At 37.0% G+C, this 144,179-nt stretch overlaps 1 protein-coding gene across 3 annotated transcripts; it reads left to right on the top strand.

Annotated features, from left to right (window-relative positions):
* Positions 1-23,402: 23,402 nt before the first annotated feature.
* On the top strand, positions 23,403-99,355 carry MMRN1 (multimerin 1). Of its 3 annotated transcripts, none has more exons than XM_044946228.2 (8): positions 23,403-24,151; positions 45,263-45,382; positions 48,472-48,578; positions 61,762-61,854; positions 63,486-63,659; positions 75,662-77,647; positions 96,926-97,078; positions 98,345-99,355. In XM_044946228.2, the coding sequence occupies exons 1-8, from the start codon at positions 23,562-23,564 to the stop codon at positions 98,764-98,766; spliced, it is 3,645 nt and encodes a 1,214-aa protein (XP_044802163.2). In that variant the 5' UTR covers positions 23,403-23,561; the 3' UTR covers positions 98,767-99,355. The 3 variants fall into 3 exon arrangements, with proteins under 3 accessions (XP_044802163.2, XP_006066337.4, XP_006066336.4); XM_006066275.4 differs by having other exon boundaries at positions 61,762-61,863; positions 63,489-63,659; XM_006066274.4 differs by having other exon boundaries at positions 23,405-24,151; positions 61,762-61,863.
* Positions 99,356-144,179: the final 44,824 nt, after the last annotated feature.

Below are 144,179 nucleotides of genomic sequence, written 5' to 3'. Positions count from 1 at the left end.
AAATATAAGTCAAAAGTTAGTGTCAGGGCAAAAATATTTTTGTTTACCTATGACTAACTATTATTTAACTCATTCTATTTGTGATAGATATGTCAGGGGAGTGGCTAATTTCCTCGGTTCTGTCTCATCACAACAAAAATTTGAAGCGACGGATGTTAAAGCCCTCGGCATGTCACAGCTCTCAGACAGACCATGTTATAGCTCTCGAACAGATCAGTGTTACAGCTCTGTGTTACAGTTCAGTTTTATTTAGAAAATAAAAGGAAAATACATCCTCAAGGCGTGAGGGCATGCTGACCCAAAAGATGTGAAGAAGAGAGAGAGAGAGAGAGACTGCACATGCTCGAGCGTGAGGGAAAGAGAGACCCCCGGCCTTTAGGCTCCTCTTTTTGTGTTTTTCCTCCCCCTGGGCCTGCCCTATGTAAACTGGGCTAGCCAGGAGTGCTGTTTGTTCTACCTGAGGTCCTCACTCAGGTCCTCGGACCTTCCTTTGTTCTATTTTTGCAGGCTTTTCTCTTTCCTTGTCTTTTGGCCACTGCCATTCTGGACTCCTTTGTCCTATTCTAACTACCTAACAGATATTTATAAAACAATTTAGACGTTTTCTCATTGACTCTGAATAGGATAGCTTAGTGGAACATAGAACTGAATGCAATGCTCTTTTATATGTTGTATTTTCACAAAACCTGTGATAGAATTTTGGATTATTTCATGTGAGAGATTTATGATACTTTACTATGATTTTACCCATTTCATAAGAGTAGGGTAACTATTGGAATGCTTACATCATCAAAGAAAAAAGAACACTATTTTTTTTCAAAGGTTATAAACAATTTTTGTATATGAAGCATGCAAATATTTGAAGCATAAACAGATTTTAAATTTTAAAAAGAACATTGTTCTAGTCAGGGTTTATATTTTTTGTTTTTTCTTAAATAGAGTTTGTGGTGTGTGTGTATATGTGTGTGAAAAGCAGAACACTGAAGACTCACTGGAATCTAGATACACTTCGATCCATATGCCTCTAAACTTTCAAATGTGTTTTAGACAGAGATCTGAATGTACTATAACCTGGAGACTGTTTTTCAGTCATAAGCCATGCATTTAGTTGGGGAGTCTGAGCTGATCAGGAAGAGAAAAATCTTAAAGGAGCAAAATACACATCAAACTGATGTCAAAGCTTTCACTCCTTTGAGCTACAGAAAGGAACACCATGAACTGATCACTAATCATGTGCACTGCTAAGCCTATGGGATTCAAAAGACAACAGCGCGCATGGCCCTTCCCACCAGCTTGTGGAGGAAAATCTTTTTACTCAACAGGAGAAATGTGACACATGCTGAAACAGAGACAGAAGCTAAGAGTAAAGAGATTTAGCTGACTGAAACTTTTCTAGACTCTAGAAAAATTCTGTCAGAGGCAAACTCATTTTCCATCCACTCCCTAGAGCTGTATAAGAAACTATAGAGAACACTTTAGCAAAGAATTAGAGCAGATTTTATCAGCGAAGGGTGGCTGATTATGAAATGCTCTTAGTAATGTAACCCAGGCCTGCAGCAATTGTGTTAACTGTGTTCATCAAAAGGCTAGAGCAGGTTACCCTAGCTTTCACCACTTTTTTTGTTTTGTTTCCTAAATCTTATAGAATTAAGTCTAAATCGTAATACATAAGATTTATATATATTGATATATTATGCCTGTTTTCAATACTGACTTAAATGTTATTAATTACCAAAGTATAATGCCATCAAGTTTTTTGAGAAAACTCTCTTAGCCTTGTATTAGTCAGAACACTTCCATTACAGTGGCTAAATCTCCAGGGTGGATAACACTTCTTAGTAACAGCCTTAGGATCACATCGGCATTGAAAGGATAGGAGCAGACTGGGGGTCAGTGCCTTCAGGCATCTTACTTTCTCTTTCTCTGGGCTTCTGTTGCTAGGCACTTACAGAGAATAAAGGCAGGGCTATTGTTTAAGGGTGGTTTCCCCCTTTCCCTCTTAAGCTCCTGTTTCTCTGGTTCTGAAATAAGTGACTATTTGGAAACAGACTATAAAGAGGCCAACAGAAATTTCCACACGTTACCATCTAGTTAATATCCCTGGGCAAAGAATTTTAAGGTAAGAGCTATCAAGGAGTTTTTCTAAATTAGCATTCAACTTGAAGGAAATGTTTTTAAACAGAAGTTTGATATTGTTGACTCTAATGAGATTACAGGTTTATTTTGAGTATTAACAGTATTAGTATTTTGTTGAACACACAATAAATTTATTTTTAAGGCACTGATTTTCCTTTAAAATGTGTGGCACTTTTAATTCAGCGGGAACTTGAAAAAATCTTGTTGGCAGAATTTAACAATACAGACTGAAGGAAAACATTTATGGTGAAAACTGTTACCATGCTATTATTGCCTATGGCACAATTATTTAACTATCTCTTTAGTTGATAAACTAAATCAATAGACTTTGTACTGTGAAGCTGTCAATATTTTGGAAAAAGACTGCTGCTGCCTTAATTTTACACATATTCCGATTGCTCTGGACACAGAAATCATGAAGGACATTTTGTCCATTTGCAAATTTGACTGCTTTCTTTCCTTTTGAAACCAAGCTCCATGTTAATTATTTCAACCAGTTTTCTAATATAACAGGAACTGCCCTCTGTGTGTCAACAAAGATGAAGAATCTAGCATAATACATGATATCAGGATAACCTGGGAAGAGGGCAAAGCCTCAAAGTTAAAGTATTGCTACAATTATCAGGAGAGGTTATGTGTTTGTCTATCGAAGGCCATAAGGGGAAACAGAAAAATGTATAAATATGTCCAACAAAAATTTTAAAAAGAGATGAACCACACAGAAGGATTTCTGGTGTTTTGAATAAGAAAAATCCTTCCTTGAAGATCAGAGAAATTCAAGAATAGATGGGTCCAAGTCTTACTTTGTCAAGAGTATAGAATGTAATGGAAGTAAAGCATTGTTGTTGGTGATCAGTACCTAAGTCTTGTCCAACTCTTGGCAACCCTATGGACTGCTGCATGCCGTGCTCCTCCTCCACTGTCTCCTGGCATGTGCTCAAGTTCATGACCATTGAGTCAGTGATGCTATCTAACCATCTTATCCTCTGTTACCTCCTCCTTTCCCAGCATCAAGATCTATTTTAATGAATCAGCTCTTCAATCAGGTGGCCAAAGTATTAGAGCTTCAGGTTCAGCATCAGTCCTTTCAATGAATATTCAGGGTGATTTCCTTTAGGATTGATTGCTTTGATCTTGCAGTCCAAGGCACCCTCAAGAGTCTTCTCCACCACCATAATTCTAAAGCTTCAATTCTTAGGTGCTCAGCGTTCTTTATGGTCTCACATCCATGCATGACTACTGGAAAAACCATAGCTTTGACTATATGGACCTTTGTCAGCAAAATAATGTCTCTGCTTTTTAATATGCTGTCTAGGTTTGTCATAACTTTCTTTCCAAGGAGCAAGCATCTTTTGATTTCATGGCTGCAGTCACAGACTACAGTGATTTTGGAGTTCAAGAAAATAAAATCTGCCACTGTTTCCATTTTATCCCCATCTATTTGCCATGAAGTGATGGGACCAGATGTCATGATCTTAGTTTTCTGAATGTTGAGTTTTTTGTTTGTTTTTTTTTTTTGAATGTTGAGTTTTAAGCCAGCTTCTCCACTCTCCTTTTTTACCTTCATCAAGAGATTCTATAGTTCCTCTTTACATTCTGCCACAAGGGTGGTGTCATCTGCATGTCTGAGGTTTCTGGTGTTACTCCTGGCAATCTTGATTCCAGCTTGTGCTTCATCCAGACTGGCATTTCACATGATGCACTCTGCATATAACTTAAATCAACAGGGTGACAATATGCAGTCCTGACATATTGCTTTCTCAATTTTGAACCAGTCTGTTGCTCCATGTCTGATTCTAGCTGTTGCTTCTTGACCTGCATACAGATTTCTCAAGAGGCAGTTAAAGTGATCTGTTTATTCCCATCTCTTTAAGAATTTTCCAGGTTCCAATTTTTGTTTGACTGGAAAATTTGTTCCAGTCAAATTTTCCAGTTTGACTATTGATCCAAACAGTCAAAGGCTTTAGTGTAGTCAAAGAAGCAGAAGTAGATGTTCTTCTGCTATTCTCTTGTTTTCTCCATGATCCAGTGAATGTTGACAACTTGATATCTGGTTCCTCTGCCTTTTCAAAATCCAGGTTGTACATCTGGAAGTTCTCAGTTCACGTACTGCTGAAGCCTAGCTTGAAGGAGTTTGAGCATTACATTGCTAGCATGTGAAATGAGCACAGTTGTACTGTAATTTGAACATTCTTTGGCATTGCCTTTCTTTGGGATTGAAATGAAAACTGACCTTTTCCCAGTCCTGTGGACACTACTGCTGAGTTTTCCAAATTTGCTGCTGTGTTGAGTGAAGCACTTTAACAGTAACATCTTTTGGGACTTGAAATAGCTCAAGTTGGAATTCCATCTCCTCCACTAGCTTTGTTTGTAGCAATGCTTCCTAAGGCCCACTTGACTTCACATTCCATGACATCTGTCTCTAGGGGAGTGGCCACACCATCATGGTTATCTGAGTCATTAAGACTTTTTTTTGTATAGTTCATCTGTGTATTCTTGGCATCTCTTCACTTCTTCTACTTCTGTTGGGTCATTGCCATTCTGTCCTTTATTTGCTTATCTTCGTGTGATATAGTCCCTTGGTGTTTTCAGTTTTCTTGAGATCTCTTGTATTCCCCAATATTTTTTCCCTCTATTTCTCTGCTTTGTTCACTTAAGAAGGCTTTCTTATCTCTCCTTGCTATTCTCTGGAACTCTTCATTCAGTTGAGTATATCATTCCCTTTTCTCCTTTGTCTTTCACTTCTCTTTTTCTGTCAGCTATTTGTAAGGCCTCCTCAGACAACTACTTTGCCTTCGTGCATTTCTTTTATTTGGGATGATTTTGGTCCCAGTCTTCTGCACAATGTTGAAAACCTCCATCCATAGTTCTTCAGGCACTCTGTCTACCAGATCTTATCCCTGAATCTATTTGTCTCCCCCTCCTCCAATCTACAATCATAAGGGATTTGATTTAGGTCATACCTGAATGGCATAGAGGTTTTCCCTACTTTCTTCAATTTAAGCCTGAATTTTTCAGTAAGGAGCTCATAATCTGAGCCATAGTCATCTCCAGGTCTTGTTTTTGTTCACTGTATAGAGCTTCTCCATTTTTGCCTGTTAGAACATAATCAATCTGATTTAGGTATTGGCCATCTGGCCATGTCCATATATAGAGTGGACTCTTGGTTTGTTGGAAAAGGATGTTTTCTATGACCAGTGGTGTTCTTTCAACAAAACTCTGTTAGCCTTTGCCCTACTTCATTTTGTACTCCAAGGCCAACCTTGCCTGTTACTCCAGTTACCTCTTGATTTTCTACTTTTGCATTCCAATCCCTTATGGTGAAAAGGGCATCTATTTTTTGGTGTTAGTTCTAGAAGTTCTTGTAGGTCTTCATAGAACAGGTCAGCTGTTCAACTTCAGCTTCTTCAGTTGGGGCATAGACTTGGATTACCATGACATTGTATGGTTTGCCTTGGAAACAAACCAAGATCATTCTGTTGTTTTGGGGATTGAACCCAAATACTGCATTTTGGACTGTTTTGTTGTCTATGAGGGCTATTCCACTCCTTTTAAGTGATTACTGCCTACAGTAATAGATATAATGGTCATCTGAATTAAATTCGCCCATTCCTCTCTATTTTATTTCACTGATTTCTAAAATGTCAGTGTTCATTCTTTCCATGTCCTGCTTGACCACGTCCGATTTACCTTATTTCATGGGCCTACCATGCCAGGTTCTTATGCAATATTGTTCTTTATAGCACTGGACTTTTCTTTTACCACCAGAAAATATAATGGAAATTAAGCACTGGGTTGATCAAGTATAACTCTGGTTTCTTGATATAATAACTCTCAATTTTGACCAACATATTACTTTACATTGTATAAAAAGTCTCATGTATACTGACCCATGTAATCATCAGAAGGAGACTATAGAGGAGATAACAGAAGCTTGGCAGGATTGAGGGACATGTCTAAGATCATACCAGCAGTCCATGACAGAGCATGGATGAGAAAGATCTCAGGTTCAAACCTGAGACCTTTTGCCATGCTGCCTTCTTTCTACACTGCACTGCCTATGGTTCTAAAAGAAATAGGTAAAGAATTTGGAGAGAAAGGGCTCATGATAATATGAGAAAAATTATGTGTTTTATGGGGTAGCTGTATTTGGAAAAGAGATTTATTTACTGAGATTCAGCAGCAGAAGTGCTGATAAATTTAAGGGAAAGCCATTTGTTGGCTGCTTCAATGCAAATCCAGAGAAGTTTTGAATGGATAATTCCCTTTTCTATTTCTTCAGTTTAACTAACAATACACAGATCTGCATACTCTATGCTAAACAATGAACTGTAAATGTCAATGGAGGCAATTTCTTAATTTTACTGGCATGTAGGCTAATATTTGATGCTGCTGCTGCTAAGTCGCTTCAGTCGTGTCCAACTCTGTGCGACCCCATAGATGGCAGCCCACCAGGCTCCGTCGTCCCTGGGATTCTCCAGGCAAGAACACTGGAGTGGGTTGCCATTTCCTTCTCTATTTAAGGTTTAAATTACAATCTGGCAAATATATACTTCAAAATTCCATTTGTGAAGTTGAAGCAAATGCATTTGCAACATATTTCTTAAATATAGGAATTGTTTATTCTAAGATATTAAAGGACCCAAGGTAATGTGGCTGTTTTCTAGTTATCACATATAAAAATCTTCAAAACTTGAGAATTACTGTTAGATACAGTTGTTTCTTAAAATGATTTCTTTTAACTATAAAAGTGTTAGAAATGAAATGAAAGTGTTTTCATTTTGTGTAAATGCTTATGTGTGTATGAATGAGTTATATGCCTTTTTAAAATGAAAGATTGAGACAGAAATGTTAAAGCTGTTTTATGTTTCTCAGAGCTGCCCATGGTGAATGTAAGATGTCTTATTCTACTCAGTACTGTTATCACTACTCTGATAATGGTTCTACTAGCATTGATTTATATTTCTATCCAGTCAAATACTATATACCTTTTTCAATCCATTGTATTTTTGTGAGTAATACACTGAATCATTTCTGCAGGTCTTCTTTTCAACTTACAGTTTTGCTTTTGGGAACATAACAGTAATGATATTACTAATGAAGGAGTTGAGTATAATAAGTTATGCATCACAACTGCTGAGAATCCTTCAGATGAATGCAAAGTCCTTTGTGAGCTATTTTTGTTCTGATTATAACACTGTTTACAACATCTGGTCATTTCCTAAATTTATTACTAATGAGAGTTTGTTAGCAGCTGGGATCGCTCTAAATTTAAGCTAAGTTTATTTAAATTAGGATATAAAACCATTTTCCTGCTGCTTAAGAAAACTAAACTTCTTAGGAAAATTACTTTCATATTTTGTCTCTGTGTGTTACAATCAAGTCTCTTCAGAATGACCATATTTCTTTTAGTTAATTCCTCTAAGATGTGACAAAATTATTGGCTTCTTATTTTCCTATTTTAGGGAAATTTTGTTCTGGTAAAAAAAAATAAATTGTTTGATTGTTAGTCAACTACTTATCATCATTTATTATTAAGTCTCTGTGTGTGTGTGTGTGTGTGTGTGTGCATGCGTGCATGCATATGTATCATGGTTAGTCAGTTGGAAAGAGCACTTAACATTTTTCCCAGTATTAAAATTAGACAAAATCATCTAAACTCTGTAAAATTTACTAAGGTATTTTTAAGAGAATGTGTATGAAGACAGAATTAGGTATAAAAAAACTATTGATTTCATTTTGCAAAATCTGGATTTTAGTCCTGATTCTAACAGCAGAATTCACTGAGTGTCCTACTGTATTTTTTCTTTCATTTCGTGTTCTAGACATGTTATAGCCAAATGCTCCAGGAAACAAACTCACTCAGAAGGACAGCATGGATAGTGGAGTGCAGTTTATTACACCAGTGGGTCTGAGAGAGTCTCCTCTTTAGCTAGGGACCCTGACCGACTTTGCGAAAATCGTATATACCTTAGGTGTACTGCTCAAGCCCACATCCCCAAATTCGTTAAACCTAGCCTAGAAAGTGTTAAAGGGAGATATAATCAGGTTAAAGCCATGATTCATAATCAGAAGGGTCAGCTGCTTATACATTGGTGTAGCCTACACCAATGGGTGCCATAAAGATTACAAAGGTGATTGACTACATAGGGGATTGTTACATTCTTTTTGGCGATGGGAAATCTTGGTATGGAATCTGGTGTTTATCAGTCCAGGAGGCCAGTTCGGCCGTAGGTATGTTATCCACATGGCTACCAGACACATAGTCCAAAGTTCACTGAAAGTACAAGATGGGAGTTTCCTTCTTTTTCAAGATGGAGTCAGCTCGGCCTGTTCCTTTCCTCCTTCAGACATACTAAATTTTTGGTTAATATCAATTCAAGTTGACTTTCTATCCTGGAGATCATTTCTGCTCTAGAAATGAATATGAGTACTAGATTTGTTGTATTTGATAAAAGAAAGACTGTACACTTACATTAAGAAAGTTCAACTCACTGCTAAGAAGGGGCAGATGTTCTTGATTTACACTTATTAAATTCTTTTCCTACTTATAAAAAATTAATGTGTAAATTACATACATTAAAATTCACAGTAATTTAACAACTGTATATCCTCAGTACTCACATCCCAAAGCAAAATGTAAAATATTTACATCATCTCAGAAAGATCTTTCATGTCCTTTTCCAATAAGTCCTCCCAATCCCAGAAAAACTATTTTCTGATTCCTACCACCATAATTTAATACTTCTTTTTCTTAGATATCCTATAACTAGAACTGTGTTCTTTTCTTTCTTGGCTCAAACCTCTCACTCAATGTATTGATTTTGAGACTCATCCATGCTATTGTACACATAAGTATTTCATTCCTTTTTGTTGCAGAGTAGCGTTTCACTTTATGAACATTTCAATCTTCATTTATATCTTCTTCTATTGATGGACATTTGGGTTGTTTCCAGTTTGGGGCTTCTAGTATGAATAAGGCAGCTCTAAATACGAACAAAGCTAGTGGAGGTGATGAAATTCCAGTTGAGCTATTTCAAATCCTAAAAGATGATGCTGTGAAAGTGCTGCACTCAATATGTTAGCAAATTTGGAAAACTCAGCAGTGGCCACAGGACTGGAAAATGTCAGTTTTCATTCCAATCCCAAAGAAAGGCAATGCCAAAGAATGCTCAAACTACCACACAATTGCACTCATCTCACATGCTAGTAAAGTAATGCTCAAAATTCTCCAAGCCAGGCTTCAGCAGTACGTGAACCGTGAACTTCCAGATGTTCAAGCTGGTTTCAGAAAAGGCAGAGGAACAAGAAATCAAGTTGTCAACATCCGCTGGATCATGGAAAAAGCAAGAGAGTTCCAGAAAAACATCTATTTCTGCTTTATTGACTATGCCAAAGATTTTGACTGTGTGGATCACAGTAAACTGTGGAAAATTCTTCAAGAGATGGGAATGTCAAACCACCTGACCTACCTCTTGAGAAATCTGTATGCAGGTCAGGAAGCAACAGTTAGAACTGGACATGGAACAACAGATTGGTTCCAAATAGGAAAAGGAGTATGTCAAGGCTGTATATTGTCACTCTGCTTATTTAACTTCTATGCAGAGTACATCATGAGAAACGCTGGCTGGAAGAAGCACAAGCTGGAATCTAGATTGCCGGGAGAAATATCAATAACCTCAGATATGCAGATGACACCACCCTTACGGCAGAAAGTGAAGAACAACTAAAGAGCCCCTTTATGGAAGTGAAAGAGGAGAGTGAAAAAGTTGGCTTAACGCTCAACATTCAGAAAACTAAGATCATGGCATCTGGTTGCGTCACTTCATGGCAAATAGATGGGGAAACAGTGGAAACAGTGTCAGACTTTATTTTTTGGGCTCCAAAATCACTGCAGATGGTGATTGCAGCCATGAAATTAATAGACACTTACCTCTTGGAAGGAAAGTTATGACTAACCTAGAAAGCATATTAAAAAGCAGAGACATTACTTTGCCAGCAAAGGTTTGTCTAGTAAAGGCTATGGTTTTTCCAGTGGTCATGTATGGATGTGAGAGTTGGACTGTGAAGAAAGCTGAGCGCTGAAGTATTGATGCTTTTGAACTATGGTGTTGGAAAAGACTCTTGAGAGTCCGTTGGACTGCAAGGAGATCCAACCAGTCCATCCTAAAGGAGATCAGTCCTGGGTGTTCATTGGAAGGAGTGATTTTGAAACTGAAACTCTAATACTTTGGCCACCTCATGCGAAGAGCTTACTCATTGGAAAAGACCCTGATGCTGGGAAAGATTGAGGGCAGGAGAAGGGGACAACAGAGGATGAGATGGTTGGATGGCATCACCGACTCAATGGATGTGAGTTTGGGTGAACTCCGGGAGCTGGTGATGGGCAGGGAGGCCTGGCGTGTTCCGGTTCATGAAGTCACAAAGAGTCGGACACGACTGAGCCACTGAACTTAACTGAACTACTCTTGTATTCAGAATACACTTATAAGGGACTTCCCAAGTGGCTCACTGGTAAAGAATCTACCTGCCAATGCAAGGAGACACAGGAGACACTGTTTGAGCCCTGGGTTGGAAAAATCCCCTAGAGGAGGAAATGGCAACCCACTCCAGTATTCTTGCCTGGAGAATCCCATGGAGAGGAGCCTGGCAGGTTACAGTCCAGAGCATCACAAAGAGTCAGACACAACTGAGCATGCACACATGAATATTCTTATACAGGACCTTTTGTGGACACATTTTCATTTATTTTGGATAAATATCTCCATGTAAAATTTCTTTGTCAAGGGTGAGATACATATTTAAACTTTATAATTGTCACACAGTTCTCCAAAGTGATAGCACCATTGTACATTTCTACAGGAAATACATGAGAGTTCTGGTTGTTTTACTCCCTTCCAACATTGGGTGTTGTGAGTCTTTTTAAATTCTAGTTCTAATGGTAGTGAAATGGTATTTCATTAGAGTTTTGTTTTGCTTTACTCCGATAACTATAAATTCTGGACAGTTTTTCATGCATACGTTGGCCACTTATACATATTTTTTGTTGTGTCTGTTTAAGGCTTTTGCCCATTTATTAATTGGATTGTCTTTTTATTATTTATTTACAGGAATACATTTTATAATCTGGATAGGTAACTTATTCAAATATCTGAATTTCTATCATTTTTCTCCAATGTGAAGCTTGCTATTCATTTAAGAAAACTGTATCTTTTGATGAGCTTCTGAAGGGATTGGATGGATCAATTTTTTATGGTGCATGCTTTCTGTGTCCTATCCAAGAAATCTTCCTCTGCACCAAGGTCATGAAGATATTCTCTTTTTGTTGTTGTTGTTGTTTTTTAATTTAATTTTATTTTTTAACTTTACAATATTGTATTGGTTTTGCCATATATCGAAATGAATCCGCCACAGGTATACATGTGTTCCCCATCCTGAACCCTCCTCCCTCCTCCCTCTCTTACATTTCTTTTTTGAAGGTTATGGTTTAGGTTTTAAATTTAGTCCATGATCCATCTTAAATTAATTTAGGGTTTGGAGTCAAATAGAGGTAAAATTTCATTTTTTTAAATTATATATTAATTTGCTCCAGTATCTTTTATCAGTAAGATTTTTTATTCATAGAATTGACAGTGTTTTTGCCCCCAAATCATTGTTAATTGACTACTGGATTCACTACTTCCTTCAACTGTTCTATTTTTAGAGAAAACTCTCTTGGCCTTATATTATTTGGAATACCAAAATGGCACTATTTAGATTATAGATTGTCTTGAAATCTGGTGAGAGAGTTAATCAGTTTAGTTCTTTTTGAAAATTGGTTGAACACTTTAGATTCACTCTCTTGTGAACTTGCCTAAATTCATTAATTAGTGGAAGTTTTTAAAAATTTTTTGAGGATTACACAGAGTTGCTATGTACAAAGGTATGTTATCTCTAGTAACAGCATTTTATTTTTCCCTTTCAGTCACTCTGCTTTTGTCTCTTTTTTGCCTTGTAACAGTGACTAGGCCTTCCAATACCATAGTGAGTAGAAGTTAAAAGATCAAGACTTTTGCTTGTTTTTTAAATCAGAGGAAAAACATTCAAATGTTTTATGATTAATACAGATATTATCCATAGATTTTTATCGATTGCCTTCTAGTCCTAGTATACCAAGGGATTTTTAATATGAACTGGTGTTTTTTTTTTCAAATGCTTTTCCAGCATCTATTTAGACATATATATCTACATTTTTCATTATGTATTTCCTTTAGCTAATGTGATGGATTACATTGCTTGATTTCTGACTCTAAACTAATCTTGAATTCTTTAAAATAATCATCATGGTGTCATGATATATTAGCCTTCTACGTAGTGCTTTTATTTAGCGTATTTTTGTTTACATGTCCATGCAGGATGTTAGTCTGTGGTTTTATTTTTATTGAAATATTTGGATTTAGAAAAAAAATATTTTGTTCTAGTGTTTTTCTGACCTCAAGGATTGAGTTGGAAAATATTACTTCTTCTTCTATTTTTGGAAAGAGTTCATGAAGACATAGTATATGTTTTAAAGAACCTACTAATGAATCCATATGGGCTTGGAGTTTATTTGTTGTTGTTGGAAAGTCTATTATGAATGTAGCTTTTAAGATTTTTTTGATTGTATCTATTAAGTTTTTATAAAAATATAATAATATGTCCTTTCACTTAAATTGGCAAGTATATTGGCATGTGGGTCTTCTGGAGACAAATCCTTTTAGGTTTTGCCTATTGAAGATGTCTTTATTTCTCCTTTACTTTAAAGAATATTTCTATTACACAGATATAAAATTCTAACTTTTTTTTCCTTTGTGTATTTTAAAGATGTCATTCCATTGTCTTATCTCATTCATTGTATTTAATTAAAAGTCAGCCATAATAGTTGTACACTTTGTGTAATGTAACTTATTTTAAAACATTAGTGAGTGCTTTCAGGATTTTACCTACAATATGTCCAGGCACAATCTCCTTCTCAGGATTTTATGAACTTCTTTAGCGTTTGGGTTAATGTGTTTCATCAATTTTGGAAAATTTTTATCTGTTGTCTTTTAAAACTGTATCTTTTGTCCTAATCTCCTTTTCTTTTTATTAAATCCTACATCTATGTTATAGCATATGAAAATGTTCCACAGATCTCAGATACTGTTTTGTCTACACCTTTATCTTTTTTGTGTTGCAGTTTGGACAATTTGGGTTTAACCTGCCTGTCTTCATGTTAGCCAGTTGTTTCCCTTTCTATTTCCACTGTGCTATTAAGCTTATCAAATTATTTCTAATATCATATTTTTGTTTCTATTATTTCTATTTTCTTTAAGGTTTTTGTCTCTGCTGACATTCCCTCTGTATTCAGACATGTTGCTCTCATTCTAGGATATTTAAATTAAATTATCTCAATACATATAATATCTGAGCTTTTCCTGGATCTTTTTCTACTAATGTTTTCTTTCTTGACTATGGGTCACATTTTATTGTTTCTTCATGTGTCTCATGTTTTTTTGAGAGTATTATGTGTAAAAGAGCTGTAGCAAATAATATTTACTTCAGAGAGGGGCATACTTCTCCTCAGGCCTCAAATATGGGGTCCACTGCTGGTTAGTCCCTTCAGTTGCATCTGACTCTGTGTGACTCTATGGACTTCTCTGTCCATGGAATAATCCAGGCAAGATTACTGGAGTGGGTTGCCATGTCCTCCTCCAGGGGATCTTCCCAACCAGGGATGGAACCCTGGTCTCCTGCATTGCAGACAGATTCTTTACCACTGAGCCACCAGGGAAGCCCCAATATAGGGTCTAAGTCACACCAGTTTGTAGTTGAGGTAGGTTTAATCTAAGCTAAAGTTGTTACATCTTTTATTGTTTTAAGTCAACACAGTTTTAAAATTGATCATACTTTGAGTATGATCAGGATTTTCCTTTCAATTAAGCTTGCGATCAGAGCACAAACAAAGCTCCAAAGAATTCTTTATTCTTTGTAACACAGAAAAAATATCTCTGAACTTTGTGTGTTACAGGCCTAAAAATAAGGTTTCCAATTATATGCTGCCTCAACATGTGAAACCTAGAGGGCTTCTTATGGCCCTAACCACAAGTTCCCTTCCCCTTTCTGCTCCAGTGGATAAGGTCCCCTGGCCGAATAATTCTCCTTATCAAGGGGACCAAGCACAGTTCCTCCTCATCCCTGAGTAGTGAGATTCAGTTCTCTGCCAGCTTGTAGAATTATTCAAACAAGCCAATTTCACCCTCCAGTGAGAGCCAGGGGGCAACCTACATTCTTGATATTATACAGCTGGCCCCTTACAGCCCCTGGCTATTTTACTCTGTTCTCAGGTACAACCTCGGTGCAGACTAGTGTGGCATGTAGTGTCTTCCTTCCCAGGACTGTGAGTATATGTACAAACTACTACCAATCTCATTTGTCCATTGTCAGGTGTCATGTGTCATCCACCCCTACCATCATAAGGTGGGAATTCCTCACCAGTGAAGAGGAGGTGATTAAAATGCTGCAGGAGATCTCCTGTTTTACAGTAAGAAACCTATTTTATTTTCATCTCTAGTGAGTTATCTTTCTTCTCCAGAGCCACCCCTGGATTTCTACACTATGGAAGATATTTCCCCCACCTTTTGCCTTCTGTTCTGCCTTTAGGAGACCACTGAAGTGTGCTCAGTGAAAACTAGCATACCTCAAAACCATTTTTATTTTCAGTCCTCTTGCCCTTTATCCAGCCTTTGGAGGGTTATGGCAGTGACTTAGTGAAAACTAATTCCTCCTCTATTAGCCTTTTCTTGTCACTACCCCAGGGAAGGGATGGAAGCTGAGGCTGCTTGTAACAATCCTGTAAGTGCAGAGTCTAAGCTCTCCATTCAGCCTCTGCAGGCATGGACAAGGGCAGTACCACAGTTCTTGCTGTGGTGTTTGGTGGGAGTAGAGCAATTACTGTGTAAAAATATTTCTATCTTTCTAGGTTGACCATTTCCTTCTGGTCCTTTGGATTTTCTTGGGGTTTTATTGTTTATGCCATCAGTGTTTCTAGTTTGTCGAATTCTCCCATACTTGGTCAGGGAGATACTAGGCAAAAAGAAAATCCAGAGAACCCAGTGCAGTTGTTCCTCAAGTCTCCTAGCCCATCCATCTTCCTCACCTTCCAGAGTCTTCTTATGTTTGTATTATACACAGTGGCCAGGAGTTTTAGATGTACTTAGTAGGAGGAAGAGGGAAACATATGCTTCTATATTTCCAGAAGCAGAGGTCATTAATGATAATCAATCAATGATTAGCCATAACTTTCATGAAGGAAAAGAAAATGCTGTTTCTAAAATGTGCAAAAGGAATTAGTCTTAAAGACTTTTTAATACTTTCAAGTATATTGTTCTACTTAAATGGAAAATATAAAATAAGCAATAGGAAGTTTTGCAAACTACAGTATAAACATTTCCTAAGAGGGTTATTTGGTCATCTTTTATCAATTTGCTCTTAATGTTCCTAATTATAGAGTTAAATTTTTTATATTAGGATAGAATATGTTCTTTCCTGACAAATTAATAAGCTTGTCTCATTTAATATTAAAAATTATTTGACTCATTATACTTCCATATTTCCTTTCCTACCAGACTACTGGACCTAAATTTTATAGTTAACTTTGGTTTGTTTGCACACCTGAGATTTTTCTGGCATAACTATTTCTTTATTACCCTTTATTATACAGCTCTTACACTTTGCTTTGTAGTTCTCACGTGCCTGTGATGGTTTCAAGATAAACTGTCTCAGACATATTTTGAAAACAGATGAGGTAGAAACAGTGGGATTTCTGAGTTTTATTTCGGAAGGATTTGCATGCAAGAGGTAATCTTATTAAAAGGGTATTCTAGGAGACTTCTTGAAGCTGTATTCATAGAAGGAGTACCTTGTATTTATTTACGTTGCTTTTGTGTGTAGCTATGAACTGGGGAATGGATCCTCCCCTCTAACCCCTGACAGGTGCTACTACAGCTATATAGAAGTACTTCATCATTTTATGCGTTCATTCATTTTAGTAAACATTTATTGAATGTCTACCAAACACTATTCTAGATGCTGGAGATGTAGCACTCATACTGTTCTGGAGGTTTCGCTCTAGCAAGTGAAGGAGCATATTATCTGTGCTTGTGAAGAATAAGACAATTGCATCTGGTCCCGTAACTTCCCAGCCAATGGAAGGGGAAAAAGCGGAAACAGTAACAAATTTTATTTTCTTAGGCTCCAAAATCACTGTGGACAGTAACTGCAGCAATGAAATTAAAAGACACTTTCTCCTTGGAAGGAAAGCTATGACAAACCTAGACAGTGTATTAAAAAGCATAGACAACACTACTGAAAAATGTCCATCTAGTCAAAGCTATGGCTTTTCCAGGACTCATGTATGGATATAAGAGTTGGACCATAAAGAAGGCTGAGTGCTGAAGAACTGATGCTTTTGAAATGTGTTCCTAGAGAAGACTCTTGAGAGTACCTTGGACAGTAAGGAGATCAGTCAACCCTAAAGGAAATGAACCCTGAATATTCATCAGGACTGTTGCTGAAGCTGAAGCTCCAATCCTTTGGCCACCTGATGCAAAGAGCCAACTCATTGGAAAAGACCCTGATGCTGGGAAAGATAGTATCACTGACTCAATGGACACGAATTTGAGAAAACTCTCAAAGTTAGTGGAGGACAGAGGATCCTGGTGGGCTACAGACCATGAGGTCACAAAGAGTTGGACATGACTTAGCAAATGATCAGTGATATCACTTATAATACTGAACAGGAATTGAAAATGGCACCCAAACAATTGAATAAAGTCGTAAAGATTAGACCAAAAGCAAATTTACAAACAAAAATCTCCCCTCTAATTCCATAAATTTAAACAAATATAAATCACAATATTATCAGCAGTATCTCACTATATGTTTTAGCTGTGACATAAAAGCAAAATATACAGTTAAAAACAATTGACAAAATGAATGATGACAACTTGAAAATTATTTTCTCTAGATTTTTGTAAACTAGTCTTCTAGTTTTCTATTTTTGATGTGGGGTTGGGGGGCAGTGGAGTTTACTGTTAGATGATGGAAAGAAGAATTGGACATCAGTCTCAGTTCATTCGCTCAGTCAGGTCCGACTCTTTATGATCCCATGGACTGCAGACACCAGACCTCCCTGTCCATCACCAACTCCTAGAGCCTGTTCAAACTCATGTCCATTGAATTGGTGATGCCATCCAATCATCTCTTCCTCTGTCATCCCCTTCTCCTCCCACGTTCAATATTTCCCAGCATCAGGGTCTTTTCCAATGAAAAGACCCTTCTTTGCATCAGGTGGCCAAAGTATTGGAGTTTCAGCTTCAGCATTAGTCCTTCCAATGAATATTCAAAACTGACTTCCTTTAGGATGGACTGGTTGGATCTCCTCCCAGTCCAAGGGACTCTCTAGAGTCTTCTCTAATACCACAGTTCAAAAGCATCAATTCTTTAGTGCTCAGATTTTCTTATAGTCCAACTCTTATATCCATACATGACTACTGGGAAAACCATAGTTTTGACTAGATGAACCTTTGTTGGCAAAGTAATATCTCTGCTTTTTAATATGCTGTCTAGGTTGGTCATAGCTTTTCTTATAAGGAGCAAGTGTCTTTTAATTTAATGGCTGCAGTCACCATCTGCAGTGATTTTGGAGCCCAAGAAAATAAAGTCTGTCACTGTTCCCATTTTTTCGCCATCTATTTGCCATGAAGTGATGGAACCAGATACCATGATCTTAGTTTTCTGAATGTTGAGTTTTAAGCCAACTTTTTCACTCTTCTCTTTCACTTCCAAAAAGAGGCTCTTCAGTTCTTTTTCACTTTCAGCCATAAGGGTGGGGTCATTTGCATATCTGAGGTTACTGATACTTCTCCTAGCAATCTTGATTCCAGCTTGTGCTTCATCCAGCTTGCCATTTTGCATAATGTCCTCTGCATATAAGTTAAATAAGTAGGGTGCATAAGCAGCCTTGACATACTCCTTTCCCAATTTGGAACCATTTTGTTTTTCCATGTTTAGCTTTAACTGTTGCTTTTTGACATGCATACAGATTTCTCAGGAGGCAGGTAAGGCAGCCTGGTATTCTTATCTCTTTAAGAATTTTCCACAGTTGTGATCCACTCAGTCAAAGTCTTTGGTGTAGTCAATAAAGCCGAAGTAGATGTTTTTAGTCATGTATGGATCTGAGAATTGGAATATAAAGAAAGCTGAGCACTGAAGAATTAATGCTTTTGAACCGTGGTGTTGGATAAGACTCTTGAGAGTCCCTTGGACAGCAAGGAGATCCAACCAGTACATCCTAAATGAAATCAGTCCTGAATATTCATTGGAAGAATTGATGCTGAAGCTGAAATTCCAATACTTTGGCCACCTGATGCAAAGAACTGACTCATTGGAAAAGACCCTGATGCTGGGAAAGATTGAAGGTGGGAGGAGAATGGGGACCACAGAGGATGAGATGGTGGATGGTATCACCTACTCAATAGACATAAGTCTGAGTAAACTCTGGGAGTTAGTGATGGAGAGGGATGCCTGGTGTGCTGCAGTCCAAGGGGTTGCAAGGAGTCAGACATGACTGAGTGACTGAACTGAACTGAGATGTGCTTCTGGAAATCTCTTGCTTTTTTGATGATCCAACGGATGTTGGCAATTTGATCTCTGGATCCTATGCCTTTTCTAAATCCAGCTTGAACATCTGGAAGTTCATGATTCACATACTGCTGAAGCCTGGCTTGGAGAATTTTGAACATTACTTTGCTAGCATGTGATACGAATGCAATTGTGCGGTAGTTGAGCATTCTTTGGCATTGCCTTTCTTTGGGATTGGAACGAACACTGGCCTTTTCCAGTCCTGTGGCCACTGATGAGTTTTTCAAATTTGCTGGCATATTGAGTGCAACACTTTCAAAGCATCATCTTTTAGGATTTATCTCAACTGGAATTCCATCACTTCCACTAGCTTTGTTTGTAGTGATTTTTCCTAAGGCCCAGTTGACTTCACATTCCAGGATGTCTGGCTCTAGGTGAGTGATCATACCATCATGGTTATCTGGGTCGTGGAGATCTTTTTTGTATAATTCTTCTGTGTATTCTTGCCATCTCTTCTTAATAAATCAAATCCCTTGACGATTATACAGTGGAAGTGGCAAATAGATTCAAGGGATTAGATCTGATAGAGTGCCTGAAGAACTGTGGACGGAAGTTCATGACACTGTAAAAGAGGCAGTGATCAAGACCATCCCCAAGAAAAAGAAATGCAAAAAGGCAAAACGGTTGTCTGATGAGGCCTTGCAAACAGCTGAAAAAAGAAGAAAAGCTAAAGGCAAAAAGGAAAAGGAAAGATATACCCATTTGAATGCAGAGTTACAAAGAATAGCAAAGAGAGATGAGAAAGCCCTCCTCAGTGATCAACGCAAAGAAATAGAGGAAAATAATAGAATGGGAAAGACTAAAGATCTCTTCAAGAAAATTAGAGATACCAAGGGAACATTTCATGCAAAATGGGCACAATAAAGAATTGGACATACTATGTATCAATTAACAATGTGCTACTTTAGGAGGTTACTTAAATTCTTTAAGCTTGATTTTCTATCAGTAAAATGAGAGTCAGATACTTACTTGGCATGACTTACTTGGCATGGAGAAGGGTTATAGTGAAGTATTATTTTCAAAATTTTATACTATTTTAAAGATGAGAATTTCTTTGTGAGAAAGAAAGATGCTGCCAAGAACCCCTGTTAATCTAGTTGAAGCTATTCCCTGCTTCCAATATTTTATAGAGGACAATAATTCTTGCAGCCATAAAATGGCTTTTAAATAATACATAGCACTATCTACAAATCTGACAAAGGTCCCTATAGTCAAAGCTATGGTTTTTCCAGGAGTCATGTATGGATGTGAGAGTTGGATTATAAAGAAAGTTGGGTGCCAAAGAATTGATTCTTTTGAACTCTGGTGTTAGAGAAGACTCTTGAGAGTCCCTTTGACTGCAAGGATATCAGTCCATCAGTCCTAAAGGAAATCAGTCCTGAATGTTCACTGGAAGGACTGATGCTGAAGCTGAAACTCCAATACTTTGGCCACCTGTTTCAAGGAACTTACTCAATGGAAAAGACTCTGGTGCTGGGAAAGATAGAAAGCAGGAAGAGAAGGGGACCATAGAAGAAGAGATGGTTGGATGGCATCACCGACTCAATGAACATGAGTTTGAGCAAGCTCTGGGAGATGGTGAAGGACAGGGAAGCCTGGTGTGCTGTAGTCCATGGGGTTGCAAAGAGTAGGACATGACTGAGCGACTGTACAACAGTCTACAAATCATGAAGTCCTTAATCTAAGATTCTCTTTTAACTCCTAATTACATTTTTATTTCAACTTAATATGATTTTTTGTTTTTTCTTATGATTAGGAAAGACTAAAATAATAATGATGAATAATAATATATTACAAAAAGAAAATGGAAATAACCCCCATTATCTCATCAGCTAGAGAGAGCCCTTTTGCAAAATATTTTCAATCCTTAAGGTACAATGAAAAATGACATACAAACTAGATGATAGTACATAATATAATGAGTTTTATAGTTGCTTTCTTATAAATTGCTCAATGAAAAAAAAATGGCAATAGAGTAAAACAGTTTAACTTAAACAATTTAGCAACCACAGGGGTGTAGCAAAATGATTGGGTCCAGGTGTAAAAACTCTGATGATATGGTTTAATCCAGGGATAGTTTTTATAGCAATTAGAAGAATGACTGAATATTCTTTAGGCAATAATCCCAGGAATATTATTATTCTTAATTGTTAGTTGATGAATATTAATGAGTCTCAAAAGCAGAATTTGAGGCTAGACTTCTGACAGTTTCTTAAGTATAGATACTTACTTTATGTCTCCAATTAAGGACTGATCCATACACCTAAATCCCTCAGATGAGATGGTGTTTCTCTAGGGAGTTACAGCACTAGATGGCTTATTGGATTGATAATGAGATACAGAACCTTTAGCCTTCTGGTCACAAGGTCACTTGTAAGCTAGGATAGGGGTAACCAAAATCATTATTGGTCAATATGTTACAGGAGGAGAAATGAATTGCTTCACCTCAGCTCAGTTTTTATTACCATTTGAAAGCCATTTGTTATCTCTTATATGAGTGACCCTTTACCACTCAAGTTCATTTGTCCTAAATAGGATCAAGATTTTTTTTTTTTTTCAAATCATAGAAATAAGAAAATGTGTGTGTGTCATTATTCTGATTATTTCTTAAACTTTCAGGATGGTCTCTTCATCTACTTTTACTAAATCATTTTAGAAAATGATTTAAAATTGTACACTAAATAGAAATACTTCACTTAGAGCTTTCTAATTACTATTCTGTTCTAAGTCAAAGATAGTTGCTTGTGTCTTTTCCCGATAAAGAAGCTGTAATGTTTTTTTCTTAGTACTGACAACTATACTTGTGTTGTGAAAATTATGCATTTTATCACTCTTTTTAGTAAGTAATTGCTGCCTGGATTGTCTGTGCTGGACCTATTTGCTCTTCTACAAATGCAAAGTTAGTTAGTTGCTCTGTGATATATCTGAGAAACAGATGTTTTGTAACACATATCAAAGTCAGTTGGGTTGCTGCTGACTAATGTGTGTTATAGTTTAAATAACCTCATGTTATATACTCTCTAAATGTCAACAACAGTCTACAGCCATACCACCCTGAATGCGCCCGATTTTGTCTAAATGTCAACAATAGCTTGTATAAGAGAATGATGGAGATGAAGGGGAGGAAATGTATTAAGATCAAAAAGTTAGTAGTTCAGAGGAAATTTAGGTCTTGTTTCGAAACCTGGTGTCCTGGATACAGGATTAGAGACAAGAATATATATCTGTTGTTGTTTGGTTGCTCAGTTGTGTCTGACTCTTTGTAACCCCCTGGACTCTTTGCAACCCCATGTATAAAGGATTAGAGACAAGAGTATATATCTCTAATAATATATAACCAAATAGTCATGAAGTTTCCAGTTTTTTGGTTCTAAAGAAAACATTACAAGACTGAATATTTAACAAGAACTTAATACCAGGCACTGAAGTTGACAAAAAGATTAATTACACAGAGATTTAGCCTTCAGGTAATATATAATAGAACACAAGTACACTGAGACCCAAGAATATTCTTGCTTTATAATCTTAGCATCTAAGAGAGCACCTCACTAAAGCTGACTGGCTGAATGAATGAAAGAAAGAAGAAACATATGGATGGATGAACTACTCTAGTTTGTTACTTATATGTCCGAAGGGTATGCTATGGAAAATTTTTTACAGCTCAGAGAGCTTAATGGAAGCCTGAGAATCAGACATTTGTTGGAACAGTGAAATCATAAATCCCATGAAGCATCTCTATTGGGAAAACCACCATTGAACAGTCTTTGATCAATGCAATTCCCTACTTTCTGCTGCTGATACATTTGGCACTACAGTAAAAATACAAAAACTAATATGTATGATTCCACTTTAATTTATTTTCATATGAGTCCACTCTTTCATCCTTTTTTAGTGGTAAAATACTAATCACTCTCAACCATGAGAAGATAAGCATTAGAAAATAGAAGAATTAAATTTCTGATGCTTCATTCCATTAACTGGTTCCAATAGAAATTTCGAGAGCAAAATTTAAAGTGAGTTTCTTGTATACTCACATAATTCAATAATTTATGCTTTTCTTTTTATTATCATCATTGAGATTGACTTCAAATAATGCTACAGCTAAAGTGTGTATAGAAAAATAGGGATATGTTTTTATTTTTTCACAATTTAGCCTGTGATGCATGAAAGGGCAGAGACACTGCAGACAGAGTTTTTATTTGTGCATGTGTATATGTCCTTAAACAAAACATGGCTCTCTGGATGGGGCACAGTTGAAAGGAAGTATCACATTATTTTTTCTCAATTTCCTTGCATAGTAGAACAAAATGTAAACTATTTGACTTAACCCATCCAAACAAAATTCCATCATCACCATGAAACTTCTCTTCAAAACTGAGCAACACATGAAATATAAGTGGACCTGGGAAAGTTACTTCACATTTCTTTCATGGGTTTTCCTGATAATCATTGCCTGTGTTTTTCCATTTACCCTCAGCTTCGTCAGACACGCTTTACTGCTTCCATAGATCATCCTACGAGAGGTCACAGATCACACAGAACCTACAGAAACAGGAAATCAAACTTCCTGAGTCCACTACAAAACACAGAAACCTGTTTCCTCTTCACATCTCAAATTGGCAAACCTCTGTCTTAGCAGATTCAGTGTGGAAGCAGTTGTCAGAAAGGCTAGAAGGACTTTATCCCCCAATTTTACTTGAGCTTTCTAGCTTCCAACTACTGAAATGAAAGGAGCAAGGCTATTTATCCTGCTTTCTAGTTTATGGAGTGGAGGCTTTGGGCTTAATGGCCCTATGCACACTTGGACTACAACTGAGGATGAGAACTCCCAGAAGAATGCGACCTCTGCTTCAGTTCCTCCAAACAAAGGACAAAGTCTCCAGGTGCTGCCAACCCCCAAGATCACATCAACTGAGGTGGCCACAGCTCCTGATTCCAGCACTTCCGAAGACAGTCTTCTGAAATCAATACCACTGCCCTCAGAGACAAGTGCATCTCCTGAGGGTGTGAGAAAACAAACTCTCACACCCACAGAGAAGACAGAAGAAGGGATGCTGAAGTTACAAACGCTTGCCCTCCAGACGGAATCTACCCTCAAGTTCAGTCCTAAAGCAGAGTCAGTGATTCTTTCCAACTCCACCCTGAAATTTCTTCAGAGCTTTGCCAGAAAGACGAATGAACAAGGCATTTCTCCAAACTCAGTTGGAGGCGTGGGAAATCGATCGCCACAGGAAACGTACCTCAGCAGAGGTGACAGCCCTGGAAGCCAAAGAACCAGCAAACAAAAATCAAGTTTTGAAACAACTAGAGGAAAGTAAGAAAATTCTTTTTTTCCCCCCTTTCTAGTGATATGGTTTATAAGATTGCAAGCTAACAGTTAAACGGTCTGATTTCCAGACAGGATTTTATGTTCAAGATGAAACCAGATCATATGTCAGTTAGATGAGGGAATTGAGCATTACCTTATCTTAAAAGGAAAAGCTGAACAAACAAAATGCAGCAATTTGTTTTAATTGAAGTGGTCCAAGTTACTAAATAGAGGTACTTTAACTGGCGATGGTCGCTAACCCTACAGTGTAACCCTACAGTGACTTGTTAGTTAACTCACATCAAGCATATGCTGGTTGTGCTCAGAATTACATCCACAAGGTGAAAGAAAAAAATGTCAATACGGTTAACGTGTGAACAGATTTAAAAATTGAAACAGCCTGGTGCTGTGGAAATTAAACAGTTATCAAGAACAAAGCAAGCAGAGCTGGGTTGGAATCCTGGCTCCCGTACTGTCTGGATCCTTGACTTAAGCAAGTCAATTGATGTTCCTGAATCTAAGTTTTTTCATTTGTAAAATACAGATAGGAAATACAGATAAAAATTCCAACTTTGCAGGATTATCATGCAAGATTTAAATTAATGAAATGTGCTTAGACACATACTTCTCACAGAATGGGTGCTCAAGAAATCATATTTTACTAGTACTGTTATACTGAGTTATGCTATTATCATTAATGTGTTGATTAGAAAGGCCAATTTTTCAAATTGATTTTGATTTAAAATTAGAGAAAATTTGATTTGAATTGTTGAAACAAAATAATAAAACAAAGCTTAAAACAGTATCATTAAAGAAAACTTTTAAAAGGCCCAAAAAAACAAGAACAAAACACTGAGAAATGCAAGTCAGTGTTCTATCTATTTAATGTTCAAAATTATTTCTATGTTTGGAATACTAGATGTTTAGTATTATGAAATTAAACTTTCAAATACCTTTTGCTTATAATAAAAATGTAAAGACACCAAATAATGCCTTGGAAGCTTGAGTTAAATACCTGACTATATAAACTAATTTAAGTTAATAATAGCAACTTACACCTGCTATATGAAAGGCATTGTGTTAATGATATAAAGATGTTCTTGATATAAAGATGAGGACACACTGGGAATATAAACCAATAGATTTGTATTTATTTAATTTCATTTTCACTGTATTTCAAAGGTTATAGAATTTTTTAAATATGGAAGTAAATGTGATTTTAACTAAAAGCATTAACTTGGTGGAATGTAGAACATGCCAATGTACTATAAAATAAATACTACAGATTACAAAATGTTCAACTTGGGATGGATATACTTTGTCTATAACAGACATTTTAACAGATATAAATTAAGCTTTCTCATGCTTATGAACAACAGAATATGGACTATCAAATAATAGTAAAATGTAAACTATGGAGAGTCATAGTCACTTATAAAATCATCTCTATTAATATTTTGTAATATTCTGTGATTTAATTTTTTTAAACAAGTTGTATAGAAACCTTAGGCACTCATAGAAAATGACTTGAACTTTTTAGAGATGTGTGTCAAGAGGTTTCAATAGATTGTAAATACAACCAAAAGAAAAAGGGAACAGTTCTAATTAAAATAGTGCTTAAAGTTTTACATGGCATATAGAAATGGCATACAGTTGTTTCATAATTAGAAGTAGTAATTGATAACTTGAATACTAGATACATGCTAATTGTTTTACCCAGAGACCTCACTGTCAAAGCTTATGAACACCTACTTATTTTTATATATTTTTATATATTACAAATCACCTGATGATTTTTATATATTGCCTATTATGTGCCTAACATTGTACTGGTCTCTGGGGAAATAGAGAATTTTTAAAATAATTCCTGCTTCCAAGAAATATTTTCTATAAAAAGTAACCACCAACATGTCTCAGATTTTTAAAAATTCAGTATATGTTAGGAGGAAACAAGACATTAAAGTTGTAACCTGCTGAGCAGAACTCCATCCCTTGGATTTTCCAATGACAATAATCTTATTTCTGGGGCTTCCCAGGTGGCTCTGGAGGTAAAGAACACTCCTGCCAGTGCAGGAGATGTAAGAGATGCATGTTTGATCCCTGGGTCGGGAGAATCCCCTGGAGAAGATAAAGGCAACACACTCCAGTATTCTTCCCTGGAGAAACCATGGAAAGAGGAGCCTGGCAGAGTACAGTCCATAGGGTTGCACAGAGTCAGACATGATTGAAGCGACTTAGCACACATGTACTTAGAGGGTCTTGAACAAACTTCAGGAGACAGTGGAGGACTGAACAACAACAACTTAAGAGTCTACATCCTGAAGTCGTTCTATTTCATTTTTTTGGCTGAACCATGCAGCATGCAGGATCTCAGTTCCCTGACCAGATCAAACTCTCTGCATTGGGAGCACCGAGTTATATACTACTGGACCACCAGGGAGGTCCTGAAGTTCTCTTTTGGTAAACTTTTCATTCAGTCCCAGACTTCTACTCATTAAGCCACGCAATTGATAATGGTATGAGATAAATGAGATAGGCCCATCTCTTACAGACACAGCGCTGACGAAAAGAAACCTTAACAAGGTCAAAAGAGATCTTTCATATTTTATTTGATTAACAAACAAAAATAGTAGCAAACACTTTATGGTATTTTCTCTAGTACTATACTGAGTGTGTGTATGTGTGTGTGTGTGTGTGTGTGTGTGTATATATATGAAAATACATAATTTTCAGTCCTTTAAACATCACCGTAATTCTATGAAGAAGATTCTTTTACTATTTCATTATGGAGAGGTTAAGAAACTTAACTAGGGTCACTTAGCTAGTAAATTGCACAGCAAAAATGCAAACCCAGGCTGACTGTCTTCAGAGACAAAGCATTCCATCCCTACGTTATACTCCCTCAGCAAACACAGTCTACTACCCCAACTGGAAAAAACAAGTGGCCAGTATATTTCCCCACTTCTGAGGCTTCAGTGGCTATTCTTTGCTCCATAACAGAGTCCAGATTTGTTACCCAGTCAGTCACACAATGCCATCTTCGATCTGGCTCTTGCCTATCTCCCCAGCCTCATCTTCTGTCACTTTCTGGCCATTAAAATTTGTAGTTTTCTAGTCCACAGTATATTGTTTGTTAAACCCATCTCTGGTCCCTGTTTGTACTTCTGGCTAGCATAGTCTTATTTTCCTATCACCTACTTCTTTTACACCTAATAATAATACCTCCAGGAAGCCTTCTCAGTCTGTCAGGTGGGCTCTCTGACTGTACTTCAACTCTGAATTCTTCTTTTGCCACACTTACAGTAGTGTATTATAAGTATATACGTGATCTCCTTGCATTTAGGGACATATTTTCATTGCTAGTAAAATATTTGGTTTATAATACGTACACAATATTTAATGAACTGACTGTAAAGTTTATGGATCTATATGTAAATATATAAACAAATCCTTCCTAAAGAATTATTATTTCTGTATAAGAACACCTGATTGGGGATAAACTCATCTTTAGGTTTTGGGGTTTTTTCCCTAATACTCTTAGAATTTTATAGTGATTCTACTTAAAAGGAATACTTACATCAATAGAATTTTTCTGGCATATTTTTGTCTCATCTTGTATTTTGTCTCATCTTAGCACCACAGAACTCCTGGCCCCACTAGAGTTGTGGTTTCCTGTCTAGCACAATGGAGGTTGGTCAGTGACCAAGCACTTTGAAACAGGCAGGATAAAAAGGAGAAATTAGAATTAGTGTATCTATGCAGTGAGCCAGTATTTGCTGAGGACTAATACAGGCTACAGTTCATGGGGTCTCAAAGAGTCAGACATGACTGAGCAACTAACACTTTCAACTTTCAATACGTCCCCAGCATTGTGCTTGTGCTGAGAGTAAAACAGTGAAAACAAACTCCCACCTGTTCTGCCCTCATGGAACCTGCAGTCCAGGAGGGCATGGGGAGGAAAAAGAGTGCATCACAAATACTGATGTGGAATCAAAATGGTGATTGACATTCTGGATGAAGTTCTTAAGAATATGTAACAGGGTGAGTGGCCTACCCTGAGCACTGTGAGCCTCCCCTGAGAGGATAGTAGGTAAAATGAGATATCGAGAGGCATCGACTGCCTACCTAATAACTTCTCTCACAATCCCAACGCCTGCACGTGTGTACTTGAATCTTTATCTCAGTGAATGATAGTTCCATAACTGGAAACCTTTGGTATATCTTTTACATTTTCTCCCCTGGCCTTTATATAATCAATTAAGAAGTCTCAGTGTCCTCTCCAACATCCTTCAAACCCCTAGCCTCTCTCCACCTTTACCATACCATCCCATTCTTACCACCATTATCCACCACCAATCTCTTAACTTATCCACATTTCCACTCTTGCCTCCACACATGTGAGACCTTTCAAACTTTTTTATTGAATAAATTTGACATAGAACATTGTATGTTTGACACAGAGCTCGGCTCCTCTGAGTCCCTCTGTGCCCGGCCGCCTGCTCCAACCCAGGTGCCGCCAGGGCCGGGGCCACTGCACCCACACTGAATCCTGATTATTTTAAGCTAGCTCTGGAAATGGTTTCCCTTGGCAATGTTTGACTTAGGAGTAGCCATGTGACCAGCTTTTGACCAAAGAGACACCTGGGAAGAACCATGGGGGGACCTCAAGGAAAAACTTCCCTACTCTTGACACTCAAGGTTTCTCTTCTTCCTCTAGACATGCACTCTCTACTGTGATAGCCACTAAGCACAGGTGGCTATTTAAAATTAAATTAATTAAAATTAAGTGAAATTAAAAATTCAGTTCCTCAGTCATACTACTAGTTACATGGTCAAGCACTCTGTTCACCTGGAGCTAGTGGCTGCCATATGGGACAATGTAGACACAGAGTATTTGCATTGTTGCAGAAAGTTCTATTGGATAATGCTGTGCCTGGATATTTTCAGTTTGGATTTGATGCTGAAACAGTGGTACCCATCTGAAAAACACTGAAAGGGGCTAGGGATTGCAAGTGAAAATGGAGATATCCCGAGGTTTTGAAAGATTGGCTTCCCTGATAGCTCAGCTGGTAAAGAATCTGCCTGCAATGCGGGAGACCTGGGTTCCATCCCTGAGTTGGGAAGATCTCCTGGAGAAGGGAAAGGCTACCCACTCCAGTATTCTGGTCTGGAGAATTCCACAGACTGCATAGTCCATGGGATCACAAAGACTTGGACACGACTGAGCGACTTTCACTTCACTTCAAGGCATTTAAACTTTAACTCAGGTTAATGAATTTCATTGAATGTAAGACTTCATATACTGTGATGCATTATCTTATGTATTAATAAGAAAATATGACATTAAAATTTTTAGATTTATCTCTCAGAGTTTTATTATATATCACTTATGCATCCTTGAAATGAAAATATAAATAAAACTGGTTTAGCTATTTCTAAGGCAGTAACAATACCTACTGTCTGACCAATAGTGACTAAAAGATACCATTGATTTCAAAACATATTCCTGATTTCAAAGATATGTGTCTTAAAAATCGGTGAAACTTGGTATTTTGCTCACATGCTCAAATTCACTTGGTAGCTTTCCATACCTATAGAATAAAATTATAAATCCTCACTATGCACTCTGGGTCTTGCTCATGACCCCCTATCTTTATGATCTAAATTTCCACCATGCTCCAAGCTCACTCCACTTCATTTTCTCCACAAATGGGTTTCCTTCTGGTTACTGACCATGTCAAGTTAATACGTAGCTCAAGGAAATTTCCTGTTTGCTCTTGATAGAATGCTCTAACTTCAGTATTTTGAAAGATGGATTCCTTTTCTTCATGCAACTCTAGCATTGATGTCCCTCTTTCAAGCAGACCTTCTCTGACAACCCAATGTCAAATTGCCATCTTATCACCTTTACTTTTTTCTTTAAAGCATTTATTTGAAATTACTGAGTTTATTAATATAGACATTTGTGTATTTTATATTTTTCATGTCAAAAATACAGCCTATGATAATAGGAACCTTGCCCTTTTCAACTATTATTCTATTCAACTGCTAACATAAGTGCCATGCACATAGAAAAAGCCAAACAAAATTCTGTGGAATGACTGCTTATTGAATGGATTTGGAGTTTGAAGCAGAGATCAAGGCTAGAGACATAAGTTTGGAAAATATGAGAACTATAAAAATATGGATAATCAATTGAGGAGTTTTCTCTCTCTCTCTTTTTTTTTTTTTAATGAAAAAGGAAAGGGAGAGAAAGCAGAAGTCAGAGATGGCCCTGAGAGTTTCCCACTCTCTTGTTGCCATTGTATTTTATTTTGCATAGAGAATGGCCATAAATATTGTAAAATGTTAATGAAAAGCCCAGAAGGGAAAAGTTGAATATGAAACAAGATGAATACTTTATTTGCTGAGTTTACTGGAAACTTGATTTATTTTAGAATTTCATTTGTTTATTCTTTCTATAAGCTATATAACTTGCTTTAAGTACAAACAGGTGGCCCAAGTTAAATAAATTATGATTTCTAGTATGTTTAAGGGCTTTCCTGGTGGCTCAGTCAGTAAAGAATCTGCCTGCAATGCGGGAGACCTGGGTTTGATCCCTCGGTTGGGAAGATCCCTTGGAGGAGGGCATGGCAACCCACACCAGTATTCTTGCCTGGAGAATCCCCATGGACTGGGCAGACTGTGGCCCATGGGGTCACAAAGAGTCAGACACAACTGAGCGACTAAGCATATCACAGTATGTCTAAAATAATAAATACTACAAGTCTTGTATTAATTAGACCACTTGTAAATAGAAATTTTAAATATAATTTAAAAATTTAATGGTTTAAAATCACAAAAACTAACCATCTAATTAATTCTATTGCCTATCATAATAAGCATTTTTCTGCTTAATTCTGTAAATTATGAGGTTTTAGATGTGAAAAATCTGGTCAATTAAATTCAGATAACATCTTAGTCCATTCAGGCTGTTATAACAAAATAAAAGACTGGGTGGCTTATAAACAACAGAAATTTATTTCTCAGTTCTGGAAGCTGGAAGCCCAGGAACAGTTGCTAGCATGGTCAATGAGGGCTTTTTTTCAGGTTCCTGAGTTCTCATTTTACCCGCACATGGTGGAAGGGATGAGGGATCTCTCTAGGGCCTCTGTTATAAGGGCACTAATACCTTATACCTAATAACTCCCAAAGCCCCCATCTCTCAATACTATCATAATGGGCATTTGGATGTCAACAAATGGAGTTGGAGGGGGACACAAACATTCAGTCTATAACACGTGTTGTTTGCAAAGTTCTTATCAAAGGCCTAGTAGCATCCAAGGGGATTATTCTCACGTGCTATAAATATCTAAAAGGAAACACACCATTTATATCCTTGAGAAATAAATGTATCAACTACATTATTGCCAGGGAAAAATACTAAAGTATATTCTGCATCTCAATTTTTTCTTGTTAATCATTTCCTTTTATTTCTTTGATATTTTTACTCACTAAATTGCTGCTGAATATATAAGTACATATTGTATGATACATACCAGATTTTAAGGAGTGCTTATATAATCTAGGTGATGATATGAGAAGTGTTTGTATACTTTGTTTACTTAAATATGAAATTAATTTAAAAATGTGTTACTTGGAGGGATGCTAAAAGAGTCAGTTTACAGGAACAACTGATTTAAGTACAGCATTAAGCATCACAGCATCTATTAGCCTGCCTTTCCGGAGTCTCTGCAGTTTGCACAGTGGGAAAGTCTGACACCTACTGGAGTAGAGTTTACAATATCCCTGAAAACACTCAAGTCACAGGATGGGGAAAAGAAACAACAATAAAATAAAATCAGGAAGATAAAACAAATGTATGAAAAAAAGTTTAAGGTACCTTTAATGATTGCTACTTATAAAAATGCATATGTTATGCATATCTAATTCAATGTACCTCTTAAAAATGTTCTATTATTGGCTTTAAAACTTGAAAAATAGGTTTGGTCCAAAAGGCAAACTCCATGCACATTCTGGGAAGGGGGCACCCTCAGCTCATTCTCCTAAAATTTTACACTGAAAATTACTATTATTATTATTATTGTATATACACAATAATTTGTGACTCTGAGCATATGTCATTAAAACCTCAATTATATTCACTACATTGTGCCCACCATGGAAGGCAAATCAGTGGTGCCTGACAAAAGACTTTCATTGCAAAGGATGGTATATAAAAGGTTTTTTTTTTTCTTAAAACCTAAGTTAACCAGAAAATTCAAGTATCAGAAATTTCCCATCATCTGAGATTTTCATGATTGCCTCTCAAGATCTGTTTCAAATATTTCTATGATTCTTTTATAAAACTAATACTTCTATCCCAGTTTAAATATTATACAGACTTTAGAAAATGAATGGGCTATATAAAGGTATTACACTAAAATAAAATGAACCACAATTTTTAAAATTTGAAAATAGTCATTTTCTTAAGGAGATTATTATCAAGATGGACTTATCTTTTGGACTAACTGCCAAAACTAAATATAAAATGTCTAATGCTTTATTTGTGTGTGATTTACATAATAAGATCTTTTCACTAAATATAAATGCTTACTTCCAAGTTCTATTAATATTTCTTTCACATTGTATATTTCCTTTGGACTACTTTCTCTTTTGTAACTGGTGCACTACCTATAAATCCTATATAGTCTATGAAATTCTCCAGGTCAGAATACTGGAGTGGGTAGTCTTTACTTTCTCCAGGGGTCTTCCCAACACAGGGATGGAACCCAGGTCTCCTGCATTGCAGACAGATTCTTTACCAGCTGAGCCACAAGGGAAGCCCAATGAAAATAAAGATTCCTATAAGATTACATAACATTTGGGAAGTATTTAGGTTCATGTCTTCTTGGGACTATAGAGACATCTGGAATATATTTCTTCTGAGCGCTAAACTTCATCATATGCAGTGAACCACAACAATAATAATCTTCTGTATTGACCTGATATACATAAGCATTTACAGTTAAGATGAATTTATCAGGTCATTAGAGAAGAAAAAGGAGCGATCTCTACTAGTGTATGAGGCAGAAAACAAAGTGGGAGATTTATACATACATATATACAGCTATATATATATATATATATATATATATATATATATAGAAGTCATTCAGTCGTGTCCGACTCTCTGTGACCCCATGGGCTATACATATAGCCCACCAGGCTCCTCCGTCCATGGGATTCTCCAGGCAGGAATACTGGAGTGGGGTTGCCATGTCCTTCTCCAGGGGATCTTCCCGACCCAGGGATAGAACCTGGGTCTCCCACATTGTGGGGCAGACGCTTTACCCTCTGAGCCACCTATATAGGTATCTATCTATTCCTTTCATAAAAATATCCTATTGAACTCTCTGAATCATGTAGTCGTTAGCAGCAGCAGCAACTGTTTTAAATATATTAAGTCATTTAATCTCACAACAATTTGTGAGGTAGGTAACATTATTAAATTTATTGTAAATACACAGTCTCCCCAAGTACAAAACCTTATCCAACTTCCAAGAGAAAATTACATACCCTTGGCTAGTTTATGGTGGGAATTTTGCTGATTGACTTTGATTTCTAGTGTATAGTCTCAGGAATTGGTATTTTCATGGTATTGTGTCAATTCAAATCACAGGGTGTGAATATAAACATTTAAACATTGTCTTCTATGAACAGGATGACAAGCAATTTATTAATCTGAATTTTAAGGACCAGTATAAATACATTACATTAATCTTTTTAGATCGGTGTTTTCTATTTCTTAAGAAAAATACTTGTCATGGTCATTATTTAAATGAATCCTTTGTTGCTTCAGTCCGCTCTCGATTCAGGATAAGAATGGATATGTGTGGGCCATGGTTTGGTCAGTGTGCGCAGCAAACGGCAGTGACCAACTCATGGAATTTTTAATTTAGTGTTTTCACTGGCTCCTTGGAAGACTGGATTTCTAAAATGTTTCAGAATAGAACGACTGTTTATTTACAGTGCTTTTCTGAGTTCATTAAGCACAAGACTTCAAGTTTTCTGAATCAAAATAGAATCTTCTTCTATCATTACTTTTTTAAGTTCTGCAAGTGCATCTCATGTTCCTAAATAGCCAAAGATGTCTGCTTTTCCCTCAAACAAATCTTTTACCTATTAACTTGGAAAATCCAAAGGATCAATACAAGCCCTTCTCAGTACATGTCGCTACACAAAAGCAAGTGTTATTACCCTTAAAGAGAATCCCAAATGCAGTCTGCTGTTTGGAGGGTTAGGACCCCATGGAAAGCTCAACACTTCAAAGAAACTGCTCTCTGTTTGCCATAATCAGTCTGGAAAGGTACAAAAGACGTCTAGATTTAAGCAAAATGCTTGTCTGGGATCATTACATTGCTTTTAAACTTGCCTGTCACCATTTCACCATGCTGGATTTTATATTTTAAAACTTATATTTTCAAATTATTCGGTTTTAAAATTATATTTACATATTTAATATCCCTTAATGAGCTTATTTCATTGGTAGCATAAAACCTAATTATGAGTCACACCAGGGACTCTTTGGCTGTGGATAGTTCTCCCAATTTACACTGGATCAAAGATTGCTGGGCCATGAGCAATCTACTGATCTGCTTTTTTGCCTACTACACTATTTTAGTCATGAAATGGTTTTACTATTTAGAGTTTTAAACAATCACTTGCAGGTGATGCTGATTTACTCTCACAAACAATATCTAACTATCTTTCTATCATCTTTTTTCCCCCAAAACCCAGGTTACATAGTGACAGTGGTACTTTTTTCCTGCCTCATACTGTCCCCTCCAAAATCATTCAGCCAATGCTTACATGACAGTTTAACTGGGCTTCAGCCGAAGTTAATCATTCCCTGTAATTAGGATAATCAGTGGATTTGCATGAAAAATCTATTTTTAAAATATCCCTTTATTGTAGTCTTTAATTTTTAAATTTTTGTTACCTGTTTTTGGCAGTTCTTTGTTTCACATTATTTTTCCAAGTATCACCACACTTGAACAAAATTTGCTAACGTGTCTTTTTATGTCTTTACAGAACTGAATTGTCAAACTTCTCATTCAAAAGAACCTTGCACAATAAGCTGTATAATGCTCAATTTTTCTGCCTTAGACAGATGAATGACTGAGTCAGCTTTATTTGTAAAAGACCTAAATATTTCAAAGCAGATATTTAGTGACTCTGGGGAAAAATGTGTTCCTTCTTTGGTTTTTAACATTTAGGTTGATTGTTGTATTATTTTAATAATAATAATTATTATTATTTTAAAGAACATAGATTTCTTATATTCTAGTGATTTTGTGACATACATCTCATACTGATTTGAACTCATTTGTTGCTGTTCAGTTGCTCAGTTGTGTCCAACTCGTTGCAACCCCATGGACTGCAGCACGCCAGGCTTCCCTGTCCTTCACTATCTCCTGGAGTTTGCTCAGACTCATGTCTGTTGAGTCAGTGATGCCATCCAACCATCTCATCTTTTGTCCTCTCCTTCTCCTCCTGCTCTCAATCTTTCCCAGCACCAGGGTTTTTTCCAATGAGTTGGCTCTTTGCACCAGGTGGCCAAAGTACTGGAGCTTCAGCATCATTCCTTCCAATGAATATTCAGGGTTGATTTCCTTTGGGGTTGACCGGTTTGATCTCCTTCAATCCAAAGAACTCTCAAGCATCTCAGAAGCATCAATTCTTCGGCACTCAGCCTTCTTTATGGTCCAAATCTCATATCTGTACATGACTACCAGAAAAACTTTGATTCTACAGACTTTTGTTGGCACAGTGATGTCTCTGCTTTTTAATATGCTGTCTAGGTTTGTCATAGCTTTCCTTCCAAGGAGCAACCATCTCCTAATTTCGTGGCTGCCGTCACTGTCCACAGTGATTTTGAAGCTCAAGAAAATAAAGTCTGTCACTGTTTCCACTTTTTCACCATCTATTTGCCATGAAGTGATGAGAGCAGATGCCATGATCTTAGTTTTTTGAATGTTGATTTTAAGCCAGATTTTTCACTGTCCTTTTTCACCCTCATCAAGAGGCTCTTTTGTTCATTTGATGTTACAGTCATGAGCTTTGCTACTATACTTTGTAAATTATTCTGCCTCTGCCTTCAAGAAACATAGTCTCAGTTACAAGTGAGCAGGAATATGTATCTTATTATATTTATATATAGGGAAAAATGATAGAAATAGAAACCTAAGAATGAAAAAAATCATATAATCCAATCATTCAATTAATCTATAGTTATTAAGTGGAGAAGGCAATAGCACCCCACTCCAGTACTCTTGCCTGGAAAATCCCATGGACGGAGGAGCCTAGTAGGCTACAGTCCATGGGGTCGCGAAGAGTCCGACACGACTGAACGATTTCACTTTCATTTTTCACTTTCATGCATTGGAGAAGGAAATGGCTACCCACTCCAGTGTTCTTGCCTGGAGAGTCCCAGGGATGGGGGAACCTGGTGGGCTGCTGTCTATGGGGTCGCACAGAGTCGGACACAACTAAAGTGACTTAGCATAGCATAGCATAGCATAGTTATTAAGAACTTTCTTACAGTTTAGTATAGAATCTCTCTTATAATAAAATAACTGGTATTACAACCAGAAATGAGGCTGATTTTTGTTTTCCCAAATGGTATCTATATATTCCAGTCTCATTCTGTTAAAAATTAAAAAAATAATTTTTCAGATATTACAAGCATAATAAAAACATTTTCCAGACTTCTGCCTATAGCAACTAAGTTTCATCCATTTACATTAGATAATTTTCTTTCTCATATGATTTAATAAATTATTTTTATAAAATTGCAAATAATTTTTTTGTGTCTATACTCATTTAACTGTTAACATTTAACTCTCTCTCCATTCCCCTACAACTTAATTTGTAACCTTAATATATATCTTCAATTTAAGATTCTTTGAGGTGTGGAATATCTTTAAATATCATTTTGGATGGCTTCTGCCAGAATGTCAACTAAAAATAGGTACTTTAGTAAGGGCCATTTTTGTCTGATCATGGCATTTTTGGCAAATGACCTACTTTAATGTTGTTACAGTTTCTCAGCCTCCTTGGAGAATGGTCAAGTCATATTCCATTATATGTTGAAGAGAGTAAGCATACATGCATGGATAGAAACAAAGTTTTTTAGAAACGGGCTTGAGAAAAGTTATAGATACAATATGGTCTAATTGATAAGACATGGGTCAGCACAGGAATTCAACTGAATCTTTCTTTAAGGCAGGATTTATTTTTACGTTATTCTTAAAGTATACTTAAAATTGTGTGATATTTGATAAAAAATCGATTTATTTTTTAGTTTTATGTAAGAAAAGAGCATCACATGGTATTATTTCTGTAATTTGCTTGCATCACACAAGTTTAAGTATTGATGAATAAATCTATGTGTAAATATTTCAGAATGTATTTCACCATTCTGTGGTAAATGGACATTGAAACTACTTTTAAGCTTTGATAACTATAATACTGCTATAAATACTCAGATACATGATTCCTGGTACATATGTGCCATGGTTTCTCTAAAGTGTATATCTAACCACTGGATCAGAGGATTCAAAGTTCATTTTTACCTGATATTAACACATTGGTTTTCAAAGTGGTTGTGCCACTTTATAATTCCACCAATAGTATGTATGAGAGTCCAATTCTCTATCTCCTCTGAACACATGAGACTGTCAAATCCTCAATGTTTGCTTTTTGGAGGTATAAAGCATTATTCCATTATGATCTTAATTTGCATTTTCTTGATGTTGACAAGACTGACCTTTTTACATGTATAATAGACATTAGTATTTCTTTGTATAAAATGTTTGTTCAAGTAGTTTATCCATTTTTCAGTGTTCTATTTTTTGTCTTTATATTACTTATTGGTAGGAATTTGTTATATTTTTTGGATGTTATTTTTTTTTGTCTTTGCCAAATATTTTCTTCTAATCCACAGTCTCTCTTTTTATATTACTTCTGGTGCTTTCACATGAATAGAAATTTTAAATTTTTATGTATTTAAGTATTTTAGTTAGTACAAAGAAAAACAAGAGGGTTGTTTTTGTACTTTAACCTTATATGTTACAAGATGGCTAAATTCACTCATTACCTCCAGAATTTTTTTGTAAACACATCACAATCTTCCACATAAAACATGTTTTCTGCAGGTAAATATAATTTACTTATTTTCAGTCTACGTGTCTTTCTCTTTCTTATCTTATTATATTAGAAGAGGTTCCCAAGTAGTGAAGATATTTGTCTATGCTTTCAAGAGGTTTAGAGTTTTAGCTCTTCCTTTGAGAGCTTTAACCTGTTATTTGGTTAATTTTCATATCTGGTTTAAGATAGCAGTTCAACTTAATTTGTTGACATGTGGCTATCCATTTGTCTGGTCTTGAAAAGAGTATTCTTTTCTCCTTTAGAGTGCTCAGCACTCTTGACAAAAATCAACAGAATATAAATGTAAAGGTTTATTTCTGGACTCTAACTTCGATCCATTGATCTCTATCTATATCCTATTAATTAAGCTAAATGCAAGTCTTAATTAATGTAGTTTTGTAGTATGCTTTGAAATTGGATAGGGTAAGTACAGAGTGCTCTATTTCCCCCCGCCACCCCCCCCCCCCACCCCCAGTATGCTTTGGCTATCCTGAGTTACTTGCATTTCCCATATGAATTTTAAGCTTTAAATTTCTGCAAAAAAGCCAGCTGGGATTTTGACCAAGATTGTGTTTAAGAGACAGGATGGCAATACTCACCAAACTGATCTAACAATGTTAAGTTTTCTAATCGGTAAACACTTTTCATTTATTTAGGTCACCTTTAAGTTCTTTTCATGATATTTTGTAATTTTTGTAATTCCTTTGTTAAATGTTTCATGAGGTTATTATTATTTTGATACTAATGTGAATGGAATTGCTCTCTTAGTTTCATTTTTTGAATAGTTTCTAATGGGTAGAAACAAAACTATTTCTCATATATTGCAACCTTGCTGTATTTGCATATTAGCTCTAGTAGTGTTTTAGTGGACTCAGAATTTCCTACATGCAAGAAATATGCAAATATAAGTTTTACTTCTTCCTTTTTAGTATGGATCCATTTTTTTTTACTCTTCCCCAGTTACCCTGAATAAAACCTCCAGTAAAATGTTAAAAGTTCCATCTTAATGGCTCACTGTCATTTCCTTTAAGAGCCTCATATAAGTGCTTAGCCGTAAGTCCAAACTTGGGAATCCCAATATGACAAAACCCAGCCATTCCCCAGAATCCACACAATTGCCATCTGGTAGTGAGAACAGCTACTCTAGGTAATACTTTCCTTCTATTTGCAGTAAATCTGTTTGCCCTTTTGATAATTCAAATCGTATATATCTTAAAATTGGTTGAAAATGTATGCTTTTATATTCCTAGTCTACCAAAAAGTTTAAAGTGAGGATTATATTTTGGTCTGAAGCTTCCTTAATTTTACTAGCAATTAGTATATCATCCACATATTGGATTAAAACTCCATTAATTGGAGATCCCTGAATTCCTTGGTTAAGGCTTCCCCCAAAATAGGTGGCAGCAGGGAGGGGCATGCTAAAATCCTTGTGGCAATACCATCCAAAAAATATTGCTTTATATTAGTCTCTGGATCATCCCATTCACAGGCAAACAATTCTTGGGACTCAGGGATATGTAGTAAAAAGCATCTTTTAAATCCAGAACTATAAACCAGCAGTAGGCTCTAGATAAAGTTGTTCACAAAGCATATGTATTTGGCACCACAGGATATATATCCTCTACAGTTTGGTTAATGGCTTTCAAATGTACAAAAATGATAATCTCTGATCCTGAGCTTTTGTTATTTATTTATTGGCCGTGTCACATGGCTTGTAGGCTCTTAGTTCCCTGACCAGGTATTGAACCTGGATCACACGATTTCCCTTGTAGCTCAGCTGGTAAAGAATCCATTTGCAATGCAGGAGGCCTGGGTTCTATCCCTGGATTGGGAAGATCCCCTGGAGAAGGGAAAGGCTATCCACTCCAGTATTCTAGCCTGGAGAATTCCATGGATCGCAAAGAGTTGGACATGACTCAGCAACTTTCACTTTCACTTTCTTTCACAGATCACAGCAGTGAAAGCCTGGAATCCTAACCAGAAGCCCGCTAGGGATCCTTCTCTGAGTTTTTGTATAAGCAGGATTGGAGGGTTATGTGGGGGTTAAGAAAGTCAGATTACTTTGCGTATAAGAAATGGGGCTATCAATGGCTTTATACTTTCCTCCACATGCTTCTTTTAAAGGGTATTTCTTTGGAGTCCTGGCACCTGGAGGAATTTTTACTACTATTGGGTCAGCCGTCTTAGTTCTTACTGCCCTCCTGTCATCCCAAACATCTAGACTTTCCTTCCTGAAATTTTTCAGGAATTTCAGGTTGGTGTTTTTCTCCCTATTAGAACAGTTTGGAGAGCTTCATCTTTTTAGGATCATCTCAGTAGGACAGCATTTTATTTATCAAACTATATGAGCTTCCCTGGTAGCTCTGTTGGTAAAGAATCTGCCTGCAATGCAGGAGTCCTGGGTTCAGTCCTTGGATCGGGAAGATCCCCTGGAAGAGGGAATGGCAAACCAGTCAAGTATTCTTGCCTGGAAAATCTCATGGACAGAGGAGCTTGGTGGGTTATAGCCCATGGGGTCGCAAGAGTCAGACACGACTTAGGGACTAAACCACTACCATCATAGATCAAAAGTAGAAAACAGTGAGTGACATATACAAATCCCCTGGGGTAGACCTTGGTCATCCAGACCTGTGGGAACTTGTCTTGAGGGATGTTGCCCTGCCTGAGGCAGAGGAGCCCCTGGACTAAATTATGTACTCTGGTGAGTACAGGGAAGGGGGACCAATCCCTTTTGATGATCCAGAAAGAAGGGTACAAGGCCAGAGCTGGACGTGCAGCTCTAGGATGGTTGGTGAAAACCTCAGGGGCACTTGCAGAGATTCCTCCCTTCATATAGGGAGAGAACTAAAAGAAACTCCACAGGAGGAGTCAAGGCCATCATTAGGCTCTGGCTCAGGCAAGACAGGCATTTTCTGAAGGTTTTCCCTCTGAATCAGAATTTCACATCTCTTTTGCAAATCCTTGAAGTGCAGTGAAGTTAAGTGAATGAAAGTCCCTCAGTCGTGTCCGACTCTTTGCAACTCCATAGACTGTACCTGCCAGGGTCCTCTGTCCATGGGATTCTCCATGCAAGAATACTGGAATGGGTTGCCATTTCCTTCTTCTTCTATAAATACCCAGTTTGGTTTTGCTGCTGAAAAATGTATTTAATAACTTGGAAAAACCAGTTGAAGTGAAATATGTGACCCCATTACTTGTACATGCCTATTCTTAATCTGAGGAAAGTGGATAACCACAGTGCAAGGCAGAGATGATGGTAGAACAGCCAGGAGTCTTCCATCACTGGAGGAAAAATAAGCCCTTTAGTGAAACTGAGCTCTGCAGCTCGCTGATAAGATTTCCTCCATAGTAGTGCTCAAAATAGTTTGCTTGTTGGCTAGCAAAAATACCAAGAGCCTAGAAAGGCCTTTCCTCACATTCATGGGGTGGGTCTGGTGTCATCCAGCAGAAACTCAAGGTCTGGGTGATGCAACGTTGGCTGTACCCTTGAGTTTACAGGAGATGAAGGAAGGCACCAGTCTGGGGTTCAAAGCACACTTTTTTATAGGAAGTACCTGAGCACAGTAGAGCCCTGCCCTCCTCACCATCTCTTCACCTTAATGCTGGTTCTGAGGGGTTAGCCCACCCCTCCAAGAGTGAAGGTTTAGAAAGAGAGAGAGAGCACCTGGGTGGGCACACAACCCCTACATCAAAGCTCGGTCATTATCCTAAGTTTTAAACCCAAGAGCTGGGAATGGATTGCAAATGGATTGCAAATGGATTGTTACTCCCCTCAAAAAGAAGAAGGAAATGAAACAGCCTCAATAGGCATGAGAGAGAAAGTAAGAACCTTAGGATTTAGAAACCAGTTCCTAGTTTGGTTTGGTTTCTGGAAAGAAACAAGCCAACGTAGCAGTGACTTGGCTATATGAAGTCCCCGAGACACCACTGAAGAGAATGACAATCTCAAAAATGACCAGCTCAGATGTGAGGACTCATTCAGGGAACACTGGAAAGCTTTCCATTAGAGATGGTTGTCAGAAGTATAGCCCAGGCTCTGTCTCACTCACCACCTTGAAAGCTTACCTGATGAGGAGGGTAGAAGAGGTGACCATATCACCCTGAAGAAAGTGAAGTGAGGAGGCTGCCTGAGATTCAAAGCTGCATTTGACAGAGGATACAGGTTGAGACAGTGAAGGCCAGGGAAGCCTGGGATGCTGCAGTGCATGGGGTTGCAAAGAGTTGGACACAACTGAACAACTAAACAGTTTGAAATAATCAAGTGCTCACTTCTTCCAGAGCATGTTGGGGTTTAATCTTCCTAGTAGAAAATCAAAGCATTTTACCTCCCCAGCAGAGACCACAGACAAGCAAATCAAGACATCTGGGCAATTTCCAGGTAGAAAGCACTCACCTCAAAGCCGCCTCCACATTATAGCCCGTGGCATTGAGCGCCATCACCAATGTTTGTTCCTACTGGCAGAGTTTCCTTTCTTACATACATATGTTGTTGTTTGTCATTGAAGTATGTCTGACGTTTTGCAACTCCCGAGACCATAGCCCTCCAGACTCCTCTGTCCATGGGATTTTTCAGGCAAGAATACTGTAGTGCGTAGCCATTTCCTTCTCCAGGGCATCTTCCTGACCCAGGGATGGAATCTGTGTCTACTGCATTGGCAGCCTGATTCTCTACTGCTCAGCCACCAGGGAAGCCCTGCATACATATACACACACACCCTTAAAAGCAGTTTAATGCCTGCTAGCTTGGCTTATACAAAAGAAGGTTAAAATTCTCAGTGAGGAAAAAGCAAAATGTATTCAATTGTATAAAGGCTTCTTCCCTTTCAACAAACAGGGATAAAGACCAACCCCTGTAGAAAGCAAAATTTCTAGTCAGAGAGCGACGTCTTCTCCTGAATCAGAGGACCCTCATTAATATCAGGTGTAGGGACTTCTTACGGGTCCAGTGGGTAAGACACTGTCTTCCAATGCAGAGGATGCAGGTTTGATCCCTGGTCAGGGAAGACTCCACATGCCTTCTGGCAACTAAGCCCGTTTGCCGGAATTACTGAGCCTGCACTCTAGAGCCTGTGAGCTGCAAGGGAGACAGGACACAGCCAAAATTAAAATAGATAAATAAAAAAAAATTTTTATATATCAAGTTTAATACTTTTCTGCAGTCATTCCAAGAGCCAATGGCTATTAACCAAGCCTAACAAAATAGACACAGACAAGCATGGACAAAGAAATCCAAAAGCCTGGGACCCAATCCTTTGAGTACCTCAGCAGCTGTAAGCTTTTATTCCCACCCTACCTTGTGGAAGTGTTTGTCCCTCCATCCTGTCCGGCTCTGTGGACTGTAACTCATTAGGCTCCTCTAATCCAGGCCAGAATACTGGAGTGGGTTTTCATTCTCTTCTCCAGGGGATCTTCCCGACCCATGGATTGAACCAGGGTCTCCTGAATGGCAGGAAGATTCTTTACTGTCTGAGCCACCAGGGAAGCCACACCACCCTCCCTTAGGGTGGGAATCTAACAATCCTGAGAAAGTTTCAGTACAATTTCAGCACAGGCACTTTTTAACAAGGTTACTCACCCGAAAGACGTGTGATCCTGGAGCAGTTTCTTCTCTCAAAAGTGAAAGCAGCATCAAGTAGCCTGGAGAGCAGCAGCAGGATACAGGAACGTGACTGCTGACCCCTAGACCAGTTTGGTCTGGATGGCCACTTAGGGTCAGTGATAAGGGTCCACATGCTGCCAGGGGCCACAGTGCCTCTGGTGCCTTTGGCAGACAGTCACAAGATTTCTGTCCCTTAGGGTCACCAAAATCTTTACCTAGCAAGGGCTCCCTGCCCACTGCACACAGAAGCCAATACCAAGGTACCAGCTTTTGAGAAGATAAAAGTGTATTGCAAGGTTGACTGGCTGTCTCTTGCATCCAGGGCTCAGGATGAAATTTGGGGGATTAGGGAAATTTTAAACTTGGAACCTTATTGGCTAGTCTTGAACCTGATTGGGTTAGTCCATATAAGCTCTCCCTGCTTCTGGAAGCCAGATTTTCCTGATTGAAGAACTTCTCATTTCTTGAAAGCCTCAAGTAGCAACATTTCTGTCCTATTGAGTCCCACAAACCAAAGATTCTTGATCCTGCAGTTATTCTGGAGATAAGGGTTCCTGTCTTACACATGCCCAGTGCTGTCTCTGTGAAATAACTCAAGGTTTCATTAACCAACAGTCTACTCAAGGAAGCAAGACCCCTTTAAGCTGGTGCTATTTCCATTTGATTAATCAATGATACATTTAAGAATATGAAACTAGGTAAAGCTGGTCAATATTTTACCTGCTGTTTAAAATTTAATAAGCTTAATGTTATTTTTGCTATTGTAACTATAACTGATCTTAGCCATATGTCTAAACTTTTTATTAATTATAAAAATGTTTATATTAATCTTCACTGAACTGCTAAACTCATTTATTATAATCATTTAAATTGACTGTATTTTCTTCATTCACAATCATATCACTTGTGGCTAATAACAATTTTTCTTCTCTTTTGAACCTTATACCATTCATTTGCTTACATTTGTCTTACTGTATATTGTTCAATAGATCTAGGTCTGAGTCACTATCTCAGTCTAATATTGATAATTTGCATAAGGGCAATCTTGGATTTTGACTTAGCTTATAGCTGAACAGTAGAGATTCTGGTTTTAGCTCTGATATATTCTTAATTTATTTTGATCTTACAATGTTTATTATCCATAAATACAGTCATGCAATAATAGGCATGTTTTCTCTCATTTCTAGATATTTTAAAGTTAGATATCAAATTTTCAATGTATCTAATACACAATAGTGGCAGTAGACATAGGTCTATGAAAATAATCTTGATGAAAAGAATGCTTTCTGACAATAATATTTTCCTAATATAAATGATCTCTTCATTAGGAACTGGTGCGCTTATGTACATACCAGATTATCTCCAACAGTGATACTGGACAACCAAGTCACTTATGTTCCAAGTGGCAGAGGGCCCTGTGGATGGACCGGTGGACCCTGTCCTCAAAGGTATGTATTGTTTCTTGAAAATACCCACTGCTTATACCATAATCATGTGTGGCCTGGAATATGCAAAGAAAGTCAACCATACCAAGTACATGTATGTACAGTAGGGTCAGGGTAGAGCCATCACACTAAACTACATGTGTGATCTTTAGTTAAAATGGACAAACTAATTATCCTTGCATCCGGTCCCATCACTTCATGGCAAATAGATGGGGAAATAGTGGAAACAGTGGCTGACTTTATTTTGGGGGCTCCAAAATCACTTCAGATGGTGATTGCAGCCATGAAATTAAAAGATGCTTACTCCTTGGGAGGAAAGCTATGACAAACATAGACAGCATATTAAAAAGCAGAGACATTACTTTGTCCACAAAGGTCTGTCTAGTCAAGGCTATGTTTTTTCCAGTAGTCATGTATGATATAAGAGTTGGACTCTAAAGAAAGCTGAGTGAAAGAATTGATGCTTTTGAACTGTGGAATTGGAGAAGATTCTTGAGAGTCCCTTGGACTGCAAAGAGATCCAACCAGTCCCTCCTAAAGGAGATCAGTCCTGGGTGTTCATTGGAAGGACTCATGCTAAAGCTGAAACTCCAATACTTTGGCCACCTGATGCAAAAAGCTGACTCATTGGAAAAGACCCTGAAACTGGGAAAGATTGAAGGCAGGAGGAGAAGGGGGCGACAGAGGATGAGATGGTTGGATGGCATCACCGATTCAATGGACACAGGTTTGGGTATTCTCCGGGAGTTGGTGATGAACAGGGAAGCCTGGTGTGCTGTGGTTCATGGGGTCACAAATAGTCAGACACGACTGAGCAACTAACTGAACTGAACTGCCACTTATGGGTGTTTTTAGCATATGTGAGATAAATGGAGTAATATGCTTAGCCTAGTGCCTGGTACTTTGTGGGTTTTTAATAAATGTTAACTCTTATGTTTGTTTCTATTTTTATTATTACTATTACTTATATTCTATGACTAGACCAGCAATCCTTTAATTCCATGAAATTCATATGGTTCTAAAGGTTTATTAATAATTTCCCTTTCATACTAGGCTAAAGAGAAGCCCATAACTTGGCAAGCCACTAATTGCAATTATGCATGGTAAAGCAGCTAAGTAGGTTCTCTCTTCTTGTGTCTATTTTAATGACTTATGTTATTTAGGGTTTTTTTTAATTATGTAATTTTCCTAAAATGTGAGGCTGAGTGATAAATTTTCTGAATTTATGCAGTCACAGTAGCTCAGCTGGGGGTGTTTCAGGAAAGCCTGCAATAAAAACTAAAATTGTTATTCAGGCCAAGATGGCTAATGTTATGCAAATTTTCATACAAATAACTCAGGCAATGAATCAGTCTGAAACAGTGTGCAGTAAGGATGCATAAAACCAAGGTGTTTCTTAGTGCCTAAGGGCATAGCTAAGGTTCAAGGTCCAAAGAGCTAAGCACATCTTAGGGATTTGGGAGACCTGAGCTCCAGTTCTTCTTCCGGCATTTACTCCCTTTATGACAATTTCCTAGTCAACATGCAATACAAAGAAAGGACTGTTAATTCTTTAGTAGTGAAAATATCACTAGAGTAACCCCAATTACACTGCCCTTCTGAGTTTAAGGTGAGCTTTTTTTTTTCTCTTTGAACAAACTAGAAATATGTATCTTTGTTCTCATTTTTTAATCTTTCTCTACATTTGAGTGAATCTCTCCATGTACTTTTTATTTCAGTACAAAAGCAACATTTGCCAGTTTTTCTTTGTTCGAGCCACATGCACCAGGGATACAGTTTGTCAAAGCAGGAACAGTTGTCTTCAACAGTAATGCAACTAACTGCTTGACTTCACCCTGATAAACTCTAGAGTCTTTGCCCAAACTGCCTTACTCCCTGTTTAGCATTAGCTGCTGGACTAGAGATGCTATTTCACTGGACAGAGTTATTTGCTGATTATAATTTACAGAAATAAATACAGATAAATGATTAGCCTACTTTCAGAGATGGAAGAAGTCTTATAGCTCATTTTAAAACTGAGAAATAATTTCACACATAATTAATCACCCATCAAGTTATCACAGAAACTAAGATCCAGCCTGTTATAATACATTTCCCCACATAATCAGGGTTTATCCATGATACTGGCTACTGTTGTCTCCACATAGTCATATGTGACAAATTCAGATAATAATAAGTTCCTCATCAGCAAGCCGGGGCAATAATTCTGTCCTCATAGAACTAATATGGGGATTAAACAAGATAATACAAACCAATTTCATAGACCCATTTAATAAGAAGTATTACCTAAATACTAAAGTCATAGGGATAAGAATCGTGTGACCAAGTTGTATTTATGATTTACACTTACATATTTAAAGCTTGCAATTTAGTACCATTCGCTATTTATTAATATATTGATTATTAACTTGAAATGCTATTGTTTCTTCATTTCCCTTTCATGGTTTCTTCTCAGAAACATTTTCTCATTTTAGATCCTTTTCTCTCTCTCTCCCTCCCCTCCTTCCCCTCCCTCTCTTCTTCCCTCTCTCTCTCCCTCTAAGAGAGATACTACATAAGAGAAATAATAGGTAGTATAATTTAAAAACTTGAGAGATAAGAAAGTACAGGTTAAAATCATAGTGGCTATCATATTTTTGATCAGATCACTGATACCTAACTTGTTTCAAGTTGTTTAATATTTATCTGGAGGAAAACAGATTCTTTTAACCCTAATGATATAAAAATAGTAAGAACTAAAACTAATTATTCCCATTAGCTATTTAAACATTAGAATTAAAATAGATTTTAACATTGGTTTAGTGAAAAGCATTATCAAGGGAAAAATTGTAGTATCTTTAGAAAACATAATGATAGGTATAAATTTTAAATAACAAAAAGAGTATAAGCCTTAATTTTTTTATAATGTATTTAAAGAACTCTAAGTTTGACAGTAATATTGATGATGAACATTATTATAATAAGAAGAATAACAGATAACACTCAACATAAGCTTATTATATTCCAAGCATCATTTTCCACTTTTATTCCAACTAATAATTTAATGTGAGACAAATAAACTGTTTTCCCCCAATTGGGCTCCTCTCCTCTAGATCTCAGAAGATACCAAATTCTGTGTACAGGATGCAACATAAGATTGTTACCTCATTAGAATGGAAGTGCTGTCCTGGATTCAGCGGACCAAAATGCCAGCTAAAAGGTATCCAGTTTCGATGCATGAGACAGGATGCTCAGGGCTGGTGCACTGGGATGACCCTGAGGGTGGGATGGGGAAGGAGGTGGGAGGGAGGTTCAGGATGGGGAATACATGTACACCCATGGCTGATTCATGTGAATATATGGCAAAACCACCACAATATTGTAAAGCAATTAGCCTCTAATTAAAATTTTAAAAATGGTATATTCTAATAGTAATTTCATAATCACAATGAGAAGCATAAAACTACTAAAGAATAAGCAACTGATTCCAAAGGAGTTGTGTCTTCTCTTTTGAACCCAAGTAAATTAACATGAAGTGAAACTACCAAGACTTACTATTTTAGAGCTTCCTAATGTGGGGGCTACTCCAGCACCCTAAAATATCATAAGCTATCCTTTAAATTCTTTAATATTTGTATTGGTTTCATATTATGAATAATTGGAGATCTGTCTAAATATTTTAATTTCCCTTAGCTCTGTGGCATCAACAGTGCCTTATTAAAATATCAGAAATCCTAACTTTATTTTTTAAGTAAACTGTCTTTAGAAGTGACCCTATGTAAAATTAAAATCACCTTCCAGTTTTGTTCCAGTTCAATCATTTGAAATAATATCATCTATAAGTGAAATTCTGCTTTTTAAAACTGATCCTAATGGAGCCATTTTTAAACAAAGTTTAAGGATTTTCTGGTGGCAAGCCTGATCAAATGCATGGTAACCTGCTATGGTCTAACATCCATGTGACTGTTATTTTGCTTTGGGCTTTAAATAGGTTTCCTTTGAAAAATAAAATACTGCATCAGAATACATATTTTAAATGAATGAATATTACAAGAAAGGCCATTAGCAGTAGCAGGGAATTCAATCAACAGTGTAAGAGACTGTGATTAAAAATTAATGTAAGTGTGGAGAAACCATTATGATTCACATTAAAAAAAAAGAAAGTTGTAATATAAAAGCTCTAGGAAACTTGCAGTTTAGTTAAGGATATTATATATGGTTCTTCTAGCCCATTCATTGAGAATCTGTAGGCAAATTTCACTGTACTGCTATTTTATTCTGGATCTGGACTGAATTTCAGAAATGTTATTTAATACATTTTCAGAGTATAGCATCAGGTAAAACAAAGTTTTAAGCAGAATATAATCTATACCAAAAATATTTGCAAACAAGGTAATTTAGCGTGTTCTAAAAAAACTCAAAATATGATCCAGCTTTCAAAGGATTTCTGATTTCCATCAGGTACACAAATATACTCTCTGTGGTAAAACATATTTGTTTATAGACTGTATATGTCAGACGGTTAAGAGTTCTGGAGAATATTTAGTACTCTGTTCTAAAGTCTACAGTTCATTTTTATATTTCTCTTATGAAAAAAGATCCTTAGGATTATTAATTCCATTCAGTTCAGTTCAGTCACTCAGTTGCGTTATCATTTCTTAAATATCCAGCGTTTGTTCAGAAGGGTTCACAATATACCCTTCTGGAAATTTTGAATGTCATTGCACGTCCTATTGTACCTAATGGACTGAATGCAGACATGTAGCAGTAAGAGGAGCCTGTATGTCAAAGAATGTCATGGTCTCCAGTTGATGAGGACTATGTTCCTTCATGCTTCTTCCTTTTATACCTGCTAATGGATTATTAATCACTAAAGGTGGACTGTTTATGCCCAGGAGGAAAAAGCACAGAATTGCATCATTATAAATATACACACACAATAAAAAAAAGACTAGTTGACAGTTTTGAATACCTACTATGTACTGTTTCCCCCTTTTTTCAAAGTATTATATGAAATATTTAAACTGAATCCAAACGGGATTTGCTTTGTTTTTTTAACAACACCCTCTGGTATAATGGAAGCAACCTGTGGATACCTTTAATACTAGATTCTCAAATCATATCTTGAATCCCCATTAACAAACACATTCCACAACAGTTCTGACTCTGACTTTCCATCACGATAGTGTAACTAGAATTATGCAGGTATCTGCTGGTTAAGCTGCCGTGGGCAGGTCTTCTTTCCATTGAAATCTAGATTAGGAATAATTTTCCGATGGCAGATGTGCCCGTTGTGTCATTTTGCCATACAATCAACCCTAATACAAGTGTGATTCCAAGGGAACCTACTGTTGCTCCCTACAGTATCCTGACCATCCCAGTCTTCACTTTTATTGCAGTACATAAAAGCTGTTGAATTTTTCATTAGTGCAGTTGATGCACTGGTAGTATCAAGAAATACTGTGTCCCTTTGTCCCTTGAACCATTCTTCATTATCTCATCTATCCTTGGGGCAGGGGTTGGGGGATGTGGGGGGAGTGCACACATTTTCCTTCTGATTCCTACCCAGTTACATAAAGGTACTCCTCCGCTTTTCATCACTCCTTATATATGTGCCAACAGTCTTTTATTCATATGTGGGAGAGAAAATTGTCAGGTTTCCTTTGACAGCACTCTCCATGCTGTCTTATATGACAAGCAGCTCCAAATATGGCAAGAACAATCAGTGTGGCTGATCCATTCTTTAAATCCCTTCAGAGCCCTCAAGGGTTTGAAAGAACCTGGGTATGTAGCTATAATTACTTCCGTGTCAGTCCTTTACAAGAGGGAATTATTTTATTCATAGAAAATTTGTAAAGTATTACATGAATTTCATAAATCCTTGTTTCCCCACAACTTCCCTTCCCACAACAAAATTAACTTCATAATAGAAAAAGTAACAATTTTAATTAAAATTGCACTAGGGAGGTCTTTTTAAATATAAAATCAATAGATCAGAAAATGGAATTGCTGGCAACTATGCTCTCATTTATTTCTCCTGCTTCACTTTCTACCCTTCTCTTTTTCTGTCTCTCTCTCTTTCAATAGACCAATCCCCAACCTGTTAGGAAAGGATGTGTGATCCAAAGTCCATGGGGGCAAAAGAATTTGAAAAGGAAAACAGGTACATGTTTATGTATAACTGAATCACTTTACTGTACACTTGAAGCCAGCACAACATTGTTAATCACCTATATACCAATATAAAATAAAGCATTAAAAAGAACAAAACCCATGGAGCATTTCTTTCTGTGGTCTTATTCTCCAACATACTATTTATATTATTACTAACTTTCCACACATTCTCTTTTTGCTGCAACTCAGAGAATCAAAATTCTGGTAAGAAGTTCTATTAAAATATTAGTCACACTCTTAAGAAGAAACTAAGTTTTAAAAAGCGTAAGTGAATATAGAGTTTTGTTGGGAAGAAAAAGGAGCACCAAGTCCAATATCAAAGTAACATTTTTATATATTTTACATTTGTTACACCTTTCTTGAGGGTCAGCAAGCTTGTCTTCACAAAGTGACCTAGATTTGTAATATGGTATCCAAGATATGTTTTGAAATATCAGTAATGACATACTTTCTAAGACAGTTTTATAAACTTTGCAATAATGTGCTTTTCAAGTAGATGTCTCTGAAATGCTCTGAAGTAGTTAAAGGAAATTTTGGCTTGCTCTAATAACACAAAGGACAGGGATTTAAGTTCAAATAATGTTAGCGAGGAGGGGAAAAAAACTTCTCTAAAAATCTGTTTTTAAAAAAATGCAGTCAGCTTTAATCAGATCCTCTATCTAGTAAAAAGGTATTTTATAAAACTTTTCTAAAATATATCATAGTTATTATGAATGTTTAAAATGTAATTAGTTGGTTATTAGAATAAACAGGCCCTGCCATATATTATGAATATATAAAAAATATTTCTTTTCATAAGTGTGCACTAACTCAATAAATTATGTAAGAGCTATTATGCTATTTTAAATATGGGGCTTCTCTAGTAAGATTATTTTGAAAATTACTTCAATTAATATACCATAAAAGTTACAATATTTGAAACGAAAAAAACTACATTTCTTATATTTTTGCATATCTAGTTCTTGGTGGTGATTAACGCCTTCCCCTGAAAAAGAATATTACCTCCTCTGCTCAATGATAGTATGATACGTTTAGTCAAAAAACACAATGTACTTTTGTTGCATCAAACTGTATTCTTCTATTTAGCTACTAAATCTCAGTAAATGTTTACATATGTACTCAACATCATCATGCAGTGTTCAGTTGATATCAAAGGATCAGCTGGAAACTGGCCTTGTCAAACCACACAGAAAGGTGTCTGGTTCTAAGGTGGAGAGAGCAAGCTTCCTCATTACTGAGATGCCATTAATGACTTCCTCTATATGCCTCAAAAGCCTAGAAGGAAGAAAAACTCAAAAATAACACCCCGCTAATTAAAAGAAAAAAAGGAAAATCACCTAATAAAGGGATGGTTGCTCTTGACACTTGCTGACCTTGCTTCTCTTAAGCCCTGATCCACCAAGATCAGAGATTCTAGTGCAAGGAAAAAAAGAGTAATTATATTGGGGAAAGAGAAAAAAGAAATCCAATTTTTAAAATACATTGAACTTTTTAAAAATCAGAAGAACATAAAGATCTGGGTAGAATTATTCTACTTAAATAAATGTCCTTCTATCTTAGCACCAATCTCTTAGAAAGGATCAAGAAAAAAAGAAATTTGTACCTATGGAATAAAACAAAGGTCTCTGCTTAAGTGCAAGATGAGAAGATTGCCTGGAAAACCTAGAATCGTGGCAGTCCTGTGGTAGAGAATACATAAGGAAGACAGAAAGATTGCTAAATGAAAAAATAAAAGAGCATCGATCAACCAGGAATTTTATCACAGGAGAGTAACTGACTCCACTCTCAGAGATCCTATCAGTGCTTCTCCACCATCTAAATCCCGAGAAATAAATTGGGATGAATGCAAGTATTGAACTCCAGTCAACAAATAGAACTAAGAAAAGATAACAAACTATTGAATTTGTTAAACAGGCATTTCAGGTTTTTAACAGCCTTGGCAGAGACCCCATCCAATGAATTCCACAGAAAAGAGGTTCATACAACAATTGGATCTCAAAGATCTTTTGTGGTGCTTAATGGTTGTTTCTTTTACTTACGAGTAAAATTCTTCATCCATTTCCTCCTAAAACAATTAATTAAAATAACTATAGCTAAGAGCAAATGCGAAGTTTTATGCACACACACACACACACATGAAATCACATTAGTTTTTGTCATTCAATATTGAAAGGGTTTCTTTCCACTTACATTTTCTTTCAAATCTTAAAGAATTTTAAAACTTTAAAAAATATAGAAAAATATTCCTAGATTTCTTAAGAATCTCCATACCATCCTCCATAGTGTCTGGAAACTCAAACAGGGCTCTGTATCAACCTAGAGGGGTGGGATGGGGAGGGAGATAGGAGGGAATTTCAAAAGGGAGGGGATTATGTTGAGTTTTGACAGAAAACAACAAAATTCTGTAAAGCAATTATCCTTAAATAAAAAGTAAATTAATTAAATATATATATGGAGAAATATTAACTGTTATTTCATAAAAAATATTTCCACATGCTGGAGAACGAAGCACCAAAGATGAGTATGCAAGAAAACTAAAGACTTCAGTCAATATTTGTGTGTTAATCTCTATCCTTTTTGGTTTATTTGTCTTTTTCTTCCTGAAGTGTTAGTCACTCAGTCATGTCCGACACCTTGTGAACCCCATGGACTGTAGCCTCTGTCCATGGAATTCTCTAGGCAAAGATACTAAAGTGGGTAGCCAGTCCCTGCTCTAGTGGATCTTCCAGACCAAGGGATCAAACCTGGGTCTTCCACATTGCAGGCAGATTCTTTACCATCTGAGACTTTCTGAAAGCTTTATTTAATTCTGTTCTCCCATTTTCTTATTCTAAAGTTTTTTCTTATCTTTTTATTTCTAATTTGCTGATTTGCTCTAGTATGTCACTTACTATTCTCTCATTGGCTATGCAATAGCATTTTTCCAGATTGCATGAATGAAACTTACTTGAAATTCTTTTGACCCTAAGGTGAATAGAAAATTACACTTAAATTCTTTTTGTATACCTCTTTTCTGTTCTTGACCCTTTACCTCTTACCTAGGTTTGTTTTTACTTCTTGCACATTCAGGATCTGGCCTGGAGTAAGTGGCAAAGAGACAACCATAATTGGATGAAGTACTCTGCCTCAAATAGGACCCAACACACATAGAATACCCTTCACTTCCTCTTGTGTGAGTGTGTGTGTGTGTGCGTGTGGATGACTCTCTTTTTGCTGGTACTTTCCAAATCAGGAACATTCAATGAAATAGAATGGTACAGTCTCCACATTAAATATGCAACATTTACTACTTTGTAAAGAGAAGAGACTCAATTTCATTAAAATATAATGCAATATAAAATAATGCCCTATAATTTGTAATGAAAACTTTTAGCATTGTATTTTAAACCCTTGGGAATGTACTGTGTAAAATGCTATTGCAATTTTTATTGAGGTTACTCCACTTTAGTCAGGATCATGATTGTCTCAATTAATCTGCCTCTTGATTATACTGATGGGATGGCAAGAGGCAGGGGTTATATTCAAGTTAGTTATGACAACTAACTTGGTATCAATTAATATATAAATCAATATAAAAATCAAAAATTAAGAATATTACTTTATTTTCTTAAGTTACTCCTGGAGGAGGAAATGGCAACCCACTCCAGTGTGTATGTTACTTATATTATAAAACTATATACCAAGTAATATAAATCATAACACAAATCAGTCATTGTATCATTCAAATAAATTCTAAGCAATTTATTAATTTCTATAAATTATTGATACACTCTTTTTTTTTGACATGGATGACACCAGCTAAATGATCTCCCCGTCAGAGATATGATTTAATATAGGTAGCTGCCTCAATCTGTTTTAAAGACTTCTTCATCAGATTTAGAGCCATGAGTGACATGAAATCTCAGTAAGTTTATAATTTCTTTTAACATCAATGGTATTGCCACATGACTGAATTATCTACTAGACACCACTGAGTTAACAGTGACTGCATTATGTTTTTTCATTATTTCTGTGTGTATTCTAAAATATTCAATATATTTATTATTAACTAAATCATAAAAATTCTTATAGGAATGTCCTATTTAATCAGTTCATAGAGCTCTGCAAACATTTAATCAAATTTAGGGCATCATAAATCAAGGCACTTAAACATTATACTTTTGAGTTTTGTCATAAAAATTTCATTTTCACATAAGTTATTAGAAAATCTGTATTTTCTCATGTAATTTCTCCTTTATTAATTTTTGTGTTAAGTAGTATCTGTAAACATTTTTCATATCTAAAATACCTTTTATCAGTTTTCATGTTATTTTCAGTTTAAAAAGGAAATCATTTTTTCCTTATAAAGTTAAAAAAAGATTTAGAATGTTATTTATGAAAACCAATTCTCCTTTTCCTTTCTGTTAAAAAAAACCCTTGCTTTCCAAATGTTAAACATAAAACTGATCTGAATTTCATGATGATGTTAAAAGTTCTAATTTTTTCTAAAATTCTTATTTTATTGAATTTTACTAACATATTTGATAAAGCGTTTTTGAAGATTTTTATTTCAAAGGCTTTACTTTACTTTACTTGAAAATTTTTATTATTACAAAAGCTTATTTCATGAAACTAATTGGTGGGCTCTAGTGGTAAAGAACCCACCTTCCAATGCAGGAGACATAAGACATATGGGTTCGATCCCTGGGTTAGGAAGATCCCATGGAGAAGGAAGTGGCAACCCACTCCAGTATTCCTGCCTGGAGGATCCATGGACAGAGGAGCCTGGCAAGCTATAGTCCATAGGGTCTGAAAGAGTCAGACACGACTGAAGTGACTTAGCACACATGCAATTTCATAAAGTTCTTTAATATTTTTCTCTTGATCACACATTAATTTTAACAGAAATTAAATGTCATTGAGGACAAAAAAGTTTAGTAATTTTTAATGATACAAATTTAGATCGTTATTTGAAGTCTACATTTATATATTAAGTAAAAACTGATGGACTTCCGTGGTTGTTGAGTGGTAAAGAACACACCTGCCAATGCAGGAAAGGAGGGTGTGATCCCAGGGTCAGTAAGATCCCCTGGAGAAGGGAATGGCAACCTACTCCAGTATTCTTGCCTGGAAAATTCCATGGACAAAGGAACCTGATGGGCTACAGTCCATGGAGTCAACAATAGAGTTGGACACAACATAGGGACTAAAAAGAACAACAGTTCACTAATTTGTATTGAAAATCAAGTGGATTTTATTTCAAAAATACAGATTATATTTTAAAATATAATTTATTTTTGATATTGATTTGTTATTTTTGATTTTGATATCTTATATATCAAAAGATGTTCCAGACTGATATTTGCACTGTATCATTAGACAATCCAGGACTTGGCTCATTATTGATAACATTTCTATTTTTTTCTAAGGTTCAAAAAATTCCCACTCATGATATCTAAAATACTTTGAAAATTTAAACCTTTGTCTCTTTTCCAGTGTTTTTAATAATTTATTATAAATTCCTAAATAATATTTAGTAAAATCTATATACTGTGGAAAACTCTGAAAGAGATGGGAATACTAGACCACCTGACTGGCCTCTTGAGAAACCTATATGCAGGTCAGGAAGCAACAGTTAGAACTGGACATGGAACAACAGACTGGTTCCAAATAGGAAAAGGAGTACATCAAGGCTGTATATTGTCACCCTGCTTATTTAACTTCTATGCAGAGTACATCATGAGAAACGCTGGGCTGGATGAAGCACAAGCTGGAATCAAGATTGTCGGGAGAAATATCAATAACCTCAGATATGCAGATGACACCACCCTTATGGCAGAAAGTGAAGAGGAACTAAAAAGCCTCTTGAGGAAAGTGAAAGAGGAGAGTGAAAAAGTTGGCTTAAAGCTCAACATTCAGAAAACTAAGATCATGGCATCTGGCCCCATCATTTCATGGCAAATAGATGGGGAAACAGTGGAAACAGTGTCAGACTTTATTTTTGGGGGCTCCAAAATCACTGCAGATGGTGATTGCAGCCATGAAATTAAAAGACACTTACTCCTTGGAAGGAAAGTTATGATCAACCTAGATAGCATATTCAAAAGCAGAGACATTACTTTGCCAACAAGGGTCCGTCTAGTCAAGGCTATGGTTTTTCCAGTGGTCATGTATCGATGTAAGAGTTGGACTGTGAAGAAAGCTGAGTGCTGAAGAATTGATGCTTTTGAACCGTGGTGTTGGAAAAGACTCTTGAGAGTCTCTTGGATCTCAGGGAGCTCCAACCAGTCCATTCTAAAGGAGATCAATCCTGAATGTTCATTGGAAGGACTGATGCTAAAGCTGAAACTCCAATTACTTTGGCCACCTCATGCAAAGAGTTGACTCATTGGAAAAGACTCTGATTCTGGGAGGGATTGGGGGCAGGAGGAGAAGGGATGACAGAGGATGAGATGGCTGAATGGCATCACCGACTCGATGGACATGAGTTTGAGTGAACTCCAGGAGTTGGTGATGGACAGGGAGGCCTGATGTGCTGCGATTCATGGAGTTGCAAAGAGTCAGACATGACTGAGCGACTGAACTGAACTGAACTGATGTACTGAGAACAATTTGTATGTGCTAGAAAGTAAACTAAAGTAAGCACCAAACAATTTAGAAATTCTAACTACTACATAAATCACACCTAATAAGAAATTGTGTGTGTGAGTGCTCAGTTGTATCCCACTCTTTGCAACCCCATGGACTGTAACCCACCAGGCTCCTCTGTTCATGGGATTTTCCAGGGAAGAAATCTGGAGTGGGTTGCCATTTCCTTCTCCGAAATAAGAAACTGATGTCTGTCAAAAAATCAATATAGTACATCGATTAAGGAATCTCCTTAAACTAATGAATCTGCCTGTAATGCGGAAGGCTTGGGTTTGATCCCTGGGTCAGGAAGATCCTCTGGAGAAGAGAATGGCAAGCCACTCTATTCTTGCCTGGAGAATCCCATGGACAGAGGAGCCTGGCAGGCTACAGTTGGTGGGCTCCCAAAGAGTCAGACATGACTGAGCGACTACCATTACTATTATGTAGTGCATAAAATGGACCCAACAAATTACTAGTTATGAAAACAGTTCAGATGTTATAAAAGGAATTCCATTTATCAAGTATCCTACAAGATATATCTTTTATCACACATACACAATTAACTTGGAATAATTTAATATTGCACTTTTTTTAAACAAAGTTGATCAGTTATTGTTGTTTAAGTTGTATCCAACTCTTTTGCAACCCCATGGATTGTAGCTTACCAGGCTCCTCTATCCATGGGATTTCCCAAGCAAGAATACTGGAGCAAGTTGCCATTTCCTTCTCCAGGGGATCTTCCTGACCTAGGGATCAAAACCATGTCTCCTGCATTGGCAGGCAAATTCTTTACCACTGAGGCACTAGAGAAGTGCTTATGAGTTATTACACTTTATCATAATATATTTTCCAGTATGTATGGCTGTATTTCAATATTTTAATAATTGCTAGGTCACATTGGTGCATAGTGACTGAATACAGGTTTGGAGTTAGGGCTTTGTGGGATGTTACCAGATAAGAGTGAGGTGTTATAGCCTAGGTTTTGAGCGGAAAGGCCCTTTTATTTCTGAGACATACTGAAATTGTCAGTGGGCTCTAGATTTGATTGCTGGGTAGGTGGCTCAAAGACTTCACATGCACACACTTAGGAACCTCTCTTCGGGGATTGTGTGTCCTAACACTGAGAATAGTATTATCTATAGTAGGGAATGGGAACTGTGAAAACCACCCTCCACATTCACCTCACTTCACTTACTCTTTATAAAGGTCTGCTTGTCTATGGAATGGTAGGAGACTAAAGGTTTTAATTCACTTATTAAATCAAGTCTTTAACATGTACTCTTCTTATCAACAAAGCTAGTGGTTGTTTAAAAATTTCTGAAGATCAATTGCAATCTGGATTGCAATTTTTAACTTAAAAACATCTGGTGTTTTCTTAAAAAAAAAAAGAAAAAAAAATCTGGTATTTTCTGCCTTATAACATTGACTTTATTTATTAGAATTAAAAAATTTTGAAATTTGTTCTAAATTAATGGTTCTTAACCACAGTCATGCATTTAAATCACCTGCAGAGTTTAAAGAACTATATATACACATTCTCAATTCCCCAGAACAGTGCTATGCTTCATAATCTTCAGATGGGGCAAGGGTGATGGACAGAATGTTGACACTTGGTTTCAAAGTTAACAATCACTTCTGATTTTCATCCATGACAAAAAAACTACTAGTCTAAAGAAATGTTAGGAAAAAAGAAGAAAAGCAAGAACATAATATGCTTTAAAAGTTAATAATAGAAAAATAAGTTTGAAGAGCAGCTGTGTTTGTATGCCACAAAATATGTGGTCTTTGTTTTCACCATAATCACACATCGCTTCCCAACAAAATGCTCTACCTACCAGGTTGTGGCGTGCATTCCAATGCACCAGCTCTTTTTGTTCTCCTACAATCTGGCTCAGAAAGGTTAGCAGTAAAAAAATGAAAAGACCATTTGTTGATTTTGCTAAACCCACCTTTTCCTTTTGCTATAAATACAAGGATATATCCAGAACACTCTTGCACAGCTAAGAGGAACGGGTGGAAAGTTTATAAGAATGATTTATCTTGATAGATGGATTTAATTCCAGTGATTCACAAACTTCAGTGTGCATTGGAATCAACTGGAGAGCTTGTTAAAGCACAGATTTTTGCCTCACTCCAGGGTTTCTTAAATTAGCAGGTCTGTGGGGGGTGCCCAGAAGTTGTATTTTTAAAACTCCTAGGTGATGCTGATACTGCTGATTCAGGGACCCTGTTTTGAAAACCAATGCTTTACTCTTTAGTAACACTCTTAAGTAGATAGATTTTAGCTGCCAAGAAAATGCTTTATTACATCTAAGAAGGTATCTTGATTTTTAAAATTATACAATTATTTAACATATATTTCTATAAATTAATTTGAATTGGGGCTATAATAATTTTACTGCTAGGATCTAGCATAAAGTTAACACTCTTCACCACCTACCATGGCTCCCAAATGCATACACTTTTCCCCAAGCTACATATTGTCTTCTTCCACCAAATAAGTAAAAAATTATGCCAGGCTATCTATTAATCAGTGGAGAGAAGAAAATCAGAACAAAAACTCCGGACATGAATGGAGATTCATTAATTTAGCTCAGTGCCCTAAAGAAAGCAATGCAAAATTTAATCCAACAATAGAGACTAAGTGAAATTAGCACCAAATATATATACTTTCTATGAAGTAGAGATGATTTAGTATTATTGTCACAGAGAATAATTAACATATGCCAGAAGTGCAATTTCATTGGTACATAATTTCACATGGGAAGAAACACGGTCAGACTCCAAACACTTGTTTTCTCGTGTCTGACATTCAGACCTCAATGAATAAATTTGTTCATTAGAAGTCTGCAAATTACAGACATATATTACTTGATGTGTTCAATATTTTTAATAAATCTTCCTCTAAATTGTTTTCCCCAGTGAAAAATTATATTCCCATTTAAAATAGTTTGATTCGTGGGGAAAAAAAGAAGCAATGTTTTAAGAGAGTAAATTTATTTTATAAGAATTTCTATTTTTCTGAAATTTCACTGATTTTACTGCTTGATCCCCTTTAGACATGCCCTGTAATGGTTTGCTTTTACTTACAGTGTTTCTGTTTTGAACCTATGTATTTCTTAAAAATCTGGGGAAAATCCATTTAAGTGGCACTATTAAGCAAATATTCTCTTAGTAAAGCACTTGTAGCTCTCCCTTACTTTCAAGTGGCCACCAATTGGAAATTGCTTTGTTAAGCAAACCATCTTTGAGACAGTCCACTTAGAAAGTTGCTACAGCTTTTAACACAGCTGAGTTTAAGGTCCCCTCAATTATACTGGCAGAATATATCCCCAAGTTTACACAGCTTCCCCAAACTATCATCCATTTTCAATTACAAGGAAACCTGAATAATTTTACTTTTTTCAAAGAGAACTAGAATCTTGCACTTCAGTACCAAGAATATGGTACCAATGTGGATGGGGGCAGAGTCGCTCACTCTGCAGTCATATTGGACCATGACCACCATGCTTCAGTACATGTGAAAACGCATGTTAGCCGCATTGCTGCTCAGGACTGGAAAAAAATGAGGTAAACCCAGCGCTTAACTCTCTCTCTCTTCTCTTTTTGCTTCTGTCTAGCCCAGGAACAACAGCAGCTGATACACAGCAAACAGGCTGAAAGTCACGCGGCTGTTGGCAGAGGAACATTGGAGCAGCAGCCCCAAGACTGTGGTGACCCAGGTCACAGATTGTAATTACTATTGTCCCTAACCCAATCATTGTCAACTCTATTTATGAAGACTTACAAACAATACATCACTTGCCTGTCAAATGTTTGATGATGGCACATTAACGTACCTCTTGACCCTTTGCTACTGCTGCTGTGTATTAGGTGAAACTGAATGAATTGCTGGTTCCCAGCAGGAAGGGAACATGTGTAATTATTGGAGCTCTCTGTACAGACACAGAGGGGAATAGAAATGCTGTCACACTAGGTTGTAAGGAATTCACAGGTTTTCAAATTTAAATCACATTATTGTCCTCCAAAGAGTACAATTATGGAAGAACTTTGGCATGGATGGAAGGACTTGATCATTTTAAAGCAGCTGAGAAGCCTTTCTTCCCTTGTTGGATAAGAGATTGCCAAGGTGTATTGATCACAGACTAGGGCAAAGAACTGTGGCTCAGAATCAACAAGAATATCATGTTGATCTAAAGTTGGCATGTCACATACTTTCTCATCTTTCTAATAAATATTTCACCATTCCTTTTAGGCTTCATCTCTTAGAAACATAAAGTTGGTTACTGCTAAAAACATCTATATTTGGCATATATCTAGTCATACAAAACAAGGCACTCAAATTGAGGAATATGATTTAAGGGAATCTCTTTAAGAATTCAGGTGAACATAGCTTATAAACTGTACTCAATTTTTGTTAAGGGGTCAAACTTCAGTATTTTCACAAAATACAATGAAACCCTCCTTGAATTATTGAAATCACATGTAAAGGTATGGAAAGTATCATTGCTTGATAAAGTGATTCTAATCAAATTCTGAATCTCTTTATCTCTCATTAAAGAATACCTCAGAAAATAAATGGCAACCCACTCCAGTACTCTTGCCTGGAAAATCCCATGGGCGGAGGAGCTTGGTAGGCTGCAGTCTATGGGGTTGAGAAGAGTCGGACACGACTGAGCGACCTCACTTTCACTTTTCACTTTTCACTTTCATGCATTGGAGAAGGCAATGGCAACCCACTCCAGTGTTCTTGCCTGGAGAATCCCAGGGACGGGGGAGCCTGGTGGGCTGCCATCTATGGGGTCGCACAGAGTCGGACACGACTGAAGTGACTTAGCAGCAGCAGTAAATAAAAAATTCTCAGAATATAGATACATACTACATATATATATATGTAGTATATGCATATATAGGTGTATGTATGTAGTATGTATGCACATGTATATGTATAAGGTTACACCTGTTCAATTTTGGAGCATTGGATTTGAAAGCAGAAGATAAGACATTAGCTTGGTAACCTCAAGCAATTTATTTTAGTTTTCTGATTCTCTATTTCCTCATCAATTGAAAACTTAACAGACAATCTTTAAGCAAAGAGAGACTGAAGATTCTGGGTAAAATTAAAACATTTTAGACTTCTAAGATATTAGAATGCTTTTTACAAATTTCTTCCCCTAAATAGTATAAAATTTAGGATGCCATTTGCCAAGTGTATATAATCTATATTTTCAAATATGAAGCACAAACATGGTTTATCTGAATTACCACACAATCTATCATGAGATTTGAGTGGTTTTAAATATGAATTTTTAAATGTTTCCTATTTTCTCATCTTATATATCAGCAGTGACACAAAAAATGACTGACCAGATGAACGACCAGGCAGTGAAACTAACCCTTCTGCAGAAGAAGATTGACAATATTTCTTTGGCCGTGAGTGATGTAAGGAGCACATATTCCTCACTAGAAGAGAAAATCAATGAAGACAAAGCCGGGGAATTTAAGTCTTTTCTAAAAGGTAAAAGTTAATTATTCATTTAGTTGAGACAGAAGGCAAATGACTCATTTATCTTTTCCCACATCATTTTAAGATCTTTTCTTTAGATTGGGAGGTAGAGAATTCTAAAACAGATTTTTGGGGGGAATAAGATACTTTAAAATCCCTTAATTTCTGAAATAATGTGAACCATCTAAATATATTTTTACTAATACAGACAAATCTTTGACTATTTCATCTGACCTGCTGACATTGTGTACCTAGTTATAGCCCTATTTGTATTCCTTTATAGTTAAAATGAGCTATACTTAATCTGCTTCCATTGTGGTTTCCAGTTCAAGATAAAGATGCAGTCCAGGGGAGCTTATCAAGGCACATAGATCCATGAATGTCTTAATATTGATAAAGATATTGAGAATAAATCTAAAATATATTATTACCCCAGAAACTATCTAGCTCATGGAATATAATCAATGAAATATATTCTAAATTCCATCAGGTCATTATTCATAGAAATCTGAGTCAGTTTTGCCTGAATTTTGTGCTCTTGAAATAGCAGTCTCTGTTTCTTTCTGGAGGATCTGCAGGATAATCCATTTCCTGTTCATTTGAGTTGTTAAAATTCATTTTCTTGCAATTGTAGGATTGAGGGTCCATTTTATTGATGACTAAATTTGTTCTCAGCTTCTAGAGGCTACTGCATTTCTTGGCTCATGGCCTTCTTCCATTTGCAAAAGCCAACTCAACAGCTGTTGAGTCCTCATGGCAGCTCTCAGACCCACTCTTCTGCCTTCTTCCTCATTAAGGACACATATGATTACATTGGACCCATCTGGATAATCCAGGATAATCTCCTCATTTCAAAGTTCTTAACCTTAATCATATCTGTCAAGATGCTATGGAAGGTAACATATTCACAGGTTCAGGCGATTAGGGACTGAACATCTTAGGGGCAGCATTATTCTGCCTACCAGAGAGTTTCATGTATAGTGAGTAATTGGTATGGTAGCAATACAATACGACCCCTTGATAATTTTAATAAATCCAACCTAAGGGGATCAGGGAAGGCTTCTACAAAGAAAAACCAAGTCAACTGATAAGTAATGGATCAGGAGGACTTAATTTGACAAAGAGATTTCAGGTAGACCATGGATATTCTAGACATGTGTTTTGGTTACTAGGAGCATCTCAATTCACTGGGCTTATTGTATGTTTCCAAGTTTCAGGATTACTTGTCCCTTTCACTTTATTTTGTACATAAAAAATATTCACTGTGTATCCCATTTCTACCACTCATGTTATTTTTTTTTCTATTTTATGTGGTTCACAAATGAAATAAAAAGGTGAAGATTTCCATATCATTTACTAATACAGAGCCATCATTATTTTTTCAGTCATGTAAATTATTAGTGCTATTAACCAACTGAAAGAAAGACTCTGTCTTACATTTCTGGTATGTCCCCTATGGCTAAAACCCATAGCAAGCATGAGAAAGGAATATATTTTCCCTGAAGTGATAGCATGAGAAAGAAGTTAAATAGGAACAGTACATGATCAGCTATAACCATCATAATAAAATTTATTTAACAAAATTTAGTTATCATGACCTGAATTAGGCCTGTCCGTAGCCTTTTGTGAACCTACTAACAAAAAAACTGGCCCTGACACAGGAAAAATATGCATTCATAGTAACAACAACAGTCCCTCTTCAATAAGAGGCATTAATTGTGAGCTGGGCCCAATCAGTTAAAAGAACCAGAGGGCTTGCAGTTAATGAATGTTCATACAGGGAACAAGAGCTAAATTCAGCCCCAAGGTACTGCACTTTCCCAGCAAAACCATGACCCTTCTCTCACTTATACTACATCAGACCGAGAAGCACTGCTTTATCTGCTAGGAGCTGGAGAAACTGTTTAAAATCAAATGCCCCAACACTTTTAGAGTTATCTAAATGTTATGAATAGGCCATGTGTTCACAGCCACAGGAGAGACATGCCAAGGTATCTGATATCAGATATACCTCTAAAGTTACCATATACAATATCGAATTGTTAGGAAGTAGTAGCACATTGAGTCACATGAAACAGAATCAACTACACTTAAAATGATGTGCTCCCTCAAATATTGACATAAGGCATTTTGACATATTTTTGCAAAAATTAGATTCTTGCACAGATGTTTCTATAGAAACAAATTACATGAATATTACCTGAAAAGCTTGTTTTCTTGAAACAAATTTTTAAAGCTAATAATCTGTTTGATTCCTTTTCAGACACTAGCTGTAATTTTTACCCTTTACCCAATGTAGTTTTCCATTAAAATTTTAAAGCATGAATTGTTACTTTTATTGTTTATTTTTTTCATAATTACGTTATTCAGGATTCTGTATTGAATTTTATACCTACTTACAGTGTTTTCACCTATTTTCATTCTTTTCCTGATTTTCAGATCATGCTGCTTTCCCTTTTTAAAATCTATTGTTACTGTTGCCATTATTCACAATTAATAAATTCAGTTACACTTAAGTTTTATTTTACCTTGTCAATCTTTTTTTCTTTTTAAATTAATTAATTTATTTTACTTTACAATAGTCTATTGGTTTTGCCAAACATTGACTTGAATCCGCCATGAGTGTACATGTGTTCTCCATCCTGAACCCCCATCCCACCTCCCTCCCTGTACCATCCCTCTGGGTCATCCCAGTGCACCAGCCCAGAGCATCCTGTATCATGCATCAAACCTGGACTGGCAATTCGTTTCACATATGATATTTTACATGTTTCAGTGCCATTCTCCCATATCATCCCACCCTTGCTCTCTCCTACAGAATCCAAAAGACTGTTCAATACATATGTGTCTCTTTTGCTGTCTCACATACAGGGTTATCGTTACCTTCTTTCTAAATTCCATATATATGCGTTAGTATACCATATAGATGTTTTTCTTTCTGGCTCACTTCATTCTGTATCAGATCAGATCAGATCAGATCAGTCGCTCAGTAGTGTCTGACTCTTTGTGATCCCATGAATCGCAGCACACCAGGCCTCCCTGTCCATCACCAACTCCCGGAGTTCACTCAGACTCATGTCCATCGAGTCAGTGATGCCATCCAGCCATCTCATCCTCTGTCATCCCCTTCTCCTCCTGTCCCCAATCCCTCCCAGCATCAGAGTCTTTTCCAATGAGTCAACTCTTCACATGAGGTGGCCAAAGTACTGGAGTTTCAGCTTGAGCATCATTCCTTCCAAAGAAATCCCAGGGCTGATCTCCTTCAGAATGCACTGGTTGGATCTCCTTGTAGTCCAAGGGACTCTCAAGAGTCTTCTCCAACACCACAGTTCAAAAGCATCAATTCTTCGGCGCTCAGCCTTCTTCACAGTCCAACTCTCACATCCATACATGACCACAGGAAAAACCATAGCCTTGACTAGATGAACCTTTGTTGGCAAAGTAATGTCTCTGCTTTTGAATATGCTATCTAGGTTGGTCATAACTTTCTTTCCAAGGAGTAAGCGTCTTTTAATTTCATGGCTGCAATCACCATCTGCAGTGATTTTGGAGCCCAGAAAAATAAAGTCTGACACTGTTTCCACTGTTTCCCCATCTATTTCCCATGAAGTGGTGGGACCGGATGCCATGATCTTCGTTTTCTGAATGTTGAGCTTTAAGCCAGCTTTTTCACTCTCCACTTTCACTTTCATCAAGAGGCTTTTTAGTTCCTCTTCACTTTCTGCCATAAGGGTGGTGTCATCTGCATATCTGAGGTTATTGATATTTCTCCCGGCAATCTTGATTCCAGCTTGTGCTTCTTCCCGTCCAGCGTTTCTCATGATGTACTCTGCATACAAGTTAAATAAGCAGGGTGACAATATACAGCATTGACGAACTCGTTTTCCTATTTGGAACCAGTCTGTTGTTCCATGTCCAGTCCTAACTGTTGCTTCCTGACCTGTATACAGATTTCTCAAGAGGCAGATCAGGTGATCTGGTATTCCCATCTCTTTCAGAATTTTCCACAGTTTATTGTGATCCACACAGTCAAAGGCTTTGGCATAGTCAATAAAGCAGAAATAGATGTTTTTCTGGAACTCTCTTGCTTTTTCCATGATCCAGCAGATGTTGGCAGTTTGATCTCTGGTTCCTCTGCCTTTTCTAAAACCAGCTTGAACATCAGGAAGTCCATGGTTCACGTATTGCTGAAGTCTGGCTTGGAGAATTTTGAGCATTACTGTACTAGCGTGTGAGATGAGTGCAATTGTGCGGTAGTTTGAGCTTTCTTTGGCATTGCCTTTCTTTGGGATTGGAATGAAAACTGACGTTTTCCAGTCCTGTGGCCACTGCTGAGTTTTCCAAATTTGCTGGGATATTGAGTGCAGCACTTTCACAGCATCATCTTTCAGGATTTGAAAGAGCTCAACTGGAATTCCATCACCTCCACTAGCTTTGTTCATAGTGATGCTTTCTAAGGCCCACTTGACTTCACATTCCAGGATGTCTGGCTCTAGGTCAGTGATCACACCATCGTGATTATCTGGGTCATGAAGATCTTTTTTGTTCAGTTCTTCTGTGTATTCTTGCCATCTCTTCTTAATATCTTCTGCTTCTGTTAGGTCCATACCATTTCTGTCCTTTATCGAGCTCATCTTTGCATGAAATGTTCCTTTGGTATCTCTGATTTTCTTGAAGAGATCCCTAGTCTTTCCCATTCTGTTGTTTTCCTCTATTTCTTTGCATTGATCGCTAAAGAATAGGCTCCAGTTTCATCCATCTCATTAGAACTGATTCAAATATATTCTTTTTAGTGGCTGAGTAATATTCCATTGTGTATATGTACCACAGCTTTCTTATCAATTCATCTGCTGATGGACATCTAGGTTGGTTCCATGTCCTGGCTATTATAAACATTGCTGCGATGAACATTGGGGTACACATGTCTCTCTCGATTCTGGTTTCCTTGGTGTGCATGCCCAGCAGTGGGATTGCTGGATCGTATGGCAGTTCTGGAGAAGGCAATGGCACCCCACTGTAGTTCTCTTGCCTGGAAAATCCCATGGATGGTGAAGCCTGGTAGGCTGCAGTCCATGGGGTCGCTAAGAGTTGGACGCAACTGAGCGACTTCACTTTCACTTTTCACTTTCATGCATTGGAGAAGGAAATGACAACCTACTCCAGTGTTCTTGCCTGGAGAATCTCAGGGACGGGGGAGCCTGGTGGGCTGCCGTGTCTGGGGTCGCACAGAATCGGACATGACTGAAGCGACTTAGCAGCAGCAGCAGCATGGCAGTTCTATTTCCAGTTTTTTAAGGAATCTCCACACTGTTCTCCATAGTGGCTGTACTAGTTTGCAATCCCACCAACAATGTAAGGGGGTTCCCTTTTCTCCACACCCTCTCCAGCATTTATTGCTTGTAGACTTTTGGATAGCAGACATTCTGACTGGCCTGAAATGGTACCTCATTGTGGTTTTGATTTGCATTTCTCTGATAATGAGTGATGTTGAGCATCTTTTCATGTGTTTGTTAGCCATCTGTATATCTTCTTTGGAGAAATGTCTGTTTAGTTCTTTGGCCCACTTTTTGATTGGGTCTTTTATTTTCCTGGAATTGAGCTGCCAGAGTTGCTTGTATATTTTTGAGATTAATTCTTTGTCCATTGCTTCTTGCTATTATTTTCTCCCATTCTGAAGGCTGTCTTTTCACCTTGCTTATAGTTTCCTTTGTTGTGCAGAAGGTTCTAATTTTAATTATGTTCCATTTGCTTATTTTTGCCTTTATTTCCAATATTCTGGGAGGTGGGTCATAGAGGGTCCTGCTGTGGTTTATGTCAGAGAGTGTTTTGCCTATGTTTTCCTCTAGGAGTTTAATAGTTTCTGGTCTTATGTTTAGATCTTTAATCCATTTTGAGTTTATTTTTGTGTATGGTGTTAGAAATGTTCTAGTTTCATTCTTTTACAAGTGGTTGATCAGATTTCCCAGCACCACTTGTTAAAGAGATTGTCTTTAATCCATTGTATATTCTTGCCTCCTTTGTCAAAGATAAGGTGTCCATATGTGTGTGGATTTATCTCTGGGCTTTCTATTTTGTTCCATTGATCTATATTTCTGTCTTTGTGCCAGTACCATACTGTCTTGATGACTGTGGCTTTGTAATAGAGACTGAAGTAAGGCAGGTTGATCCTCCAGTTCCATTCTTCTTTCACAAGATTGCTTTGGCTATTTGAGGTTTTTTTGTATTTCCATACAAATTGTGAAATTATTTGTTCTATTTCTCTGAAAAATACCATTGGTAGCTTGATAGGGATTGCATTGAACCTATAGATTGCTTTGGGTAGTATACTCATTTTCACTATATTGATTCTTCCAATCCATGAACACGGTATATTTCTCCATCTATTTGTGTCGTCTTTGATTTCTTTCACCAGTGTTTTATAGTTTTCTATATATAGGTCTTTTGTTTCTTTAGGTAGATATATTCCTAAGTATTTTATTCTTTTCGTTGCAATGGTGAATGGAATTGTTTCCTTAATTTCTCTTTCTGTTTCTCATTGTTAGTGTATAGGAATGCAAGGGATTTCTGTGTGTTAATTTTATATCCTGAAACTTTACTATATTCATTGATTAGCTCTAGTAATTTTCTGGTGGAGTCTTCAGGGTTTTCTATGTAGAGGATCATGTCATCTGCAAACAGTGAGAGTTTTACTTCTTTTCCAATCTGGATTCCTTTTATTTATTTTTCTGCTCTGATTGCTGTGGCCAAAACTTCCAAAACTATGTTGAATAGTAGTGGTGAGAGTGGACACCCTTGTCTTGTTCCTGACTTTAGGGGAAATGCTTTCAATTTTTCACCATTGAGGATAATGTTTGCTGTGGGTTTATCATATATGGTTTTTATTATGTTGAGGTATGTTCCTCCTATGCCTGCTTTCTGGAGGGTTTATATCATAAATGGATGTTGAATTTTGTCAAAGGCTTTCTCTGCATCTATTGAGAAAGTCATATGGTTTTTATCTTTCAATTTGTTAATGTGGTGTATCACATTGATTGATTTGCGGATATTGAAGAATCCTTGCATCCCTGGGATAAAGCCCACCTGGTCATGGTGTATGATCTTTTTAATATGTTGTTGGATTCTGTTTGCTAGAATTTTGTTAAGGATTTTTGCATCTATGTTCAAAAGTGATATTGGCCTATAGTTTTCTTTTTTTGTGTGGCAGCTTTGTCAGGTTTTGGTATTAGGGTGATGGTGGCCTCATAGAATGAGTTTGGAAGTTTACCTTCCTCTGCAATTTTCTGGAAGAGTTTGAGAAGAATAGATGTTAGCTCTTCTCTAAATTTTTGGTAGAATTCAGCTGTGAAGCCGCCTGGACCTGGGCTTCTGTTTGCTGGAAGATTTCTGATTACAGTTTCAATTTCTGTGCTTGTGATGGGTCTGTTAAGATTTTCTATTTCTTCCTGGTTCAATTTTGGAAAGTCGTACTTTTCTAAGAATTTGTCCATTTCTTCCAAGTTGTCCATTTTATTTGCAATAGTTGCGGATAATAGTCGCTTATGTTCCTTTGTATTTCTGTGTTGTCTGTTGTGATCTCTCCATTTTCATTTCTAATTTTGTTGATTTGATTTTTCTCCCTTTGTTTCTTGATGAATCTGGCTAATGGTTTGTCAGTTTTATTTATCCTCTCAAAGAACCAGCTTTTGGTTTTGAAGTTTGCTTTAGAAATAGGGTCTGTCTGTCTTTTTATTTTTTTTGCAAGGTAATAGGTTATAAAAATGAAAATTAAAGGAGTAATGGGGACTTAAAAATAATAAAAAAATAAAATAAAATATATATTTTTTAATTTAAAAAATGATAATAGTAAAAATATGTATATAAGACTTTCTCTGGAGCTGTTGCAGACAGTGTGGGGTCAGTTCATTTTCAGATAGTTCCTTGGTCTGGCTTGTACTTCTCATGGTCTATAGGCCCCTTCCTATGTAGTCGGTGCTAACTACAGGGTTTTAATCTATTGCACCTGTCACTTCCAAAGCAGTTCCCTCTGTTTATTTTAGCTTCTTCTGTTTGCTAGTCTCTTCAGTGTCTAATTTCCACCCTGACACAAGGGGCACGGTGGTGGTCTCTTTTTTTTTTAGGCTCGCTTGTTCAGTTATGCTTTAGGGAGGGAGGAACACTGCAAACAAATATCACTGGCATGTGTTCACAGTGATTCAGCTACACTGGGTTTGCCCCCGCTCACGGCGTGTGTGCTTTCCCAGTCTACATTGCCTAGGCTCTAGGTTACTCTGCTGGGAACTGTCTGACACCGGCCCTGGGTTGTGTGCACTTCCCAGGTCTAAGCCGTTCAGGTTTGGGTACTCGGGTACTCCACAAAGGCACAGACTTGGTTGGGCCTGCATTTTGCGCCTGTCCCAGGTCTGAGCAGCCCAGGTGACCAGTTTCTTGGGGTGCATAGTCACCCCCAGTTGAAGGCTGTGACTTATCCCCTCCCCCATCCCAGCCACTCAGTTTTCTGAGTGTACAATGGGCGCACCTTCTCATGTGTGCCAAGTATCTCTTCTGGGAAGCTGATCTCTGGCTGCTGTGACCCTCCTGGTGGATGTTGACCGTCCAGAATCCCAAGAAGTCTTAGTTAGCAATGAAGTCTGTTTGTAGTTTGGTATAGGATGCCTCTCTGGGGCCGCGATTGCCCCCTTCAGGCTCTGGCTGCCTTCGCCTGCCTGTCCCCTGCAGGGGATGGGCCGGTCCCAGCCTGTTAGCTCTGCTCAGTCCTGTGTTCTGCAAACGTGCCTGGCGGTGGTTAGGGCTTTTTGCTGGATCACGGGATAGCTGTCCCACAGCCTGGATTGCTATCTCAAGCTAGTTCCCTCAGATTGCCCTCAGGGCATTCAGGACCAGTCTTTATCCTAAGCAATGCCGCCCACTCCTCCCTGCTCCTCCCCAGCTTGCTAGTGGGGGATGCAAGCATATGGGCTGTTGCACCGGTGGGAGTTGCTGTTAGGCACATTATCTGTGGGTTTTAATTATGTATTTATTTTTCCTCCCCATTATTTTGCCCTCTGAGATTCCAAGGCTCGCCACAGACCCATCGGAGAAATTGTTTTCTGGCGTTTGGAAACTTCTCTCTTTTTAAAGCCTCCCTTCCTGGGACGGATCTCCATCCCTACCTCTTTTGGCTTTCTTTTTATCTTTTATATTTTGTCCTACCTCCTTTTGAAGACAATGGGCTGCTTTTATGGGTGCCTGATGTCCTCTGACAGCATTCAGAAGTTGTTCTGTGGAATTTGTTTGGCGCGCAAATGTTCTTTCGATGAATTTGTGGGGGAGAAAGTGGTCTCCCCGTCCTATTCCTCTGCCATCTTAGGACCACTGCCCCTACCTTGTCAATCTTGAAAAACATTTTAAAGCCAAAATTGTTAGGTTATAAATTTCAGAGAAGTCTGATTCCTAACCTTAATTATTTTATTGTGTTTCATCTAGTTGTTGCCATGAAAATTAAAGATGATTTTAACTAACAGGAAATGACTAAATGATTCTATATAAAGTGCCATAAAAATATCATTTCTATTAAGTGGTGCCTTACACTCAGCGAAGCTACCGTATTCTATGTTAAATGTCATAAATCTCATTGGCCAAATTTCATTTTCTATGTAGCATCTAGAATATACTCAATGAAGATTTGTTGTATAAATGAGTGGTGTGTCAAATGCTAAGTAAAATTTAAAAAATAAAAATACTTAAAAATCTTTCTTGGTATAATTGTTCATGTTAGTAAATGCAAAAGCTAGACTGTGTCAGTATAATTTATCTTAACTGCAGCTATTTAATCTTTTCTAATAAACTTAGCTTTTTTTTAGTATTTTGGTGCTGTGTGTCACTGATTACTCGTTCATACTTCACATGCTTTTTTTTTTCTATTACATACAAGTTGATTTTCACTTACTTATAGTTTTTAGACTAAGTTTATTTCAGTGCCCAATGGGTTTAGAAATGTAAATTTTGTGCTCTAGAAATCCTAAAGCCTAAAAGATCTATTAACAACATTCATCTTTAGTGTTTATGATTTCTAAGGAAATATTTATCCAGTCACAGCTTTGTCTTTGTACCACATTAATTACCAAGTATCAAGATGCTCAAGCAATACATCATTCCATTTGATATAATTGCTCTTTCACAATATGCTTTATGTAAGTCTCTCAAGCAACTTAAATACTTTTTAAAACTTGCTTACAAAATAGAGACATGTAGAGACTATATATTTTTACTTGCTAATCATTTTTCTTGAATAGTCTTCATAGTAGCCATAACTTGTTTCACAATACTCCATAGTGCAGACCTTCAATTTAAAATACTTTGTAATATGTTACCTGTATTTTGCATTATAAATGTTGGCTACTTGTTGGATTTGAATGGACATATCTTCCATTTATATCTGTTTCATTGCCACATACTATAAATATGCCTCAAATATGTTTTAGTTTTTCCACTTTCTGTTTTTGTATGTAACTGGTTTGTCTGTTTTTACATTTTAAAAATATTTATTTCCTGTTTTAAATGATTCTGAATAGTTCAAGAGTTTTTTCCTCTTTTCCCTTTTTTTTTAATGCTGCTTTTTGAATGTCCATAATTCTGGCTTGTGATCAATCTGTTCTTTCTAAAAGGGAGGTATTAATATGTACTTTATTAATGGCAAGTTAATAAACTCTCCCCTTTTTGTTAAGCATTAGTGTAATGATATTGTAAATTAACTATACTTCAATTAAAAAATTAAATAAAGAATTATCAAACTAAAATTAAATAAATAAAATCACCTAAAAAAGAATTAACATCATGTTATGATAGGTCATGTATATCTTAAATTTCTGTCTTTATTTGACTTAGTTTTGTGGTTCCCCAAACATCTCATTATTTTTATTTCATTGTTATTATGAACTATTGTTGAATTTTGTGATTATTACTTCTTATTGCTCCTCATTTGGGAACCTCATGAAATTTCTTTCTGCAGTCAACATATTAAGTTTTAGAAGCACAAAATACAAGCTCTGAAACCTAATTACAGTTGACCCTTTATCAACATAGGTTTGAATCTCCTGGGCCCACTTACATAAACATAAGCAAACTTTTCTCAGTAGTACATACTACAGTGCCTCACAATCCACAGTCAGTTGGTTGAATCTAAGGATGTGGAACTGTGGATTCAGAGATTTGTTGTTTAGTCGCTCAGTCATGTCCAACTCCTTTGTGACCCCATGGACTGTAGCACACCAGGATTTCCCAGCTAAGAATACTGGAGTGAGTTGCCATTTTCTTTTCCAGGGGGTCTTCCTGACCTAGGGATCAAACCATGTTTCCTGCTTTGGCAGGTAGGTCCTTTACCACTGAGCCACCAGGGATTCACAGGAACCTTGGATATAATGGAGGGCCACTACAGATAATATGTGGAGTTTTGGCTGTGCAGAGGGCTGGTGCCCCAATCCCTGCTTTGTTCAAGGGTCAACTGTACTAGAAAGCTAATAAACAGTCACGAGCTAACACCAGGTACTAAGGCAGAAAGCCCCAAACCATTTATTTTCATATAAAACTAAGGCTAGAATCATTGCATACAAGGGTCTGTTAACTGAAGTCCATTGTATTTCCTTCATGTCTTTTTGTCCAAAGAAACTTAGTTCTACAGTTCTAGTGTGTACTACCTGCAACTGATTTTTTCCCCCCTCAGACTTATAAAAAAATAAAATAAAATAATACTAAATAGCACCCATACAACACATTATCCAATCCATGTATGTCATTATCACACTTACCTTTTAGACAATAAAGTCATAAATGTTCTAAATTAAAAAAAAAAAAAGAAGTGATCACCTTGTAGGAATACCAGTAATTTTTTAAAATTTCCTAAGCAAATGTAGTCAAGAAATATTTTTATTTCATGTCATTAATGTTTAGTCACAAACTTTTATCTTTTTAGAGATATAAAGAGTTTACACAGTTAAAATCATATGTCATTTATTGTTGTTTCTTATTTCTTTATCCAGGCCTAAAGTCCAAAAGCATTAATGATCTGGTAAAAGAAATAGTAAGAGAACAATTTAAAATTTTTCAAAATGACATAGAAGAGACCGTAGCGCAGCTCTTCAAGACTGTATCAACCGTCTCCAAGGAACTTGAAAATGTCAGACAAATAATTCAACAAGTTAATGAATCTGTAATTTCAGTAGCAGTCCAGCAAAAGTCTGTTTTAATGCAAGAAAACAGGCCTACTTCAATTGATATACTGGACCTGAAAGATCACATTGTAAATATTAGACAAGAAATGACCCTTATGTGTGAGAAGCCTGTTAAAGAACTAGAAGCAAAGCAGACTCATTTAGAAGATGCTCTAGAACAGGAGCGCTCCAGGAGAATTCTGTATTATGAATCCCTCAACAAGACCCTTTCTAAAATGAAGGAAGTGCAAGAGCATCTTTTATCAACTGAACAAGTATCAAATCAGAAGACTGTTTTAATTCCTGTATCAGTTAGCAATAACATCACTGAATACGTATCTACTTTACATCAGAGTATAAAGAAACAAGGTTTGATGTTGTTGCAGATATCTGATGATTTGCATGCCCAAGACAGCAAGATAAACAATCTCACCGTTGCTTTGGAGATGGAGAAAGAATCTGTCAGGGAGGAATGTGAAGATATGTTATCCAAGTACAGAGATGATTTTAAAATTCAAATTAAGGACACAGAAGAGAATTTACAAGTTTTAAACCAAACATTGGTTGAGTTTCTCTTTCCAATGGACAATAAAATGGACAAAATGAATGAGCAACTAAATGATTTGACTTATGATATGGAGATTCTTCAACCCTTGCTCGAGCAGGGAGCATCCTTGAGAGAGACAATGACTTACGAACAACCAAAGGAAGTAGTAGCTACAAAGAAAAAAGTGGAAAGTCTGACTAGTGCTGTTAACAGTCTTAACGTACTTACCAAAGAGCTTACAAGAAGATACAACTTACTTAGAAATGAAATACAGAGTCGTGGGGATGCCTTAGAGAGACGTATTGATGAACATGCCTTAGAAATGGAAGATGGTCTAAATAAAACAATAACTATTGTAAATGATGCCATTGATTTCATTCAAGACAACTATGTATTAAAAGAAACTTTAAATATAATAAAGTATAATCCTGAGATCCATCATAAATGTACCCAAAATATGGACACTATATTGACATTTATTTCTCAGTTCCAACATTTGAATGACTCTATTCAGATTTTGGTCAATGACAATCAGAGATATAACTTTGTTCTGCAAGTTGCCAAGGCCCTTGCATATATTCCTAAAGATGAAAAACTAAGGCCATCCAACTTTCAAAAGATTTCCAAAATGTTCAATGAAACCAGTTCCCAAGTGATAAAATTCCAGAAAAATATAAGTCATCTGGAGGAAAAAATACTCTCAGCCACAAAAATTTCCAAAAATTTTGAAACTCGGTTGCAAGGCATTGAGTCTAAAGTGACCAAGATGCTCACACCTTACCATGTTTCACTAAAAAAAGACAGTGCGGCTACAAATGAGGGCAACCAGGCTCTACAACTGCAGGTATTAAATTCCAGATTTAAAGCACTAGAAGCAAAATCCATCCATCTTTCTATTAATTTCTCTTTAATTAACAAGACTCTCTATGAAGTAGTAACAACATGTCATGATGCTTCTAGAAGTATATCAGAACTAAATGCTACCATACCCAAGAGGATAAAAGATTCCCTACCAAATATACAACTTCTTCAGACAAGTCTGACAGAATATGTGGAATCAGTAATTGAAATAAAAACTCAAATTGCCCTATCTAATTTAACTTGGTATATAAATCAATCATTGTCCAGTAGTCTTGCAAATATTGTCAAGTCACAGAAGCAGATAAAAGCATCACTGAAGAAACCAAATACTCTTAAAACAACAGTGAACCTGACAACTGTCCAGATAGGCCGGGCCCAAAGAAACACAGACAACGTTCTACTTCCTGGTAAGCTATTATCAAAAAATAACTTTTAATCATTTTCCTATTTAAGTCTATTTAGTAGATATGCATCGTTTAGCAAGATCATAATCTTTGGCACTTAACTGAGCTTGGATAAATAGTTAAGTAATTCAAAGATCTCTGATACATTATTTGAATCTTATTTCATCCTGTGTAAAGCAGTTATCAATACAAAACAAATGCTTATAGTGTAAATACTTGTTCTATATGTCTTAACTTTTTTTCTGACAGGCCCCCAATAAAAAGATCAAGCTTGCTCTTGTAGAACATTTTCTTGCATATGTAATTAAAGGAATTTATTAGACAATGAGCTCCTTGATGAATAAGACTAGATTGTGTTCTGTTCATTTTGGTGTTATGTGGCAAAATGTTTGGTGTGTCATAGGAACTCAGTGTATATCTGTTGAATGACTGGCCCAGTGAATGTACAGTGAGCAGGGATTCAGTTTGGGCTGATGATAGAAGGCCTTGAATGACAAGCTAAGTATCTTAGTCCCTTTGGGCTGCTTTAACAAAATTTCACAGACTGGGTAAATTACAAACAACAGAAATTTACTTATCAACATTGTAGAGGCTGGGGAAACTAAAATTAAGCTGCCAGCATAGTAACAATCTGGTGAGGGCCCTTTTCCTTGTTCACTTGGTTCTGGTAATCACTAGCTGTATCCTCACATGGGAGAAGGGGTGAAGGAGCCTGTGAGGTCTCTTTGATAAGAACACTAATCCCATTCATGAGGGCACAACCCTCATCTCCATAGCAACTCCAAAGGTCCCACCTCCTGTCATCAACAGTGGGGGTTATATTTCAACCTATAAATTTTGGGAGACACATTCCAGGCAGGTAGACATGATTTTGTAAAGAGTGCTCTTTGGATATTTCGAGCAGAGGGTTGGGGTATGGTGAGAACTGTGTCTCAGGAGCATGAAGCCAGCAGTTGTGTGTAGCATGAAATTAGAGTAGGACATTATTGGCAAAATCGTAAGAACCAGATCTCGGGAAGAGGTAGCAGAATCAGAGGAGATGGGTATGAATAATGTAAAAGTAATATTCAGTTCAGTTCAGTTCAGTCGCTCAGTCATGTCCGACTCTTTGCGACCCCATGAATCGCAGCATGCCAGGCCTCCCTGTCCATCACCAACTCCCGGAGTTCACTCTGACTCATGTCCATCGAGTCAGTGATGCCATCCAGCCATCTCATCCTCTGGCGTCCCCTTCTCCTCTTGCCCCCAATCCCTCCCAGCATCAGAGTCTTTTCCAATGAGTCAACTCTTCGCGTGAGGTGGCCAAAGTACTGAGGTTTCAGCTTTAGCATCATTCCTTCCAAAGAAATCCCAGGGCTGATCTCTTTCAGAATGGACAGGTTGGATCTCCTTGCAGTCCAAGGGACTCTCAAGAGTCTTCTCCAACACCACAGTTCAAAAGCATCAATTCTTCCACGTTAAGCTTTCTTCACAGTCCAACTCTCACATCCATACATGACCACAGGAAAAACCATAGCCTTGACTAGACGAACCTTTGTTGGCAAAGTAACGTCTCTGCTTTTGAATATGCTATCTAGGTTGGTCATAACTTTCCTTCCAAGGAGTAAGCGTCTTTTAATTTCATGGCTGCAGTCACCATCTGCAGTGATTTTGGAGCCCAAAAAAATAGTCTGACACTGTTTCCACTGTTTCCCCATCTATTTCCCATGAAGTGATGGGACTGATGCCATGATCTTAGTTTTCTGAATGTTGAGCTTTAAGCCAACTTTTTCACTCTCCTCTTTCCCTTTCCTCTAGAGGCTTTTTAGTTCCTCTTCACTTTCTGCCATAAGGGTGGTGTCATCTGCATATCTGAGGTTATTAATATGTCTCTCAGCAATCTTGATTCCAGCTTGTGCTTCTTCCAGCCCAGCATTTCTCATGATGTACTCTGCATAGAAGTTAAATAAGCAGGGTGACAATATACAGCCTTGATGAACTCCTTTTCCTATTTGGAACCAGTCTGTTGTTCCATGTCCAGTTCTAACTGTTGCTTCCTGACCTGCATATAGGTTTCTCAAGAGGCAGGTCAGGCCGTCTGGTATTCCCATCTCTTGAAGAATTTTCCACAGTTTATTGTGATCCACACAGTCAAAGGCTTTGGCATAGTCAATAAAGCAGAAATAGATGTTTTTCTGGAACTCTCTTGCTTTTTCATCATCCAGCGGATATTGGCAATTTAATCTCTGGTTCCTCTGCCTTTTCTAAAATCAGCTTGAACATCTGGAAGTTCATGGTTCACGTATTGCTGAAGCCTGGCTTGGAGAATTTTGAGCATTACTTTACTAGCGTGTAAGATGAGTGCAATTGTGCAGTAGTTTCAACATTCTTTGGCATTGCCTTTCTTTGGGATTGAAATGAAAACTGACCTTTTCCAGTCCTGTGGCCACTGCTGAGTTTTCCAAATTTGCTGACATATTGAGGGCAGCACTTTCACAGCATCGTCTTTCAGGATTTGAAATAGCTCAACTGGAATTCCATAACCTCCACTAGCTTTGTTCGTAGTGATGCTTTCTAAGGCCCACTTGACTTTACGTTCCAGGATGTCTGGCTCTAGGTGAGTGATCACACCATCGTGATTATCTGGGTCATGAAGATCTTTTTTGTACAGTAGTTTTGTATATTCTTGCCACCTCTTCTTAATATTCTGCTTCTATTAGGTCCATACCATTTCTGTCCTTTATCAAGCTCCTCTTTGCATGAAATGTTCCCTTGATATCTCTAATTTTCTTGAAGAGATCTCTAGTCTTTCCCATTCTGTTGTTTTCCTCTATTTCTTTGCATTGATCGCTGAGGAAGGCTTTCTTCTCTCTTCTTGCTATTCTTTGGAACTCTGCATTCAGATGCTTTTATCTTTCCTTTTCTCCTTTGCTTTTCACTTCTCTTCTTTTCACAGCTATTTGTAAGGCCTTCCCAGACAGCCATTTTGCTTTTTTGAATTTCTTTTCCATGGGGATAGTCTTGATTCCTGTCTCCTGTACAATGTCACGAACCTCTGTCCATAGTTCATCAGGCACTCTTTCAATCAGATCTAGTCCCTTAAATCTATTTCTCACTTCCACTGTATAATCATAAGGAATGGATTTAGGTCATAACTGAATGGTCTAGTGGTTTTCCCTACTTTCTTCAATTTCAGTCTGAATTTGGCAATAAGGAGTTCATGATCTGAGCCACAGTCAGCTCCTGGTCTTGTTTTTGCTGACTGTATAGAGCTTCTCCATCTTTGGCTGCAAAGAATATAATCAATCTGATTTTGGTGTTGACCATGTGGTGATGTCCATGTGTAGAGTCTCCTCTTGTGTTGTTGGAAGAGGGTGTTTGCTATGACCAGTGCATTCTCTTGGCAAAACTCTATTAACCTTTGCCCTTCTTCATTCCATATTCCAAGGCCAAATTTGCCTGTTACTCCAGGTGTTTCTTGACTTCCTACTTTTGCATCGCAGTCCCCTATAATGAAAAGGACATCTTTTTTGGGTGTTAGTTCTAAAAGGTCTTCTAGGTCTTCATAGAGCCATTCCACTTCAGCTTCTTCAGCGTTACTGGTTGGGTCATAGACTTGGATTACTGTGATATTGAATAGTTTGCCTTGGAAACGAACAGAGATCATTCTGTCATTTTTGAGATTGCATCCAAGTACTGCATTTCGGACTCTTTTGTTGATCATGATGGCTACTCCATTTCTTCTAAGGAATTCCTGCTCACAGTAGTAGATATAATGGCCATCTGAGTTAAATTCCCCCTTTTCAGTCCATTTTAGTTCGCTGATTCCTAGAATGTTGACATTCACTCTTGCCATCTCCTGTTTGACCACTTCCAATTTGCCTTGAGTCATGGACCTGACATTCCAGATTCCTATGCAATATTACTCTTTACAGCATTGGACCTTGCTTCTATCACCAGTCATATCCACAGCTGGGTATTGTTTTTGCTTTGGCTCCATCCCTTCATTCTTTCTGGAGTTATTTCTCCACTGATCTCCAGTAGCATATTGGGCACCTACTGACCTGGGGAGTTCCTCTTTCAGTATCCTATCATTTTGCCTTTCATACTGTTCATGGGGTTCTCAAGGCAAGAATACTGAAGTGGTTTGCCATTCCCTTCTCCAGTGGACCACATTCTGTCAGACCTCTCCACCATGACCCGCCCATCTTCAGTGGCCCCAAAGGGCATGACTTCGTTTCATTGATTTAGACCAGGCTGTGGTCCATGTGATTAGATTGACTAGTTTTCTGTGATTATGGTTTCAGTGTGTCTGCCCTCTGATGCCCTCTCTCAACACCTACCATCTTACTTGGGTTTCTCTTACGTTGGACGTGGGGTATTTCTTCAAGGCTGCTGCTGCTCCTTACCTTGGATGAGGGGTATGTCCTCACCACCACCCCTCCTTACCTTGAACGCGGAGTGGCTCCTCTCAGCCCTCCTGCGCAGCGCAGCCACCGCTCCTTGGACGTGGTGTAGCTCCCGGCCACCACCCCTGGCCTTGGGTGGGGCTTAGCTCCTCTCAGCCGCTCCTGCATCATTGCAGCCTGGCGCTCTCGGCCGCCGCCCCTGACCTCGAACGTGGGGTAGCTCCTATTGGCCGCCCCTCTTGACCTCGGACTTGGGGTAGATCCTCTTGGCAGACACGAAAAGATAGTGGGAAAATTAATGGTCGAAGGAACAACAACACATGATTCCAGTCCTAGTTGTTTCAGTATGTCTCTGTGGCCTTGAGTAAGTTCACCTCTGCATCTCAGATTCTTCCATTCATGTGATGGAATTGCAATAGGTATTTTGCTGAGCTTATTAGCAGAAATATCCAGTCCCAGACTGTATCTGTTGCAGACTGGATCATTGTAAAAAAAAATAAAAATAAAAATATGTGAGCCATTCACAGCCTGAATTCATGGCACTTGGGAAGGGGAGAAAAGTAGAATATTCTGTGGTTTTGCACTTGGGAAATGAGAGGCTAGAAGTACCATTGACAAATATTATAAACACCAGAGGAGAAGCATACATTTGAGAGGAAAGAGGAATTTATTGTAGTGCATATAAACTACTTAATAGTCTCTCTGTATGAAAGAAGTGTTTTATTGAGATGTTTGGCATATGAGTAACATTAAATAATCTTTTCACAATGAAAAGAATACTATTCCTAAAAGAAATGGCAGTGTACCTCTCATATGAGTTTGCTGTTTAATTATACACTCATTTGGATGAATTTTGTATTTTACTGTTTTTTAATTACAAAAGGGTAATCATTATCCTAGAATAATATGACCCTTCATGTTTTATCTCTGAATGTTCTGATAATATTAAAAATCACAGAATAATACAAAGTTGAAATATCTCTTCACTATTTAAACTATTGTATTTATTTATGTATGACTCCTTTCAAATTAATCTGACTCAGGAAAACTAATCTTACCCTATGGGATCGCAGAACAATTATTTAGGCTTTACATATTTCCAAGAAAAGGCAGTGTTTCAATACAAGATGTTCTTATAATAACAATTTTAGGAAAAATGAGTTGTTCTTCCTCTATATTATTTTAATCCTTGGTCTTTCCTCTGTGGACACTGCAAATGAGTTTGTTAAGCTCCATAGGATGTGTGATCATACACCAGGTAAGCCATGTCTTTTTCCCCCTTAAATCAAAAAAATACCTGTATCTATACAGCAACAATAAATTTAAATAGCTTCAAAATTCAATAGAAAATAAAAAACTAACAAAGTTTCATAGTCTTTCATTGTAAAGAATACATGCTAGGAGCTTATAAAAATTGCATTGAGTATTTATATACCAGTATATTAATGGGCTAATAATTAACTTAGTATTGATTCTTTTTTTACTGATGCTTTTATATAATTGCTTCTGGTTTCTTTATTTACTGTAAGTAGAATTTTTATAGACCTAAAATTAATAATTAATTAAAAGTTCTTTATTTTATCTTTGTAAAGATAACCCATAATGATGTCAGGGCAATGAAGATTTATTGGCCTAGTTTCATATGTGGGGTAGATATTCACTTTATGCAGGAGCAGCAACATAATATGTGGGGCCCTTTCAAGTGAATGCATAGATATGCATGTTCATTAAGCCAGCTCTGCTTCTATGAGCCATGAAACTAGTGGCATTCATTGGACAGCTGAGCAGGTAAAGTATATGTAAGGTAATAAAACCAGTGGATTCAGGCTAAATTCTCCTATAAGAATAAACCAATTGCAAAATATACTACTTTCTTTGATACAAGCTGTCAGGCACACTGAAACACTACTTAAATTTGGCTGTGTTTCCTCTGATCTTTGCTATGATATGGTAAATATAGTCCAGCCACATTATTCCCTTACCTAATGCCAGAAGGTAATTTATCATCATTTTAAAACTTTCACAATATTATTCAGATAATAACCACTATCATTTGCAGAATAAATACAATTTTCAGGAATAAAAACCACATAAACATACTTTTTTAAATTTAATTTTTTTAATGAAGCATAGTTGATTTATAATATATTTTTAGTTTCAGATGTACAACACAGCATTCAGTTAGACACACATATATTCTTCTTTATATTCTTTTTTAGATTTTATATGTTCTTCTTTAGACTCTTTCCCCTTATGGTTATTATAAAATATGGAATATAGTTTCCTGTGCTATACAGTAGGTCCTTGCTGTTTATCTATTTTTTATATAGTAGTGTATGTATGTTAATTGCAACCTCATTTACCCCTCCTCCCTACCTTTTCCCCTTTAGTAACCATAAATGTTTTCTATGTCTGTGAGTCTCTTTCTGTTTAATCTTAATAACTGATAACCTCCTTTGAAGCCTAGTAATAGAAATACTACAATGATGTAATATTGGATACTATTTAATAACACTTACTACATCCCAGGCTCTATTCAAACTATTCTACATATGTTCCTTCATTTGATATTTATGAGGTAGCTATCATTATTTTTATTTTGAAGATGAGTAAACTAACCCTCTGCCTAAGGTCATGCCTTGTAAGTGAAAGAGCCTGACTCCTGGTCTGTTGGACACAGGCCTCAGCTGAACCACGGTACTCAAGTAGACTCTGAAGTGTATTCACCTGCCTTTCTCTTCCTTCTGCTTGTGTTTGATGCATCATACCTACTTCAGAGTCTGGCCATATCTGAATATTCCATATGACCAGCATTGATACTCCCAGGGAGTTTGCTTTCTTGAGAATCCAAATACTGCCACTTATTTCTGCTTCTGATCAGAGAGAGGCAAGTGGGTGTTTTTCAGTGTAGCTTTTCCATGATAATGGCCAGTGGGCAGTTGTAATTGAAAGTTACCATTGGTTATTCACAAGATCTTCTTGGGCCTGATGCAATAGCAGGTAAAATTCAGAGTCCTCTTCCCCTCACTTCCTTCTGAGCCATTTCCACATTCAGTTATGCTAACTATGATTCCTCCTAGGCCAATGCTGATAAACTGTTCTGGTTGAATCCCTAAATATTTGATTTGTTTCTAAACAATAGTCCAATAGACATCAAGAGGATTTTATTTCACTTTGAAGATTTGTTTGTACAATTGGCAGACTTGTCCCTACAGAAAGAGTTTGGCTGCTTGCCTTCCAAGAGAAGCTGAATCTTGTGGTAACAATGTCAGCAGCATGGCTGAGGCTGTGTCCTCCGCTCGTGAGACCACTGGCTTTCTACTTTAACTATTTCCCCTGTATTTACCAGGTATATTTAACTCTCCTTAATAAACCTCTCATTCATCATGATCACTTTAGTTACTCTTTTTAAGAAAGATTTTGTAAAAGGTTTGGTAGTGTATGATATACAACTTTTAAAATGATCATAGCTGTGAATATAAGCAGTTAAAAAGAGAAAAATAAGAAACTAGTGAACATTTAACTGTTATATCACTTTAAAATCACTTATAAATTTTGTGACACAGCATAGAGGCAGTTGTGGATGACTAAGAAGCACCGAATTGCCTAGCAAGACTTATTTGTAATAAGTCTTTTTTCCTAAAACTTAGTTTCCTCATTTATAAAATTAGAATAACATATCTACTTTACAAAGTTTATTTTAAGGATCAAAGAAATCAACTGGAACACAGTGAATTATTAACATGGTTATGACTATATGATAAAATTTTCTCAGCTATATTCAATGTTTATATATTATTTTCTTTAATATTTTCACTTAATATTTGATATGTAATTATTTCCATGTATCAACATAATTTAAATGCTCATGGTATTCCATTGTTCTATTTTTAATTTATAAGTCTCACTATTTTAAACTCAACATGTTTATAAATGAACTTATGCTTATCACATAACAATAAGTCAAAAAGAACAAGATTAAAAATGTAAAGGCTTAAATGTATAAAAATGCTTGTGCATTTCAAGCACTAAAACAGATCTGCAGAAGTTTTAATGAGTTTTCTCCTTGGTATTTCAGCTCTTGATATGCTTTTCCATGTTATAAAAAGTAATCATTCTCACATATGCCTCAGGATAAGTTGACTTCTATACAAAATAGTGAATATAAGCTAATTATTTTGAAGGATTGCTGTTTGAATTTAGTTTACAATGTGTTTCATAACATATACAAAATGTCACACAAGTTTGCCAATATGCTGGAAGCACTATGGTACTCAGAAAATAGCTACAAACATAGCTAAGTTTTATTATACTGAAATGATACATGATATAATCAGCAAGGGAAAGGGACCCAGGCAGAATCTGGAGAAATCCAGGCATAGGCTTTCTTAGGCTCTCTCCCTCCTATAAGGGGGTCCCACTTCTGTGTGGGATCTTTTTTTTTCCAGTCACCAAAACATGCAGTAACATGCAATTTTTCTGCCCAGAGAAGTCCACCAAGATATCCAACTCCTAAGGTTTTTACAGGGGCTTGTCCTAGTCAGCTCACACTGCTATACTGCTATGACAAGTACCATAGGTAAGGTGGCTTATAATCAATAGAACTTTATCTCTCACGGTTTTGAGATCAGGCCAGCATGGTCAGTTTCTGATGAAAGCCCTCTTCTGGACTACAGACTCAACTTCTTTTCTTCTCACATGACAGAAAGGGAAGGAGGGAGGGAGCTCTCTGGGATCCCTTTTTTTTTTTTTTTCTTTAGAAAAATTTATTTTATTTATTTATTTTTAATTTTATTTTATTTTTAAACTTTACAATATTGTATTGGTTTTGCCAAATATTGAAATGAATCCGCCACAGGTATACATGTGTTCCCCATCCTGAACCCTCCTCCCTCCTCCCTCCCCATACCATCCCTCTGGGTCGTCCCAGTGCACCAGCCCCAAGCATTCAATATCGTGCATCGAACCTGGACTGGCAACTCGTTCCATATATGATATTATACGTATTTCAATGCCATTCTCCCAAATCATCCCACCCTCTCCCTCTCCCACAGAGTCCAAAAGACTGTTCTATACATCAGTGTCTCTTTTGCTGTCTCGTACACAGGGTTATTGTTACCATCTTTTTAAATTCCATATATATGCGTTAGTATACTGTATTGGTGTTTTTCTTTCTTTCTGGGGTCCCTTTTAAAAGGGCACTAATCCTACTCATGAAGGCTCCACCCTAAATACCTAAATGCCTCCCACAGGCCCCACCTCCTAATACCATCCCTTTGGGAGTTAGAAATTCCTCATATGAGTTTGTAGGGGACACAAACTTTCATCTTAAACAGGGCTGGTCACGTAGGCACCCTCTGCTGAGCACATATCAAAACTCTAAAAGGAAAGCAGAAGTTCAGCCTAAAACATATCATTTGTACAATGAGTCAGGGCACTCTGAAGACACTTTTTAATTAGAGAAGCCAAGTTCCCAGATATGGATCAAGGGAAAATCCTTGAAAGTCAGCATTTCTAAAGGTAGCAGTCTCAGGCCTGCTATATAAACTCTATTCTGCTCATGATCTTAAAGATATTCTTTGTGCCAGAGTTGGTTAGCAAGCCTGTCTTCTGTGGATAGCATCCCCAGTTTGTGTCAATAAAGCAGGGTTGAAAAGAATATTAAATGAAGTAGTTTTTATTCATTGTTCCCAAGAAGAAGAAAAGAATCCCCTAGCTTTTCAGAGGATTCCCCTGTGTATGGAAGGATGACAGTTGAAGAGAAGATGCTGGCAAAATTGACAATTCTTCCCTGCCTCATGTCTTGCAATAAAGTGACCATGGAATCTAAAGGTGAACAGTCAGAACGCTATGTGCTTGACATTCTCATCTGAGCCAAAATTTATAACACGTGCATCTGACGATAAAAAAGAAATGGGACAGGATACCGGGATTCATTTACATAGTCACTACATATGCTAAGATTAGTCTCCTAACAAGAAGCACAGGAGCTGTTTCTCAACAACAAATTGTTTCTTTGACACCAAAGATTTTACACCAGATCTAATTATTAACTGGCCTGTGATTAAATACAATGAATGGATGTCTTTCCACTGGTCGCTAACAGCACTAGAAATTCAAAACTGCACCTGACACTGTAGTATTATTTTGTGTTGTACTCATCGTCAGACATGAGAAATAATCTGTTGGGATTATTAAATCACAAATTGTGAACACGTTGCACAGCTTTCTGAGTGGACATGATTCTCGCATCTTAACAAAAAATTGCAACATAAAAAAATAATTATGCCATATGTTAACTGCACACAAAATTTGAAAAATGTACCCCAAAAGTTTATAATTGCCAGTTTTACTATGCACAGCTCCAAAGTGGATCTGAAAAGAAATAATAAGTATTTTCTCAGTATTATTTCTCAGAAATAATAGGTATTAATATTTTCTCATGGTCCCAGAGTGACTAGTTGGGATGTTTAATAATAAACACTGTTTGGTTTTAAATAATAGGAAATATTTTTAAGAGAAATAATAAGTATTTTATTATAAATTTAATTTGAATTATTCAAACCTACTTATTTTGAACATCACTGTTTCAGGGGAAATATAATATGGCATTTTGTTTTGTTGATATAACTGGTTAATGTAAACTCAAGTCTCTTCACCTCTCAAACTAATTACCCCAAAATTTATTATACAGTGTTTGGAGAACTAAAGAAGTCAGTGAAAGAAAATTATTGAGTCTCAATTTGCCAGTCATGTAGAAATTAAAATACACATCTACCTTTTACAAAAAAGGATATCATTTTTATAATCAACAGTCCCTAAAGAACTCTTTTCTAGACTTTATAATCTTAAACAAGTGTTAAATATAAAAATTTTCAGGGATATTTATAATAGATTCAAAAGGTATCTGCACAAATATTAAGTGCCAATAAAATCAGGTACTTTTAGAGATGTTTGGGATACATAACATTTTTAAAAATTCCTATTTTTTGGAGCTTACACTCTATCAGGGATAGAGAAAGATAAGCAAAAATGTAAATTATACAGTCTGGTAAAAGGTGGTAAATGTTATGCATAAAAGAAAAAGTAAAGAAAGGTAGAGAATCAGAGTACTGTGGGATGTGCTGAATGTGTATAGGGAGCCAAGTGTAGTATTAGTAAATAAAATCATGGGATAGGGCTCGATTTCTGGAAAAATAGTGAACCCTGCAGGCAATGGGAATATAAAGAAAACTTTGTAATTTTGTTGTAACACAAGTTGACAGTGGAAGATGTACCTATAGAGTAATGTGGTATTTCGTTGTTATGTTCTATGTTTAAAAAATTTTTCCATGTGCTTCTAAATACCATGTTGATATAGCTGTTTTGAACATGAAAGAATAGAGACATGTCACAGCATATGCTACGCACTAAATGAGGGTTATAGGAGTTTATTATCATAAGAGTTTAGTGTCTATTAAGAACTGAATGTTTGGGCAAATCTCAGGAAAGAGATAGTTTTGGGCTGAGCATTCATTAAATCAACCATTTATACCCTGTGTGGAGTATCGTATGTTTAAATTCATTCTGTTAGTAACAATGAAAGATTTTTGAGCATGAGTGTAAGATAATCAATAACCTCAGATATGCAGATGACACCACCCTATGGCAGAAAGTGAAAAGGAACTAAAGAGCCTCTTATTGAAAGTGAAAGAGGAGAGTGAAAAAGATGGCTTAAAATTCAGCATTCAAAAAATGAAGATCAAGGCATCGGGTTCCATCACTTCATGGCAAATAGATGGGAAAACAATGGAAACAGTGACAGACTTTGTTTTCTTGAGCTCCAAAATCACTGCAGATGGTGACAGCAGCCATGAAATTAAGACACTTGCTCCTTGGAAGAAAAGCTATGGTCATCCCAGACATATTAAAAAGCAGAGACATTACTTTGCTGACAAAGGTCCATCTACTCAAAGCTATGGTTTTTCCAGTAGTCATGTATAGATCTGAGAGTTGGACCACAAAGAAAGCTGAGTGCTGAAGAATTGATGCTTTTGAACTGTGGTGTTGGAGAAGGCTCTTGAGTGTCCCTTGGACTGCAAGGAGATCCAACCAGTCTATCCTAAAGGAAATCAGCCCTGAATATTCATTAGAAGGACTGATGCTGAAGCTGAAGCTCCAATACTTTGGCCACCTGATGCAAAGAACAGGTGGAAAAGACCCTATTAATTGGAAAAGACCCTGATGCTGGGCAAGATTGAAGATAGGGGGAAAAGGGGATGACAGAGGATGAGATGGTTGAATGGCATCACCAGCTCAATTGACTTGAGTTTGAGCAAGCTTCAGGAGTTAGTGATGGACAGGGAAGTCTGGAATGCTGCAGTCCACGGGGTCACAAAGAGTTGGACATGACTGAGCAACTGAACTGACTGATAGCATAATCATGTGTGTGCATGATTAAGATTTATTCTAAGTTCTTCCACAGATCAGTCACAAAATTACAACTATCCTGACTTGAATATATTAAGACCTCAATAGGTGATAGAGAAAGGAACAAAATGAAAACTGGGAATGTTAGTTAAATGTGAATATATATTTAGCAGAAAACAGCCAATTGAAAACACAAAAACTTAGAATAAAAATAACACCAACATTTAAATAAAGCATCAGTGATAAGAAGTCAGTCATTCCATTAATGGAAATAGAAAGGTTAAGAAGGAAGTACAGATGCACATGCGAAGAGAAGTTTAGTCTGTGATATATTAGGTTAAAGCTCTCTATCCCTGTGTGCGTGTGTGTGTGAGCTTCTGCATGCCCAGTCACTCAGTCATGTCCAGTTCTTTGTGACCCCATGGACTGCCCCTTGCCAGGCTCTTCTGTCCATGAAATTTTCCAGGAAAGAATACTGGACACCCTCCTCCAGGGGATCTTCCCAATTGGGTTGGGAAGATACCTGCATTGGTAGGCGAATTCTTTACCACTGAGCCACCTCTATCCCTATGGAAATGTCCAAAAGTCAATGAGTAATGTAGGTCTGGAACCAGAAGAGGGTTTGTAGATAAAAATTGGAAATTATTGCACTGAGGTGATAGTTGAGGGCACAGAATTAAATTGGGTAGCTAGAGAAAAAGTAGAGAACTGAAGATAGAAACATGGGAGAGAGAAAAAGGAGTAATCAGAACCAGCAAAGTACATGAGCCTCTGAATCAAAGTCTTTAAGAAAAAAGAAAAGATTAAAAAAAAAAAAAAGACATAATGATGTAGAAGGAGGACCTGTGCAAACAAAATAATAGAAATAAAAATGTTGGGGAGATATCTGTTTATTTTTGCTATAATTTACATGGAGTTAAATTCACTGTTTTTTTTTTTTTTTTTTTTTAATTCACTATTTTTGACATGCAGTCTGTGAATTCTGACAGATGGGTAGTCATGTAATTACCACAAAAGTCAAGATGGAGAACAGTTCCTTCACACCCTCAAATTCTCTTATGTACCTTTTTAATCAAATCTGCCTCTACTCCCAGTCACTGTCAACAGTGGTATGTTTTCTCCCCTTACCCTTTTATCTTTTGCAGAGTATCTTTTACATTAAATCATGTAAGATCAGATCAGATCAGTCACACAGTCATGCCTGACTCTTTGCGACCCCATGAATCGCAGCACACCAGGCCTCCCTGTCCATCACCAACTCCCGGAGTTCACTGAGACTCACGTCCATCGAGTCAGCGATGCCATCCAGCCATCTCATCCTCTGTCGTCCCCTTCTCCTCCTGCCCCCAATCCACCAGTATCTGTTCTAGATACTATGTCTACCACAACATTATAACTTTTCTTTATCTTTCATGCTATGTAGGCTTTTGAGCCTGGCTTCTTTCACCTGGTATATTTGAGATCCTTTGTTGCATGTCTTCCTTTTCATCACCGAGTAGTGTGGTTCATTGTATGGATGGATCTACAGTTTGTTTACCCATTTAGCAACTGAAGGATGTTTTGGCTGTTTACAGTTTGGGGTGATTATAAATAAAGCTGCTGTAAACATTCAGGTTTACATTCATACAACAGGTTTTTGTGCATACATAGTTTTCATTTCTCCTGAGTTATGCAGCAGTAGCATAACTTATGGAGAAGGCAATGGCACCCCACTCCAGTACTTTGCCTGGAAAATCCCATGGATGGAGGAGCCTGGTAGGCTGCAGTCCATGGGGTCGCTAAGAGTCGGACATGACTAAGCGACTTCACTTTCACTTTTCACTTTCATGCATTGGAGAAGGAAATGGCAACCCACTCTAGTGTTCTTGCCTGGAGAATCCTAGGGACAGGGAAGCATGGTGGCTGCCATCTGTGGGGTCACACAGAGTCGGACATGACTGAAGCGACTTAGCAGCAACAGTAGCAGCACCATAACTTAGTTATAAAATAAATATAGTTTTAACTTTGTACGAACTGGTCAACCACTCGCTATTTCCATTAAAATGTATGAGAATCCTAATTGCTCCACAATCTTGTCAGTGCTTGGCATTGCCAATATTGTTTATTTTACTATTTTAATAGAAATATTATTGCATTTAATTGTGATGTTATTTTAAATTTTCCTAATGACTAACATTATTGAACATATTTCAGTACCTTTGCCATTTTTAATATTATTTTGATTGAAGATTATAACTCTAAAGAAAAAGGCAAAAACAGATGATAATATTGAGTAAAAAACATTTTGTTTTCTGAGTTGTGACTTAAGATAAATATAAATGACAAGTGTTAGAGTAAATCATCTGACAGGGCTAATCTATTTGGTAAAGATTGCTGATATGATTAAAAGAGCTTTAAATTATGTTTGAAGTGTTGAGAAAATTATCCCACAAACAAGATCAATAACAATAGACATGAGTTTATAAGAACAAAATAAAAACTGATAATTGAAGGAAAAGTAGTAAAGATGGTTGAAAACAATGTTTCCATCCATCTCTAACTAATGAACAGAGTATGAGTGCCTGTTCATAACTAATGAACAGGCAATGAATCTGAAAATGTAATATAAACAACTGTTCACGTTTCTAGAAGTTGTTGGAAAGGGACACATGAAGTGTTTTAAGAGCAAAGAAAGGATACAACTTATTTGATAGATATGGTTTTGATAAATGATGAAACTGAATAGCACTGAAAATTAATATATACATTAGTACGAGGGTGAAAACATGTTAGCATTGGCATCAGGATGAAAGATAAAGAAAAGTTATAATGTTGTGTAGACACAATATCTAGAGCAGATACTGGTGGATTTATATAGTGCTTCCCTCTGTGTATGACAAAAGTTGCCCAGAGGCACTGAGAGGTCCTCTCACAAGTCTTAGAAACTCCATTCTGACCTCAGCAGGGATCAGAGTTACCGGTCCTGCACAATGTTACTGTGTAAATGATGAAATAAAAAAAATAAAATCCTGATGCTAATCTAGAACTAAGCATTAAAAATAAAAATAATTTAAATAAGTAATAAATAAAAATAAAATATTATATGAAACATGTATGGTGATAGGTGTACTATAAACAAAAATAGAAGACATCAGTATGAAGTGTCCCTTCATTATTCATCAAATGCCTATTGAATAAGTGCTGAATGAGCACTGAGAAAAATTAAGTGGATAGAGGGGTAAATTAAACACAACCTCTCTTCTCATGGAGTTCAGACATTAAACAAGCAATTAAAATAAAGAATGGTAAATATTGGCAAAGACAGAGTGCTTTGAAAATGTAAGGAGCTCTTCAAGCAGTTCAAATTTAACATGAGCCTTTATAAAATGTGGAAATAGGATTAATAGAAAAGTATAACTTGAGCACATATCAGGGTTCAGAAAGCAAAGACCAGAACAAATTGAGACTTATGAAACATTCCAATACAGTGGTAAAGGAATTTTAGTTCTGTTCAGAGCAGGGAAATGAATATTAACAGATTAGTCATGCTATTTGCACAAAATGAGAGAATATTGAGTTGGCCAAACTTAATTGTACTGATCTTCATCAAAGAAAATAAATGGACTGGAAGGAGTTTGAAGTTCTACCCAAGATAGAAGTTGTGGAAAGTTTGCTTGAAATAATTCCATGTCTCTAGAAAAACATGCCAACGACATCATAGAATCAAACTCTACCTGACCTTTGAGAAAAAGTGAAGAAGAAATAGAGCATTAAAGGGTGAGATCATCTACTCAATCTTCCATCCATTTGTTTATTCGTCTTTAAAAAGAGTGTTTAGTACTTCTATATGTCAAGCACTGTGCTAGTCAGTAGTGACACAAAGTTTAAGAAGTGGAAACCCTGAGCCCTGTCCTCACAAAAGTTCACACTCTAATTGAAAGTAGGAACAAATGTGCAATTACATGACTCAGTGGGTAAAGAATTCACCTACAACGCAGAAGACACAGAACGCACAAGGCAACATGAGCCTTTATAAAATGTGGACATGAATTCGATCTCTGGGTGGGCAAGATCCCCTGGAGAAGGAAATGGCATCCCATTCCAGTATTCTTGCCTGGGAAATCCCATGGACAGAGGAGCGTGGTGGGCTACAATCCTGGGGTCACAGAGCTGGACACGATTGAGTGACTAAGCACGCACACAGGCCTGACAAATTCAACAAGAACTTCAGAGCATCAAACAATTAAAAGAACGTATATAATTCTATCAAAAGGAAAGATGTAAAAGAAAAAGAAAATGATGTTTTATTTAGAGTCTGATTTTTATTAATTCAAGGACAAATTGCCCATTGAACACAAATATGTACAGGAACTTATAAAGGTATCTAACCACTTTTAAAATATTTTAGTAATAAATTAAAAAAATACAAATCAGATGATATACAAAAGTAGATTTGTAGCTGTCTGTATAATAAAATAGAAATAGCTTCAATTGACAAATCAGTGCCAACCAATCTTTAGTTGTTTGTTACAAGGTTCTGTACTTAACAAGTATCCATTAAATATTTTTTCAAAATGAGAATATAGCCAATATCTTATCATAACTTTAAATGGAGTATAGTTTATGAAAATATTGAATCATTATGCTGTATACCTGAAACTAATAACATAACACTGTAAATCAACTAGACTTCAAAAAAATTTTTTTTCATTCTAATTACACAGGCATGTAGTTTGGTCACATTTTATGTGAATTTGAATTATTTAAATATGAAGTAGAATGTATTTAAAATATAGATCTCACTCTTGAAATAAATGTTAAAGCAAATAACCTTAAATTTAAAAATCATCAATGACCATGTTTTGAAATGAGTGAATTGTAAACAGTTTACACTATTTCCACAAGGTGGAGCCATAGTGGTAACTGTATCCAGTAATGTATTCTTCCAACCTTTTCTTTCCACATTATGTATTACATTTATAACCATATTTATCATTTATAACCATATTTATAACTTGAGACTTTCTAAATAACTGAAATTATTCTATATCTAATAAGTGAACTGAAACACTGTCTTCAGCAAATTGAGTATGTTGGGGATTTATCCCATTCTTTTACTGCTGTCTAATATTCCTTGCTGAAAAGAGAACGGTAGCAATAGTGTTAGTCTCTTAGTCCTATCTGACGCTTTGTGACTCTGAACTGTAGTCCATCAGGCTGCTCTGTCCATGGGATTCTCCAGGCAAGAGTACTGGAGTGGGTTGCCATTCCCTTCTCCAGGGGATCTTTCTGACCCACAGATAGAACCCAGGTCTCCTGCATTGCATGCAGATTCTTTATCGTCTGAGATACAGGGAAGCTCTGCTGAAAAGATACTATAATTCATTTAACAAGTCCCTTCATCAGTGGTCATTTAGGGGTCCTACTATTCTTCACTAGTGCAAATGATATCATGAAGAAATTTCTTGAACATTATCTTTGTGCAAGTGTGTCTGGAATATATATTCTGCTGGGAGAAATTTCTGGCTCAAAGCAAATGAACCTTTTTAATTCTGTCAAATTGTCCTATTCAAAGGTTCCAACAATATAAGATCTAACCAACATTATACGAGAATACTCATTTTCTGCATAACTGTTTTGTTTTTAAATGTTGCCACCTGATATAAAACGTTGTTGACGGTAATTTGTTACTCCTTAATTAGTAATGAGGTTGAATAAGTTTTGAACTGTAGTTGTTCACTGACTTCCCAGCTCATATTACTTGCCCATTTGCCACTATTTTTACAGGGTTACACTCTTTTTTGTGAGGATTAGTCAGAACTTTTTATTTGTTATAGATATTAGTCATTAGATTGTTCTATCTGTTAAAAAATATTTTCTCTTCACCTAGCACTTTGAAATTTCATAATGTGTGGCTTTCATTGCAAATGAGTTTTGAGTCTAGGTGGTCAAACATCAGGATTTTTCTCTTATGGCTTCTGGGTTTTGTTTTGTGTTGAAAGAGCTTTCTAAAATTTTAAAGCTCAACAAAGATATTCTGTTTATTTGGTTATAATGTAATCATTTTTTCACATTTAGTATTTTTATGCACATGAAATTTATATTTTTATGAAAATACAGTTAGTTTAGCACCATGTATTGAACAGACTTTGTTTTCCTTCTGTGATTTGAAATATTACCCTCATCACACACTGGTTTCAATTGTGTGTCCAGATAGCCTATTAGTTCTACAGTTGACAAAAATCTTAATATTTAACACAAATAAATGCAGTGGATCACAGAACTATTCTCACTTCCAAGAAGCAGGAAAGGGCTTCAGAAGAAGCAGCTCAGAGAGTTCAGAGATTTCGTGAAATCCCATGACTGCATTGGTGGGTGATCTGGGCCTGGGAATGCATTTTTCCTATTTCTGACTCAGTGTTTTTCCCATTCTGCTGCAAACTCTAATTTGACATCAATAGAAAAACAGGCCACTTTACCCTCTTTTATCTTGATTCTTTTTCAGTAACAGAGGAGTATTCATACTGTAGTAGATCCCCATGCCAGAATGGGGGTACATGTATAAATGCAAGAGCTAGCTTTATCTGTGCTTGCCGACACCCTTTTACTGGTGACAAGTGTACTGTCAAGGCGGCAGGAGAAAACGCTTTAGCTCCAGGTAAGAGTGTGCATGTGTCCTTGGGTTTGCTCAGTGTCATAAACAAATATATTTTTTGAAATGTTTTCAAATGAATGTCTAGACCTGCTTAATCTGGACTCACTTGAGGATTAATTCCTTTTACTTCTGAAATTCACTGAATAACATACATGATTTTGTCAGGTAAACTAATTCATATACACTAGTTGAAATTTTCAATGTTGCTTTAATAGAAGCAGTTTATTAAAAATCCCCCAACTTGTTTTTTCTAGTGCATCTTAAAATAAAATATATATTGCGTAAGAAAATATAAATTATACTTTCTTAGAAAATATATATTATATATATATGCCATATAATATATATGTATACATAGTGTATATATATGTGTATATATATAAACTTTTTCTCCTCAAACAAGAATACATCTTTGATTCATATCAAATCTGATCCCTTAAATTAAGCTTTAATAAGTATATAGCAGTCTGTCTTCTATGAAGGTCGTAATACTGTTCTGACTGGCTGATGGCTTTTAGACTATGCTAAAATATAGTGAGTAGAGCAAGATGCCGTTTTGTCTATTTACTTACATAAGTATTGGTTGCTATAGATTTACTTCCAGAGTGTATCATTTTTGATTTTCACACAAGAAAATGTGTGCAGTGCTTAATATATATTCTCTTTAAAATGATGGCAAAAATATGTTTCAAATCAGGCTTTTCTTAATAATATGCTGCATAATAAAGAGTGAATTTTTTAGTCTGCTTTTAAATCTCAGCCTTTGTAAGTACATAGAAGATTGCTTTTGTCTACCTCTCTATAGTGCATATGATTTCCTTGGGTTTCCGTTTTAGCCTCCAGAAACTGTTTGACAACATGCAGGAAAAATTGTTTCTACATCATGTCAGCTTTAATTCATCCAAGGGGCTTTAAAACATTCTGGCATACCATAATAATCATAAAATGCTTTGAATCCCTTCATCTCTGGAGAGATCAAAGACACACACAAATTAATCTTTGAGGCATTTTTGTGAGTGATATATTGAGTGTTACTGTCATTCTACCATGATCTAAGTGGAGAAACTGAGTCTCAGAGAGACTAAGCAGTTTTGGGTAGTTCGGGCAAGAAAAGAGGCAGGCATCCAGACACACATGCCCTTGTTAAGTCCAATGAATAACCATTTTACTTCTATTAACCCTTTTTATAACTGAGATAAAGAATAAAGATATAAACAAAACAAGATCAAAACATGAAAATCAACTCTTTCCATTTTTTTCCACTAACAGATTTTTCAAAAGGAACTTACAGATATGCACCGATGGTGGCATTTTTTGCATCTCATACTTACGGAATGACTACACCTGGTCCTATCTTATTTAATAACTTGGATGTCAACTATGGAGCCTCATATACACCAAGAACTGGAAAATTCAGAATCCCCTATCTTGGGGTGTATGTTTTTAAGTATACCATTGAGTCAGTTAGTGCTCATATCTCTGGATTCTTAGTGGTTGATGGAGTAGACAAGCTTACATTTGAGTCTGAAAATGGTAACAGTGAAATACACTGTGATAGGGTTTTGACTGGGGATGCCTTATTAGAATTAAATTATGGGCAGGAAGTGTGGTTGCGCCTCGTAAAAGGAACAATTCCAGCCAAATTTCCCCCTGCCACTACTTTTAGTGGTTACTTATTATACCGTACATAAATTAGCATGAATGACAGACTGTCACCTTTACTGAGAAGCAGCCAGTGTTTTTATTTATCTTTGCATGCACATCTGCTCTGTTTTTGGTTTTTCAACATGAATGAAAACGAACCTCTTTATAAAATCTGAGTAAGGCTCTAAGTTTGTTTATTTCACAAAATTATTTAATTATCTTTTAGACAACCCGTATATGAAGGAATTTTTGCTCCTAAGAGGTTTAGTAGCATAGAAAACAAAATTAGTTTTTTAGCATAACCACTCCTATTTTTGTTCTTTCATGTTAAGGCATTGCAATATAAAGGAATATTACAAAATGAGAATCAGTCAATATTGCCAGTCACAGTAATCTTTTCAACAGAACATTTAACTTTTGTGATTCTTTGTGTACATAAATATATAACATATATTTCTTAAATTCACATGTTCAAAAGTACTCAAAGACCAAGAAGTCTTCCTTTAACTTTGATTTTTCAGTCTTTTCTGTTGTTTTAAAATTTTACATATTGAAATTTTCACTTGTAATGAAAATTTTTAAACTTGAATTAGAAATTTGAAATATGCTTTACTATTGTTTCCTTCCTAAACTATATTCAATATCCTGTGAAAAGCCATAATGGAAAAGAATATGAAAAACAATATATGTGTGTGTAACTGAATCAATTGCTATACACCACAAACTAACACAACTTTGTAAGCCAACTATACATCAATAAAATTTTTCTAAAAGACTATTTTTTCCTTCCTATAATTAGAGAATAAAGAAATAGTTAACACATGAACATTTACACCCAAGTCTAAAGACACAGAAGTGGATATTTTATCTTTCTTTCATCATACAATAACTATGTGTGTGCTCTGTCATGCTCAACTCTTCATGACTTCATGGACTGCAGCCCAGCAGACTCCTCTATCCATGGGATTTCTCAGGCAAGAATACTGGAGCAGGGTTGCCACTTCCTTCTCCAATGGATCTTTCTCACCCAGAGATCGAACAGGGTCTCCTGAACTAGCAGGCAGATTCTTTACCACTGAGCCACCAAGGAAGCCCATATAATATATACAGGGGAAAAATAAAAAACACCTTTTTATACTGAGTATCCTATGGCAACACATGCAGACCTGATTGTATTTTTATAATAGGTGCATATATTCCATGGTGATATTATGATTTATGGATTTATGGTATGCTTCCTGTGCCCTGGTTCTCTTCTATGCAACTAATATGTAACATCTCATTGATTCCTTACAAAATTTTCAAAAGGTGGGTATTAACCAAGTTTCACAGCTAGGAAGGACTAAGGTAGGATTTAGAACCTTCTTATCTAGCACCCACTTGCATCCTTTCTCTATCTTACCTCCTACAGATGTACCATAATTGATTTAATAATCCCTTTGAAGTGCATTTGGTTATCTCCAATGTTTCATTATAACAATATTATTGTAGTGAACACTCTTAAACATACATTCCTTATATATTTAACAAGATATTTCTGAAGAAGAAATTCCTGTAAGACATTCTAAGAAAGAAGTAAAAGGTTTTGGTATGGAAAACATTCCTCATCAACTAATTTATTTAATACTTATTATAATCCTATGAATAACTAACTAACCTTTTGAGATAACTAACTATAATAATAACTAACCTTATGAGATATGTATCATGTATTATTCTCTTTACACTGGTGAGAAACAGAGGCACATAAGTGGGTAAGTTTCACAACAGTTCAGGAAGTTGTGAGAATTTCAAGAACAAAAGATAAGCGTATATTTCTACTTTGCTAAAAGTTCTATCAAAAGGCCCTTGAGAAGATTGTTATCCAGTTTACTCATGTTAAGGAGTATTCATTACCCCCAAGACATACTAATCAAAACTTACAGTGTTTAAAAATACTGCCAATCTTAAATGTGAAAATATTATTTCCTCAGAGCAGAAACTTTATATTTTTTTCAAATTTTCTATAACTTGAATGCACATGTCCAAGCAAAGAGGTGTATACAAATGTTCACAGTAACTTTGTATGTAGTAGCCAAAAACTAGGTTTCACCCACATGTTTGGCAATAGATGAACAGCTAAGCAAACTCAGATATATCCACACAGCAGAGGACTACCAATCAATAAAAAGGATATTGGCACATACTATATGCCAATCTGTAGAAGATTTCAACCTGCAGCCTAATGAAACTTGGACAGCCCTACAGGTAAATGTGAAGTGTGCATTGCCCAGCGGAATGTGTCATGTTGAGCCAAAATTGCTGTGCCCTCACAGCCCAGCCTCAGTACACCAGGAAGAGTGGAAGCCAGTTGCTGACAAATGAAGGCTGATTGGCTGGCAGTTTCTCCTCTTATGTGTAAATGTGTTATTTTCAAAAGTATTTGGAGAATTTTGATAATTTCTTTAGTCCATGCCTAAAATAACATCACAATCTGAAATGTTTATTACTTCAAATACTCCTAGATTAAACAGAATTTTTGTTTTCCAATTATACTTTTCAACAGATACCAGTGATTTCAATGCACTGCCTTTTCTGTAATAGCAAGAACAGTAGGGAGTGAGTCATTTTACGATATTTGTCATTGCCACGCACAATTTAATTTTTGATTTTGTAATTAGATAATTTAGAACATTTAGCATTAAATAATGCTTTAGTGTTTGGGTTTTAATTACCAATTTTATCCTGTATTTTTACACATATTTGTAGAAATGCACAATTAAATGACAAATTGCCACCAATTACCAAAAGGCATTGTAGCCACTTCTAAGTTTCTGTGGATTTGTTTGTGTATCTTTTTAAAAGCCACCCAATATTATGCAGGACATCTTGCAACGTATTTGTAATTGTCATGATCAAATTTTTCCATATATTAAAAAAAAACACTGAGATTTTCTTGATTTTCCCTATGTACACAGCAGACTTTAATGGATATTATTTTGCAGATTGAATTCCAGAGCTCTTCTCTCTCACCAGACCTTCCTGCCTAGCAAACTCCCAAAGTATACTCAGACCCTAATTAGTGATGACAATCATACCCATTCATTCATCAATTATTTAATAAATACCCACTCTGTGACAGGCAGGATAAGTCATATATTAAAGTAATATAAAAATAAATATCAAGTAAATTAGTACAGACAGATAATGCATTTGAAATAAATTATTGAGTCATGCTGAGATTTACTCTCACCAAAATCATGAGTAGCTCCATAAGAATGGAAAATGTATCTTTAATAACCAATTCTGCCAACAAAGGTCTGTCTAGTCAAAGCTATGGTTTTTTCAGTAGTCATGTATGGATGTGAGAGTTGGACTATAAAGAAAGCTGAGCATTGAAGAATTGATACTTTTGAAGTGTGGTGTTGGAGAAGACTCCTTGAGAGTCCCTTGGACTGCAAGAAGATCAATCCAGTCAGTCCTGAAGGAAACCAGTCCTGAATATTCATTGGAAGGACTGATGCTAAAGCTGAAATTCCAATACTTTGGCCACCTGATGGGAAGAACTGACTCATTGGAAAAGACCCTGATGCTGGGAAAGATTGAAGGCAGGAGGAGAAGGGGACGACAGAGGATGAGATGGTTGGATGGCATCACTGACTCAATGGACATGAGTTTGAGCAAGCTCTAGGAGTTGGTGATGGCATGCTACAGCCACAAAGAGTCAGACATGACTGAGAGACTGAACTGAACTGAATAACCAAGCTCCCTCTATTTTCTACACCTCTGACAAACTTCCATTACTTGTTTTTGGCTCACTCCAGGAATAAATTTCATATTCAAAGCCAAGTGAGCCTAAATTGTTCTTTCTTACTATCTTATCAAACTGCTCATTTTGGAAGAATGGGCTAGTATCATTAGGGCACTGTGCTCAGTCTCTCAGTTGTATCCAACTCTTTGTGACCCCATGCCAACTCTTTGTGACTCTTTGTAGCCCACCAGGCTCCTCTGTTCATGGGAATACTGGAGTGGGTTGCCATTTCCTTCTCCATTTGTGCATCAAGAAATGCTAAAAATAAGCCAAACTGATTTTCAATTGACTAATTTAATTAATGCTCTTAATGGGGATTTTTTTTTTAATGTTGTTCATCTGTTTCAAAATATAAACTCACTGAATTAAATGAACTTCTAATTGGTAGAAGTTCAGTTATATATAAACATTATTTATATATAGATAGTTACATTACACATACATTTGGTCATATGTAAATTCAGGTTTTCATTTATCTAATATATGTCTAAATACTTCTAAATACTCTTCTATCTATATATATAAATTATGTGTATTATATACATAAAATTTAAGATTTTTATCATGTACTTTTCATCCAAGTCTGAAGGAAATGGGTTGACAACTTTGCACTTTTTTTAATAACTGCTACAGTTTATTACTGTCAGTTTTTTCACATTAGAAACTAGTTGAGTAATAATCATTGCTTTCAAGGGCAATTTTTTAATGCAATAAAATACTCCTTTCTCAAAATTGTTTGCCTGTCCTCTATATTTGCAAGCACGTGTGGGACACTTCAGAGCAGAAATGATAGCCCACACTTCCTAGATTGCACTTTTACTCTGGTTGATCTTTCCTGTTAGAGGCAGAGATGTTTGCTGCCCCAGTGGTTTCAAACCCAGTGCTTCACCAATGAGCCGAGAAGTGTTATAAGGCAGATTCTCACTGATTTGTGAGATCAGTGAGAATCTTCAGTCAGCTATATTGGGTTTGTGCTTGGGAAAAAAACAATAACAACGTAGTGTTCATTTCTCTGGGCTGACATGCTAATTAAACAATCCCAAACTCTGGAAAAGTCCAAATTTAGGATTTTTAAATTATTTTTATTCATGGGTTTCTTCATGAAATATCAAAACCCAGATTTTGGTCAAAACATTTCCCAGAAAACAAGTGTCAGATGTAGTAATATTTAGAACATTTTTAAATGTTATTTGCGTATTTTAAAAATATCAATCTATAGCAGATTTGGGGTTGTAACATGATTTCCTATTCAGTTCAGTTCAGTTCAGTCCCTCAGTCGTGTCCGACTCTTTGTGACCACATGAATTGCAGCACGCCAGGCCTCCCTGTCCATCACCAACTCCCGGAGTTCACTCAGACTTAACAAACTCATGTCCATTGAGTTGGTGATGCCATCCAGCCATCTCATCCTCTGTCGTCCCCTTCTCCTCCTGCCCCGAATCCCTCCCAGCATCAGAGTCTTATCCAATGAGTCAACTCTTCCCATGAGGTGGCCAAAGTACTGGAGTTTCAGCTTTAGCATTATTCCTTCCAAAGAACACCCAGGACTGATTTCCTATTATATTCAAATAAATACTTATAGCAAGCCCAATGAAGATTACAATTAAAATGCTATAAGACCACAATCTAGGAGTCAGTGTTTTTTCCAGTGTATTTAAATCTATATCCAAAAGTTTGGATTAAAATACTTGAATTCCTTATCGTTTAAAATCGAACAACTACTGTATCAAGTCCACTCAAGTTAAGCATGAAAATACTTAAGCATGAAAATACATGACACAACCCGAGGGTTAGGCATTCTTATAAAAACTACTCCACTTTGCTTACTTAGCCAGCAGAGAAGAAACTGACTGACTAGATTCCTCTTACCAGGAAAAAGACAATTACAGAGAGTTTCTAAAATTACAGATAGTGTTAAAATTGTTTTGGTAACTTACTGCCCTTCATTGATCTTTGCTGTCACCATCACCAAAGCATTTAATTGTGCATAATCTGTATAAAGAGGACCACATATCTATTTCTTCATCTATATGAAAATTGTGAATTAAGGATGATAATTTGCCAGAACACATATGTAGAAAAATACCTTTGTACTACCTAACCATTTCCAAAAATCATCTGAGATAGCTAGATGAATAAGATGATAGGAAAAATATTAAACTTTGACAAACATACTTGATACTTAAACATCCAATATACGTCAAGAACATGTGCTTTTCTTACCCTAGTTTTTTAGATACGCTCATATGCACTAATTTTCATTACTTGTCACAGTTACCTTGTGCTTAACCAAGAGTATTCTACAGAGATGCCTCCCACAGGCTCAAGCCCCTTTTTAACCCCCTTCTGCACCTGATTCCATATCCCACCATTGTATTAATAGATTTGCTGTTTAACGAACGTGTTTAGGTTTCTTTAATCCTGCTGAGGAGGCAGTTAAATAGTGTGGAAATTATTCTGTAGATGAAATTGAAAAGACTCTCCAGGGATTACATGTCTTTTTAATGTTACTTTCATTGTCCTTTCTGAAGCTTGTCCTTAAGGTTTTTAATCATGATTCTATTTCATAAACACTAATTCTATTTCCTTTAAATGGTCAGCAAACTGATAGGTTATTCATGGGTTTTAACTTTTCACAGAGCTCCATATTAACAGCAAACTGAACTCTATCCCATGCAATGAACAAAGACCATTACTGAATCTATTATTTTTTTGGTTTCTTTCATCCCATGTGGCATATTTGACAAAGAAACAACAGCATCATCATAATCAACAACCACTACCAAAATATCCTAAGGGCATTCTTGGGTATCACAAAGGAACCTCTGTTTTTATACTTAAGAAATATATTTTAAATATTACTGGAGTAGTATTGGTATCTGAAAACTGATTGTGTAGTGTATTCTGAAAAATGGGCAGACAAAGATGCCTGTAGAGAATCTTAGACTTCCATGAGGTTGGTACCATTTGCCCATCAATAAAGTTCATGGCACTGCAACTAGTGGAAGATCACTGAGATCAGTAAGTATACAGAACATACTGGGAACTGAATAGGACTAAATGTCTTAAATTTATTAATTAAATTTTACTAATTTAGAAAGTTTTCTAGTAAAACTCATTTTACTTAATTTGATGGAACAAAAATAATTTGAATATTCAAGTTTGTGATCACCAATATGAAAACTAGTTCTGATTTTTTTTGTTTAATTAGAGAATTAATATGTGACATCTACATTTGGCTAAGGCTGTTATCTTTGTTAGACACAGGTTTTAGGCCTGTGATGAAAACATCGAATTTTCTTAAAATAATCTCATTCTGGGCTGTAACAAATAGCTACTTACTTGCCCTAGCTACATACTTAATACACTGATGCAGTTGCGCCAACAACTGTATTCTTCACGCCAATGGAAAATGATCTTGGCAAGTGACCTTGTGAGGAGACTATTTTGAAGAAGGCAAAATAGCTACTAGCTCAGGAAGAATGACTTCTCTTACCAGTAAGTAATTATACAGAATTTGAATTGCAGTTCTCTTCTTGAAGTACACATCACACAAGCTACACACTACCCTTGTATCACTACAGTTTAAAAATTGTAACATCATTTTTTTCCCCAGAACTGTAAAATCAAACACAACATCAGCTACAGAGAGAAAGCTCCTAAATATTTTCTTTCCCTCTTGCCTCTTTCTGGCAACTATGTGACAGAAAATGTATGGAGACAAAAGAAAGAAGAAAGATCAAAAGAGAAGTAAGAATGAGGAAAAGGAAGATGAGTAGAAGGAGGAAGGTGCCCTTGAGAGGGGGAGAGTGATGAGAGGGAGCAGAAGTAATAACTAAAGAGCCAAATTGGTTAGTATTGAGAGATAGACTATGGTCAGACACAGAGTAATGTAGCATTGGGGACTGAAAACCATCTGAGTTGCAAGGTAATAGTACATTTTCATCAACTTACCTCTGAGCCCAGATGGCATTGTTCCCCAGCAATAGCTTAGTGCCCTCACATGTAGACACAAATACTCTTGGCACTAATATTTGAAAAAAGAAAAGAACTTTGTTTTGAGGTCCACCAGCAAGGAGATTGGAGAAGGAAATGGAAACCCACTCCAGTGTTCTTGCTTGGAGAATCCCAGGGATGGGGGAGCCTGGTGGGCTGCCATCTCTGGGGTCGCACAGAGTCGGACACGACTGAAGCGACTTAGCAGCAATAGCAGCATCAGCAAGGAGATCGGGCTCAAAGCTGCCTTTCTGCTCCAGACTTCAGGATAATAGTTAGGGGTTAGGGGAATTTCAAACTTGGAAGCTGATTGGCTAGTCTCAAATCAATACATAGAAGCCACTCATGGTGCTGTGCCGGGAGCCAGCATGGGAGTCCCCACCCATGACAAGGCCACGTGGAAGAGTTCTGGTGGGCAAGGCGAGCCAGAACTTGAGGGGTGCCCCTCTGGGCCTGCCTGAGTGTTTACCCCAAAACTAGAATCTGTCTGCTTTACTATTTCACGACTTTCACCAACTCTTCTGACATTAATGGGGGGCTATCCCCATTAATGAAAAGAAAGACCACCTTTCTCTGTAAGAAAATCAACTTAAAACTCTAGTTAATAAGTCTCCTGGACATAATAGGAGTGTTTCAATTCAAACCCCTCTGATGACTTTCTAGCTTGCCTGACAAGTTTGTTCAGATTCACAGCCTCCCAACCACAAGAGGCATGAGAAGCTTAAGATATTCTAACAATGCAGAGCTTCTCAGAGAGTTAAAATTGCTAAATAGAACTAGTAGAGGATTTCTTTGTTGAGCTAATGCTTGCTGCCAAGTTTCCATATCTCTTACCTACTGTGTCCCTGGGAGTGTATTGATATAGTTGGTGTATAGAAATGTAAGTAGTAGCTTTAATGTTGGTAGCCTTGGACCCTTGAGTTAATTCTTTTCTTGTTATAGCCCACCACTTTTGCCCTATAGGTATGCAACTTTATCTAATGCTTTTGGAGGGTGACAGCCGACTTCAGAATAATCACCTTTAGAGAAAAATAAGTTTTCTGAGGAAAAGGGTCATAAAATGTTAACAGGCTTCCTGGCCAGATGATGAGTAAATCACCTAAAACTTTTGCATATGATAAGTTTGCAGGAAGAAAGCCTGGCTTCGATAAGGATCAAGGACTGCTGACCTTGCATGACTCTACCCCTTCCCCCATTATCCTCTATGAACAACTTAAGGTATAAAAACTACTTTGGAAAATAAAGTGAGGGCCTTGCTCACCGAAGCTTGGTCACCCCATGTCGTTCTTTCTCTTTCCTTTTCCTTTTCGGGCTGATTCCATGGAGCGCAGGGGCTCTCTGCGTTCACTTTCCTGCCTGGGCTTCTAAGACCCACTCCAGAAGGTGCCTAAGGTGGGGCACCTTCCACGATTCGAGAGGATGCCTGCGGCCTATGTGAACAGAGCAAGTCCCGTGCTGGGGCTTTATTAGCTTTCTGCATAAACCAAGGAATATCAGCCTCTTTTCTCTCCTCTGTTTTCTCAGCTGCAAAATTCTTTCCCTGTCTCTTTCTCTATTTCTGTCCTTTTCGCCAATGCTGTCCTCCCGAGGGAATCCGTGGTCCCAACCGGGGCTGGACCCCGGTACTGCTGGAAACCACATTTTCCTTATTGAAGGAATTCTTAATCCCTAAAGAGTGTGCTGCCATCCATGGGGTTGCAAAGACTGGGAAACAACTGACCGACTGAACTGAACTGACCTGAAAGGGATCTGATGGCAATGCTTATATTCTTTGAGTTTGTAGAGTGAAGAAGATCCTTGGTTCTGGGGTTATCCTGGAGATATGAGTTCCCATCTAGTATATGCCCAGAGCTGTCTATGTAAAATAACTCAAGGTTTGATTAATCAACTATATAAGGAGGCAACACCAGTTTAAGCTGGTCAGTATTTCATGCACTGTTTTCAAAGGGAAAACCCACAGAGAAAGCCTGCAACCTATTTGTATCTACTTGCGCCAGCTGCCATTTAGAAAACCAATAACTTTGTCTGAAAAACTTTGACGCTGTCCTTTAAACTTTGTGGAGTGCTATTTTCTGAGTCATGTATGGATGTCAGAGTTGGACTATAAAGAAAGCTGAGCGCCAAAGAATTGATGCTTTTGAACTGTGGTGTTGGAGAAGACTCTTGAGAGTCCCTTGGACAGCAAGGAGATCCAACCAGTCCATCCTAAAGGAAATCAGTCCTGAATATTCATTGGAAGGACTGATGCTGAAGCTGAAACTCCAATACTTTGGCCACCTGATGCGAAGGACTGACTCATTGGAAAAGACCCTGATGCTGGGAAAGATTGAAGGCGGGAGGAGAAGGGGAGGACAGAGGATGAGATGGTTGGATGGCATCACTGACTCAATGGACCTGCGTTTGAGTAGGACTCCAGGATTTGGTGATGGACAGGGAGGCCTGGTGTGCTGCAGTCCATGGTGTCGCAAAGAGTCGGGACACAACTGAGCAACTAAACTGAACTGAACTGATTTTCTGAGTAATGTAATACCAGCTTCACAAAATAGGAAGCAAAGGGAAAAGGAATTATTTTCTCATTCCAAAAATTCTGTATGATAGTGTTCTCATATCCTTCCTTTTTGTTCTTAAAACTTGGCAATGGGTCTAACAAGAGAAAAAGCATTCCTACAAATTTTCTTTTAGTGGAATTCTAAGATTATTTCCTAGTATAAAACAATTGTCAGTGTGTTTATTCAGCATATTATTTGAAGTCCCATGAGGCGGGTCTGCACTTTAAAACAAAAGGCATGAATGGGTAAATTGGTCACATTTTCTACAAATTAAGCTTATGTTCTGGTAATACCAAGAACTGCCAAGTTTCTACACTGGCATTGCTGCTGATAAGTGTAGGAAGTTAGCAAAAAAAAGTGTAGGAAGTTAAACTGTTTATATGTTTTCTGAGCTCTAAAAGCAAAGAAAATGCTACAGAATTTTTTTTTAATTAGTGTAGTGGCTTTAAAATGAATCTGCATTTAATTTAGATTGCTCTTACTATAAAGTATGTTCTGTATAAATATTAATCATAAAATAATTTATCATAATATGCATTTTTCTCTCTCCCCAAATCTCTGTTTTCTTAAAAGATAAAAGGAAATAAATTTCCATCTAAAGTAAAATTTCATTGATTTTTGCCTGCATCTTTTTTAGAAAAAGAGAATTTGATTAACAAATATATAACTAAATAATCACAGAGGTGGAGTTTTGGAAAGGAAGTTCTTTGTAAAATCTCAGAAGAAATATCAGAGGCACATAATTCTGATTTTCCCTTCTGAAATATTTCATAACATCATCCAGATTAAATTGAGAATTTTTTTCAGAATAAATGGAAAGACATTCTGAAAAGTATTTTATTTTCCAACTCTTTCCTATTTTATTTTTTGCCCCATATTTTGTAAAGTCCAAGAATACTCTAAAACACTTTCTAGGAAATACTGTATTTTCAGTGAAATTTAGTTTCACTGTATATAGACCTGAAAGAAAAGTAGTAATTACCCTGAAAGTTAAAGTGTTAGTCACTCAGTCGTGTCTGACTTTTTGCAACCCCATGGACTGTAGCCCGCTTAGACTGCTTTGTCCATGGAATTTCCCAGGCCAGAATACTGGAGTGGGTAGCCGTTCCCTTTCTCCAGGGGCCCTTCCTGACCAAGGGATGGAAAGTGGGTTTCCCACATTGCAAGCAGATTCTTTTCTGTCTGAGACAGCAGGGAAGCCCATATAGACCTGAGGAAGGCCTAATTATATTTTCTTTTTGAAAATGTTACTATTAATATCCTGTTCAACAGGATTCTATAGTTATCTAAACCAATTAAACTGCCATCTGAGTATTATATTTAAAAGCAATTATTTAACATCATTATTTACAAATTGCAATTAGTTTAAGCATAGATTTTACTTACGTGAAATATTTATCTTGTGCAAAGAAACACATTACTTATTTAGGTGAAATGTTTGTCTTGTGCAAATAAATGTATGGAATGAATTACAAAAAAAAAAAGTCTGTACATAGCCACCTTTATAATCAAGTAAAAAAAAATACAACTAAATAAAACAATTTGACTTGTAATAGGAGATGAAGCAACCCTTGGGTTTAATTAGCCATTATACAGAAAAAGTCCTAGTCAAAAACAATTTCTTCCTAAGTATCAGAAGCCCTTTGAATATACAGAGCTCACATTATTGAAAATCTGTATATTTCAATTGATGAAGATTAAGCAAGATGAATGCTTGATTATCTCAGATGAAATCATGTATGCTGACAGAACATCTGTTACAACCTCCCCTCTTGTTATTTTATTGCAAATTTACAATCTATTGCAACTAAAATAGCATGATTAAAACTATAGACATTTTGAATAAAGGGTAATTTATAGACCTCTCTAAATAATAAAACCTATTTTGCAAGTGGATGAGATTTTAAAACAGAAAAAGATTTCTGAAACCCTATATGTGTTGCTTTTCATTCAAAGAAACACTCATATTTGGTATCTTCATTCAGTCATAACTACTATTAAAAAATTCCAGAATCAAAAATGTTTAATGTTCACTTATTTTTTATATTTATAAAAGCTATTTTACAGAGAGTTAATATTGTTTTTTCTTGTTTATAATATCCACAAGGACTAACCCAGTGGCCATATATAGTAAATATTTATTTAGTATTTGTTTACTGAACACCTAACTCGAAAATAAATATGAATAAAATGTCCATACGCACAAGTTTTAGGTGTGTACAAATGTTTCACACTGCCTAAGTAGCTAAAATTATTTCATACAGAATGATGTCATATTACAGATTTATAAATGCAAGAATGTGAAATAGTCAGTGTAATATTTAAAGTTTATGAAAACAATCTCCCTCATATAACTGATGTTCCCCATAATCTGCCTATATAACAATTAAATCTATGAAACTATGTTAACTCTGAATAAAAGGTTATAAAAATCATTTGTAAACTACAGCTTGGTGGTGATTTAGTCGCTAAGTCATGTCTGACTCTTGCCACCCCATGGATTGTAACCTGCCAGGCTCCTCTGGCCATGGGATTCTCCTGGCAAGAATACCAGAGTGGGTTGCCATTTCCTTCTCCAGGGGATCGTCCCAACCCAGGAATTGAACCTGTGTCTTCTGTGGCTCTTGCCTTGCAGGCGAATTCTTTACCACTGAGCCACTAGGGAAGCCTTGACTATTTGCATATTGCTAACTAAAATTTCTAATTTTATTATTTATTTACCTTAAATCAAATTTTCTAATCCAAATGAAGCACAGATTTAGGTCCCAAGATGGTCAGAGGTTTCTTTGATAACAAGGCCTGAAATCAGTTATCTGTCAGTCAATCCCAGAGGTTACACCTATTTCATGGGAGAGGCTGTCTATTAGGGGGGCCGGTTTTATAGGCAGAAATTACTAAGTTCAAACTCCGTCATGAGCATTGGACTCTTTTGTGCTTCATTTTCTTTATCTGCAAATAGACATAAAAACCGTTCCCATGTATTATTAAGATTTTCATCGAGATTAATCATGACAATGCTTGTAAAACATTAAATACAGTGGCTATGTGTCTGTGTACTCAGTCCTGTCTGATTCTTTCCACCCCCCTGGACTGTAGTCTGCCAGGCTCCTTTGTCCATGGAATTTTCCAGGTAAAAGTACTGGAGTGGCTTGCCATTTCTTATTCCAAGTGATCTTCCTGGCCCCAGGATCAAACCCACATCTTTTGTGTCTCCTGTATTGGCAGGCATATTTTTTACCACTGTGCCACCTTGCAAGCCATGGTTAGCACCTAGGAATAATCACTAAAGGGTGGGCTAGCACTGTGATGCTGGAAAGAAGATCATGAGGAGTAAAGGGGAATGCCCAGAGAAGGGGAGGAGATAAATGGCAAGCTCTCAACCACTGCTTATTGTTGTATTCAACTTTTAACAAGAAAAATGAAAAGCAGTAAACAGAATGAGAGTAAGCTTATGAAAATGGATAGGACAAAAGATGCCCTTTTGCCAGAATAAACTTGTATACTCATCTTGTGACAAACTAAAAATCTGAAAGGAAAAATAAGTACAAAGCAAGCCTTGCACACTGGATTGAATAATTCTGAAATGAAATGTAACCTTAGCCTGAGGTAATACATCAGTGTTTGGGGAAAACAGAAAATGAGGGCATGTGAAGAAAAAAATGTAACAGAAAATTATTTGCTGAATTTCAAATTCTGTATTAATTTGTCACCTTTCTTTATGTCACAGTGACACAAACCTTGCAAGGGGGTACAAAAATGTTTAACTATAAAAGGATATGAAAAAATGCCAAAATGAAAAAGAATTTCTCACATAAGTAAATTTTTAAAAATTGAGATATAATCACAATATTATGTTAGTTTCAAGTATATAAATAGTTAAATACAGTTTTAGGCTGGATAATTGGCTATTTAAAATCAGTTTTACTGTAGTAGTATTCCAACCTTCTTAGATTATATTAACCATAGTGTCAAAATGACAGATCACATATAAAATGTAAAAATTAAAGCTATTGAACTTCATGAACTGTCCTAATGCATCAAAATTGCATGAAGCTTAAGAAAATCATTTTATATTGCTCAGAGTTGTTTAGTTCAGTAGTGGTAAATGTTCACTAAAATTTTTTGACTTATCTAAAGTAAGAATTTTTAAATGTTGGATTAAAAATATTTTCCCCTGTTCTAGAACATTAGAAAAAATCCTAAAGTAAAAGCAGAGCAGAGCAATTAAATAAAAGGTTTTATGAAGGAACTGGAATGCATAGTGGTTATAAGTAAGATTGCTTGGCTCAAAACCTGGCTCTGCCATTTGCTGTGTGACCTTAGGTTAGTTAATAACCTCTCTGGGGCTCAGTTTCATCTTCTGTAAAGCATAGTAATACTATTTACCTCACAGGATTGGTGTAGGAATTAATAGATCTATAGCACTGAGAACACTAATTAGCACATAAGTGGTATTCTTGAAATATTCACTATGGTATCTGTAATTTCACTTAAAGGCAAAATAATTGAAATAATCTCAACATTTAAAAATGATAAAAACTTCTTTGGCATCAGTACAGTGTTGCCCAAAGATGTACACTTCAATTCATTATCTAACATTTATTTATTTATAATCTCAAAGAGATTTCACTTTAAACAAAGATTATGAGATTCGAAGAATTGATGCTTTTGAACTGTGGTGTTGGAGAAGACTCTTGCAGTCCCTTGGACTGCAAGGAGATCTAACCAGTCCATTCTGAAGGAGATCAGCCCTGGGATTTCTTTGGAGGGAATGATGCTGAAGCTGAAACTCCAGTACTTTGGCCACCTCATGCGAAGAGTTGACTCATTGGAAAAGACTCTGATGCTGGGAGGGATTGGGGGCAGGAGGAGAAGGGGACGACAGAGGATGAGATGGCTGGATGGCATCACTGACTCGATGGACTTGAGTCTGAGTGAACTCCGGCAGTTTGTGATGGACAGGGAGGCCTGGCGTGCTGCGATTCATGGGGTTGCAAAGAGTCGGACACGACTGAGCGACTGAACTGAACTGAACTGAATGAGATTCTCAGAAAATCTCACTTGAAATATTTTATGGTTATTATAACTTATAATATTTTATAATAATCTCACTTGAAATACTTCTCACAGGAAGTAGTTTATTAAGAATCTCTTGAGTAAGTTAATATAGAACATAAACATTCAAATAGTGCTAAAATTATTTCTTCCTATGTCTGTTGCCCTCCTGAATCTTTTCAAATATCTAGTCTATGGTACAGGTAAATAACAGACTTTATCCACATGGATTCCTGCATGCTTGATTTAGTGATAATTTACTCAAACAGAAGTTCAGAAAATATCTATTTATTATTATACATCAAGAGGCTTTTTAGTACCTCTTCACTTTCTGCCATAAGGGTGGTATCATCTGCATATCTGAGGTTATTGATATTTCTCCTGGCAATCTTGACTTCAGCTTGTGCTTCTTCCAGCCCAGCATTTCTCATGATGTACTTTGCATATAAGTTAGATAAGCAGGGTGACAATATAAAGCCTTGACGTACTTCTTTTCCTCTTTGGAATCAGTCTGTTGTTCCATGTCCAGTTCTAACTGTTGCTTCCTGACCTGCATACAGGTTTCTTAAGAGGTAGGTCAGGTGGTCTGGTGTTCCCATCTGTTTCAGAATTTTCCCCAGTTTATTGTGATCCACACAGTCAAAGGTTTTGGCATAGTCAATAAAGCAGAAATAGATGTTTTTCTGGAACTCTCTTGCTTTTTTGATGATCCAGTGGATGTTGGCAATTTGATCTCTGGTTCCTCTGCCTTTTCTAAAACCAGCTTGAACATCTGGAAGTTCACGGTTCACATACTGCTGAAGCCTGACTTGGAGAACGGTTAAACAAAGGAATTCGGAGAACTTCTGGGTTGGTGAATGCATTTGAGTGCCAGAAGGATGATGTACCCTAAACGTCATGGAAACAGAAGCCCCTACAACTTGGGATGCTTCCAGATTTCATCCTATGTACCTCTTCATCTGGCTATTCACTTGTGTCCTTTATAATAAATTGAAAATATTAAGTAGAATTTTCTCTGAACTCTGTGAACCATTATAGCAAATTATTAAAACTGAGAAGATAGTTGTAGAAACCCCAACTTGTAGCCAAGCCAGAGAAGAGTACGGGTGACTTACTACTTGTGATTGGCATTTAAAGGTGGCGAGACTGATCCCTTAACCTTCAGGTCCACATTAATTCTGGGTAGATAATTGACATAATTAGTGTAGGAACCTAGCTGAGAAATGCAGAATTGTTTGGTCTGGAAAATCCACACTTTTGATGTCAAAAGTTTTCCACATATTAATAGATAAAAAGCAGATCATAGTGGTAGATCACTTAAAAGAGCAAAGGCGCATTGATGAAAGAATAAGCCTGTTAAAACAATGGAACCCTATAGACAGTGAATGCAATTAGGTGGAGTAAGATGAGAACAAAACTAGATTGAGACTGACTCAGTTGTCTAATTAAGTGACTCAGATCGGTGATTTGGCAAAGAGAGAAAAAAAGCAGTAAGGTGAAGATATAGTTGTTTTCTTTTTTTTTTTTTTTTGTCATATACGTATACATACATAAGCTGAAATTCTGAAAAAAACCCAGAGAAAATAATTTTGTACTCTGGATTCCTCACCTGTTTTGAAATGCACATGTACCATTAACCACTAGGAAAGCAATCATTCTATTTTTGGCAGGGAAACCTGGCTACTTAAAATGAGAGCATAGACAGAGAAAGATATAATAGAAAATTATTTTCTGAAATTCAGAATTCCACTTATCTTTATGCTTATTGCTGTGACTTGCTAGATATAGCAATATGGCTCTCAGGACAGGAATGCAAGGTCAAATTCATTTCCCTTCCTCCTAGGACTGTTTTCGCTTAAACTAAACCTAACTTCTGAACTCAGGATCCTATACAAGGTGCACAATCCCCTGGGAAATGTAATTCAGTCGCTGCTTCAATCCCCATGCCCCATCTTCTGCTCTGTTATGCCTTCTCTTTTGGTGAGCAGCTGCCTAAGCAGAGTCCTTACTAAATCACTGGGAATAAAAATGTCTTCAGTTAATATTGTCTAGTTATTTGATTTGTCATGAGTTAAGAGACAACAAAAAGAAGATACACAATAAGAGTGTGTCAAGATTTTTTCAATTATTCTAAAAAATCCATTTGTATATTATAATAAGCTATCATAGCTCTTAACCCATACAGTGGACTGCACAGTTAATTCTCTGAAAAAGAAAAATAATGCTTCAGCATATATTTGCTTTTATATTGAGAAGAACATAATTATCCCATACCAAAAAAATCACTAAAAGGAGTTTTCTTGTTGAGTTTTAAGTTTTTAAATTAACTTTACAAATTAAAAATCCTCAAAATATTGAAAAACTGAAGGAGGATAAGATGATAACTGTCCCATTGTATACCACAGTCTTTGATCTTCCAGAAACCCTGATGCTCTCAAATGTAAGCTTTTTACTTGTCTGAAGGTTCTGAAGGTTTCCTTTCTCTGGGAGGAAACAAATTGGTAATTATCAATATATGCACAAGTTAGACCCAGTTACAATTAATAGTAGAAATTGAAAGAGATAAGTATTTCATGGAGGGTGGTCTGGGGATTTTCCTGCCTCTGAATACTTTATTGGCCAGGGGGTTAATCACATAATGAAAAGCCCATTCTATTTTAAGGCACATATATTGTTCCCAATACTGAGATAAAATATATTTTATTTTCACATTAGTTTAGTTCTTTCATGTAAAATCATATAGAAAATAATTTCTACATTCTTGCTATGACTTGTTCATGCCTCTTTTAGAACGTCATACCCAGAAGGGAATGCTGTGCTCCAGGCACACAAATACCATGTGGAAGGATGTTCAGAAGCTTTGCCTTACAGGACTTATCAGAGGTGGCAGGTTTATGACATTGAGATTGCCAATGCCCACCCCTCAATACTTCCAGTTTCCTTGGAAGTGTCACTCAAGGATCACTTGACAGGACTGTAGGCAACTTTCTCCACTATTGTAGCAGCTGAGACCTAAAATGAGTCTCAAGTCATTTCACGTTAAGATATTCTATAAATGAAAATGGAGCACTGAACTTAATTACGCAAAACTTAGCAACTATAATAAAACTCTATTAATGTTGTGGTTATACACACAATTAATATAAAATGTATTGTTATGGACTGAATTGTGTCTCCCTCAAAATTCATATATTGAAATTGTGATCCTCAGTATCTCAAAATGTAATTGTATTTGGAGACAAGGTCTTTAAGAAGTAATAAAGTTAAAATGAGGTTTTTAGGGTGGGTCTTAACCACTGGTTTGCCGTCTATGGGGTAGCACAGAGTTGGACATGATTGAAACGACTTAGCAGTAACCACTGGTTTCCCTAGTGGCTCAGAAGATAAAGAATTTGCATGCAATACAGGAGACCTGTGTTTGATCCTTGGGTCAGGAAGACTCCCTGGAAAAGGGAATGGCTACTCACTCCAGTCTTCTTGCCTGGAAAACTCCATGGACAAAGGAGCCTAGTGGGCTACAGTCCATGGCGTCACAAAGAGTCAATATGACTGAGTGACTAGTACTTTCATTTTCTTTAATCCACTGACTGGTGTCCTTATAATAAGAAAAGCACCTGTACTGAGGAAATACCATGTGAGGACACAGCTGAAGATGACCATGTGCAAGTCTTCAGGAGAGGCCATAACCTGTGAATACAAACCCGTGAGCATCTTGACCTCAGACTACAAAATCCAGATGAAATAAATTTTCAGTTGCTTAAGTCTCTCAATCTAGAGTTCTGTTATGGCAGCCCTAGGAAACTAATACAAGTATATTGTATATAGTTATTTATATATAATTATTATGCAATCATATACAAGTATGTTTTTACTATATACAATAATACAGTAATGTATAATAAATTAATATATAACATTAATATTTATCTTATATATTGTTATATATAATTTTAAGAGTTTGATAACACTAAATCTACATGTATATCACCTATATCTTATCTATAAATGATCCAGTGGGGTGAATTAAGGTGGGAAGAAATAATATTAAGGTCAATATACGTTATTCATGTCTGTAATAAATTTTTATAAGTTTTCATCTATGTTGGAAAACAGTAGCTGTGAACTGAAAAAAACATAGAATGCAGAGATCATTCTTAATAGATAGCTTGGGGGGGAGTAAAATTCTACTTTGCTACCAAGGAATTTGCCTTCTCTAGTCAAGAGCATTTTAAAAAGTGCTGACAACACACTTATACAATTGCCTTCAACCTAACAAACTTAATGAGAAATTTCTGTCTGTGTTTTGATCTTCCCACAGTATGGTGGCTGCATCTTTCAGAAGAATGTACCAATCATTTGCTCACATATGCCAACAGCAGCATGCTGTCAACCTCCACATTATTGGACCCACCTATTGTATTTGACATCATTGATGGTGAGTTCTCACATTCTTATACAGCATATGTTTTTTCTTAAATAAAGGTTATTATTTGCTCATGAAGCATATATGGTTCAGTTCAGTTCAGTCACTCAGTCATGTCCAACTCTTTGCAATCCCATGAATCGCAGCATGCCAGGCCTCCCTGTCCATCACCAACTCCCGGAGTTCACCCAAACTCAAGTCCATCGAGTCGGTGATGCCATCCAGTCATCTCATCCTCTGTCATCCCCGTCTTCTCCTGCCCACAATCCCTCTTAGCATCAGGGCCTTTTCCAATGGATCAACTCTTTGCATGAGGTGGCCAAAGTATTGGAGTTTCACCTTCAACATCAGTCCTTCCAATGAACACCCAGGACTGATCTCCTTTAGGATGGACTGGTTGGATTTCCTTGCAGTCCAAGGGACTCTCAAGTCTTCTCCAACATCACAGTTCAAAAGCATCAATTCTTCGGCACTCAGCTTTCTTCACAGTCCAACTCTCACATCCATACATGACCACAGGAAAAACCATAGCCTTGACTAGACAGACCTTTGTTGGCAAAGTAATGTCTCTGCTTTTGAATATGCTATCTAGGTTGGTCATAACTTTCTTTCCAAGGAGTAAGCGTCTTTTAATTTCATGGCTGCAGTCACCATCTGCAGTGATTTTGGAGCGCAAAAAAATAAAGCCTGACACTGTTTCCACTGTTTCCCTATCTATTTCCCACGAAGTGATGGGACCAGATGTCATGATCTTAGTTTTCTGAATGTTGAGCTTTAAGCCAACTTTTTCACTCTCCTCTTTCACTTTCATCAAGAGGCTTTTTAGTTCCTCTTCACTTTCTGCCATAAGGGTGGTGTCATCTGCATATCTGAGGTTATTGATATTTCTCCTGGCAATCTTGATTCCAGCTTGAGCTTCTTCCAGCCCAGCGTTTCTCATGATGTACTCTGCATGTAAGTTAAATAAGCAGGGTGACAATATACAGCCTTGAGGTACTCCTTTTCCTATTTGGAACCAGTCTGTTGTTCCATGTCCAGTTCTAACTGTTGCTTCCTGACCTGCATATAGGTTTCTCAAGAGGCAGGTCAGGCCGTCTGGTATTCCCATCTCTTGAAGAATTTTCCACAGTTTATTGTGATCCACACAGTCAAAGGCTTTGTTGCCGACTGCGATGAACCACACAGAAGCGCGGCCAAGAGGAGCTACCCCACGTCTGAGGTCAGGGGCGGCGGTGGAGACGAGCTATCCCACGCCCAAGGTCAGGGGTGGAAGCCGAGAGGAGCATATATGGTACTTTATTGTTAATATTGCCAAGCTTTTTCTGATTCACTTTAAAGATACCATTAAGAACCATGAGATTTAATTCTTGAGTAAAAGTGAGTCCAGAATTGCTGAATCTAATTTAAATTTTCCTTCAAAGACCATCATTTTGAAGTATAGTTTCAGTTGACATTATTATGTGGATGATATATGAGTTTATTTTTCATGTTTCAAAGAGCAATTTAAAAATTGACTAAGTACCTGAGTGTCATTTGCTAAGTAAAACTGTGAGGATCAGACCATCACCTGAATAATTCTCACTTTCATAGGAATTGTATTTATACCCCATAGTTCCTGGGACATATTGATCCATATGGTTTAGTGATAGGAGGAAACTTCACTGGATTCCACTATAGTATAGGTTCCAAATATTTTAGTACTCTACTTCTTTAAAATCTTACAAAAGTGATATCTTAAAATAATATTACAATGCATCTTACATGCAATAACAATTTAGCACTCAGTATTAGCTTACCAGCAAGACATTACTAGAATTTCCCCAATAGCTTAGTGGTAAAGAATCCATCTGCCAATTCAGGAGGTGTAAGAGATGCAGGTTCAATCCCTGGGTTGGGAAGATCCCCTGGAGTAGAAAATGACAACACACTCCAGTATTCTTATCAGAACAATCCCATAGAGAGAGGAGCCTGGTGGGCAATAGTCCATAGGGCTGCAAAGAGTCGGACACAACTGAAAGAGCACACAAGACATTATTATTCCAATTTTACGTAAGAAGTTAGTGAGAGACTCTGCAATGTTAGACTACTCACTAATCTGAACGGGATGTCAGAGGAAAAACATGAACCATGTCTGACTCCAAAATCCACTCTCTTGTCTATTGCTACACTAATACATAACTCTTATTGAAATATTGTGAATCAGTTCTATTTGGTTTCTGCACTGGAAGATTATTTTAAGGTTGATGTTATTTAAGAAACCAGGTTTTTCAAAAACCCCTGTTTAAATTTATACAACTGTTGATCTCATGATTAAAATCAAGCATTAAAAATGGTTGTATAAGCCTGGTAACAATAATAAAAAATGCATATTTTGATATTAAAATGAGTGATTGGAGAGAGTTCCCAAGATGGCAGAGGAGAAAGACCATGAGCTCACCTCTTATCACAAAGGCATACCAAAATGAAAACTATTTATAGGATAACTATCTATGAAAAACACAAGAACCTACCAGAAAAGATTTTCTACAATTAAGGATATAAAGAGGGAACCACAAGGAGATGATGAAGAGAGGCTGAGTCATCTTATAGTCAGACCAATACCTCTGGGTGGGTGACCCACAAATATAACAATTACAGCTGCAGAGGTGCTCTTCAAGAAACCAGGGGTTTGAGTCCTACATCAGGCTCCCCAGCCTGGGTTTTCTGCACCAGGAAGATAGGTCCCCACAACATTTGGCTTTGAAGGCCACCTGGCTTACTTTTGGGAGACATAGAGGATGGTGGGAAACAGATTCCGCCCTTAAAGGGCACACACAAAAATCTTACATGCTCCAGGACCCAGGGCAGAAGCAGCAATTTGTTAGGACCCTGGGTCAGACCTACCTGCTTATCTTGGAGAGTCTCCCAGAGAGGCAGGAGGTGACAGGAAGTCACCCTTGTGGTGGAGACACTGGTGGCAGCCATTTTGGGGAGCTGCTTCTACCCTGGTAGACACTAGTGTTGGCAAGCAGCATTTTGGAATCCTCCCTACAGTTTATTAGTCTCAGGACCCAGCCACACCCCTGCCTACCAGCCTGCAGGCACCAGTATGGGGATACTTCAGGCTAAGCAAAGCAAACAACTGGGCAGGGACACAGCCTTCCCCGGCCCCACCAGCAGAGAGGCTTCTCAAAAAAAAAAAAAAAAAAGACAAACAACCCCTGAGCCTACAGCCTCCCCTGGACAAGATGTTGCCCAACAGAGGGCCCAGTCCACCCAGCTCTGCCCACCAGTGGACAGGCACCACCTCCAGAGTCCCCTGGAGCCTGGCCCCACACACTAGTAAGCCTGCTCTAGACTCTGGGACCAGCCACACCAACCAGAGGGCATACACCAGCCCCAGGACAACCACAGCCCCATAGCCTGTGGTAGCAGGACCCAGCCCACCGACCAGCAGACCAGAACCAGCCTTTGGTCTGGTGAGTGCTGGCCCCACCCACCAAAGGTCAACACAAGCTTCAGGACACCCCAACTCCTGCAGCCAGTGCGGCAGGAACTGGCCCTACCAACCAGTGGTCCAGTGCCAGCTTTGGGACTTCTGAAGCCTGCAGCAGACCCAAGGATGCAGCTCTGCCCACTGGTGGGCCAGCACTAGCCCCAGGACCTGCTTTCATCCACCAGTAGGTGAGCACCAACCCCAGGACTCTGGCTCTGCCCACCAGTGAGCCAGCCCTAGCTCTGCGGCCCCCTGGGGTTTTGCAGCCAGACACCTTGTGACCTACAACCAGCAACTGGCAGCTTCCACATAAGGCAGGCTCTGGGACAGGGGCTAGCCATGCCTGCCAGACCACCCAGAGTAATCAGTCCACCACAACAGAAGGCCCCATGCAGCCAAAATAGGAGTTAGAATATACCCCTAGAGTATATTCTTGAGAACGAGATCATAAAATAGGAATCAGAACACGGTATTTGTTAAGTTCACCTTTGAGACAAAATGTTGTGGGGCTGAACATGTTAATAAACCAAAAAGTTTCTTCAATAGATATTTGCAAATGAAAAGTTCCCAATAGCATTAGGACTGACCCAATTATTTTGAATATATGCTGACATTATCTCTTCATCCCTCCTTGTGACAACTTTGAGTGATTGTCAGATAAACAACTTGAATTTGAATGCTTTCCTCTTGTGTTAAATGGTTATTCACCTAATAGAACTGATGGGCAGAAGACTGTGCAGTGATGACTGACAGTAGCAATTTTACTATTCCGACACACTTGGTGCTATGATTTAATCAGCCATGACATTGTTTTTAACTTCTTTTCCTCCCGTTGGCTCAGAAATCTTATGTGTGGAACAAATATACAAACAAAATGGAAAAGAGTGTGCTGGTGTGATTGCAAAAAAATGGTATGGAAATAGGAAAACCCTGCTGTTTTCAACAAGAAGGATTTTGGCCACACAATGTTTATTTCTATTTCTCCAGGTGTGAGGGGAAATATCGTTTAATTATCTGAATGATTAATGTGCTGACACACTGATCTATACCACTGTTTTCGACCATTGTTTCTTTAAAAGAAGAAAAAGTTTCAGAAACCTTGGGAAAGTGATTCCAGTTGAGAGACATTAATTGAAGACACAATTCTTAATCTAATGAAATATTTAAAATTCTGAATTAGCACTATAAATGAGAAGTTTATATGTTTAACTATTAAAAATAAGTTTTAGGGTTATCATCCAAATAAAACCAAAAATTTCATGGCTTCTTTTTGAATTTTTGATCCCTGGTTTCTATAATTCATGGATCTCCAGTTTGCCTATACAAAATCAGACAAAAAGTGGCATTCTGTTTCTAATTGAGTTTGAGACCTCTGCAGCAAGGGGCTTGCGTTTGGCTTCAGCCCTGTTATAAGATAAGTCTGAGTAGGTCATTTCAACTCTGCATCTTTTCCCTCATCAACAATAAGAGTTACATTTAATGCTCTCTGAGAACTTGTGGTCAGCCAAATGATGCCCCTCTCTCCCGAACACAACCCCTGGAACCTGGAAAAGTTAGCCAATGTAACAGACATACTTAAGGTAAGGAAGCTGCCTTTGATAATGTTTTGTTTTTACTGTGTTTAATTAACATTTTTACATGTGCAGAAGTTTTAAAAAGAAATAAGTGCATAAGGTTGGTAACAAAGCAATCCCCTGGATGTCTTTCACACATTTCTCCTTTTCATAGGCAGTGATATTGGTAGTCTTACTTCTTGATATTTCAGTTTTAGGAATCATTCAATCACTTGCTACTGTGGAAGATGAGCCCCACAAATACACAACCATCCCACCACAAACCCTCCCAATATAGCTATGTCGTATGTTGATTAGATTAATATTTTTGTTTACATTATGATGATTATGCAAATGCTAGTCACAAATGAGTTCTCTCTAGAGTTAATCATCTTGTTTGTTTGCTTAGTTTTCTCTATACTCTTCACTAATTCAATCCCAAACCGTTTGCCAAATATTTAAATGTCTTCTCCTAAATGATCAGATTTCTGAGTCATGTCAATTTCATTTTTTGCTCCACTCTGTCTCATTGCCTCTTGGCCTGATGCACAGCTGTCATACAAGGACCTTTGTACCCTCATTGTGGGGGTTCTTTTCATGTCTTTCCAAAAAGAATCTATTCAGTGTTTTTCTGTGTCTAGTTTTTGCCTCTCGTTTGAAAGAATCAACTTCTCCAGCTTTCATAGAAAGTTTACAAGGGACATAATTCTTTGCTACTCTACATGACTAAATATCTTTATTCTATCCTTGATTGCAGTGTGGTTTGATTTAAGATTCTCAATTTAAAGCAATTTCCTTCAGCTATCTTAGCATACTATCCATGTCCCTGTTAGCTTTCTGTGTGAGCATGGAGAAATTCAAAATTGTTTTGACCCATCATTCTTCATTAGTGGCCCTCTATTTTTTGGTTTTCTCTTCCTTTTTGGATTCTTATAGATATTCCTCTTTTTCCAGAAGTGTTCTGAATATTCACTATGTGTCTAGGTATGGATTTATTTAAATCATTAATTTGGACACTCCATGAAAAGAAGGGATGGATAAAAGTAGATGAGTTGGCAAAATTGAAGTAATTTCTCTTGGATTTCATTTTTCTAATAAGGTAAGGTCTTCTACTGAAGTCCACAGAATTTTTTGGAAAGTTATTCAATTCTGAATTGTGGAGAACAGAAATGAATTCTTATCAGACAAGTTTATTCTTATGTGAAAATAAGAAAACAGGGTGGTCCAGTGGCTAAGACTTTGCACTCCCAATTCACGGAGCCTGGGTTTGATCCTTGGTTGGGGAACTAGATCCCACATGCCACAACTAAAGATCTCATAGGCCACAATGGTTTGATTATCCTGTGTGCAAATAAAAATATTTTTAAAAATAAGAAGTAAACAGGACTTTGGGGGTCTTAAAGATACTAGGAACCCAAAAGCTTGAGAATTTGTTGATAGTTTATGGACTAACACACAGGTTGCAAGTATTTTCACATTTCATAGTGATGTGCTGGGCATCTATGCAGGACATATAAAGCAGGTGATCAAAAATCCATTTTGCACACTTAGCCAATACCTCTTCCTATGCTATTCCCTCTTTGAGTTCTCAATGTCTGAAGTTGAATGAACGGGAGAGAGAGAGTTTCTTTGAGGAAAGCTGTTGAAGTATTGCAGCATTTTTTTCTTCCTTTCCCTTTTTTGTCAACAAAAGAGGGGATCAGACTATTCATTTTTCACCATGAGCAAATCGAGATGGTAGTCAGGAGAACTACTCAGAGAGTTTGACTTGTACTGCTCTGAGTTTCAGGGAGTTACTAAGTCAATGTTATCCACATCTGGAAAAGTTTTAAGTGAACTATTACAGACAGCTGGCATTTCTGATCTTAGAGTTAACAGAGGTGACTCTATTGGAAACAAAACCAGAAACTACATCTGTAGGCATGCGAGGGAGCTCAGGATTAATATTTTCCCTGATCCAGAGTCATCTTGAAAGGAACCTTCCACAAGAGTGTGACTTCCTAAGACAAGGAACCATAGAAGTAAAAGGATAGATGTGGGGAGGGGATGCAACAACAGCTCATTAAGTCATATACCACTCATGCAAAAAAAAAAATACATTATGCAAGTCCTCACAGAAACTTCCAAGAATGAAAATCAGCATCAATCACAGGTCAACCATAAAAAGCCTCAAAACCAGATTGCCCCCATAGTGGTTAATAATCTTATAGATTTTAATCCAGTACCATAGTTGATTACATTACTGCCCCAATAGGTCCAGATATGGCCATCAGGGACTCTTTCAGACTGAATCTTATGTCTTTTCAATCTGACCCAAACTTTTTTTTCCCTTCTTTTAGCATGTTTGTAAAACACACAAATTGGCACAATTTGATGCTGGCACAATGAGATGCTCTAGGCTTCCCTTGAATTTTTCTCAACACAGCACTAGAATCACAGTTTCTCCAAGGAGTTCTGGTTCTCTTCTTGGAGACTATATTTAAAACCAAAATCCTAACACTGAGTGTACTCTTTGGAAAGAGTCACTGCTTCTAGACCATCTCATTGCTTGGAGCTAGATAATATATGTATGTACACTGAACCTTTACTCACACACATACAATTATGTTTATTTATCTACCTATTGAAGAAGGCTGAGTGCCGAAGAATTGATGCTTTTGAACTGTGGTGTTGGAAAAGACTCTTGAGAGTCCCTTGGACTGCAAGGAGATCCAACCAGTCCATTCTGAAGGAGATCAGCCCTGGGATTTCTTTGGAAGGAATGGTACTAAAGCTGAAACTCCAGTACTTTGGCCACCTCATGTGAAGAGTTGACTCATTGGAAAAGACTCTGATGCTGGGAGGGATCGGGGGCAGGAGGATAAGGGGACAACAGAGGATGAGATGGCTGGATGACATCACTGACTCAATGGACGTGAGTCTCAGTGAACTCAGGGAGTTGGTGATGGACAGGGAGGCCTGGCGTGCTGCAATTCATGGGGTCGCAAAGAGTCGGACACGACTGAGTGACTGAACTGAACTGAACTGATCTACCTATTTGCAGATAGATATTTGCAATTAGTTCTTGCTGATTCCTATTAATTCAGTACCACATGGTTCATTCTGGCATTCACCTTTTGCTTATTGGTAAACTCTTCCTCTGACAGAAAAAATTTTATTTAAACCCTTTAAAAAGCTTTTCCTTGTACTCAGAATAATATTCTCATTGATTACAAACCCTGTGTGATCACTCCTGCTCACTCAGCTTGCTGTTATACATTCTACTCCAAGCTCATTGGCCTCATTTCCTTGGTTTTAAAGTCCTGGTTTTGCTTGGAAAATCCCGTGGATGGAGGAGCCTGTTAGGCTGCAATCCATGGGGTCGCTAAGAGCCAGACACGACTGAGCGACTTCACTTTCACTTTTCACTTTCATGCACTGGAGAAGGAAATGGCAACCCACTCCAGTGTTCTTGCCTGGAGAATCCCAGGGATGGGGGAGCCTGGTGGGCTGCCGTCTATGGGGTCGCACAGAGTCGGACACAACTGAAGTGACTTAGCATCTATTACAAATCTAGTTATTTGCTCTAGAGATGTCTTCTCTGTGTTCTTTGCTTTTCTGGCTCAACTCAGTGCTATCTCCTCTAAGACAGAGGCCCTCCTTGACCATAACCAACAAGGGCACACTTCATATACCTCTACCTCTATCCTATCATCCTGGTGACCACTTTTATTGCACTCAGCAATAGTGGAAACCTCCTTTTATTTTTGGTTCACTTATTTATATTCTATCTCTTCAACTGGAATGTGTCATGAAGGAAGGGACCTGCTTATGTTTTCATGACAGCTACCTGACCAGAGCATAGAATAACTCCTGGTACATAATAGAGACTTGATAAATATTTACCGATGCAGATGACACCACTAAAGAGCCTCTTGATGAAAGTGAAAGAGGAGAATGAAAAAGTTGGCTTAAAACTCAACATTCAGAAAACAAAGATCATGGCATCTGGTCCCATCATGTCATGGGAAATAGACAGGGAAACAGGAGAAACAGTGTCAGACTTTATTTGGGGGGGCTCCAAAATCACTGCAGATGGTGATTGCAGCCATGAAAGTAAAAGACGCTTACTCCTTGGAAGGAAAGTTATGACCAATCTAGATAGTATATTTAAAAGCAGAGACATTACTTTGCCAACAAAGGTCCATATAGTCAAGGCTATGGTTTTTCCAATAGTCATGTATGGGATGTGAGAGTTGGACTATAAAGAAAGCTGAGCATTGAAGAATTGATGCTTTGGAATTGTGGTTTTGGAGAAGACTCTTGAGAGTCCCTTGGACTGCAAGGAGATCCAACCAGTCCATCCTAAAGGAAATCAGTCCTGAATATTCATTGGAAGGACTGATGCTGTAGCTGAAATTCCAATACTTTGGCTACCTGATGTGAAGAACTGACTCATTGGAAAGGACCCTGATGCTGGGAAAGATTGCAGGCAAAAGGAGAAGGGGACGACAGAGGATGAGATGGTTGGATGGCATTGCCAACTCAATGGGCATGAATTTGAGTAAACTCCGGGAGTTGGTGGTGGACAGGGAGGCCTGACATGCTGCATTCCATGGGGTCTCAAAGAGTCGGACATGGCTGAGCGACTGAACTGAACTGAAATATTTACAGAATTACTCATAGAATCACTGGTAGTCAACAACGGGAGTCTGCTCTATCAAGATTGGACACCATGAATTTGCTATAGTATTAGTTTATGTAGTTGTGAGCATTCAGTATCTCCTGAATGGGAAAAGAAAGGTGGGATTATGTTGATTTAGGGCTGTCATTTTCCAAATGAATGCATCAAAAAGATGAGAGGATAGGGTTGTTATGAGTATTGGCAAGAAAGAAGCTTGGCAGCAGAAGAGGGGGATACACATCATGGAGGATAACATAGATATGAGCTTTTCAGAAGTATTAGCCAAAGTAGCGTGTTGCTAGTGGGGGTGAGAAGAAATAGAGTGGGGAGGCAGAACCCCCACTAGTAACACACTACTTTGGCTAATACTTCTGAAAAGCTCATATCTATGTTATCCTCCATGATGTGTATCCCCCTCTTCTGCTGCCTGATACCACCCTTATGGCCGAAAGTGAAGAGGAACTAAAAAGCCTCATGATGAAAGTGAAAGTGGAGAGTGAAAAAGTTGGCTTAAAGCTCAACATTCAGAAAACGAAGATCATGGCATCTGGTCCTATCACATCATGGGAAATAGATGAGGAAACAGTGGAAACAGTGTCAGACTTTATTTTTTTGGGCTCTAAAGTCACTGCAGATGGTGACTGCAGCCATGAAATTAAAAGACGCTTACTCCTTGGAAAGAAAGTTATGACCAACCTAGACGGCATATTCAAAAGTAGAGACATTACTTTGCCAACAAAGGTCCGTCTAGTCAAGGCTATGGTTTTTCCAGTGGTCATGTATGGATGCGAGAGTTGGACTGTGAAGAAAGCTAAGTGCTGAAGAACTGATGCTCTTGAACTGTGGTGTTGGAGAAGACTCTTGAGAGTCCCTTGGACTGCAAGGAGATCCAACCAGTCCATTCTAAAGGAGATCAATCCTGGGTGCTTTTTGGAAGGAATGATGCTGAAGCTGAAACTCCAGTACTTTGGCCACCTCATGTGAAGAGTTGACTCATTGGAAAAGACTCTGATGCTGGGAGGGATTGGGGGCAGGAGGAGAAGGGGATGACAGAGGATGAGATGGCTGGATGGCATCACCAACACGATGGACATGAGTTTGAGTGAACTCCAGGAGTTGGTGATGGACAGGGAGGCCTGGCAAGCTGAAATTCATGGGGTCGCAAAGAGTTGGACACGACTGAGCGACTGAACTGACATTGTATAATATTATTTATGACTGAAACATAGCATAGTGAGGCAGCAAGTAATGTCATTTGTAATTTTGGCATCTACAAAGTTTTGGAAACAGTAGCAGTCTCTGCTACTTGCAGGAGATAGATGTCTTGGGACCCCATCAGAATAAACGTTGGTCAGCTTATGAATTCCTAATTAGTACATACCTGTTTGATAGGACACCTAATGTATTAGCATGTAAGTGGCTACAATGAACTCAGTTTTTGTCTTCCTCCAGCCCCTATGGTCTTCTCTTGTGGCTCAGGTGGTAAAGAATTCTTGTGGCTCAGCTGGTAAAGTGTGAGAGACCTGGATTCGATCCCTGGGTTGGGAAGATCCCCTGGAGAAGGGAAAGGCTACCCACTTCAGTATTCTGGTCTAGACAATTTCATGAACTGTATAGTCCATAGAGTTGCAAAGATTTGGACAGGACTGAGCAACTTTCACTTATTTACAGCCCCTATGGAGATCTTGCTAGAATGAATTCTTCCTGGTGGCTGTAATTGATCAATGAATGCAGTCCCTGCCTTTTCCTGCTGTAATAACTATGCTTTGTCAGATCATTCCCCAAGAATGAGTTTTAAAATCATCTGTGCTTAGATGAAGATGTAGCTGGCAGATGATTTGAAAGGTTAATAATGAAAAATTAGACAGGAGGACCAATAATATGTGACCCCCGGCATAGTCTGTTGGGAATAAGAAACAAACAAAAAATTAACAAAAAATAACAATCCAAAAAAAAAAAACCTTTAAAAAACCCAAACTGTACAGAATGAGCAGAACCTAACAAAAAGAATGGAATGAGATGTAGGTTGCTTTTTCTTCTGAATTCATGATCTCTTTCAGGTTAAAAGTACAATTTACCTCACTAGAAGTAATTTACTAAATGTATTCTGGAGGAATCCCTGAGTCCATGTATCACTGAAAATGAGCAATTTGTTCCTTTCTTGTAGTAACAGGCCCAACAAATTATATAGAAATAGGGGAACAAGAAATGTCATTAAATATATTGAACTGGTTGAAGTAGTGGTTTTCAAACTGTGTTCCAAGGTCAGAGGCCACTTGCAAAAGGGCAAAGCAGAGGCAGCTTAAAATAGATCAACTTCATTTCTATCTGTTTTCTATATTGAGCTTCTACATGAGATTAAATTTAAAAACAGAATTCTGCTCCAAAGTGAATTAGAAAACCATTGGTATTCTAAGGATAGAAAAAAAGGAACATTTTAAAAATATACACACAACTATTTTCAACTATGTTATATAACATATCAAAAAATATTTTAAACTTCTATACCTATCACTTAGGTGATAGGTATATTCTCATACATTTGACTTAGTAATTTTGAAATAAAATGGAAGTAAGAAAGAGAAAAAGAGAGGGAGGGAGTGAGGACAACAGAAATATTGGGCTGGATTCTAGTTCCTACTTTATTCATCTTCTAAGTAAAATGTTCTTTGACAATTACCCTTAAAGTCTAAGACTATGTGAAAATAGACTACACGAAAATAGACATGTAGTTAATTCTTTTTTTTCATAAAGCTAATACAACATTGCATTAAAAAAGAAAATTTACCCAGAAGGATGAACCAAGCGAAAGTAAAATATAACTAGACTATACTAGGCACTCTATGAATATTTGTCAAATAAGTTAATGATGAATAAAATTTCAAGATAAGATGTAAAACTATAATTTCACCTATTTGTTCAAATGCAAGATGATTATTAAGCTTTTGGAACAATATGTATTTCCTGGCATTGTCAGAAAAAATTTTACCTTTCTCTTGGATTTAAAAAAAATAATTATTTAATTCTTTTTTTTAATTAAGGTAAGATTCACGTAACATAAACTTAACTAGTTTAAAGTGACCAATTCAATAGCATGTACTACATTTACAATCTTGTGTAACTCCAATCTGTACACCATTTCAAAATATTTTCATCATCTCAAAAAAACCCTCCATGCTCACTAAGAAATCACTTCTCATTTTCTGCTCTCCTCAGCCCCTAGCAACCACCAATTTGCTTTCTGAATCCATGGATTTATCTATTTTGAATATTTCATATAAATGGTATCATGCAAAAATGTGATTTCTTCCATACAACTTATTTCACTTAGAATAATATTTTTGAGATTCATCCGTGCTGTAACATGTATCAGTACTTTATTCCTTTTTATTATTAAATGTGTTCCTTTGCATGTATACACCACATTGTATATATACATTTATCTGTTGATGAACATTTCAGACTGCTTCTACGTTTAGCTATTGTAAACAATGCTGCTATGCACATTCATTTACAAGTATTTCCTTGGGTACTTGTTTTCTGTTTTCCAGGGCATATACCTAGTAATAAAATTACTGGGTGATATGGTAATTCTATTTTTTAATTTTTTGAGAAGCTGCCAAACTGTTTATCATAGTGACTGCACAATTTTACATTCCCCCAGCAAAATATGAGTGTTCCAATTTCTCCATATCCTCACCAATACCTGTTATTTTTCATTTGGTTGTCTTTTAATCAAACATTTTTGTAATTAAATATAATTATTGGTTTAACAGGACAATACATTTTTCAATAAAGGATTTTCTTTTTAATCTAGTTCCTTTGATATTTTTCCAAAATTCATTTTCTTGCTCCTCTTTATCCAACATATATTAAAGAAGAGTTTCTGACTTTATTGAGGACCCAGATGTAGAATACCATATCATTATACTGTTGGGAACTGTTTTCTTTAAATGGAATGCCAGGATTCATTAGGATCCCAGGTAACATTCCTGGCCATTTTTTTTTTTTTTATCAGTTCCCACTCCATTATCATAATGCTGTATGTTTCCTTTTCTACTAAGTGCTTTTGGTGTAAAACATCTAGGTCTGTTATACTGACCTAGATTGGAAGTGAATAAGGAACAAAAATACAAAGACACAAATTAGGAAACATTAAAAAAAAATCACAGAACATGTATGTCTATATGATATGCTATTTCACATATGAACACCAAATTATTTCATAGCACAAGAAAATGTAAGTCTCAGAACAATAAAACATGAATATTTTGATCTATTTTTTGACATTTGACCATTATTTTATGTGATTTCACTGGTAATTTTGCTTTTTGCTCACATAATTCCATTTTTCTGCTCCATGGCTACTTTATCATCTAGAATCAGTTGTTTAGGTGATGCTAATGTGGCCACATATCAGTTTAATACATTTCTGCTCAAGCAGTGATCAGTCACACACCACCTGCCAAGCATTGTAAACGATCGCCAAGTAGACAGTTTTGACAGGCTGTTCCCAGGAGATACCTGCACTGTGTTTTGTAACAGGCGGTCGCCCAGCAGGATCACAGTCTAGGAATGGAAACCCAAAAGCAAGAATGAGAAAAGAGGGAAATAAAAGATGGAAGTGACTAAACACAGAATAGAATCTTTAAAACTTAGACGTGTTGAAAGAATATAAAACCTTGAGCCTAGGAGAGAAACATTAAATAGTATGTACTCAGAATTAAAAGAAATGTTAAAAAAAACTGCACCACGTGATGAACAATGAAGACTAAATATCAAACAAACATAAATTCAGAAAACAACAAAGGGGCAAACATAGAATTTGGCAATTTTTTGCCAAATAAATTGGAAGGGTAGAGAATATAAAGCCTAATGGAGCAGAAATAAACAAGGAAACACAGTGGCACACAAAGAAAGCAATAATTCCTAGAGACTACAGTTCACTGATAAAACACACTCTCCCAATGGGAAGCTTGGGGTATTAGTCTCATCATCACTTGTTTACTTGTATAAGAGCTCCATCAGTATTTGTTGGTTCTGCAAGAAAGATATGCTATACAGGAAATTTACATATGTAAAACATAAGGAAAATAGCATTATTTTCTCTTCTAACCTGTGCAACCATATTAATTTGTATGTATTGATATTTCCTAAATGAGTCCTTCCCTCTGAGACATAATAATGTGCCTTTACTGTATGATATACTTACCAGGAAATAGCACCAAGTAAACCACACAAATATAACTAAAGGAAAGCTTGCTTCTTTAAAGATTCCTGTTAAGAGTTGTAAGCTGGACTTCAGAAGTGGGATGAAGGCCCCCAACAGTTTGCTCCCACTTGACTCACAGTGCTGTGACAGGTGGGAGGAAAACAGACACATTCTGCTTCCTCCTGTCATGCTGAACAGCTTGGGGAACCCACAAGCAAAGAAACCAAGGCTGTCGCCTTGAATCCTGTTCAAGAGGAAGACAAAGTGCCTTTGTGCTTGCTTCTGTACAAGGGAGAGTTCTGTGAGTACAGGATCTGTTACAGAAAACCTGCCTAGAAGGAAAGCATATTTGAGACCAGACTTTGGGTAATCAGAGAGTCACGCTTTTGTGATGCTAGAACCTACATGGGACAATCCTTGATTTGACTGGTAAATATCTGCTCTCTAAACTGTTCAATAACAACCTTTGATGAAGACACCAAAGCTGCATTTGTGGTAGAAAGCTATTCTAGTGTTACATTTATTAACTAATTTTTATGAGTTGCGGAACAGAGAAGATAAAGTCACAAAGACACAAAATCCAGAGACATAGAAAAAAAGTGACCAAGTAGTTCTTTGAAGAGTGGATAGAAAAATATTGGATAGTTGTACTAAAGTGGAGGTGGTGATGAACCCATAAGAATCAAAAAAGTTTGCACAATAAGCACGAAGTAACTATTAAAAATGCCTATTTGGAGAAGAATATTAAAATAATTTAAAAGGATATATCCTCTAATCATAGAAATTCCACCATTAATTACTTAGAATTTAAATATATCTTATATTTACATACCATACAGATTTATTCTTTAGCAATATGTTTGCATAAAACCTCTCCATGATTCACAACAAATATATGTAGCAGTTATAGCTATGGAGTATGATTAGTCACACAAAATAAATTTATTTCTATGATAGCCATTAACAGATATGTTAAAAATAAAGTATTTCTGACATCTATAAATTTAAGATATAATAGAACTAAGCATAGATCTGATTCAGGCATCATTAGGAGAAGGATGCTGCTTGTTTGGTCCACATGTAAAAACATATTTTCTTTTTTGGTGGTTACAAATATGAGATTGGCCCATGAGTTCAGATATCTCTCTCCAGGTCAACAAAATAATATGAATAATCGCTGATAAAATATTATGGTATTGGAATCAGATAATAGAATGAACAGGTTATAATTTACTAACCTGAGCACACATTTTATAACAAATTCAAATAATAAGCAGGACAATAACATTCTTCTTACTTAGTCATTGAAAACACCTTAGCCCAACATACTAATAGTACTATGAGAATCCTTTTGTTCTTTCTCTTTTTGTTTCGTCACTTGATGATAGTTTATATTCTACACAGGATTTTGGAAATAATACAAAACCTATACCATAGGATTTTGCTGAAACAGATTGATCATTTCTTTTTATTAGGATTGATGAGAAAGTTTCAAATTTTCTCAGCAACCGAGAAAACATGGGCCTGTAGCCAGATCATCCTGGATTTGAATCTTACTTAGTTCTATAGCCTCGGTCAAGTGACATAACCCCTTTAACCCTTGGGCTCTGCTGTGTAAAATTGGACTATCTAGCATCTAGATTTGTGTGAGGATCTGATGAGACACTTTGCTGAAGACCGAGTACACAGCAGATACTTGATAAATAGCAGATTTTTATTTGTATTTTGTTCCTTCTCCCCCGGCCGCTGGTAATGTTGTCTCTTTGAGCCCTGGAATTGGCTCAGGTGAAGACAGTCTGCTTGGCCAGAGCAGCCCAGGGCTAATGGTTTTTCTGTGTAGTTATATAAAGGCCTTGGCCCCTCACTTAACCTCAAGACCATTGACAGGCCAGCTCAGCCTCTGTGCAGACCAGCTGACTGACTGAGCTGAAGTCTTTGTCCCAGCTGCGTTGCCACCCAATCTCTCCCTCTGCTCAATCCCGCTATCCTCCCTTTTCTTCCCATAGTCATTAATCAGGAAACCACTCTCTAATAAACTTTATGGACCAAAATTGCATCTCCGAGTCTGCTTCCCAGCCAATCCAGCCTGCTACACTCCCCTACTAGTTAAGAATATGTAATGAGTAAGATGAAAATGTTTGGGAGAGATGGAGACTATAAGAGTATAGAAAGACTTAAAAAGTTTTTCCAGGATAACAGAAGTATGAAGGAGAATAACCCAATTCCAATATTTAAGAGTGAAAATTCAATTGTAATCTCTTTGCAGTATCTAGTGGTAAAGAATCTGCCTACCAATGCAGGAGACATAAGAGATATGGGTTCAATCACTGGGTCAGGAATATCCCCTGGAGGAGGGCATGGCAACCCACTCCAGTATTCTTGCATGGAGAATCCCATGGATAGAGGAGCCTGGCAGGCTGCAGTCCAATGAGTCACAAAGAGTTGGACATGACTAAAGCAACTTAGCTCATAAACCTGGTAATAATAAGAGTTGTTGTTTAATGCCTAAGTCATATCTGGCTCTTTGAGACCTCATAGACATAGCTCATCAGGCTCTTCTGCCTATGGGATTTCCCAGGCAAGAATCCTGGAGTGGGTTGCCATTGCATTCTTCAGGGGATCTTCCTGACCCAGGGATGGCATAGTGGCACAGTAGGGTTTAAATTATCTTTGTGCTTTCAGCAGTTTTGAAGTACACAATGTTGTATTTCCATGAGACACAGTTTTTGGCTCATTAATTAAAAGTCTAAAGAATCTTACTTCCTAACTAAATATAGAAGATAAATGCCTTATTATGAAAACCAGGGATATCTTAACAACCTATTTGAAAAACGATTCGCCAAAGACATTGACTGTGAAAATCATTGAAAGATATTTCCTTGGTTTTGGTCATGGTAGGTCCACATCTGGCATTTGGTCAATCACTCATTAAATATTAATTAGCATTATTTATGCAATTTCAATGCTCTTTTACCCTTTTAATGGGAGAAACCTGAAGAAACATGCTCTTCAAAGGACAATAGGTTCTTTCTCACTGACCTGCAGATTGCTTATCTAAATAAATTTCTTTTTTAAAATAAATTTCCTTTATCTTAAGCCTGAAATAGCAACAGTTAATTAATGCAAAGAAAAGATCATTTACTTCTCAGCATGGAATTTTTTCCCAATAAAGTTATCCAGTTAATTTTTATCAATATAAAGAAGAAATCACTATACTATTTAGCATTTTCTGAGTCTGCATGTTTATCTTTTTTAAATATATAGAATTTTTAAAATAACATAACTCTAAAAATGAAGAGTTTAATACACAGAAAGCTATGTATATGTCTAGCAACAGCTAAAACATGCTACACAAGATTGGCTCTTTAATGTGCCAAGAATTTAAAAATCATTCAGCAACAATGTAGGGATTAGGAAATATGGAAGAGTAACATGGTTAACATGGGACTTGTTCGAGTAACTTTTAAAAGTACTTGTAAGAGTAACATGTAAAACACAAATAAAAGTACTTGTAAGAGTAACATAATGCTTTTGAACTGTAGTGTTGAAGAAGACTCTTGAGAGTTCCTTGGACTGCAAGGAGATGAAACCAGTCAATCCTAAAGGAAATCAGTCCTGAACATTCATTAGAAGGATTGATGCTGAAGCTGAAGCTCCAATACTTTGGCTACCTGATGCAAAGAGCTGACTCATCAGAAAAGACCCTGATGCTGGGAAAAATTTAAGGCAGAAAGAGAAGGGGATGACAGAGGATGCTGTTGAGACCATCTGGACAGTACACATGACTGAACCCTACTAAGGCCTCTATATAAACTTATATGATTCAAGCCAGAGGGCATGGCAGTCTGCTCATCTTGTGCCAACCAAGACAAGCCTCACATGTAAGTTTGCTTACTTATTAAATCTGCCACCTACCAATCTGGAGTGTCTACCTCTCTCTGATGCTGGGAAAGACCCTGATGCTAGGAAAAATTTAAGGCAGAAAGAGAAGGGGATGACAGAGGATGAGATGGTTGAATGGTATCACTGATTCTATGGACATGAGTTTGAGCAAGCTCCAGGAGTTGGTGATGAACAGGGAAGCATGGTGTGTTGCGGTCCATGGGGTTGCAAAGAGTCAGACACAACTGAATGACTGCACTTAGTTAAATTAACATGGTTAAATGATATTGTACAATTTTTTTTTCTTTTAGTACACATTTGAGCCTCTGCTGTTTGCCAAGCATTGTGGACAAAGGTGCTGTGGTGGACTTGGGCTGTCGCTGAATTTAGTAGGAAAGGATAGAAGACTCAGCAATCCCAAATTTCCTTTGCATCGAGCTGTGTGGAGGATGAGAGTGAACAGGTCCTCAGGGAAATTCTCAAAGCTATTTGTCATCTAGACAATAAACAAATACTTGGTGAAACTCAAAATGGTTCAACTATTACCTACTATTTTGTGATTTTAAGAAACTTTTTCTTTTTTTTTTGACTTGAGACTTTGGAAAGCATTGGCAAGGCAAAATCCAAAAATTTTCTTTTGCCACTTTGGATAGGAAAAACAAAAACAAAACTAAAGCCACTATATGTGGTATATATATCATTACATCTGTGTGCCTGAAAGCATATATTCAGATTCAGTCTCTAATCCCATGGTAACAGGACCCATTACATCACTTCCACACCTATTGGCTTGAATAAATGGGATAGACTTGTGTTGCAGTTTGTCTTTGATTTTCTTTGCAATTTGTTTCTGGAATTACAATTAGCAAATCAAATCTATTCTTAAATTTTTCTTAATGTATATTGTGGTTATGTTGCAAAAGAAGTAAGAATATCCTATCATCTTTTGGACAGTAGTATCTATATCATATGAAGATTTTTGTGCAGGGGGGATAATACAAAATCTGTACCTTGGGCTGTTTGTAATATGCTAGAGATTAATATGCCTCTTGGTTATTATAATATTGCTAAAGCATAGACATATAAATTAGATATTTGAGATTCAAAATATACAAACATAATAGTAGGATATAATCAAACCTAAGTCTTCAGATGTTATTTTCCATTATAGAAAATCATTATAGAAGGTTGTCTTATTAAGGACTAAGAAAAACTAAATAAAGGGCCAGCTTTTTATTTTGTTCCCCTTTCTCGCTAATTGATTTAAAAATTAAGTTCAGATATCAAGGCCACTTTTGAGATAAAATAAGGAGTTTGATTTGATCCTGTCATCAATAATGGAGCAAACCTTTAACCTTTTTTGAAATTTGCATTCACTATGTCCAAAAGGACTTTATTATGAGGTTAATAAGATTGTGTCTGTAGAGTATTTTAAGCGCTTTTATTTTCAGAATGATAAGCAAATGTGAGGTTTTATTATCATTATCATTAGCTTCAAAGGGAATTTGGATTTCACAGCTCAGCGGGATGAAAAAAGATAAGAACCTGGCTACTGGAGTTCAAATAACATCAGGGTTAAAAATTCAAGGAGAAGGTGGAAAGACAGAGGGAGAAAAACCTCATTTCACTGATACATCAATGATGAGAGCCAGCGTGAGCAAGATTGAATCCTAAATAAACTATCAGGGCGAAATATACATACCTCTTTCTCTCTATCCACACATACATACACATGAACTGGCTTAATCATTTAAATTAATTCCTCTATTTTTCAATTTAATATGTTACTCATGTGTGTGTGCGCGCACGTGCTCAGTCATCTGACTCTTTGCAACCCTAGGGACTGTAGCCCACCAGGCTCCTCTGTCCATGGAATTTTTCAGTCAAAGAATACTGGAGTGGGTTGCCATTTCCAACTCCAGTGGATCTTCCCAACCCGGAGATTGAACCCATGTCTCTTGAATCTCCTGCATTGGCAGGCAGATTCTTTACCACTGTGCCACCTAGGAAGTCATATTACTCATTTTCCTATGTTAAAGTCAAAATATAATTAAAAGTAAAGGTATTCCTGACCACTTTTATTAATGCATGTGTTCATGGAATTTCCCTCCACATTTAATGCTGCATGTATCAATGATAAATATAGCAGACCACTTGCTCACAACAATTTGGTCCAGTCTGAACCAAATATCTGATAACCAAATATCTGAACTGAGATATTCCATTCTGAAATGTATAGTAATATCGAGAGGAAAATCTTTAACATTCTATGGTTGTTGGTTCTCCCATGATCATGAAATCAAAAGTGACATATTTTCAAAAGAGTTTAACATCTGCACTTTTTTAGTTCAACTGAGAGAAACTCATCAAAATGTAAATCACGGAAAAGTATACACACAGAAATGAATGGATAAACAGCAGAAAAAATAAAAATGTATTACCTCTATGCAGCCATTTGTCTTCTGAGAGCATGAGTAAAGCTTAAGTCAGATACAATTAAATGGACTGAAGCTTTAACAGTGACTTTTGAACTGCTTGAATTAACAAAATCAATCCTCATAAATTAAGCTATCAATGATCTATGATACAATTAAGTTCCATAATCAAAAAATGCTACAGTGCATGCAGTGTCACTTGTGCTATATCTAACACTGAATTTTAACTACTGCTGGCTAACTATTCCTGCAGGGTTGTGTAAAACTCCATCTGGCACACTAGACACTAACACTCTGATACACGGTTTCTTTTCCATTCTTCAATTTAGGCTGACATCTGGTGGTCTAGGGAAACGACAAGTAATGCTTCTGAATGCAAACCAATTCACAAATGTGGCATTTTTCAGTTTTCCCTTTGTCTATCTGAAGTCCTTGAAATTGCTACCAAACCAGTTAATTACATGGAGATTCACATAGAATAACTATTTAAATGGCAGAACAATAAGGGTGAAGAAAATGACCTTCGTATGATGAATTATATACATGTAAGTACATCGAACCCTTCAGTGACTAAAAAGCATCAATAGAAAGCACCATATATTGGCCAATTAGACCCACTCAGAAGGGTACTGTTTAATGGCACCACACTGGGGATCATAATAGGAGTGTAGAACATGTAAGATTTCCTTCTTTCTTTCTCCTTTGTCAGGAGAGTTGGAGGGAGGGAAATGAAAAGAGTAAGGAGGAGGGGTAGAATAAGCTACTGTGTATAGTCAGAAACTGATGTTTAAACAGGCATAAGGTAATGTTCAAAAGCATTTATCTTTCATTTTTTCTTTGGGAGGAAGGGGGCACTTTCGGCAGTTTGTGGCCTTCCAGATGGTGAAACACAGTGGGCCAGAAGCAGGAGCAATTCAACTCTCCCCATGCCAAGGAGTACACAAAAATATCCCCAATTAATTTACTGTCATGTATTCCAGTAATTAGCAGATCATGGAGGAACAGAATGACACAGTCAGCCCTATGATATTCATACTAGTTAAGAAAAAAACGCCCCTGATTTTTCTTGCATTCAGCGCTTAGCTATATCATTTGTAGTGTTTTGACCATGAAGAGACTTAATGGGCATTTTTGTGTTCAAATTTTGATCACTAAATATTTTTCTCTGTGTCTCTTACAGTGATTGTTACTAGTACAGGAAATAAATGTAATGACAGATTTACTTTGTTTTATCTCCATATTTAAAAAAGGTTCTAGATTGACAGAATTACGAGTGCAGCTCCTCTTATGAAAAACACTTACACAATAAAACAAAACAACAAAAATCAAACAAAAAAAGACTTTGACCTTGCCCAAGAAAGACCATTTTGAATGTTTGGCTTGCTCTGTTTTCACTTACTCTTGTGACTCTAAACAGCTTATTGGAAGGAGTGCCAATTATGTTGGTGCTTTTGAAAGATGGCCAGTTCCTCTATGAGGTACCTTAAGCTGCCAATACACAATCTCAGAAAGGTCATCGAGAAGGTCAAATGAAATTGCTTTTAGTTACTAAAAAGCTCACCTGAGTTGAAATGAGTACACAGAAGGGGAAGTGCTTCCACTGGCTTTTACCAGTCCTTTCTTCCCTTTATGAGTAAAGTTTAGTTCTAATCAGTAGCTGTAAGGTATTCTGAGAAAGGAGGATTTTATTTTCTTTTAATAAGCTTAAAACTGTTAAATAAACTTTCAAACAGGAAGAAGAATGAATCAGTTCAGTTCAGTTGCTCAGTCGTGTCCGATTCTTCGCGACGCCACGGACTGCAGGACACCAGGCCTCCCTGTCCATCACCAACTCCCAGAGTTTACTCAAACTCAAGTCCATTGTGTTAGTGATGCCATCCAACCATTTCATCCTCTGCCGTCCCCTTCTCCTTCTGCCTTCAATCTTTCCCAGCATCAGGGTCTTTTCCAATGAGTCAACTCTTCACATCAGGTGGCCAAAGTATTGGAGTTTCAGCTTCAGCATCAGGCCTTCCAATGAATATTCAGGAATGATTTCCTTTAGGATAGACTGGTTGGATCTCCTTGCAGTCCAAGGGACTCTCAAGAGTCTTCTCCAACACCACAATTCAAAAGCATCAATTCTTCAGCGCTCAGCTTTCCTTATAGTCCAACTCTCACAACCATACATGACTACTGGAAAAACCATAGCTTTGACTAGATGGACATTTGTTGGCAAAGTAATGTCTCTGCTTTTTAATATGCCATCTAGGTTGGTCATAACTTTTCTTGCGAGGACCAAGTGCCTTTTAATTTCATGACTGCAGTCACCATCTACAGTGATTTTGGAGCCCAAAAAGATAAAGTCTGTCACTGTTTTCATTGTTTCCCCATCTATTTGCCATGAAGTGATGGGACCGGATGCCATGATCTTAGTTTTCTGAATGTTGAGCTTTTAACCAACTTTTTCACTCCCCTCTTTCACTTTCATCAAAAGGCTCTTTAGTTCTTTTTCTCTTTCTGCCATAAGGGTGGTGTCATCTGCATATCTGAGTTAACTGATATTTCTCCAGGCAATCTTGATTCCAGCTAGGGCTTCATCCAGCCCAGTGTTTCTCATGATGTACTCTGCATATAAGTTAAATAAGCACAGTGACAATATACAGCCTTGATATACTCCGTTCCCAATTTGGAACCTGTTTGTTGTTCATGACAGTTCTAACTGTTGCTTCCTGACATGCATACAGATTTCTCAAGAGACAGGTCCGGTGGTCTGGTATTCCCAGCTCTCAGAATTTTCCACAGTTGATTGTGATCCACACAGTCAAAGCCTTTGGCATAGTCAATAAAGCAGAAGTTGATGTTTTTCTGGAACTCTTTTGCTTTTATGATGATCCAGCGGGTGCTGGCAATTTGATCTCTGGTTCCTCTGCTTTTTCTAAATCCAGCTTGAACATCTGGAAGTTCACAGTTCACATATTATTGAAGGATGGCTTGGAGAATTTTGAGCATTACTTTACCAGTATGTGAGATGAGTGCGATTGTGCGGTAGTTTGAGCCTTCTTTGGCATTGCCTTTCTTTGGGATTAGAATGAAAATGACCTTTTCAGTCCTGTGGCCACTGTTGCATTTCCCAAATTTGCTGGCATATTGAGTGCAGCACTTTCACAGCATCATCTTTTAGGATTTGAAACAGCTCAACTGGAATTCCATCACCTCCACTAGCTTTGTTCATAATGATGCTTCCTAAGGCCCACTTGACTTTGCATTCCAGGATGTCTGGCTCTAGGTGAGTGATCATACCATCGTGGTTATCTGGGTTATGAAGATCTTTTTTGTGTAGTTCTTATGTGTATTCTTGCCACCTCTTTTTAATATCTTCTGCTTCTGTTAGGTCCATATAATTTCTGTCCTTTACTGTGCCCATCTTTGCATGAAATATTCCCTTGGTAGCTCTAATTTTCTTGAAGAGATCTCTAGTCTTTCCCATTCTATTGTTTTCCTCTATTTCTTTGCACTGATCACTGAGGAAGGCTTTATTTTCTCTCCTTGCTGTTCTTTGGAACACTGCATTGAAATGGGTATATCTTTCCTTTTCTCCTTTGCCTTTCACTTCTCTTCTTTTCACAGCTATTTGTAAGGCCTACTCAGAATTCCATTTTGGTTTTTTGCATTTCTTTTCTTGGAGATGGTCTTAATTCCTGTCTCCTGTACAGTGTCACCAACCTCTGCCCATAGTTCTTCAGGCATTCTATCAAATCTAATCCCTTGAATCTATTTCTCTTTTCCACTGTATAATCATAAGGGATTTGATTTAGGTCATACCCAAATGGTCTAGTGATTTTCCCTACTTTCTTCAATTTAAGTCTGAATTTGACAATAAGGAGTTCATGATCTGAGACACAGTCAGCTCCTGGTCTTATTTTCACTGACTGTACAGAGCTTCTCTATAAAGAAAAGTCTACAACAAATTATCAACTGGAAAAGCCATGCCATTTAGTAGACTTCATGTGACTATTACCTTTAAGAGGGGTTGGGGCAGAGGAAATTGAGACTGATTTTAAAAGCAATCAAAGAATCTTTGTGTCTCTCACAAATATCTTACACTGATTATTAATAAAAGTGATCTCAAAACCTGACCATTTTTTTCCCCCTTTGACTTTAGATTTTGTGGTCTCCTTAAATAAATACTTTTCCCAAAAAAATCACTTTCAGGCTTATGTCTCATTTTTATCAGTCTAATTTCCTCTCGGAAAAAAAAATGTAACATATTTCTACTAGAGATTCCAGTTTACATATAAATATGCAGTCATATTCAGTATAAGCAAAACTATTTCTTTGAAAACATAGTATCTATATCTTCTTCAAAGACTTTTTTGCATACTAGGCAGAGTCCCAAGAAGTGGCTTGCATGTGCTCTGGGATAAGCCATGTGTTCTGAGACCTCC

The sequence above is a fragment of the Bubalus bubalis genome, chromosome 7 (assembly GCF_019923935.1).
Source record: "Bubalus bubalis isolate 160015118507 breed Murrah chromosome 7, NDDB_SH_1, whole genome shotgun sequence".
In the NCBI taxonomy this organism is placed as follows: Eukaryota; Metazoa; Chordata; class Mammalia; order Artiodactyla; family Bovidae; genus Bubalus; species Bubalus bubalis.
The sequence above is the reverse complement of the archived record's forward strand: the minus strand, read 5'-3'. Positions and strand labels throughout refer to the sequence as shown.

Excerpts from the sequence above, each read along its gene's own strand:
- MMRN1 (XM_006066274.4), top strand. The coding sequence starts at position 23,562 with ATGAAAGGAGCAAGGCTATTTATCCTGCTTTCTAGTTTATGGAGTGGA. Across the intron at positions 48,579-61,761 it reads ACCAAAATGCCAGCTAAAAG|CCCAGGAACAACAGCAGCTG; the intron begins GTATCCAGTTTC and ends GCTTCTGTCTAG. Across the intron at positions 97,079-98,344 it reads AGAAAACGCTTTAGCTCCAG|ATTTTTCAAAAGGAACTTAC; the intron begins GTAAGAGTGTGC and ends TTCCACTAACAG.